This window comes from Boleophthalmus pectinirostris, unplaced genomic scaffold, assembly GCF_026225935.1.
Source record: "Boleophthalmus pectinirostris isolate CB_2022bp ecotype Guang Dong unplaced genomic scaffold, ASM2622593v1 HiC_scaffold_4, whole genome shotgun sequence".
Lineage (NCBI taxonomy): Eukaryota > Metazoa > Chordata > Actinopteri > Gobiiformes > Gobiidae > Boleophthalmus > Boleophthalmus pectinirostris.
This window is the reverse complement of record NW_026571353.1, coordinates 19,308,760-19,452,938: the sequence shown is the minus strand read 5'-3', so window position 1 is coordinate 19,452,938 and position 144,179 is coordinate 19,308,760. Positions and strand designations below refer to the sequence as shown.

At 39.4% G+C, this 144,179-nt stretch overlaps 1 protein-coding gene and 1 long non-coding RNA gene across 9 annotated transcripts; both read left to right on the top strand.

Annotated features, from left to right (window-relative positions):
• Positions 1-54,077: 54,077 nt before the first annotated feature.
• Positions 54,078-111,074, top strand: mef2cb (myocyte enhancer factor 2cb). 8 transcript variants are annotated; one of them, XM_020921357.2, is made up of 11 exons: positions 54,078-54,198; positions 60,271-60,376; positions 80,969-81,191; positions 88,226-88,429; positions 99,687-99,830; positions 101,612-101,792; positions 102,473-102,520; positions 106,357-106,529; positions 107,556-107,685; positions 108,294-108,429; positions 108,649-111,074. In XM_020921357.2, exons 3-11 carry the CDS (start codon positions 81,138-81,140, stop codon positions 108,992-108,994), a joined length of 1,416 nt encoding a protein of 471 aa, XP_020777016.2. In that variant the 5' UTR covers positions 54,078-54,198; positions 60,271-60,376; positions 80,969-81,137; the 3' UTR covers positions 108,995-111,074. The 8 variants fall into 8 exon arrangements, with proteins under 8 accessions (XP_020777016.2, XP_055017305.1, XP_055017303.1 ...); XM_055161330.1 differs by lacking the exons at positions 54,078-54,198; positions 60,271-60,376 and adding exons at positions 61,997-62,487; positions 99,956-100,093 and having other exon boundaries at positions 99,687-99,746; positions 101,615-101,792; XM_055161328.1 differs by lacking the exons at positions 54,078-54,198; positions 60,271-60,376 and adding an exon at positions 61,998-62,487 and having other exon boundaries at positions 108,745-111,074.
• Positions 111,075-125,182: 14,108 nt separating this feature from the next.
• LOC129411378 (uncharacterized) lies at positions 125,183-143,837 on the top strand. The gene is made up of 3 exons (XR_008633287.1): positions 125,183-125,393; positions 140,843-140,924; positions 143,553-143,837. It is a non-coding gene; the product is annotated as an uncharacterized LOC129411378 (long non-coding RNA).
• Positions 143,838-144,179: the final 342 nt, after the last annotated feature.

Below are 144,179 nucleotides of genomic sequence, written 5' to 3'. Positions count from 1 at the left end.
CCACCCCTGCCTGATGGCTCACAATGGAAAAAAGCTCAGCCTGTATAGACTTTCAATAGGGTATACTTGACCAGACCCTGAGACATATAGGGGCCCATGAGAGCTACGTGCCAACTTTTTCTCCGGCCGCTGCCATGTAAACCCGTGTTGCCTTTCACCACTGAAGGAGCATGTGGGCAGATAGACAGTGTGCAGACAGACTCAACTCTTTAGATTTGCCTACTGTTTCCATTTGGGGGTGCGGAGTCTTGCCAAAGGTCCACAGGTACTCACAATGCTATGATCCTGGGGTTTAATAAGTCTAAAAGGGGTTAAGACAGACCATCAGTGAGTTAAGCATTTGAGTGAGTTAAGCATTTGAATTAGACAGGAATGGAAAGTAACTAATTAGAAATACTCACATTACTGTAATTGAGGTGATCTTTTTGTGTAATTGTACTTTTTTGTACAATCTGTACTTGTACTTGTAATTAAGTACAATTCTAACTTTTCTGAGGCTTGTCAAAGTTTCACAGCTGTTCTGAATGCTAGCCTCGGGTCCATGGGCCTAGTCCAGGTAATCAGTGTTTGTTTTTTTGTAGCTGTACATATCTGGATAAGGGTACATTCTCAGCTTACACATACTTTGAAAAAGGTGATTACAACAAATCAAAAACTGTAGATAGCTGTTCCAAACATACATATATTTTTAATAGTTAACACATCACATTGCAAGTTTAGCTAAAATGTGTCGGTTTGGGAGGACTTCTTTTACAATCAGAGCCTTTTTGTTCAGTTAAAGCAGGAGGGTCATGACTTTTCTCTGCCTCCTTTCCCCCCCTCTCCGTTTCTGTGTCTGGTGCACAGAAGCCCTCCCGGGGGAGTCGTTGTCTGCTTGTTGACATTGTGAAAAAGTGTATGTTTTAAGTGTTTTAAGAGAACGACAGGGGACACGGCTCTGTGACTCTCAATGTTTGTGTTAACAGGGCGCTGGCCGGTTAGGCCTCACTACGGCTCACGAATGGGAATTTAGAATGACATGTTTGGCTATTGTGGCTGACTGGGTTTCCTTCAGGAACCCCACCCCTGCCAACACAATAAGAAAATGGATTAGGGTCCCTATATGAAACCGTGGATGTATATTATGTTTGACTGAAGTGAGTAAATTTAGGACCTAGGAGCAGCATTCAGCTTAATTTGCTACTCGCCAATCTCCTACTGGCCTGTGATGTAACTGCAGCTCTTAAGGTTTGTTGTCTTTTTCTTGTTTTCTTTGTAATAGGTAGAGTAGAAATTCATACCTGATACTGGAATGCAGTGTGGTAAACCATGACTTTGCAACATGTGCCCTGTGGAGAACTGAAATCTGTTTAAAATTGGTTAAAATCTTAGATGAACATGTGGTGTTCATTTTGATGATTTCTAAGATGGTGGTTTTGTTTGAACTCTTAAAGCCACTACACACTTCAGGATTTTTCAGTCTTAAACATGCACCAAAAAGCACACACCACAGACAGGAGGAGAATCTTATGAGATTTTAAATCTTCGATCGCAAAGACTGCTGCGGGATATGGCTGCGTACCATAGGCTACAAAGTTGTTAGCGCACCTCACGTCTGCTGTTTCCTGTCTACAGTAAAACAACTCAATTTGAGATTCTTAAGTCTTCATAAGATCAAAGCACTGCACTTCTAGTTTCGATGCAAGACAAAACTGTGTTGTTATTATTATTTGTGAAATGTGGTTCAGAACTTCAGATATGTGATTTTTAATGCACAGGTGGTTGGCAATAAAGTACACAGGAAGTAGAGTCTCAGTCACTAATCTACAGATCTGACTGCTACGCCTTCAACTGTTCCGACATTTCAAACTGGATAAATAGTGATGTTTTGTGAACTGGGGGTCATTATTTGTGGAGGACAAATTCTAATGAATAATGTGGATGAGATACTGCGGTTTAAATTTACAGCTCTACAAAAGGTGAGTAATAGTTAGTCCTGAGTTTGTATCTGTGTCCGTCACTCTGTCTGCACTTGACGCTCTGGTTTATTGGCTGGTGTAGTACTGTTACGATTTGACAGCTCAGAGTCACACTGACACCACACATATGAGGAGCGTAGCGGCATCAAAAATGCACACAAAGACAAAGTCTCCTCAGGGAGGACCAAATTGCAGCCTAAACTGTACAAATTCTTCTGTAGAGTGTGGCAGTTTTAAGATGAAATACATTTTAAATCTACACACAGAGTTTACCAAGCCAAACCAAGTACTTGAATCTTTTTTCCATGTAAGCCTCAAGTTACTCATTGATCGGTGTATGTTCTCTTGGTTCATGTCCCTCTCAAGATTCAGTCTGGGTTACTCATGGCAGCTCTTAAACCAGCTTCTAAATCTTAACAATGACATCTCTCCATCATTGGTTTAGTGCCAAGTTACCTTATGGCAAAATCCAATCAAAGTTTTCCCCACCTATCCCCCGTTTGTATTTGTAACATTTCACAGTTTCTGCAATGGTGCAGTTCAAGTTGTTTTCACTCTGTGTTAACAAACACGTAGGAAATATACCCTGTGGACAAATATCAGTTTTGGCCAAAAACAGCCAGATCCTCTTGTGATCCAATCCATCTTTAATATCCTTTAGAGATGTAGCTCTATGGAGTATTGCCTCATTTGACACAATATCATTTCATTTAATGAATGTTCATTTCTTTACTTGACATGATCAGTTATGGTGGAAGTTGTTTTACAACCTTGTTTGCAATATTTGCGTATCAATTTACTGACTTAATATTTAAACCTACTTTTTCCTGAAAGAATAAAACAACAACAACAACAACAACAAAAAAAATCAAGTTATGTATAGATATTAGTGATTAGATTAGATTGTGGTCATTTATTGGGCATTCACACTGCTGTTGGGTTCATGGCAGGAGCAACATAGGTTACAGAGTAAAACAATACAAACACTTTGTGTTGCAAAGGGAGAATTGAATAAAACACAAACCAAGTAAAAAGTTGATTAAAATTATAACTTTTTTCAACGATTGTTGTGTGCTGCACATACTTATGCATTTTAAAAAGTGGAACCCTTTACTCAAATGGGATACAACAATCCAATCAAGCATGCAATCATGTAAAAGAGAATAAACAGAGCCCATTACGGAACATTTGGCGAGCTGCTGATTAGTGTGTGCTAGCCTCAGGCCACAGAGGTGCACAGTCCTCTGGCATGTTGATGTTCTCTCTTCACTTCACTTGCAGGCCGGATGAGGGATGACAGGACCGCCTGTGTAATCTGTTAAGGTACAATAACAAATACCAAAGTGCCACTTGGGTTCCTCGATTCCCCGGCAGCCGTTTCCACCCCTGGAGGGCAATTTGGGCCAAGATTTATTAGACATAATTAACTGACTAGGCCGCTCCTGTCTTAGCCCCTATATTTAATTTGCTCACTTAAACAAAAGCAAGTCAAATAAGGTGTGTTTGTTCTGTTGTAAATCCATGTTACACTCTCTCCAAAACAATAAACACATACTATTCAGTGAAAATGCCTGCACCAATCTGTTCAAGTTTGACTGAAATTGAATTGACAACAAAACCTTACTGTTGGTAAGTCAAGTGACTTACTCCATTAAATATACATGGAAGGAAAAGAAGTGGAAAAGCATGATTTGTGAATAAAATAATCTGCATACTGTTTGAACATATGTAAACTAAGCAAGGGTGTCATACTATTATATATTTTTTATGTTTATGTCACTATTTTATATTGACTTATATTATTTCATACAGATAAAGTCAATGTCATTCTAAAACATCCTGAAGTGAGTTAATTTGACAACTTGTGATAGTGCAAAGCAAGCACTGTACCCGACTGTGGTCAAGAGTGAGTTTCTGTTCCACAGAGATGACAAAAGTAGCAGAGGCAAACCGCAAACAATGCTCTGCTAAAAATGTGGTGACAAGTGTCAAAGTGGCAGTCAGTCTCAATCTGCACAGTGAGTGTTGGAAAGCCCCTCTGTCCTGTGTCTGTCCAGCTGTTCTATGGAACAAGTGTTGAGACAACACACTTCCCTCTCTGAGATGCCACACAAACCCAGCTCAATGTGTGTGTGTGTGTGTGTGTGTGTGTGTGTGTGTGTGTCAGCCTTCTGCTTGGTAACAGTAACCTGAGTGTAACACTGGGGTAACTGATTTCAGTGATTTCCAATCTATAAATTGAGGAATTAAGTATTTAATTATATAAAACTTGTTCTTAGTTCTCACAAACCCTTTGGCACATTGCCAATATTGACATGACCGTGTGCACAGCTTTAGAGCATCTTTTTGGCAAATTGGGGAGGACCGCCATCGCACAACTACACTGAACTACACTCTTACCCCCAAAACTTGTATTAGTGCCAGTTCAGACTCTTTATTCCAGCTTTGTAATCAAAGTGCTGGTGAGTCATAGGGCCAGTCTGTTACAAATTAAAGGACTGCCAGCAAAGTATTGACACCCCTCGCTCTCCACTGCCCTAGTGGTTAAACCTACATACCAGGTTTACACCTGTGAGTTGGGTGTGGGACGTGACCCTAATTCCAAAGTCATTAAAATCACATGCTGTCACTCAAGCTATGGACCACTGTGGACATGTTTGCTGAGGAGGTGCAGGTCTGTGTAAAGGACCCACAACAACTCCTGATTCACAGGTCATTAGATGAGTACTTCTCTGTGTTACCGTGTGAACCTGTGTTGTGGTGGCCAAATGTCACCACAGTACACAGTAGATAGTGTGACAGGAGGTTAAACCAGGCGCCAGCCTTATTGCTCAGATACAAGTTTAGTTGGAATAAAAAAAGAAAAAGAAAAAAAAAACAAAACTTTGATATTTAGGTTTTAAGAAGATGTTATTTTACAGCACAATATAGGGACAAAATATTTGAGTATTTGAAGGTGTCCCCATTATACCAATAATAGTGTGTGTCATGGTCCAGTGCAGCGGTGCACACACTGACAGAACACAGGCTGCAGATGCCCTGCAGCTCCTCGCTCAGTTTGATGAGGCAGAGGCTTTCTCTGATAGAGTCTGTCCACCTCGCCTTAACCTTAATTTGACAGGATGCAGCACATTCTACAGCCCCCAGGCCACTGGGAGCTGTTGACCAACTTCCTTTTTTATTTTATTTTTTCATTGCAGAAACCAAAAGTTCAAATGAGCATCCACTCAAGCAGCAAAACATTTTCTATTTGCAGAGACAGTATGTGGAAAGAGCTGTATAGACAGGGATACATATTCAGTGCTAAGCACTGGTAGCACCTCTCCTATGGCATGTGCATGTGTCAGGCGGAGGGGTAACCCACAGATCTAATGAAAGTTTGTCTATCAGTCATGCAAATAACTGTACAAGTCGCATCGCAATCTGCAGTACAAAATTAAGTACAATTTAGCTTCATTACAAAATCTACATTAGGTAAAATCCACTAGCTAAAGGAGTCCTGAGCAAACCAAAACTATAGCTGGATCTCCCACTGCTCCTGACAGGTGGCAACAATGGCATTGAAGAATGGGTCAAATGCAGAAAACATATTTCCCTATGGGGACTTTATTTTGCGCCAGGTGCAGCAGGCATTTTGGTTCCCGTATGTTGTGTATTTGCTAATACATGTATTGACCTTATGAAAATGTAATAACATTGCAATGTTTTTTGTTAGCTAGACCATCCCACTGGTAACAGTTGTTGTGTGTATGCAGTGTGTAAGGGTCAGAGCACAGCTGTGTGTACGTAGGTGCATGGATTAGTATTTATCACATTGTGAGTTAAATGACTCCCTTATGTGGATCAGGGCTCTATGATGGAATTTTTTTTTTATTATCAGATCAAATGGTTAAAAGTTCAGTTATGGATCAGAATAGGTTAAAGTTAAGGTTAAGGTCAGGCAAGTAGTGACTGTGGTTCACACTCGAGGAAATGAAGGAAATCAAAGTCCCAAATAAACATAAAAACCCAATATATGTGTGAGTGCGTGTGTGAGCGTGCATGTGTTTGTGTATTTGTGTGTGTGTGTGTGTGTGTGTGTGTGGGGGTGTGTGTGCGCGTGTGTGTGTTTGGTGGCTTGCTTGGCCCTGGAAGCAGAAGTCCCTCCGCTGGAGTGACATTGGCTGTGACTCCCTGTGTGTACCCTGGTGTTTAGAGTGTTAGAGTGAGCGCAGACGCTCCCTGCAGAAGCGTTTGTCCTCTCCTTTCAGAGACACAGAGGAGGTGTGTGTCCTCTCAGAGACACAGAGGAGGTGTGTGTCCTCTCAGAGACACAGAGGAGGTGTGTGTCCTCTCAGAGACACAGAGGAGGTGTGTGTCCTCTCAGAGACACAGAGGAGGTGTATGTCCTCTCAGAGACACAGAGGAGGTGTGTGTCCTCTCAGAGACACAGAGGAGGTGTGTGTCCTCTCAGAGACACAGAGGAGGTGTGTGTCCTCTCAGAGACACAGAGGAGGTGTGTGTCCTCTCAGAGACACAGAGGAGGTGTATGTCCTCTCAGAGACACAGAGGAGGTGTGTGTCCTCTCAGAGACACAGAGGAGGTGTATGTCCTCTCAGAGACACAGAGGAGGTGTATGTCCTCTCAGAGACACAGAGGAGGTGTGTGTTCTCTCATAGACACAGAGGAGGTGTTTGTCCTCTTAGAAACTCAGAGACATAGAGGAGGTGTATGTCCTCTTAGAGACACAGAAGAGATGTGTGTCCTCTAGAGGAGGTGTGTGTCCTCTCAGAGACACAGAGGAGGTGTATGTCCTCTCAGAGACACAGAGGAGGTGTATGTCCTCTCAGAGACACAGGAGGTGTGTGTCCACTCAGAGACACAGGAGGTGTATGTCCTCTCAGAGACACAGGAGGTGTGTGTCCACTCAGAGACACAGGAGGTGTGTGTCCTCTTAGAGACACAGAGGAGGTGTTTGTCCTCTCAGAAACTCAAAGACATAGAGGAGATGTATGTCCTCTCAGAGACACAGAGGAGGTGTGTGTCCTCTAGAGGTGTGTGTCCTCTCAGACACAGAGGAGGTGTATGTCCTGTCAGAGACACAGAGGAGGTGTGTGTCCTCTCAGACCTCCTGGGAAATTGGAGCGTGTTAAGCAGCTCCAGACCTCAGTGAAACAGCCCTGTCCACAACAGATGTTTGTTTTGCGTTGACTTTGCTCTGCTGTGATTGGAGCACTAGAATAGAAACTTCACGGAGGCCTGTTGTGCACATGCACCACTTTGCAGTGGAAAATGTGGCTACTGGATTAAATCAACGACAATGAAAATCATCAGCAGGCTGTTTATGTGAAATAATACTATTCTGCTGAGTAAAATCTACAAAATGAAGAATGGATTAAATGTAGATATACCTGATTGTTAACAGTATAAATGGTTGTTGAAAAGAGTAGAGATTGCCACCAGCTGGGTCATTAATAAGCATTGCTCATGCTGTCATGGCAACTATTATCACAGTGATGTCGCTAATGGCATCTGAGACAGGCCAAGAGAAATACGTGAAAATTATTGTCATATTCAATTAGGATCCTTTCATGTGAGCTCAGCTGGTCCACAGGCCTCATGCCCCTCATTGATTAAGCATCAAATTGAAAGAAGAATGGAAACGCTAACAGAGTCATCCTGAAGAGAGACTCATTGCACTATCTGGACGTTCATTGATAGAGGAGGCTTGACCCCATCCTGTGACCCTAATCAGCATCAGCAAGTACATTTCATATTTAACACAAACCATGACCTGGACAAGTGGGTCAATTGTTCTAATAACACCAACAACAAGAGAATTACTCCTTGAAATTAGAATTGGCCAAAATTCACAGCAATTACTCAAATCATTTCACATATTAGTAATAGTCCCATAAAACAAATTTGAGCGAAGTCTTCAACTTGTTGTTTTATTATACTGCCCAAATTGCTGGCCTGCTAATTTGAATGTTTACTGTAAAGCATTGAAGCATGTCATAAGGAAATGTGGTGCTGAAATGCTGTGGGCCTAATGAGAACCATGTTGTGCTGATGGGCAGGTGGCTCTGAGAACAAGTGGAAAACAGAGTGGATGTTTAGGAGCTGGTGCAGGGTAAAGCGAATTGATGAGTCTGGTTTGGTCAACATGTTTGTGCGCGCTGGAATGCACAGAGCTGTGGTGGCGGCCCACATGAGACAGCTCGGCCTGCTCGGGCACATTCTTTTGGTCAGACATGGACACAGCCTCCTGCCCCAGCTCAAAAAAGCCAAACCTCACTGCTGTTTGTGGGCCCGCTGCTCACAATAAACTCCATTTGAGCAGGTCTGCAAATGTCCCAACTGTTTAAGTCTCAGTATGTTTTCAATTAAAGAAAGCCCAATCTTTATTGTCCTTTTCCTCTTCTAAAAACATTATAAGGAACTGCTCTAATCAGGTATTAAAGTAAATGTGAAACCTGCGCTTCAGAACAAAACGTTTTCTTTGGCATTCTCAGGGTGTTGAAATAAGCTGTAATCACCTCAAGACAGTTTAATTGCATGCATCATTTATTAAAGTTAGATCATGGAAATGGTATCTGTTTTCTGTTTGGACTGTTGATTGTGGTTTAGTGGTTTACATTCAAGTTTAATTTAGCAGAATTTGTTACAGTTGATTCACTTGTCTTTTATGTGTGTGTGTAAGATACAAAGAAGTATAAGTACATAAGTACACCTTGATGAGGCCAAGTAAGGCATTAACAAATAAGTAAGTTATAATGAACACATTGTTTATTCAGATATGAAGTAAGTATTTAACTAATAGTTTTAGAAGTTAAGGTATTAAGTAGTTAATGAGCATTAATCACTCTATTCTAAACTATTTGTGCATCGTGAAGTTTTTCTTAATGCTTTACTAAGACTAATGTAGGTGTAGTTAATGTTTCACTCTGCCATATACAGAGAATGACTTTTGATGGTAAAAAACAACAACAATAACAACAAAAAAGAAAAAAACAATAAGGATGTGTAATAATCCATGCATGTTACTATCCCATTATGAAACTAAAGCTTGTGGCCTGTCGGAAACTTTAGACTGCACTGTGTTTGCTCAGCCTCTATTAATAAAAGCTCTTTTGAATGACGGAGTGTGTCCAGTGCAGACAGCTCATGTCAGTTATGAAAAGAGACAGAGGAGACTGGCCACAACTGCTCTCTGTCTATTTACACAAGCACAGCAGAACACTTATTCAGACATATATATAAAAAAGTATAAAGCAGGTGCAATACACAAATTTATAAACTTTCATAACTATCCCCTGATGCTGACATTTTGGCAATTTAAAGTCACTCACTATGTTTACATGTAGCCTATGCCAGGAAAACTAAATAACTGGCATAGTCCATATTAAAATGGGAACCATGATGAGGTGGCGTAGACAAGGAGAGGCCTTCAATTTCACAAGATAAGAAACAATCTGGAAAATATTAGACTTGTGTTTGGATGTTGACTTGCTTGTTTTATATCAGCAGTGATGGCAAACCACAGCCCCTCCACAGCAAACTATAGCCCATGTTTTTTCAGCGCTACATTGAAGTGAATGTAAAAACTAGCAGATCTTTGATGCTTTTATTTGTGCATTGGTGAGGAAATAACTTGTAAATGAGATGTCAATAGCTGTTATGGTGGCATGGTGGCTGAGTGGCTAGCACTCATGCCTCACAGCAAGAAGGTGTTCTTTCTGTGTGGAGTTTGCACGTTTCTCCCTGTGTCTGGATGGGTTTCTTGCTCCTGTTTCCCCCATCAACCCAAAACATGCTCCAGGTCTCCAGAAAAAACAATTGATAGCCAAGGTCAGTTAAATACAATCAATCAGTGAACCTGCCCAGGGACTACAGGTGGAAATTAGCACTGATGCTACAACCTGGAACAATGCATCTCCCCTGTTAAGGTTAATGTAAAAATTGTGAGGTGTCCCTGTCTCAAATAAATAAACAAATAAATAGAATTGGATACATAAGGTAATTAAGGTGTATTTATTATAAGTGGAACCATATTTAAATAAATGTAAAAGAGCACTAGTTTATCACTGCTATAATCCCCACTTGTGTTTGTTCAGACATGTGTGAACAGGGCATTTCCTCTGTCCCTGTTTCTAGAATGTCATTTGACAGACTCACATTCCGACATGGACCACAACATTGTGACCTCTAGGACAGATGCGCTGGCCACAGACTGTTCTGCTCTCACACACCTCCACATTCTTACAGCAGATGACACCCGTTCTGGTTTTATGGTACCCAGTGGTTGTGTCCTTTACAGTCCTCTCTGCAATCATATTCAGTTCTGGGCCCTGAGTACAAATTATATTGGTGAGCCTTCACACACCCCGCAACCCCCACCCCCCCACACCTCCATCACTGTAATGCAAACAACAATTTGGATGCTAACAGCACATGTCCTGATTCTCAGAAAATAAAGCGTTAATTAGATGCAGACAGCACACAGAGGTCTCATTTCTAACCTAAGAGCCATAACATTACTTAAACATTGGCAACATTCTAGCTACCATAGCTGCTGTTATGTATTCCTATTTGACTAATGTCTTGATGAGTGGTAGTGTGCATGCAAAAACATGAACAAATATGTGATATGCATACATGGCTACTGTGTGGGACTGCAACATGCCTAGATCACATTTCTTTCATAGGGGTCCTGGTACTGGTAGATATGACGTATGTTCCACACTTACATGCACAGGCTATATGACTATACAGCTCTAACAGTGTCAGAGGAATCTAACAATAGCACACACCTGTTGGTCATTACAGCACACACACACGCACACATGGACACACACACACACACACACGGACACACACCTCACAGCAGGCTCACACTCGCCCCACTGGGAGCTCGGCTGCCACTGACACATACAGGAGCGAGAGTGACGAGAGACACTTTAGCGACACATGTACAGTCTTTTTGGCACATTACGGCTCAGTGGTAGAAGCAGACGGAAACACAGGCACAGGGGACATGTCCACGCTGACAGACAGCTCTAATATGTCCACATTTATTTGAATATTTAGTCTATGGGACATCCATCTGTTCTCACATTACCAGAGGCATATATAAAGATTGGGCTGTGGAGCAGCAGACCACAGGGTTGTGATGACTGTGATGTCTGGATAAATATTAATGCACACCTTCATTCATTCAGTGTGATCCCTGCTAAATTTCTGGATAATTGCAAGACTGCACTTGGCTGTCACTGATATCTGTTTAATGCAGTAAATAAAATGTAATCAACACATTATTAAACATCAACAAACTAGTTAAAAATAGCACAGTTCATTCACCCTAAAAAGAGTTACTTGAAACAATGTTAATGGAATTTAAAGCTGGAATACCTGAGTTTCACATCAGATGGTATTTAAATCTGCCTAACTCATCACTAGCTCTCATATACTCTTTAGCACATTTTGTCAATATCTCCATTTTCGGGTGTGTGCATGACCTTAGAACAACTTTTTTCAGACGGCAAGGTGAAACTGAAGCGCAACACCTAAGTGCAGCCAATCAGAGTATGATGCTTACTCCTGGGTTAACAAGAGATACTTTATTATTGAATGGCAGACTCATTAAATCACAAAGTGCTGATTCTACAATATACTTTTTGACCTGTTGTAAAGAATCCTCATTGTAAACTTTCACCAGTGTCATAGTTATTGTAAATGTCAACAGATATTATATGAAAGCAACAGTGATAAAATCCTCCTCTGTCATGTATAATTTTCCCTTTGCCATTGCTCTGCTGCCCACTGTCTACTGCTAAGTAAGTGTACACGTGTTTAATGAATGTGGGTGTGAGTGTCACAAACTGAAAATGGCCTTACTGAACAGTGCTAATAATTATAGGTTAAAACACAAACAAGGAGATGCACAGGTCCATAACTAAGAGCTAGATTTAGTGAAATTTCATCACATCATCAGCAGGACACATGATACTGTAGTCATATACAAATACAGTTTGAAACTGAATAACTAAATTCAGGGTTTCAGTTACCTTTAAGTAATTGTATAGTAATTAAAATGAACAAGCAGTTGAACATTTGCACTTTGTAAAGTTAAACAATAGATGTCAGTTCTATTTTGAATTGTATTGCTGAAATAAATTGACTTTTGCACACTATTGTAAACGATTGCAGTGTGTCTGTAGCCATTACTAAATTTTCCCGGACTTTATATCCATTGTGAAGTAATTTCCCCATAATTTTCCCTCCAGATTTCATGCATACAGCTCTGTTTTCTGAATAGACTCTGAGTAGCTTACACTAATCACAGAAATAGGAAAATATTGCTAGATTGTCTATGAACATTTGTCAGCTTAGCACTCACAATTAATTTACAGTCCATCCACTTACAAAACCCAAACCCATCTGCTTTTGTCATCCACAAAAAATCAATTTAGAGAGCGGAGAATGTCCTCTCTGGCCCACTCATTATCCTGGCAGACGATGTAGCATTTGTATTTTTCATGTAATCAAAATTGTCATTGATGTATGCTCTCGTCCCTCTGGCAAGGCAATTCATGAAACATAGAGGTAACCACAATAAGTGTGTAGTGACAGAATATGCTGATTATGTGATTAAGTGTGCATGTAATTGGTATTATTGTTATTTTTAGCTAGAAGTTAATTGCTAATGGAGATCCTAGTAATTGGATCACCGAATGACAACACTGCAAATCTGTTAGCTCCTAATAATTGCTGCAAAGTGAGAAGTGGGAGAGTGGGTGGAAGGTGTTTATGGGGGATAAGTAGCTGTCTGTGTGTGCTCTGGAGGGAGACAAATAGTTGTTTATTATTGTTATTAATATTATTTATTTTTTGGTTTTTGCATTGTGTTTCAGTGACAGGCCAATTCAGTTTTACAATTCAAGAGATAATTTTTAATACTTTTAAGTCTCTGTAATCTTGATATGTCTTTAGTAAGGACTTTCTAACTACATTTAGTAATATTTTGTAAATTATATCAGTTTCATTTTCAAAATCTGTAAAAGTATAAAATATTCTACAGCAGATCTAAAGAAAATTAAAGGAAAAGAAAAGAAACAAAGCCATTATCAAAAGTTATGTTCTATTTTATCTATCTATCTTCCTATTATGTTGCTATATTCAATTACAATTAATATTTTCTGTTTTGTTGAAATGATACAAAATCACAAACTATTCTATTCATTTAACTGCATATAAATTTACTTGAAAAACACACTGTGCTACATGATTTTATAAGGTTCATTAGGGTCCTAAAAGTCTGTATTATACATGTGTTACTATGACCATTATTCTTGGCCTAACAGAGAACACATATATAGTCTCCATACAGGACCAGCATGCAAACGTACAGAAAAGGACATGAGCCTGCGCTGTATCATTTGACAGGCGACCTCTCCAGTCCTATCAGATGAAGGCGTCACTATGATCAGTGCTCCACACACAGTATCTCAGGCCTGTCTCCTCTCAGAGCTGGACCCAGGCGCGGGCTGATAGCATGGGCCCATTAGCACAGCGCTATCGGCCCCCACTGCTGCACACACACTCAGATTGAAAGACCCCGATAGCTGCTCGGCAATCCGCACCGCCCTGGGAAAATCAGCCCGTATCAGTCATCGGATCCTTACGCCTGAGACAGAGGAGCGCAGGAGAAAGGGAAGGGTAAATAAAAGGCAGGTTAGACACCTGGTGAGAGTTACAGAGGAGAGAGGAGATGGACTGACAGAAGCTGAGGAGGAAAGGAAATCATGCAGAGGAACAAAAGATATGGAAAATAATAATTTAGTGAAGATAAATAGATGGACAGAGTTGGGTTTTGTTTCATTCACACATGTTGGACACAAATCTTGCATATTCTTCTCTCAAAAAACAAAACAAAAAATTTCCACCTAATGATGTCATGTGGTAACACAGGAAGTGCTCCACAGGGTTTATAACCTCCATACACCTTCACTAGAATCATTTGGATAATTTCAGCCCTGGATTTGTCAATCTCAATTAACCAAAGGGTAAAAGGTAGCTGTTAGCTTGCAATCTATCTTTACATCACAAGTTGCAAGATTGATGTGAGCTTTGGAGATGGAGATGACGGCCTAATAATGCAGCATTACTCAAATATGTGTGAGCAAACAAAGCAAAACATAACTCCAGGTACGTTTTTGAGGAGGTAAAACATTATAATATGTCTTAGAGCTCACAAGAGTTAATTTAAGTTCACAAGTCTAGCAGTTTTAAATTACTGGTTACTAATAATCATGTAATATTCTCTGTAAAAGTGAAAAAAAGGGAAGGAAGAAGTAGTGGTAGTAAAAAGTATTTTTCCGTTGCTATAGTTACATTACATAGTGGGACTTTTTGATGACCACTTTCCATTCAGTTGAATTTGTCCTCTGCATGTTGTTCCCTTACTTGGTGTCAGGCTGCCCTTTTGTGCAGACACATAGGACACAGGGTGTAGGACAGTCCAGACAAAGCAGCCATGTCCTTGTATGGGCACATACTTGACTGGCATGGCCACTTGTCATTAGGGAGATTTGGGGATGACTTCCAAAGAACAGAGCTTGCTTTATGTAGTGCAAGTATCTCATAGTTACATATTGTTTTCTATCAAATAAATAAACTAGGCGATGAAGTGAGTGTGTTTGATTGACTCATTTGAGGTGGAAGCTCCTGTCTGGAATGGCACCTTATCTGGCATATGATTGAACAAATGACTCACACAGATTGAAATAGGCAGTCTGAACAGGAAGTCAGACTGTGAGTAAAGCAAAGTTTTAAATTGCAATGTCCGTATGTGTCTCTTTGTGTAATAGGGTAAAAGGTAAAAGGAAAAGTACTGGGATTTGGGCTTGCTCTAATAACACCTTGCCATTGAGAGAATTAATGAAGCATGTCTAGCCTTGACAGAGAATGAGCTGGCCGACTCCCCCACGCACACAGGCACACACAGTGATGTAAAACAAGCGCTCCCCGGAGGTCAGAATATCTTTTTTTGTGCGAGAAAATAGAAAAAAACATAGTCAAAGTAGTTGGAATGGAGCAGTAAAGACAGCAGTATCTCAGCGGTTGACTGTAAGGGTCGGTGCATTCGCGGTGCTTAGACCTCAGGACGCCTCCCCCTTTTGCCCCCCGGCCCTGTTTGAAGAGCAAGGGGCTGATGAGCGATAGAGAGGGTTAACGGTGCAACTAATATACCCACAGTCAGTCGAAACCCCAGCCAAGGTAGCAATTCCACGGAACAGTAGATTTCTATTAATTAAATCATAATTGGGTTTTATATATTTATTTGGTTGAGACGTTGGCAGGGAGAGGAGTAAGATTAGGCAGAGATTTGCATGTAAAATGTAGGAGCTTCATTACACTACCTTGGCAAAGACGGAATAATTCTCCTGCCTGCGGGGCTCACAGATGGCTCTGTATGTTTGCTAATTTGCTCTCCTTTCAAGGTCATTAGTTCTGTTTGGGGAAGTATAGAAAAGTTTATTTGAGGTGGGGAACTTCTTTAAACACCGCACATGTGACAACTCTTTTGTTCCAAGTGTTGAGTGAATGGAACATGAGTATCAATGATGTTGTTCTCAAAGTAATACTTTTCCAGCCGTCACCTCACAAGGGTCACAAGACTATTGATTTCACTAGCAGAAACTGTTAGAAAATCAAATAATAATTCTTTAATATTATGTGTAAATTGTAAACATGATCTTTGACCAAACACAAAAATATGTCACCTTTAATGCAGCTATGGCAGCATGTCTGAAGCAATGCCCTTTTTCAACAAGTAGCTTTGTATTTGCTTATTTCCAAACACAATTATGCAAAACTATTAATGTTTATGCCAGTAAATGTACCTTACTTGTATTTTTCAACAGTATGTCCATAACTTAGTGGTCATATGCAATTTGTTTTCCTCATATTCTGTTCTCACCACCCCTAATGACTACTGTACAGACACTGTGTACTACCTGCATGTTATCCAAACAGCACCCAGCCATGTCTCGTCCAACTCATTACTCAGAGGTGGTCTGCAAAGATGAATCAATTTTTCAAAGTGCAATATTCACCATTTTCTCTTCCCTCTTTAGACGGGTCCTGTTTAGTTTTCTTGTGCAGGAAATGAGTTTTGACATAATGGATTTTTGCCCAGTATTACAAAATTTGACAAGGCTGGCGCTATGCTCTGCTCTGGTTGCCCTGGCTTTGTTTGTGCAAGACCTATACATTGGGCCCCTTTCAGTTATTACAAATTAAAATAATCACAACACACTATGAATTTTTTTGCAAGTAACTCTATGGAAAATTCACAGTTTTGAAAAAAATATCTAAATTAAAAATCCACAATGTATAGCCAGATTATTATTTGTTAGAGACCCACATATTTGATCTATTAGTCTTATGTCTTAAAGCTCTTTAACCGGCAACAGTCAAGCCTTATAATGGTAACACTCTCTAAACATAATTTCCCTTTTTTTTATTTGTGCTGATGAAGAAGATTTCAAACTTTGTGTTAGTTTTGGTTTCACGTGGATAGGCAAATAGAATGAATAAATGTGTATTCAGACAGCAATGCATGACACTTGCATAGAAAAAACATACATGCATATGTATAATATAATAAATAAATAAATATTGTGTAACAAGTAAACAAAAGCATTTCTCACAGTTTGTGTTATGATCGAAAGGGAGTAGGAGGAAGTAAATACTTATTTAACCTCATCCCTTTTTCTACTGTCTCAAATTTCACTAATGAACATCAAGACTCCTCATTTCTTGATAAATAAACACAATAGTTCATAGTATAATGCTAAATACATCAGAGGCTACAACTGTACAGTATACACATTTCCATTCATTTTATTATCTGATTCTTACAAAAAAACCCCACTAACAATTCATTTTTTTTTCTGCGCAGTACTTTGAAAGAATATTTTTTTAAAGACACTTTTGAATGCATGTATATGTGGAACATGTTTTAGTTCCACTTTCATGTTGTTCCATAGTTTGACACCAAAAGCAGAGATTCAAAAAAATTTCCTCTTTGTTCATGCACAAGGCACTGTAAAAAGCTTCTTAAATTATAATTATCTTTTCTTTCATGAAAAAAAAAAAAAAAAAAAAAAAAAGTTAATTACAGCAATAGTAATGATAAACCAGGTCAACAAATCTGCAATCTGACAGTTTAACAGCACTTTACAACTCTGACCTGCCTCCAGCTCAATTTTAAACTATAGGGATTTTTAAATGTTGTGAGGTGACATGAACACAACCTACACAACTTCTAAACCACTGTAAGTAGCTCATATATCTGTTAGCATCGTGTGTAACTGTCAGGCATGATAGAGCGCATCACCTTTATTGCAGAATAGTAGTACATATTGATTCATATCACAATTTAATATTTTGACGCTCCTCAGAAAGATCAAACAAAAATTTAAACACGAAACAGCTTTATTATGGAAACATTTAATTGTGATTTTATATGGACCACATCTTGTCAGTAAAATTGATTTAAAACCCATGAATGAACTGCTGAATGAGAAAGATAGTCGGGCATGTGTCTTTTGAATATATGCTACATAAGTGATTCAAAATGACCATGTCCAATTCCAAGTCGTCTGAGATAGGCGATGGCATAATGTCTTAAAGGGCTACATTGTATTTTATAATGAAACAGACAAGGGGAATTTTTAATCAGTTGGGTATTATTGAGGATATAAGGCAGACATTCTTGCATCGTGGACATAGAATGAAAAGAATCACTTTTATTACTATCTAACTGCAATTAGTTTAACCCTTTTATCTCGTGCCATTTGTTACGCTACGTGGACCATTTCACAGAGCCTGGAAATTTGGGCTGTAACAGTGAAACTGATAGAGGGTGGGAGATACCATCAGCCCAGAGGGAGAGGTCGGGCGGAGGAGTGGGGACAGGGCTGTCTGTATATCTCTGTGTGTCCTCATGGCTCTCATCTCATCTATAGTTTATACAGAAATGTTCACTCGTCCTCTTCACCTTTCACCTTTTCTTTCCAAGAGCATCATGGCGGATCCTTTATCTCCGAAGTGTAGTAGGATTCTCATGACATATATTGTCCCAGCAGAAATCGCTCCATTATACAGTATGGGTTAAGACTGGTACAAAGAGATTCTTGATTTTTAGATTCAAAGAGATTTCTAGATTTCACCTGATTTCATTGTATGAACATTTACTATACTGAACTAAAGTTGTTTTAGAATTTTTTTGGACAAACTGAATGGAAACTGGCATGCATGTGTACTTTATTCACCCGTCGTTGTTCTTTGTTCCTTTAAAAAAAAAAAAAAACTGCCCACCTAGTATTTTTACCTAGTATACTAGTATACACTATATTCAAATGTATGAAAGCAGGTTTCTTCTGTAGACGATGACTCCTAACCCTTTTCTTTCAACAATAGCCAGTCCTTATTTGACCTTTACACAAGAGCTTGTAGTAGACAGGTCTTAAGCTACAAGACTTCTTCAACATAACACTCAAGAGATAGAAATTTAAATATTCTCTTTCCAAATAATAATATGACTAAGACATCTCATTAGCATACAGTGCAGGGAAGAGGGCTTTAATGAAGGTATCAGAAGGATCTTTTTGTCTGGGGATTAACACTTTCTTTTTCTTAAAAGCCATTATTCAACATTGACTAATGAACGTATTGTATTTATTTGTGTTATTTTTATTCCTTTCTTCATGTTAATTGGCTTTTCTCATATTTCACTTTTTTTTTTTCAAATGAGGGCACTGCAATTATTTCAAATTTCTCCATAATTAGAGGTTAGATTTATTTGCTTATTTTGGTGCTACTTTAAACTCAAGATTGACAATAACGTAAACAGATTGTTTGTGATTGTATGGCATTTAAAGACTTGTGTAAAAAGAACAGTCACATATTTATACAGATTTTCATTTCACATAAACAATGTTTTGTTCATGAGATCTTCATTTTAAGTGCATTGTAAATATGACACTAAAACTTGCGAAGCCTCACCTATAATTCCTATACCTACCTCAGCATGCAAGTTATATATGAATATGTAGCACAAAGGAAAATTCACAAATCTTTAGTGAGATTGTGAGAACGCATCTCGATTGTTGGCACTGGAATCCGAGCAAGGCAAAGTGCCACATGGCCGAAGTCTGTGGGCCCACTGTTGGCAGCCTCAGAGGAGATGGCCACGCTCCAGTTGACAGTCAGGCCTGAGCAAATTGAACTGTTTCCGAAGTGCGATGTGACGAGATCTACTGGGGTGCAATTATAATGTCATTTTTAAATCTTACTTTCATGGACCACTTAGGGCGATAGTGATGAGTTGGTACAGCCACTTTGGACATACGGCTACTGTACACTTGAGTAAAATATAAACAAAGAGGCCTGATAATGCCAGTGTTCCTGTGCCATCATTAGTAGACAATGTAGGCTTGATACTGCTGCAAGAATGGTGCCATGTGCTCATCGGGACATTAGTACTAGCTATTAGCCACCAATCAAGATGAGTTTAGCTTTTTGCAATCAAACTAAAGTTCCTTTTTTCAGCCTGGTTAACAGTATAGATGGCTTTTGTCTCTTAATGTTATCATAATTAGCATGTTTGCCTAATTATAAATAGCCAACTCTTTATTAGAGGTGTTAAACTATATGACAGAAGATTATGTTAAACTATATGACACAAGATTATGGGTAGAGTTATAGATGTTGTCTCACCACACATTTTTATATGTCGTCCAACTTACAACAATATTTGGATATAAACAGTTTATCTAAAATGGATATACAGCTAAATGAGGCAACTGAAAAATGTACATTAATTTAAGAGTAAGATTGTAACTGGAAACTTATATTCAGGCTGTAGTTTATGGGTAAGAGAAAGCAGCACATCCTAATGGTGTTGTCGTGAGCCGGGCCAGAACGCAGCGAGTGCTCTGACAGTGAAAAGGGGATAACACGGAGATGAGGAGCAGACAGAGAGAAAGAAAGCGTAAGAGAGAGGGAGAGAGGCACTCAGACACTCATTAGCCACCAGACGCTATCTGGAGTGTGTCAATAGAGTCATGTTAGTGGGGTGGTAAAGCATTGACCAAGATACGCACAGAGAGGCACAGAGCGGCGGAGAGAGGGGGGCAGCCAGGGAACGCAAAGCCACTGCTCCCCCACCAATGCAGCACCTGTCACACCTTGAGATAATCATCCATCAAGCCTCGCCGATGACTGGAGAGTGTGTGGTCCTTTTTAATGGCCGCCATTGACACGATTCGTCTTCCCCACCACCCACAGCCTGTCACCAAATTGCTACTGTTGCAGCAGGGATACATTTTATTGCACCTGGGCGAAGAGGAGATGTGTGCATTCTCACCTCTGAGCAGCTTTACCTGGAGAGGTGCAATTTCTACAAGTTTATACAGGAGTAGCAGGAAGCATTGATAGGCCAATAATGAAGTACAAGTGCTATATGACGTTACATCAGTTATGTTCGATTGAAATGTGTTTTGTTCCAACTTTCTATGTGGCTGTGTTGAAAAACAGGTTTAAATTTTATTTTGAAAGTTTTATTATGCCGCAAACTATAAACTGTACACAATATTATATCTGTATATGTGCCTAGAATCCAATTCAAATGGGCGTGAGTGCTACATGGATTAGCCAATCACCAATCGAAGAACTCATATTAATCTGTATAAAAAATACAGAATTATATCATTTTGTATTTGCCATGCAACCTGTATTTAAGTATTTTTGGCCATACAGGCTGCAACTTTCTGCAACTTTGAAAATTGCTCTTTACTTCATTACCAATGGACACAAGGCCCTTTTGTTTTACTCCAATCTGAAATATGGCCTGTAGCTGTATTCCAACATGCAATTACTGTGTCATAGTCCAGTTAAACATTTATGAAAGAATTGCCATGCTTGACACATGCCTCTATAATCTGATGTATATTACTGTAAACGTGTGCCATGATCTGACCATTTGTAACTCACACATTCTCTAACCTAAGATGACTGTTCCTGGGTAAACTGTGGTAAGGTGAGCGCATGCATTGGACCAGCCGTTAATAGCAGATCTAATAGGCCCGGGTGTCCCATGGCGAGGCCGGGCACGCGAGCGGAAGAGGCCCGGCTAATAGAGGGACCCTGGTGGTACCTCGGCACATACCCCCCCCTCCCTCCTCCGCCTGTATAAGAGTAGCACAGAGATGGCTGACTGCTGTGGTTTTGAACCTTCAGATGATTCTAGTTTCAGGTGACATGCCTCATGCTCTATTAGCAGACTCTTCCGACCACAGTTTTCTTTGGCAGAGGTGCGCGCTCGGACGGCAGTAGCAGCTCTGGGCAATACCGAGTTTTCCACACGCTACCTCTCTCCTCCACCATCTTGTACAGCCATACGTTAAATAAACCTATGGAGACACATATACCACACATACCCAGACAGATAAACACATACAAATCTTAATCAGAATCGTGTCCAGACTGACAGATGAGAGCCAACGCCATGTAGCAGGTAAACAGAGGCGTGTTGATGGAGATGGGGTGGCTGTACATCTATATATTTTGTCTTGGGCCTACCTGGCTTGTTGGCCTTGATATCCATATTAGCAGTTGACAGCTCAGGCACCAGTCGTGTTTGTGAAGCACACACTCCAAACATCCTGCTCGCGCCTCTGAAGTGGTCAAATGCCAAGGTTTCTACGATTTTTTTCAACACACGCTGAGTTAAAATTTCATCCCTATTCCCAACACCTAACATAGATTTTATTAATTTGTAGTTTTGTCATCACAATCTATCACTAATAGTACTGGACAACGACATAACCATACTTTCTAAATAGAGCTGAAAGTGCTGCAGGTTTTGGCAGGGAACAGTTGAACCATGACATGTTCTCATTAGAAAACCTTCTTATATTTAACTCTCACTTGAATAAAACCGGCTATATTACATAAAATATGTCAAGTTGTAATTAGTCTGTAAAATTGCTCAAGTTGCACATGCCAAAAGCTTTCCTCATGAGGTTAAGAGCAGCTGTCAATATGTGTTATTAAAGCAGACCTATTATGCAAAATCAACTTTTCAGAGCTTTTAACCATGTTATAGTTGTTTCCCCTTCTCATTTCCCCTATCAAAGTTGTATTTGGACTGATTCTTGCAGGTTTGAGTAATCTTTAATCAGTTATTTTCAAGACTCTATATTGCTGATCAGTCCCTGTTTTCACGGCCACTTATGCCCACTGCTGTGTACTTCTCCAGTTCTCCAATTTTACATTCTTAATCTGTGATACGTGTACAGTGTTGGGAAGGTTACTTTTAAAATGTATTCCCCTACAGATTACAGATTACATGCCCCAAAATGTAGTTTGTAACGTAATCCAGTAAATTACTTAAAGTGAGTAACGTAATCTGAATATTTTGGATTTCTTCATTTGCTGTAGAGAAGCAAAGACGAGGAAATCTTCACGTAAGATGTTTTGTCTAATAAAAGACAATGAAAAGTCCAGACTTTACTTAAACATATTAAAAATATTATTGATAGAAGAAGAGGAGACACTTTCCATGCAGCATCGTTTAGTCCTATTATTATTATCCTGTTTTAGTCCTGTTTTAGTCCTGGTTTAATCTTGGTTTAGACCTAGTTTAGACTTGGTTTTAGACCTTGTTTAGACCTGTTTTTAGACCTGGTTTAGACCAGGTTTAAACCTGGTTTGGACCTGGGTTTAGACATGTTTTGGACCTGGGTTTAGACCTGGTTTAGTCCTGGTTTACTCCTGGTTTAATCTTAGTTTAGACCTGATTTTAGACCTGGTTTAGACCTGGTTTAGAACTGGTTTTAGTCCTGCTTTAGTCCTGGTTTAGACATGGGTTTAGACTAGGTTTAGTGTTCCCCAATGAGTGGAATTACCGAAAAAAAAATTAAATAAAAATGAATAGCCCAAAATGTGAGAACAGGAGATTATTGCCCTGTAATCCATTTATTTCAACAAAGTAACTGTAATCCAATTACCACCCACTGAAACAGTAACTGTAACTGAATACAGTTACTCATAATTTGTACTCTGATTACGTAACTCCGGTACATGTAATCTGTTACTCCCCAACATTGTACGTGTAGTATTCAGCAGAGTCGCAGTCATTTTGGTACAAATGGAAAAAAAAATCTGCTGCTCACTAATGTGAACTGTAGCTGCGAGAGTTGCTAACTCTTTAAGACATCACAATTTAACTCAGGCGTGCATTTTTTCTAAACAACACTGTTTTTATTTTTCTAAGTTATATTTGACTGGTTCTTTGAAACTGTACAGATGTGGATAGCACCCTGAACGGACTTATGGTCAAAGAGCTGACTCTTGGAAACACATGACAAACAATTTAAAGTAAATACAGTGGTGTGGTCACATTTATATAGCACCTTTCGACTTTCAAAGAACTCAAAAGCCCCCACACACAACCATACATCAGTGTATGCATTCATTGGGGGCGAAGTGGATTAAGTGTCTTGCCCAAAGGTACAAAATAAGTATTCACTCTACCAACAGAGCTACTAATGGCCCAAAGTCCTCACTCCACTCCTTTCTTTGTTTACCCCCTCTCTATTTACTCGGTGTTGGGTCAGGACCAAAGAGTGTTATTCATCTTATTTATTCCAAGTTTGTTAAGCTTATTCTCTATTGTGTGACCATTTTATATTTCATCAAGTCAACTGCCTTTCTTTAAAACAACTTAAATGCTGAATTTTTATGTGGAAAATGTCTTTGTCTGTTGACAGCCGTATTATAGCAGCACATTTTGTAGGCACAATGAAATTCTTTGTATTACTGAAATCACAGTTCAAAAAGATATTGTGCGTGGATATTAGCTGCCATGTCCTGCTGTGAAATCTCAGCTACCATCTCAGTTGGATATTAGCTCTTGTCTGAACGTATTGTCTTGTATCATTCAAATAAATGCCTTCTTTTGCTTTGAACTGGAATTTGAAGTATTATCGTTTTTAAAGCCGCTTCATTGAATAGAGACAATAAGCCAGGATCTGACAGTATCATTGAGTGTGATAGATGTCTTGAACTATGGTATTAACAAATCTGAAAAATAGACAAGACAATATATTTGAAAAGATATATAATACTATAGAAAATCTGTGGCTAGCGTCTATAACTTCTAATTCTGACCGACCAAAGACAAAACATTCAGCTTTCTGTTTAAGTTTTTAAGTCATGACCCAGTTTTTTGTGCATTTATAGCAGAATATGTGCAGTTCTCAAAAGCTGAAATGAGACACAACTGCTGACTTCTTCATGATTGAAATAAACAGAAAAATAATGATTGTGAATTAAATCCTTGATATGTTTATGTCTGAGCACCGTATATTTGCTGTATAATCTGCATGGAATCGAGATTTTCAACACAAGATATTTTCATCCCGGATCATCAGATGTCAGTGAAAGCTTCTGTCAATCAGATCACTAAAACATAACAAATACATATAGAGCCATAATTCTGAGGTTAGACTAAACACAGCTTAGGAGACACATTTAGTACTCAACTTTAGTAAAGGGTCAAACTCAAAAAGCACCTGAATTATGAAAATTACTCAAACTCATAACCATGGAAAGCAATAAAAACAACCATAAAGAAATTAATGTTAACTAGATAAATAAATACTGTGTAACATTACGAGCAAAGCAATTAGATCTCCATGGAGACAAGCAGGTGATGGACCTTCTGTCACAGGGTTTCCCAAACTTTTTTTTTCTGGTGACCCATATTTTAAAAGTGTAAGTAAAACCATTATTCGAAAGTCACAAAATAAAGGTGGATTTGACCATTACTGAAAATGAATGAGGATATTTTATTGTTGACTGAGTGATCGTGTCTCTCTGAACAATAAGTATTACTCAAGTTTTAAACAATGAAAACCAGTAATTGAACCAGCAATAAAAGGATTAAATAAGTCGCCTATTTGGACATTAAATGTAGCCCATTTTTTTCTTTTCAACATTCAACTGAACCAGCAATATTGGAACAAAATAGTCAATAAAATCATTATAAAAAGATTAGGAATTATACAAAACATGTCTTAACATATGTGTCAGAACTGTATACTGCAGACCTACATGCAGATTGTGACAAGGCTACTCAAAAAAAAAAGTCTTGCGACCCACCTGAAGGTCACGACCTAGTCTTTAGAAAACAATGCTATATCAGAAAGTTAAAGTGCTTGTTCAAAGGGCCCATGTTGAGCTATTTTCTGATGTATGTTATAATGTTTCCTCATCACAAACATACCTGGAGTTGTGTTTTGTTTCATTCACACATGTTTAACACACAAACCCTGTTAGGCTGAGATCTTTTCTCAAACAGAAAATACTTTGTTCCATCTTGTGATGTCATGTGGTAATACACGAAATAAGTAAGGAAGGAACTCCACACACCTTCACTAGCATTATTTGGATTCTTTCAACCCTGGAATTGCCAGTCTTTACTGAACTAAAGGTGAAAGGTAGCTGTTGTCTGCTATGGAACAGTGGCACTGTAGACAGACTAATAAACATGGATTACTTAAAATATCTGTGAATGAAACAAGACACAACTCCAGATATGTTTTTGATGAGGTAATAACATTTTAACATGACTAAAAGCTCACAAGAGTCAATTTTGTGTTAATATAGGCCCTTTAATGCAAGTGTGTGAAATCAAAACTTCTTATGTAACAGATAACCCAATGTTCTCTCAATCTTTATATCATCTTTGATCTGTATATCTACATTTTTAAATAATTATGACATTTGACCAGTCTCTTGCTATTTTTGCGACATATTTATAATTTATTATTGCCATTTATATTTTTTTCCTCTTTATTATTATAGTATATTGTGATGTGTAAGCTAAGTCTAAGTGTGGAATGTAACCTCTATTTAAATTACAAGCTTATATCTTTTACAAACCCCACACCCAACATCCAAAATAACAACTCATCAAACTGTTTTAGCCTCTGTGAATCTTTATTTAATCTCTATTTTCTGCCCATCTGACCCCAAGCCAGAGAAGCACGTGACCGACCCTGACCACGTTATTTGCCCCGGTCTGGTGTCGGGGCTGTTTGTGGAGGAGCATAATTTGACAGTCAGATAAACAGACAGACAGACAGACGGATAAATGTTCATTGGCTACTGACAGAGATCTCACTGTCAGCTTCACTGCCACTCTGTTCCTCACTCAAGCCCAACAGCCACGGGGCAATATTTGAGGAGACAGTCACCAAGTCTTCCAAATATTGAACAACATGCACAAGCTGTTCTTTTTCCCAGTCAGATTTGGACTCCTCTTCTATGAGTTTTTTTTTTTTTTTTTTTTCTCTGAGCGCAGACAGCTTGTAAGGATTTTGGTGTCTCTGTACCCTTGAGTTTCATGCTTACTGTACTTCACATGTACTTTTTTTCTATAAGCTAGATGTATACAAATGTACTGTGCATTGGCAAGGCACTGGTTAGATAATGTTACTAAATAAAATCTAATCTTAGTTCCAATTATATTACATGGTGAATTACGTTAAACAAAAGAGCTGTTTCTGCACTGTAAAAAACATGACAGCAAAACAATTAAAGTGATTTGTTGCACTGATATCATATATTTGTTAGGGATGGACATATTTTAGTGTTACAAATTTTAGATTTATTCACAATTATTGACACATTGACTAAACAACAGTGAAATTCTTAATTTTCTTCAAATTTTCTAATATATAACCATTTCTTAAGTATAATCATCTTCATAAAATCAAACTCTCTGAATGATAAAGTACAAGAGCATGAGCTACCAAATTAAAAGCACTTTTGCTTTTATATTTAACCTTCCTTTTTTGAAGTATAGATTGAATGGAAATCACATACTTTGACTTTTAAAATGATCATGATTGTTGTGTTTGATTAATCATCATTGTTGATTAACCAAATAATATTGACATTCCTCCAATTTATAAAAAGTAATTATACAAAAATGCTAATAAAGATAGCTGATTTACTGCACTGACTACTTTTTTTTTCTCTTAGTTGCTTCTTCAAACTCAGAGTACTAAACATACAGCCAAATAAGATATCACAATATTTTCACCATCTCTTTTTAACACCCCTAATGAATGTCCATTGGAACTTTCTATACGCTCCCCTTTACTGTAAACACAATTAATTGCTCTTGTCTGTTGTGTGGTGTGGGTGTGACAGTGTAGCTCCGTCAGATGGTGCTTCTCTGTGTGTGTGAATGTGTGCGTGTATGGAGTGGGCGTGCGTGCAGCGTTCTTGTGCATTTGTGTCGCACCTCTCGGACCCCCTGCTGTGACTCCCGCCGCGTGCTCAGGTCCTGGATGCTGTCTCACTATCACCAAGCAGGAAAGTAGGCGTCTGGCAAACAGAGCTCTCTGATAGAGCAGTGATGGACAGCCGGGAAACTTTCTCTTCCTGTTGCTCTTTTCCCCCCAACCTTCCCCCACTGTAAACTACTTAGCCCGTCAACAATGCACATATAGGATATTTTTTTATATACGCTGATTAGCAAAAGTGTAATTTTTTTGTTTAAAGGTGTAGTATGTAACTTTTCTGGTTGGGGGTCAGCTTTTTGCTTGCATACATGGAGATGTTACTGCTTTGCCTGGAATGTTCCACAGAATGGTATTGCTAATGGTCAAATTTTTTAAAGCTTCTTTCCACCCTTAAGGCACTCAAAGCGCTTTACAGCTAGAAACCATTCATCCATTCACACACACATTCATACACCAGTGGGGGTGAAGTGGGTTAAGTGTCTTGCCCAAGGACACAAGGACAGCATTCATCTGTGGGAGCTGTAATCACACCACCAACCTGTAGGTCAGTGGATCCCACTGTTTTACCACTAATGCTTATGTTGAGAGCAGGATTTGAACCACCAACCTTCGGATCAATGGACAAACACCAATTGAGCTACAGTCACTACTGTATTACAACAATTATGTTTTTTCACTCAATTACACACATTTTTAGTGCTAAAAAAGACTCCTTATAAGGCCATGTTTATATGATGACGGTCTGAACAGAAGATGCAAAAGTGGTATTGCGTCTTCACTTTTTAATCCACGTTTAGACAAGTGTTTTCGGGCGGAAATCTGTGTGCGAACGGTGAAGCAAAAGTGTGTGGAATTCGACTGGGTATGCATGCCAGGTTTCTGTGTACTGTATGTATGTGACGTAAATGAGTATGCGACGTGAGCAGATCTGACCAGAGTTTTGCGTCTTCGGCAGATGGAAACGCTATGGCGGAGTGTATTCAACTTTTCCACTCTGGAGGGTGGTTTCAGATTTTTGTGTTTTTAAGCCCCAAAAACACCATCAACATCTAAACGAAAGGCACTCCCGATAAATTATTTTGTTGTTTTTACCTGCAAGTGCTCTCGTGTAAACAAGCCCAAAAACATACATTTCTGCTGTGGTTGCCTCTTGGCGTGGTGGTATCACCTACTTGTCTCAATGGAGATGCGTTTAATGCCATATGGAACATTTTAGGTATGCAATAATGTCACCATCACCACCGACAGTGAACAGATGGATCCTTGGTTTGCATGAGGGTCAAGATCGTATTTCATCTGGTATGTCTTAATCAGCCTTGACCACCTCAACTTCTATAGTTGTGTTTTTGGGGTCTGATAAACTAGTTTCCTGGACTTCCACTGAAGATACAACTGCTGATATGTCTGAAAACATCTCTAGTTTTTCATCCATCTTGAAATAATCTTGGGCCACATGACTTCCATTTCTCAAATCTCTGTTTTTAATTCTAAAGAACTGCTATTAGTCTGGAGCTCTGCAGTGATGGTCCTTCTGACCTCAGCCTCTGTTGTTGTCTTTTTTAGTTTTGGTCAACTGGTTTCTGTGATGTCCTTTGAATAGTCAATACTCTGAAACATTGGCACTATGGCGATTTAATTTCATTGGTGTACTGCCCTTCTACTTCAGGAAATGTCAGTTGAAATATCTAACGCTGGAGGTACCATTTCTTCCCAATGGCCTTTGCTACTGTATTTCACAAAGAGATGGTGTTTCTGAAATCACACACACAAAATTGAAAATCAAGAAAAAAAAACAAAAAAACCTAAATCCAGATTCAATCATCTCTAATTTAATGAAATGAGTTTGTGAACTTCTCCTTGTCAATAAACGCATGTGGTTTGGAGCAACGTTCAGGTGTAGGCAGGGCTTAATTAGTAAATAGATACTTACAGGAATGCTTTCAGACTGGTGTCCCAAATAGAGGGAACAGGACAAAACAGTTGCAGAATCCCTACCATTAGAGTCCGTTATCATTTTTCAGATAGTCTCCTGATCCATCTAAATGAAATGCATTCCCACAAATGGGGGAGTCTTCTTATATTTAACGAAACTTCTATAGCTTCTGTTATGGACTCTCAACCTGGAACTCTGCAGTGATGGCAATTCTAGCTGTATCTGAGTATTTGTGAGACCTCATGTCACTACTGTATTATTGTAATCCCAGACAATAAGCACAGTAAAACATTGTAGAAGGTGTGATGAATTCCAGTTGCGGAAGATCAAGAGTGGACACAATGAACAGAGTACTTTGCATTACTGTGCATAGCTGCTGTTTTCCTATAATCATCGACTGTATATTTTGAATTACCATCCTCATTTATTTGGTCTTTCTTTTTCTTTGTTTTCTTTACAAGTTTTGTCTGTTCTCAATTATTCCACAAAGCTTTAGTGTGAACTTGTGAGGCCAAGTTTCAGTAGTTGTTTGCCCCTAACACGTGCCATGGCGTTCCTTTATTCTTTATACTCTGAGTGGCCTGTGGGGGAAAGGCTAATGTCTTGTGTGTCAGTTCACAGCATGGGACTTTCAGATCTATATAAGGTTACTCATTGCACAACTGATTTCTAAGAGAAAAAAAGGAATCCATTATTTATGAACATATTCCCAGTCCATGGCTAATTGTTTATTTTCTTCACAATTGCTTTGATGTAACCAAAGAGACTTATAGAAGTCTGTCGAACGATGAATATTACACTCTTACTTTCTAATTATTGTGAGTCATTGCACAAACTTTGCTTTAGCGCAGAGTAGATTATGGTGTCATTTTTTATTTTCTTATCTTTAAATGTATATGTTTTATTTCTGAAGGTATTGTTCTGAGATGTTGGTCAACCTAACCTTATATCTTTGCTTTTTGCCTGTACAGTAAATATCATTCAATAAATGAAAATGTATAATTGAGCCGTTTTTGTGGTTATTAATTAGCTCAGTAATTAGCTGATTTCTGGGACATTGCATTTCAAAGTTGTATGATTAGCATTAAAATATGAACTGACCATGAAAACACTGAATTTTATAAAACATGAATCTTCCCTGATTTCTGGAACAGTATATACAGCTATCCATGAAACATTTTGAGGACTTATGCATTCAAAAGAAAAAATCTATTAAATTGTCATGTGATTGAGTAAAAAAATTAAGTTTATAATGCACACAGGAATCTATCATATAGTGTTTGTGTAATTAGTGTAATAAAATGAAAGAGTTGTCTGCGTGGGTTCCCAAAGTGGGAAATTAAATCTGATTTGAGTATATCATTTAACAATAAAGTTTTTAGTCTGTACTTGAATTAGAAAGATTTACTTTTTTGTCACATTTGTTCAAATAACACATAACTCTAATAAATGTTAATAAACTATTTTTTTATATATATATATATTACAAATTATAATAAAATGATCAAATAATAATTAATAATTAATATAGATTATCAGATATTGACTTTTTTCAGTGGGCTTAGTCCGCACTGAATGTGGGAATTTTTAAATGTCATTATTATTTTAATATTGATATTTCAAATTAAAATAAATTCAATAGAATAGTCAATAGTCAATCTCCAGGCTGTTTTCTACACAGAATCTCAGGTAAGACTCTTGGGCTCTATACCAGAGCAGCACCTGTCTAGACTTAGCATTCCCCCATGAAAGCCAATGGGAGAATAGCCCTTTGCACCCAGGCTTTACAGGGAGCCATGTCGTTCAAATGCCAAGGTGCCCGGTGGCAGGATCGTGGGCTCTGTTCTGGATATCAGCTTTCATAGGATCAAAGCACCGACAGCGATATCCCTACCCCCTCATCAGTGGATCAGCCCCGCACACACCCGGGGGATATCCGGGGAGGAGAGGCGGAGGGGAGGGGGAGACAGGCAGGAGGGGGCAGGCGAACGCCAAGGCTCCTTCAGCTGGTTGTATGGGTGATGGGGGGTTTAAGAGAGACGATGGGCAGATGAGAGTGAGCTTAAGGCCTGTGGGACTGGGCAGAGGAGATGGTTGTTAGGGATGTTTGAGGAAGACAGAAGGGAGAGGTGCACCACAGGGGGGATAGAAGGACCAGGAGATGAGCTGTTATGATGTATAGAAAAACTGAACAGAGGAAGAAACTGTTTGTATTGGTCCAATGAATACTTATACTTATGCTCATTTCAATATGCATATCAGTTTTGGCCTCACAAAACATAAAAACAAGTGGGTATATAAGAAGGATACAATTTATGTTTTATGATTCCAAAATAATAAAAAAGTAATTGTTTATATTATATTGGTCTCATAATTGCCCTGCAACCCTTACATATCTCACTGTTGAGACATTTTTCTTTTTTTCTAACATGGTCATTTTTCTTTTTCTTCTACGAAAAACAGAAGCATGTTTTTTTGGTGGATAATAACTTGATATAACAAGTTGTATATGTAGTTGAACTGGACATAATCCACTCTGTACAATATTGCAGTGTTTCATGGTCAGTGTACATAAGCAACCACATCATTTTTGAAACTATGTAATGAATAAGGGTGGGTTAATATAAGTTTTCCTTCTTCCTATTCCTTTTCGAGAAATGTGCTTTTCTGTTGTTTATAATGTGTACTGTATGTATATGATTATTGTTTCTCTCTTGGGACAAACTTGAAATAAAAATGAATCAATCAGTATTATAGAAATTTTGTATTTCTGCAATTCTCAAGAAGAGACGAACAATGTAGAAGTTTTTTTTATTTTTATTAATTACTGTATTTTTTATTACAGAGGCAAAGATTTTTAAAATATTTTTACCTGTCAACATTACAGGTCTCAAATTGACATGTATAATGTATAAGATGTAAATGTATAAGATCTTGAATGTGTAGATGACTGATCACTAAGAAATGAATTCCCCCACAGCACATCGGCATCTGCATCCCCTCTTCACCCCCTGTACCTCCACCCCTCCCACCAGCCCATACGCCCAAGAGTCTATTTACTCACCCGCTTGTTTGCCGAGAGCGACAGCACCCACCCTCTGCACCACCCCCACCCAGACTCCCCATCTCCCCCTCCTCCATCCTCCCTATCCCTTCTATCATCTTCCTAAGAGATATGAACAGCGAGGTGCAACACTCTTCCTCCTCTCCTCCCTCTCTCCAGGCACTTTTTGGATTCCTCTCTCTCTTTCCTCTCACCTTCTCTTCTCTCTCAATCATTTCCTTCTCGCTCTCTCCCTCCTTTCATATCCCAGTGTGCCGCTTTTCTTCTGCTGCCTCGTCTCTTCCGATTGCGGCTCCTCTCCTCAAGGTATCAGTGTGTGGTATGGGGAGTTGTGGCGGAGTCTGTTCTTAAAAGTGCTAGCTCATTAAGGAGTGCGAGTGTTTGGATATGCGTAGTTTGTATTTTTAGTGTGTTTGTTTGTGCCGCCGTGCCGGAGCTGTGTTCTCGGCGCGCTCTCCGTGTGTGTCCCTTTGTGTAGTTGTGTGTGTGTAGTTGTGTGTGCATTGTGTGAAATGTGTGTGTGGCGCGTGTAGAGCACAGGTAGGAACACTGCTGACTCGGGTTCTTTCTGTTCCACTGTGGCTTTTGGGAAGCACAAACTTTTATTCCTGTATAGCAATAACATCTGTTTACAGTGTTAAACATATCCAACACGAGGCGAAACAACAACATGTTTCAAACTAGTAACTGCATAAAGGAAGGACGCGCAATACAGTAGACTCTGTTGATTCAAACTTACTTTAAAAGTGTTAGGAATGACAATGATGGGTGCTTGTCCTGACCCAATTAAAGAGGCAACTCCCAAGTTTAAATTTTTTTTTTAACAGTTTCAGAAATCTCATCCATGTTTTTCTCCAAGTTCATAGTTCATAGGTACCTTGGTTTTTAAGACATAAAGGACCCTGTTCAGTTTCCACTGGGTCCATTATTTAGGTGATGTTCAATGATGTAGTTGGTAAAATTTTTGTGTTTTACATTACATTATATTGTGTGCATATCACTAAACTATACAAAAATTATTTATGCATAAAAATGTGTTTCAGACAGATGACACATAGACTATGATGATTGCTCTGGGGAAAAAAAACAAAAAAACAAATGGGATAAAATATTTAGATGTTGTAATGCCCAAAACATACTGTGTTTTCGTGGGAATGTTGAGCTGTTGTCATGTGCAAATGTCCTGTTTTCTTTGTGTCAACTCAACAAGTTGTGTCCCAGTGTCCTTCATAATGACTGTAAAATTATATGGTTTGCTGCCTCTGTTTTACCACACAGTTACGACGGGAAGTATTTCTGTCCAGTGTCGTCAAGATTTGGCACTATGACTTTTTATTGCAAGGAAAGTGACCTTAATGTTATTTCCTTTATTGTATTTGTTGAATTTGCCACAGCAAATGTAGATTCTTCAACCAATGCATTGTTGAATATACATTTTTATTATTTTCCTCTAACTGTGTGGACCATTCCACACAGTTAGAGCCTAGCAGTCTGTCCTTTAGCTTTGGAGCACACAGGACACCCCACAGTTCCCTTTGTGTGAGTAAAATTGGGATAAGTCACACAATATGGAGTGTTTCAGCCTTGACCCAGTTCTCAGTGTTAGGGATGTCCTGTCTTTACCAGGGGAGACATAGAGTCACTTATTCCAGGTGGTTTACTGAGTCACTGTGCACTGTGCCTTTTCAAAGACCTTCCACTTAATTAATATGCAATCACAATTATCCTCAATGACTTCTAATACTGTCCAGGCCTACAGAGAGGCAGAGATTTGCAATAGCATAAAAGCTTATATAATACTGCTTCTTGTATAGGATAAAATATATATTATTATTAGAATTTTGGTAAAAAAAAACCAAAACACTACAACAGAGATAATAGAAACTTCTACTGATGTACAAGTGGTTCACATCTTAATGGCCTTCAATACGGTTTTTGCTGGTTGTTTTACTACTTTTGGATACCTTCCTTTTCATTATCAGAAAAATATAAAAATAATTCAGCCTTGAGTACTTTACAGAACTCCACAAAACCAGTTAACTAAGCAGTTTAAAAAGCAGCTAACATTTGTGTAGAAAAAAATACATTCAGGTGAAGGCTGCTTACTGCATGATATGGGCTTTAAAACACAGAGGAGTTGGATAGACTACCACTCAATGGCACACAACAGCAGATCCATAGGTTTTAAGCTCTGGTGAGTAAAATATGCACAATTATTCAAAAGTGTAAATGAAACAAATCAAACCTCGCTACACTGACAAGAAAACATCTTACATGATTAAATGTAAAAAAGTATATGGTGTTTTCCCACTCACACCAGTCCATATCATTGTCCTTGGGCAAGGGATTTCCTCCAGTGTTTGTGTATATTATGACTGTGTGGGTGTGTTTGAGTGTGAATTGAGAATAGGACTGCAGATGGAAATCAAATCTATAGGCTACAATTTGATATGTTTATAACCATGCTACTCATTTGTGTTCATTAATCCACTGCTGAGCAAATAAGTAAAACAAAAGACTGGTCTACTTTCTACTTCCTCCTCTTACGGCCACAACTGGAAAAAAAACCTTTTTGGTTATTCTGTCTATCTTATTCTTCTAGCTTCATCAATCGTCAAACTTCAATGTGAAAGTCAACTGTTAAAGAGATTTAAGTTATAATGTTTGATCTAATTTGTCCTGAATCCACCCTATCCAACATACAGAAGATCTAGGCTACTGCACTGTACACACAAGGCGCATTCAAACCGTCAGATGCCTTAAGGTGTCTCCTGTATACTGTATGTAGTCTTCCTGGAAAGTGGAAGGTAGCAGTAGCTGGCAGGCTCACAGCGCTGGATCGATACGGGAATGCTTTTACTGCTGTTTGTGGACGCCTCCTCTCTGCTGTGTTATTTTATCCTTCACTGAGTCCTGTTCATTTGTTGTTCATTTGCTCGGTCGTGTTGGTTCAATAAATCTTATATCATCTTTGTTTTCCCCTATTACAAATACTGTAGCAGGCTCTTCACTTGCCAGAACGGCACAGTATGTTGGTACTTACTGTCTTTCCAGCATTATCCCTGTGGCCCATCTGTGTGTGCTGTGTGGACAGATTTGATGGAAATATGTGATCTACAAAGGAAATTCAATTTACATACTGCAATTACACATGCAAACAAGCGCAGCATGATAACAAATAACACAATGCATGAATGAAATGTAAAGATGCTCCATCCCCCAACCTGCTAATTCATATACACGATGTTATTGACTTGAACTTTTGTTCAATTCAGCCACCACTGTTTCTGGCCATAGTGGTCATCCAGTAATGGTATTGTATTGTCTCAGTCCCAAGCCAGAATAACTGTTAGGGTTTGCATCAAGTGCTAAATGTAAAAATATGTTTGAAAGAGAAATTCTTTCTTAGGGCCAGAAGAGAATCACAATACAATTATGTGTGAGGAGACACAAAAACTAAATCAATATATGCCTCAGTACAGCTCACAGTTCAAGGCAAGAATTAAAATGCCCTATTACTACATTTGGCCATTTTATTTTAATAAAAAAATAATTTTATATTGTCAATAAAACAAGATGAATTTGATAAAAATGTCTCCTGGGGAATGCACTGATTGTATTTTGTAGGCAGACGAGAAGCCGAGAGTAGAATTTCTGTCCACCAGACTTTGCAACAGAGGGTGCCATGCAGGCCTGCCAAGGAAACTGTCACCGCTCTCACTCCTGACAGCCATGGTGCCACCCGCCTCTGTTTGTGTTTTATTCCACTGCTTCCTTGTCATGGCAACCTGCTATGTTCCTTCTCCACCTCTCTGTCTTTCTTCTCCCGGGCCTCTCCCTCCACCTCACGCCTGTTTTCTCCATGTAAAGTGATTCTCCAGGTGGACGGTGGCCATTTAGAGGGCTGTGGACTGGCAGTTGGCTGGTGAGTGGTTTCTTTTTCTTAGCCTGGGCTCACCCTCAGGACTGAAGCCCAGGGCTCCTCTAGCTCAGTGTGGCTGTCATCCAACGTCTCCTCAGTGAGTAAGACTATGGCCAGGCAGGAGGCTCTGCTTACAACTCCAAACAATACATGGGCTTCTGGTGAATACTGTCCAAATGAGTTTGGACAATAGGCTATTCCCCATATGAAATCTGCCATCTCAACAATAACATATTGTCGAATGTTATTACATTTGGCAAATAAATGCCATCTTGGGCATTTGTCAAAATATGAAATTTCAAATTAAAGAAACGTTGAGGAAACGTGTGCATCTATGCATATTATAGTTAAGGGTCACAGTTGCTAAATAAGATGCCAATGTTAAGAGAGAGGATAAAAAAAAAAAAAAACAGTAATTAAGCATCCTTAAAAAATGATTACATTTATACATATTTGGATAACAAACTGCATTTTATGTGACCATTTTATTCAAGCCTTTACTACCAAATGAGTGATGCAAATTTCTGCTTGTGCACTATGGTAAAAATCGGTTCATTTTCACCGTGCGTGTAAACGCGTGCAGAAGATCACCTTGACTGTGGCCAGTCGGAGAGAGCCGTGGGCACTGAAACAGAAGAGGTGGGGTTCAGTCTTTTCCCAGAAGGCCGTTCTGTTCCGCACAAGCGTCTGCGCTCTCTCTGTCTCTCATTTTCTCACACAGGCACACAGACCCCTCCAGCTGGGACGTCCCCAGAGGTTCTGAGCCTCACTGACTGATTAGGTCCCAGGTAAAGCACTGCCCGGGAGCCTGCTATAAAGCCAAAGTCATTGACAACACTCAAGTGAATACAGCACACATACAGCACACATACGGCGTTGCTGTCGTGTGGTGCCTCGCTTGGACCTGCACACACATGAGAAATGTGCCCGCCTACTGTCTCCTCAGACAGCTGCTTATGCAGACAGCACACCACTGGGGATTCCCACAATTGTATATGATATAATGATATTATTCTCCCTATTTTCCGAGTAGTTAGGCACAGCGCCAGGTGGATCGTTCATAAAATGGTGTATAAGCTCAAAGAGGCTACGAGACAAGTCTATTCATCACAGCACAATCTTGAATCTTTTCCTGCAAGAAATTTACTGTGCTTTTTCTCTTACCAATAACAACATAATAAAAGGGTTTAAATACGTATATATCCACATTTATGAGCCATTCACCAGAGTCCACAGCAGGAAGTGCACAGACAATGCCAGGAGCCTCCACCAATCCACATGCAGTCAAACCATTGCAGTCTGCCATTCTGTTCTGCGAGCGTTTACACTGTATCCGCCTGTGAGGAGCTCTGTAGTGAAGTACAGACCGGAATACTTGAGAGCTATTTCCAGGCCTTCTCTGAAAAGCCACCGTTGTAGAGGTCTAATTACAGGCCTTTATGTCGTGCTTAATTCTCAAACAATAGGGTATACTTTTACACAAGGACATAAAATTACTCTCATTCAGAACATGTTTGACAAGACAAGTGAGCACTGCATGTTCACTGGACAGTCATGCTGCTAGGAGAACAGATATCAACCCATTTGCTTCATGGCTGTTTTAGTAAACCAATAAAAAAAAAAAACACTGCAGTTTTGTTCCTTTAAACTGAAATCACTGTGTTTTTGATAGGAATGTCATGAAACATTCAAATAAATTGCATACTGTTGAATATAGCACTACCATGCACATCTTCATTGACAGTAACCTTACCCCACAGTTCCAGCTCACCGCTAACACATTAGCTATGCTTCTCCTTTTAGTGCGCTATTATGTCATAGTGTCACATGTTGAAGTGTTTTTAAATTCTAACAGTATTTCTTGTATTAATTTGCTTTCTATACATTGAATGCATGCCTTCTATTCTTCACCTCATGCAACACAGCACACAAGCCAAATGCACACTTAGCGATGTTCCACATATCATGATGTTTGCTTCTCTTTTAATACCTTCCATTAAGCAAACATTATGATAGGCATACAGGCGCGGAGCAAACAGCATGTTCAAACTGTGGTGACCAGCGGCTCCTGCCTGTCCGGGGTCTGCGCCCTCAATGATCCCATTCAGCAGCGGGACGCAGGACTCTTCTCTGTCAACACGGGCCCTCATTCTGGGGTTGTGTGTGGACATGCACTGTTGTTTCAAGCAGTCATAAGATGCACATGAGGAGGTCACACATTATTATTTGATCTGACAATTTCTTTTACCATTGTATGGTTCCTTTATGTAAACTGACAACAGATGATATCTGTTATCACATGCTTGCCATTTTTATGTAACCAAACCTCACAATGAATGAATGACAGAAAAAACGCACCATTGCATTCACAACTCTTATAAACTAATCTTGTTCAAATGAAGATTCTTCCTCATATCATCACTGGGTAAGGAAAGGTCTTAATATTTTCAAACATGCAAAATTCTGAAATTAATTAGGAAAACATGAAAACAGAATACCATCACAAGGAAGACCTAAACCAGCCTATTTCTGTCACAGAGGTGGTCCAACATCATCATTCAGTCCTGAGAATGCTGAGATAGATGGAAAATCCTGCTGAACCATATGGTATAGGATTTAAATCAACAGAATAGTAAAACGGTTAAGAACACTATTTTAGTCGATTTCAGTGAAAGGATTTGTGTTCAATAGTTTTCATTGATAATGTTAAAGTACATGTCCTTGGAATGCACTTAATTGAAGCCCTAATTCTCCCCTCAGCCTTCTGCTTGTATAATTGAGTGTGACACCAGTACTGATGGGTGTATTTTTACAGTGTCGACAACAGCAGGCAGTGGTCTGAAGCCTTTCCACATTCATGGAGCATAATTGGTGCTTAAAGTCTTAAATTATTTATTATTGTGAGATCTGACAGCGCTGCTCAGAAGCAAATTGGGATCATCTTCCATGACCACCAAGGATTTGCAGATTGGAGGCAGAACTAAGTTTATTTCCTGCGCTCTGCTTTTATCCTTGCAAACCAAAGCGTTTAAAGGGATCACTCGAGACAGATAACCGCGTTACTGTACAGACGGAGAACGCTGCTGCTCTTAAGATCACCCGTTTTTTTCCTTCCTCCTCACCCAAGTCTAATTGTGCCGATGCTCTCCCTGTGGGTTTTAATGTTTGACACGGAGGAACGCTCTTAAATCCTCCACACTAGACTGCCACACTTAAGAGGGCCACTATCTTAAAAGCAAAAAAGGATGTATGTCTAATTCACAAATTTATCACGTCACAAAATGATGCATTAAATAAGAGGGGACACGCACCGATTTGAAATGCTGACTTTAGAAAATAAGTTGCGCTTTAGCTAAATGAGTTTGGATGGGTTCCCCTGTCCCCCACACCCGCCCACTGCCTCCCACTTCTGTCCATGTTATATCATTGACTCTTCTGTAAGACTAGAAGGCCACACAGCTTTGTCTACTCCTTCTGCTCACACCAGAAGCTTAAGATATCACATAATTTCATGTTGTTATCAGTAACATTTAATTTAAGTAATCCTTGGACGGTGGGCCACAACAGTCATGAACTATCTATTAAAATGCATGTTTCAGAGTTACAACAGAACATTTTGAGAAATATAACAAAATCTAGTTGACCTAACAATATTGCTTTGAGTATTTTCATACCTGAATGACTAAAAACAGATATATAGATAAAGATAAGTTGAATGACATTGTGGAAAATTTTAGACGCAGCAGTAATATCATAGACAAGCAGATGGCAGACGCTTCACTCAAAAAGTTACGCAGTGCATCTTTAAATTTAATAAGGAAATAATGGATTGTTCACTTCAGTATCTGCCCATTAATTTCTTCGAATATGTTACACTATAAGCACTATTCAAACTCAAACTAAACAATTTGGCAATTGGTCAAATAATTTTAACCAGCCTGAATTCAGTGATTGATATTTCAGTGTTGATTTTCAGACATAAACAAAGAAAGGCACACTACTACAAGTTTGCTGAGGAGATAGTCACTTCTGTCATTTTCCAGGTGCAGGATCATATGGTAACACAACATTTTCTTTTTATGCAAGCACAGACACACATACATATGCATTAGTGATCAGAACTGGGCCTACTTCAAAACATGCTTTGTATACATGTTGTTTTTTCTGTGTGTGTATTGGGTGTGTGAGGGATCCCAGAGGGTACATCATAGTCTGTGTTGCAACATTGTTTTATCTCCCATTGTATATGACTCAAAGATGGCTGTTTATGCACCCCTCCCTCATTAGAAGAACAACAGAGCAACGTACACAACACGGCCACACACACATGCTGCTAACATGCATAAGTGCAAGGAAGATAAATAAGACAATCCTCTCCAAGTTCAAGAGATAAGCTTTGGAAACAGAGGTCAACAATTCTAGAAGAAAAATATTTCAAACTGCATAGTTTTTTTTTCACAATTTGTCACAGGTACCTAAGGGTAATGTAATAAACCATAATCAGTGACCCAAGCTGAAGTCAGTGTTCTTTGTGCATCCTGCTTAGGGATACGTAATCTAGTCAATAATAATAATAATAATAATAATAATAATAATAATAATATGTTTATTTGGATATTTGATAAATGATAAACTGCATTATGGCCCAACAATACTCAACAGATACACAAAGGCAAGTATTTTACGTTCATAACTATGTATATAGTCTCCAAAATCATTAACTCAGAAGAGGAGTGAGAAGCAAACGCTCATTTGCTCCCACCCCTTTTTACAAGTCTAGTATCAATATTGTGATATTGGAGGGTTTCCCAGATATCAGTATCATTCAGCATTGAAAATGTACCCACTATTTTCTCTAAGCTGCTCCAGTCTCCATGTGTTTATGCCCTTATTTTCAGCATTTTATAATATAAATCATACGGTAGATACTCAAATTGTGCATATCTTCAAAACCCCATTCACAACAGTATTGATATTTTGATATTCTGTCCAAAATTGTGAGAACAAAGGACTCTCCACACAAAGATTGTATTTACCTGAACAAGTGCATGCGCCAAATGTTATAGATCTGCAACAATTCCAGCCAGATGGTGTTTTCTCAACTTTATATCTGAGACGAAAAAAAAAAAAAATCTATGTGCATGTGCAAACCCAGTGGGTATAGGAGCGGGTGGGGGTGGAGTTTGAAGCGACTGTGGAGGTGAACAGGTGAACGCAGAGACGCAGCTTTCTCCTGCCACCTCTGCCCCCTCCCCATATCCCTGCCTCACCTCGCCTGGGGGGGCTCCAGCTACTGCTCTTGATGGGGGGGCAAATGTTTTCTCTGTTCTCTCTCTTGCTGCCTCCGGGTGTACTACCGACTCCGTGTTACCCTGGCGATCTCAACACATCTCCGCACTTTCCACACACACCTACAGCAAGGAATTTGAACTTCTCTCTCTTCGCCTCTGCCTCTCATCTTCCTATGTGGGGCTCTTTGTAACTTCCACAGCCCTAGCATGGCGTGGAGAACAAAGTCGTGGAAGAAAACTAGAGGAGAGACAGGATGAATGAGCTAAAGTCTTGCTGGTGGCGTGGCATCGTTGGGTTGATGGGAGGAGGTTGTCCCCAGCTGCGATAGAAGACAGTAGCTTATAGGGATGTGGTGGAGAGTCTAATTAGGCAGGCCTAAGTGTGCTGAACTGTGGGAGAACCCCGGAGTGCCAGAAAACAGAGAAGGGAGGAGACCAACACCGTCAATAATTACAACGTTTCACAAACCAAGCAAGACACCTCCGGGAAGTTTTCAATCAGAAAAAAATCCTCGCTGCACTCAGCTGGGAGCATGAAGAGGAGATGCATTTCATTAGCCCTCACCATAGGCAGCTTTTAAAAGAAGCTCAAATAAGCTGTTACAGAGAGGAGGTCATTCTGTTAGTGTTTTATAATGTAATACTGTCAAGTGTGATTCAGCAGGGAGGATAAAAATATGTGCGCCGTGCTACAGACAAAACAGGAGCTATAAATTACATAATGGAGTTTGAAATTTGTAGATTTTTGAACTGATAAGGCACGTGGGATAACTGTGGAAGTGCAAGTATAAATATGCAGCCCAAATTCTAATAACATTTAAATCGATCATTAAACATTAAAGAAAAGAAAATAATTAGATACTAAACATGTATTTTTTTTACCAGACTACCTCTAAAATGTATGTAAACATGACTGTTTCACTCATAAGAAAGTAAATGATTTATGATTTAAGATTACAATAAAAAACATTTATAATTTTTTTTCCAAAACTCTATTCCTTGAGCCTTATTTGACACCAGGTTCTTGCTATTTTTGCTACTTATATTGAATATATTATTGACATTTATATTGTTGCTCTTTGTTATTTTCATGTTTTGTTTTGTGTGAGCTACTGTGTGCAAAAAAATCATTTGTGGATCAATAAAGTTTGTCTAAAGTCTAAAACCTGCCTTTCATTTTCTTTAACTAACTACTGCCTAGCCTAAGTTTGCATTAGGACATCTTTACATTATTTGTTTTTAAGAGAGTAGTCTGACTTGCTCATTATCTTGCCTCAATTCTTAATTTTTGTGACAGCCGTGCCAGAGCATCCTCATCTAATCCCGACAGGAAAAGCACAGATTAGGCAATTTGGTACCTGCTTAAATAATTCTCTTGCGACTATACCTGAACTGATGCCAAAAACCCAAAAGTCAAGTGGATTGACATAGTGGAATGATAAGGAGGACATAATTATTCCTTTTCTGGTTTAAGCGCTGTGATGTTGTAGTGAGATAATTGATGCAGCGTTGCTCCTCGCACATCTGTTGGTGACACGCACATTGCAGCATGCACGTGTATCTCTGTGTATGTGTGTCTAGGCTTTGCTCATAACAACTGAACACAAGAGACAGGGCCTTCACGCTTTCAATGTTTCACACCTCAACAATACATAGGCTACTATATATGTACAAATAATACAATATACAAAGTGAAATTAAAATGTTACCACTAAAAACGTGTCGTTAATGATCAAATCCAATCTGAATCAAGTAGGGATGGTGCAAGATCTCATGCCACAAAATCTTGCAATACAAATTACGTAACAAAAATGATCTTGTGAGATTTTTTTCCCAAGTGTTAACATTTTGATCAGACAAAAAAGGCTTATGTGTTGGTGAGTTGCTTCTCTTACAGTTCCAAAAAGCAGTACTAGAATGGAAACAAAAAATATTAAATAAAATAAATAAAAAAATGTGAGGCCAGAATTGGAAAAGGAATTGTGAAATTTATATAGAGATTCTATAAAAATCACATCCTATCTCATTCTCATGGATGCAATCTCGTAATTTATCTCAAAATTATCTCTCGTCCCATCTCTAGAATCAAGTCATTTCAGTGTTTTCCATATGCCTTTTCACATCATACATGTAAAAATGTGCATCTTGCTTTGTAGTATCTGAAGCATGCATTTATATTTGGGTTATCTCAACTAGCAACACCCCATGAACAAACGCACTCTGTTGCAAAGCGGATAATGACAATAGGACTAAAGCGTATCTAAAAAATTAATTAATGTCAAATGTATTTAGGTTATCCATTGCTAAAATACATGGTGTTTGCATGTTAATATCACACATTAAAACACATCCCTGCAATTCAATTACTGGTGAATATCATTAAAGGCAGCAAATTTACACTCTAATCTGAGCGCAGTATTTAAGTCGCTGCAGAGACACACAATCCCTTTCCGATGTAAGTGGATTAATTAATTTGAATCAATAATGTTTCAGACTCCAACATTTGAGAGAAAAATAACTGACTCCATGAAGCCTTATCAGCTCCATGAGAGGTTCAGGGCCCAGGAACAGATCAAACCTCTGCTGAGACAAAGGAGGATACATTATTCTTCTTGTTCATTTCTTGGTACAGTATGTCAGAATCAAAAATATTATTACTTATGACTGAAGTTGTGGTTTTTACTGCTGGCAATACATTTGATATTTTATTTCTGGCACTGGTTTATTATGTAAGCAAAACAATACATTGACCCTTTATTGAATTTGTTTACGTAGATGCTTTGGTGAAATGCTTGGTTTCAGATAACAATCAGAACATTCTACAGGCCAGTGATATTTAATACAGAATGGGGGCTGCTAAAATGAATGTTGTTAAAATGCAGATTTCTGTTGTAATACAGTGACTTCTTGGATCTAGTCACTAATAGAAATGATCATGGAAAACATTTGTGAATTCATCTTTTAGATATTTCAGAGGAAAGTACAATTTACAATAGAAAATACTGGCTCTTGCCCCCATCTAGTAGTATGACATAATTATATTTCAGAATCTGAAAACCACTAATATTTACTTGTGAAATATAGTTGACTGCATATTAACTAATATTACAAAAATTAAAGGTCTAAAAGGTTTCCCATAGTCTGCGTATGTTGATTATACTGTCAATATAATAGAACAGATTGAATTTTGACAGATTATGCAGAACATTTTACCAAAGTCTGGGTAACACAAGATAACAAGATAACTCTGAACTTTTTAAATCTGTTTATAAAACATCACCTTTATGAAGTCAAAACGTCTACCTGCCTATCTGCAATAGCATGTTTGATAGAGCATGTTCTTCCTCTACTGAGCTGTGTTCCACCAAACCCTCACATGGATTAAAGACACACACTAAACACTTGACAGATTTTGTGCTAAACAGCAGGAGACGATGTCGCTCTGTGAGTCACTATGACGACCATGCAATGTAAGAATCATGCAAGAAACAATATGCAGCCTCCATGTGTCAGCTCCCAACACTGGCTTTCCTCTTTTTATGTCATTTTATGTTTTTTGGATGAGCATAAACATAGCTCACAGTGTTATGACAGAAGTAATGGTTTATTTAACACATTTTCGACTACTAGTAAAAGGGATGATTCATGCTACATTTGATATCGTTAGTGAAATAACAGCTTACTCCAGCTGTCTGTGTGGATAAAGATTATTATGAGTATGAAATAAAAAATAGAAATCCTAAAACCTTATTATTTGTACTTTTTTGATCTCATGGGGACAAAAAGCACTGGCTAATATCTTAATGATAATCACAGTTGTTGACCCATGTCAAAATTTAATTTAATTAGGGAACAGGCTTGAAAAGTATAGAAATCAAATACTAATCATTATTAAAACTAGAATTTATATTATCAAAAGTAATTTGAACTTGAAGTACTGATATTAAAAACACTTCAACAGGACAAAAATTAACCTTTCCTCAATATTTATATAATGATCTTGAGCTGTACCAGAAATAGTATAAAACCACATATACCTGAAGGATTACACAGACAGACCTCATGGTAGATTAAGAGAAAGCAATATTATTTAAAGTTGCAAATCACATTCTATTGTCTAAATAAAGTGCTTTTTATTATCATCATGATCAGAATCAGTATTGAGTATTGAGTGTATTCCTATTTAGTATTGAAATCAAGTTTGAAATGTTAGTATCGTGACAACACACTTGGGAAGATAATTAGAGTACACATTACAGTGGGATCAATGGCCTGTGGTTGCAGAGTCTCAGCCTGCTGTTGGTGTTCCTGGTCTATCTTTAGTTTTTGCAGCAAAGAAAAGCTGGAAGTCTGGATGTGTCAAACGCGCTCCTTGAGACAGACTGGAAAAGGAAACACAGATTTTGATGAGGATGTGATTATTTAAGTGATGCGCTTTGTACACAACGGCCCCAGGCTGTGTATGTGTCGCTCATTTCTTCCCTCACACGAATGCCGTTCAAACACATATTAATTTACACTTGTTTACCTTGATTTAAATATGCATGATATCAGTAGGAATTCCAGTACACAAGGATAAATACAGTTAAATTAAGTAAATAAGTGCTACGAATATTGTTATGTGAAATGTATGCAACTCTGCTTTGACCAGCTACAACTATACAAGAATGTACACTGTCACTGCCACATTTTACTGCTGCTATTTACTAATACCCACTAATAAAGCATTATTGGTTTTCAGTTGCCTATATGCAATATTCTGGGGACTTTCTCCCATGCAAAATCTATAAAATTCTGTTTTAAATTGTGTATTGCTAGGGCAACGGCCCTATTTTTCATAATTTTGAAATGAATAGTTAGTAAATGTTGCTGAAAGGCAAATACTTTCAAAAATCTAAATAAAAGCCTGAGTTCATTACACAAAGACAGATGGCTACAATGGATACACATTAGCATGATGATATCCTGTATTACCTTATTTAATTACCACATCTGTGTGCCACTCCTCCTGACATCTCATCAAGATCAATGAAGACCTGTTTAGAGAAATCTTACCAGACACCATCGCAGCCAACCTCCAACAACACCAGAGAACAAAGCATTGGAGCATTATCCCTGACAGGTTATAAAACAGTATTTACAAAGCTCACAGCACCGCACAACAAATAAGACAGAATCATTTGCTTGTCATATTATGTTTGATTACAGAAACACATTTCCTAATTTTTGCATTGTCAAAGAAATTTACAATTAATTTTCTTTTCTGGAACATATTTCAGCAAGATCACATGACCAGAAATCCTAACTGATGCCCATCCAAACAGACATTCATTCACTCATGTTTCTATTTGATATAGTGGGAAGTGCCTGATAACTACTATATACATACATACTATATCGACTTATCATTCAATATATTAAAGCTGGAATAATATTTCTTTGGGGGTCAATATTTATCTTTGTACTACTGAGAAACTGTTTTGTTATTTTTGGCTATATGATAAGATGTAAGATGTAAAAGGTTGATTTAATAACTTCTATGACTCATTACAGATGCAAACTAGTGTTTGTGCATTTTGCTGTTTATTTATTGCAGTTCATGATTTTTAATAATATTGTACATTTAGAATATTTTCTATGGTATAATTCTACTCTAGGGTTTTTGTTTCAGTGGCAAAGTAGTTTCAGTATTATCATTTATTGTCTATATTTACTTCAGCAATATATCGAACTTCAAAAAATTTTTATAGTCACAGGCTTATTGACATCAGGCATAACAAAAATAATGGCAAACCAATCATTAAAATGCAGAATGTAATTTTTAAATAACAATAAGAACAACAACAAAAAACTTCAGGTGCCCCTCACCCCCTTAGAGGCCTTTTAGAGCCTGAAGAGTGATGTGTAGTTGAGCACTTTATCCCAAACACTGTAAATGGGTGATGCATCAGTGCTCCACTGGCACTCCATATCCATCTACTCCGACGCAGAAACCAACCTCAACCACACTGCCCTTTAAAAAATGCTTTTCTCTCCAGTACCTCCACAAAAGGACCGGCAAAATTAGACCAAATCTATACTTTGCCATCTGGGCTCCTCCAAACTTCAGGTAATTGGTTTTTGTAATAGGTCACAATAAGTAGCCAGTGTACATCCTTTTCTGAACAAATAGAGTGACATAGTATCTTGAGCCTCTTCTCCATCCATTAGGCTTATAGTTCATAAGAAGAAAGATTTCATTGATGTCAAGCAGTACAATGTTAGTAATAATGATATCAAAAAGTACAGTTTCATAATGTATAGATGATTTTTATAATGTATATGTTTGCAGAGGACCAAAAAAGTAGCCAAAGTGTATTCCACAAAAGTGCACTTAATATTCAATAGTTATTAGTGGTAGTAATAACTTCAGGCAACTTAACATTCAGGGACATTTTGATGACTTCTGCATTCAACACTATTCTTCAATACTTTTTCTCAACAGTTTGAACTTCTCTCTTCTCCTTTGAACATTTTCCAGCCATAATCCAGCTATAGGGAACTTACAGCCAACATATAGTGCAGTATATGCAGCCCAGTGCATCTCCATCTTGGTGGATCCGTGTGTCAGTCTCGTCTGGTGCTTTGCTGCTTTATCTGGCACATCTGACAGCTCCACGCCCCAGCTCGATTAGAAAATTATACAAATGTACGGGTGGAAAGGTGTAATTGAAGATGGCAAAAAGGGCTGATTGGGGGGACGTTGAAATGATTATTCTGCAGTGTACAACATGGAGGGCGTGGAGCGGAGAAACGCTTTGAAATGATTAGTGCTCCTGACAGGTGCTGATGGCTCTCTCCCTCTACATCTGTGAGCCTGTGCATTTACTTATATAGAAACATGAGCGTCCCACTATAGTGTAATGTATATCAATGGATGTAACCAAGTAGGCTTGGACAAGTAATCACATTTCAACTACAACAACTCTTTCTCCAATAAGTCCTAAACATTGTGCAATAAAATAGCTTATTTATTAAATCTTGTTCTGAATGATTATTTTGTTCCCGCAAGAACAAGACAAAACAAGATACAAACATGCTAATATATCGTAATTGGGGTTGGGAATCACAGGGTCCTTCTCGATTTGATACAATACCCGATATACGGTTTGTGATATACTTTAGCAACAAAATGTCTTTATTAAACCACAAATACCTGCCATTTTTTACAGTAAAAGTAACTCTATGCAAATATTACACTTAAAACAACAGTACATTTTGCTGTACAATAAGACCAGACAGTTTCATAAAAGCACCCCAGGCCACTTCAAACAAGGTTAAAGCTACTGGTCGTCTGTGTGCGTGGCAGGCGTACAGTACTGGCCACAATGAAACAACTGACTTATGAGTTTTTCCCCTGACACAGTGAGAAGCTGTCTATCTCTGTGCTGTGACTCAGTCTTGTGTTCTGTCATGTTAAATGCAGTTGACAGAATAGGCAGACTACACCCTAAACCTCCGGCCGACTCTGTTTTCTCTGGGCATCAAAGTCCTGAACTACGGTTTGGAAGTTACACTGCTGGCTGACCTAGTACACTTATTTTATTGTGTTATGTCATCATTTTGTCATCTAAGCTTATTTCAGTATGTATTTGGATCACCAAAACTGCACTTTGTTATGATGTAAAGCCTAATCCTGTAAGTGATTTGGACAAATCAGTGAAAAGAATAAATCTGATGCCATAGAATCACACTTTAAACTACTTTGAAATAAACAAATGAAATATTAGACACATGGAATTATAGTTGCATAAAATATTCAACAAATAAAATAAATTACTATCAAATTACTTACTAAAGGTGGCAAGTTACTTCATATAAAAAAAGATTCTGATAAGGCTCGGATCCAACAGGCTAAGCATTGTTGAATGATCATACCCCAGAGTGCTCTGCTGCTAAATATAGCTCCACTTTGAAAAACACACTAATAGAAATATGCTTGGCTTTATTTCAAAGAAACTTAGGATCATGAAGTTATTTAATGTGGCATTATCAGTCCACAATGCATGTGCTGAAGTTCAAATGGCATCACAACTTCATCTGTGTCTCACTTCTTGTCGACTTTCAAGTCAAACCATCCATAAGGTTTACAGAGGGGTTAATAACCTCTAGAAAAATGAGAGAGAACATTGCATTTTAACTGTATAATTGATTCATGAGAAAAGTGTGACTTAATTATCCCCTGATGACTATAATACTCTGCATCTCTCTGTTTGACATTTTTGAAGCAACTAATCTAGAAGAATGTCCAGGCTTGTCTCATCTTCTTCTTTAACTTTTCACAATGATTGGCCTAAATTTTCAATTGCATATTGATTTTGGTCGCTTTAAAGTTAATTGGCAAGCCAAATTTCAGAGAAAGAGGAAATTGTGACTATAGAATTAAATTATATCATGCTTTCAATGCTATCTGCCTTAAGTAAATTTGGCATAACGTACAAATAGTTCAGGAATAGCTATATCACAGTTTGACATCCCTATGCAGTGGCCTTTATCATAGCAACGGACATAAACAAATGCTCAACAGAGTAGAATGCATGTAAAGAATTAAAAAAATAATATCTCGACATCCACGGATGGGAAAGAAGTTGTCACATTCACAAGTGAGACATTTCAGTTTGTGGTCATGCTATAGCAACTTGAATCCGTATGTTACGCAGTTTTAATGTAGCACACTTCGCAGAGGAACACCACACTGTCTCGTGGTAGTCTAATGCTGTGTTAATGTGGTCCTCGGAAACTATGAAAATGTTTTTCCAAGTAGAAAAATGCACATGGACTCCTGCACAAGTTGGAAAAACAACTCAGGAACTTGGGTCAAAACCTGTGACCTGACTTGTGCACTGGACATCACCTACTGTAAGAAGACCAATGAGAATCAGTTGATTTGTCAACATTTGAGCCGTTCAACTAAACGTTACCACATTTATGGTTTTATTGTTAGTTGTCCAAATCATAAGAGCAACAAATTTGAGTAAGAAAGGCCCAAAACATCTGTTTAACTTGGCTTATTACCAGTGTAATGTTAACTAGCTAAGTAAACAAATACCGTTTATTTTTTGAGAAGGCTAATAACAAATTTTATTGGTTAGCTCTATCAAACACTGTTTATGAGCAGACTCAGTGATTTCATTATTGAAACCTGAGGACCACATGAATAAATGAAGCACATTTGCGTTAAAAATGCATCATGCACAGCTTCTCCTTGCTTAATACTTAAGTAATACATATTGAAATATTTTAACTAACCACTAAATATCAATTTTTTCAGCTCATGTGAATGTGAAAGAGAAAAAAATGAGGTAGCCTCATGTTGTATTCAACTCAAACAGTATGCAAGGTTAAGTGCTGTGCTTTGTTACCATGGTCACCTGAAAACACATTGTGCTTGTCTAGTGCACAGAGCATGTCCAGGTCCATGGTTGTCTTTGTGTTAAAATCCACAGATTCTGACCTGTCACAAAACAGATATCCTTGCTCAGTATAAAGTATAGCTGTTTTATTGGTGTATGTAAAACAGCACAAATGTAACAATCCTGATGTAATTGCATGAAGATCATATTTTACATATTGTTCATTGTAAACAACAATGATCGGAAAATGACTTCATAGAAACAGGTCCACTGACTCAAAAACTCTCTCAAAAATCTCAAAATTTTACCTAATAAGTTGCCTTTATTTAGTTTTCTATTTATCAAAATATTCAAGTTTCACAGTGCATGGGCAGTTATTAGTCATTTAATTGATTGGGTTTTGATTTCAGTATTGAACTTCAGAGTAAATAACTTAAATTAAAAAGTGTATCCAAACTTTTGACTAGTACTGTACATTGCTTATCTCCATTGTTGCGCAAATATGAAATGCTTTAAAACTACATTAACTTTGCATGGGTCAGAAGAAAATATCTCCAAGTGGACTTACAGAAGGAACAGTGTGGAACAGCATTAGCCAAAGCAGCAGTCATAATCCGCCCTTCAAAAGAGCCAGATGGAGAGGCTAAGGTTTCAGTCCAAATATTGTTTTTGGAATAGGGGTGCATGCTTGCTCACTTCTTATTGCTATGTCTTCATCACTCTTTCTCTCTCCTTCTCCCTCTCCCTGTCTTTCTCTCTTTCTTGAACACTGCAGCCTATTTTCCTATCATTTTATCAGATTCTGTCTCCGGGGGCGTCTTATAAAACCAACACAAGTCATCAGCAAAAAGGGCCAGTTTACTCAACACTTGCTAATCCACTGTTTGAGAGGATTGGGTTAAGGCCTTTGCTTGTATTTGTCGACCATATCTGATTAAAAGTCAGCACTTCACGTCGTTCTTCATTGGAGCTGATTCTCGATGAAATAAAGGTTAAGGGTATACTTGAGTAGTGGTCTTAAATCAGCAGCCTGATAAACAGTGGCGCTCTGGGGTAGAGAGGTATGCGCTCCATTCTGAGAGGCCAAATTCACACAGAGGGACCTTGTGTGCAGAGCAGGGAAGGCCAGACACGCATGCTGTGCACTAAAAGCAATACAAAGGACATAATAAAACAAATTTCTCAGTACAGATATTTACCATAATACATGCAAGTACAGGCAAGGCAAATCTAAAACCATACTGACAAGAAGGAAAACTTTAAAAATGGCAATTTTGGGGTAGTGTTGTAATGATACTAACATTTCCAACCTCATTTTGATGCTTAAGAATAGGCTTGACATTTGATACCTCTTTCAATACGACAATGATAATAAAATGCTCTTTTTTTTTTTTTAACAATATACTTACTTTTTCAACACAAGTGAATTGCACTTTCTTTATGCAATCACATGGTCTCATACTAGTTCTGATAAAGCTCATGATCATGGCATTAAAGGTTAAGACATTAGTATTTATTATCAGTATCTGATTTTCAATACTTTTGACATAAGGGATTACATCCGTGCCTAAAAAACGCAGACACAAAGAGCCTGACAAAAGGTTTAGTAAAGGTATTATGGAAAACGCCCATTTACTTTCAGTGCTGACATAAAGAAGGAAATAAGGCTGCTCTCCAGAGAGACAGTAAGACAAACAAGGGCCTAAAACCACTCTTCAACACTTCTAACCGCTGTTTAACACCCCTAATCTAGTTATGAATTCTACTAACATGATACGGTAGCTGTCACCAAAATGTGTATATCATGTTAACAAAAATATTTACTTATTGAGCAAATCTAATGGCCCTTATTAACATGACCACAAGTGTTTTCAATAAACAGTTTAAGTCAAAATATTCACAACATTCACAAAATTAAAATAAATCAACACAAATTATATATCTCGGCATTTATCAGTTGGTCCCTGATTCCTCATAATTCACTTTTCCTCTGCCGGGATCTGTCCACTCTCACCCAGAAACCAGAACATTCCTGTTGATGACATCACTCTCATTCTCACCACAGATAAGTACAGCGGCGCAGGTAGAAGAGGCTTTTCCCAAAATACTTAATTATCTGAAGCCCACGACATGAAAACAATACACACAAATCAATATAAATGACATTTTACTCTCAGACAAGTGTGAACACAGTGTCAAGGGAATTACACTGAATTTTATCTGTCAGATGTATTCTGGGAAAATCTACTTATATTTCCATAATATGATCAAAAGTTTGATTTGAGAGAGAGATTTTTTCTTTTCTTTCTTTTTTTTATTTTTATATCAATTGTCAAATAAAAGAATCAGTTGAATTTTGAAAGTACATGTCCACAGTTGCTTATATGATATATCAGTCATTTATAATTAAGTAGCAAAATACTGTCTGTAGGTTAGGTGTTTGAGCAATACTGGCATGATTTATATCGTTTTCTAAACATATACTACTGTAGATATCAAAGTAAAATTAGCTTAAAAACTAATTAAAATGTTCTTTTTAAATATTTATTCCTGATTACCATCTATGCATGGTTATGAATAGGGTGTATGCTGCGTTACGTGCTACGGTCCATTTGTTGTGCAAGTACACTAAGTCAGCAGGTTAAGGAAATAATGAGCTCCCTCCTCACACAAATCATCTGTAATATGTGTCAAAGGGTTCTGACTCATTTACACTTATATTTTCATTTGGAGGAAATGCTGAAACTGCACATGCTAACCAGAGCCACCCCAGACATCGTTGGATCACGGCAAAATAAAGTTGTATTTCGTTTTATGGACACTGTACGCAATAAACAAGTTGGAGAGTGTTAGGCACTGTGAAGATGGCAGCATTCTTGTGGGGGCAATAATCCAGGGCAGTGCTGACAAAGGTCTAAGTCTGTGCGCTGGTGTGTGTATGTTTCTGTGTGTGTGTGCTTGTTTGTGTGTGTGTGGTGATCACTGATCCCCATGAGGCTATTTTTAACAGGAGTGACTGGAGCAGGTGGACCAGGCTGGGACAGTGGGGAGGGCACAGTGCTGGACTGGACCAGACCTGATTTCAGTTCAGATTGAGATCGGGGGCAAACACACTCAACCCAAATCGGGGTGTTTCTATTCAAAGCCAGCTGGTCTGGCTTTAGTAAATGCAGGACATTTATTTGTCTGTTTTTTATTATTATTTTTAAGAGTTGGGCCTCAGCTGGTGCTGTGAGTTAGAACTTCCTGGAGAAGTATTCAAACGGCACAGGTGAGTTTTTACAAGATTTTTATTTTCTTTGCATATTTTTTCTTCAAGTCTATTCATAAGATATTGAGCCATCTAGGGTCACAAACCATTATATTTTTTAGGCCACTCCCATGCCTGGATAAACGTAAAGAGGTTGGTCCTAAAAAGTCGTAAAACCCAAGACTTAATGGAAAAAAAAAACAACATGCCAGCATGCCGATCACTGCTCGCTCTTGGATAGAAATTTTGATGTGATAACTCAAAATAAAACATAAAATGTGAAAACAATTTAACCTCAATTTAATGGCTAATTTAAATATTTTTTATAGCAAATATTGTTGTTAATTATGCCATTTCAGTGCTATTTTGAAATGTCTAGTATTACCAAAATAAGACATACAACTGTGAATGCTGACTGATACATTTAAGTGTTATTTAAAAGGAGTTTTCCTTGGGCTTGTCAACAGCACTGGACTTACTCAGTGCATCCAACAGGAGGAGTCAGGTCCCAGCTGTTACGATTCAGGAGATTGAGTTTACAATTAGGTCAACATTTTTATTCCTAGGAAGCTTGGCAAATAGTCTGAGCTTGTATGGTATGGCGTATTCTGTATCTTATATGCTTGTGATTCACAGTCACTTCAGGTTACTGCTCTTGTGAAGATAGAAGCAACGGATATTTAATTATTATTAACCAGAGGATGAAAAACAATGGTGTTAAAATATTCTTGGCTTTGAATTGTTTTAATTTCAGGATGGTATATGAAGGAAGCTTGGAATTTTAAACATCACACACTGTCTTTTTAATCAGATTACATGATATTTTATGGTCTTTCTCGGTTTTGTTCATCTTTACTTAAACTTATCTCTGAAGGTTTCAGTACGACAGAAATATTATCCATCCAGTCTCTTGTGTGATGTACATTACGAGAATATAAGATATGGCTTGGATTGAAAAATTGCTTGGAAAATTGCAGTGGTTGGAGCATCACTCAGTTCCCATGGTTATCTACATGTTCATTGTTAATCCAGATGCTACACTGATGTAAGAAAAGGGCAGCTCACTCTCACTCACTCACTCACTCACTCACTCTCTCTAATTATCAATCAAACTGTTAAACATATGGAAGTGATTGAGTTACGAGTATGCATAATAATTTTGTTTTTTTCTGTGAATTAAATGCATTTCCGAAGCATGAGATTTATTTAGATTTATAAATGATTAAAAATCCAGAATGGCAAAGTGTAGAACTAGTAACCTTGATTGAGTAATGTGATATATATATATATATATATATATATATATATATATATATATATATATATATATATATATATATATATATGGCAACAGTTCTATTTTTCCCTCACTCTGAAACCTATGGATGGAAGCTGAGCAATGTACTTTTTTGTTGCACAGGTTTACTAAAATTCATCATATTCTAACAGACTGTTTATTTATCTACTGAATACTTTTCACTTCTGGCAAGTTCTCTGGCAGTTCATTCTGATCTCCTGTCTTTATTATTCAACATTGGCATTTATCTAGCAGCTGCCTGAGCTTGTGTGTGTGTGCAAATCTCTCTCCATCTCCCCCTGAAGCACTGTTGAGGCCTGTACACAGTATGACGCAGTGCTGCCACTACCCAGCGCCTACTAGGTCTGCCTAAAACCTACAAAACACCAGCGATGGCACGAGGCATCGCTTTGATCTGCAGCTAATCTGGGCTGCCTGCATCCCCTCTGATCATGTCTGAATAAGAATGAGTCGGGGTTATCCTAGAGGCACAAAGCTTTAGACTGCGCCGCGCGTCTAATCTGTGCATGTGGTGTAATACAGGCCTGTAGTCACTGAAGGCCTCAGCGCACACTTTATTTCTTCACAATAAGATGCGATCGGCTGCCTGTTCAGAGTGTGGGAGAATTTGCAAGGCCATCCTAAGTGATCTTTAATCGTCAGGAGGATTGGGTGAGGTCAGCAGCTGTGACAGTGTCTGTGTGATAGAGACATTGGGACATATTAACAGAAGTACGGAAATTAAGAATCACCTTTGTACAACATGTACTTACAAGGCATGATGTACGTACCTATGGCCTGTCAAAATGAACACCTAATAAACCGAATTGATTAAGTATAATGTAGAGGTTTTGTGCTATGCTAGGTGCGCTAACTGTGTTTTTCAGGAATGATATCTAAACTATACTTTAAATCAACAGTGTCATTTGAAAATAACAAATGAATGGAGTTATGATAACTTCCAAGTTTTGTATGATAAAATGCTAAATATCTGAGTAAAAAATGTATAATGATACAGCAGGACAGTTTCCATACGGAGTTGATTAATAAACGGCTCTCTTTAACCAGCACATTTTCTAACTGGAAAGTAACAGACTTTATTCTGTTCCAAATAAATCCTTTGTTCACAGTGAGTATAGATGTACATTGAGAAGGAGGCAGAGCTCCCCTACAGGTAGCTTGCTAAATTACACAGCACCGGAGGCACCATGGGCTGGGTTAATTGTGTACAGCCTCAACAGCCTCAACATCAGATTTACATGTTAAAAAATGACTGCATGTACAAACTATGGGACATTAACAGAAACATTTACATAATGACAGACAATAACTTTAATTATTTTCATCTGTAACAAAAACATTGCAGCCTATTTCACTGAGCTTTATCGAATATATAAAAAATGATTATAATTTAACCAATGTATAGCTTAGAATTAAGTATTTGTTCTTATGGCTGTGGCTACTGTGCACTTCCCAACAAAACAAAAATGCTATTGGTAAGATTATAGCTGCAAAAAGTTTTGATATGAAATATTTATAGTCATAAATAATTTGTGGGGGGCAACTACCCCTAAATTGCTAATAAATAATACAGTAAACAAACTATCACTAATCATGACTACATTGTGTGCTATGCGTGCCACCAGCATCTGCACTATCCTCTTCCCCCTTTCCACGTCAAAGCCTAATAGTGATGTCCCATGAAGTTCAACAGGTGTGATGGTGCAGAGGCAGACACCGTGTTCTCACAGAGCAGGCAGGACCAAAGAGCAGCTCCTGTGTGATGTAACGGGAGCACCAGGCAGCACAAAGGCACAGCTTGTTGTTCAGCTTGTGCCTTATGAATTATTCAGCAAAGGTGTATGACAGAAGCCTGTTGGTTAAACACAACACATGCAAATCACCAGCACTCTCTTCCTGACATGAGAGAGGGGTTATTAGGCTGGGAACAACATTTTGACAACCAGAAGATTTAGTCAACTTTGGGAAAGGTCTTAAAACTTGAAATAGGTGTAAACATTTTCCAAACATGCACAAAACAGAGTCAGTGTCACACGGGGTGCCTTGACTGTTTATTTGGGCGTGGGAGTTTAGACTGGCACAAACGGGCACTGGATTGTGACTGTTTATCAGCTTGTGGAATTTCTGGGGTAAATCAATTTGATTTTATTTACAAAAACAAGAGTACAACACTCAAGTTTGCTCCACATAGACTAATAAAGAATGTAAGCTCAGAGATACAGGGAAATACTAGAAAAGCTCATTTCAAAGCACAAATAAGAATCTCTGGAGGATCGTCGAAAATTCTTTGTTTTTTACATTTTGCAATATGAGTACATAAGAGTTAATTAAAAGTGATTTCCCACCTTTGCTCCCCCAATTATACTGTACACTGGAACAATCCCTGCAACTGTAATTACACATGATATTGCCCTCTGAGTTTCATTAGGAACCTTATTAATAAGGAGCTCCAATTGTGAGTAATATAACACACCACATGACTTATGCAAAGACCAAATGCCACTCTGCTGGAAAATGTCTTGCGTCTCTCCAGTATAGTGAGAACAGAATTTGATAACACCAATGTTTCACAAGGAAAGTGTACGTCTGGGTCGACCTCAACATGAGTACTTGTTATCACTGTCTTTAGAACATAAAAGATATACAAAAAGTTATTTCACATCTAAATGGTCTTTATTCATTTATTTATTCATTTGTTATTCTATATCAGCGCTTACTTACTTAAAGGTGCATTATGTAACTTTTCAGTTGGAGGTCCGTCACTCTTTTGTTTCTATGGATATGTCATTGCTCTGCTTCAAATGTTCCACAGCACTGCATTACATTAAACATCTAGCTTTACATGTATTCAATTACAGGTGGTTTTATCGCTCAAAAAACAGGCATTCTGACAGTGATCGAGGTCACCTCTCCATAGGTCTGACCAGTAACTTCGCCTTGTTTGGTCTCAATGATAAAAAAAGTTTAATGCCATACTGTAAAACATTTCAGACAAAGCAAAGACAGCTCTATAGAGAAACAGGTGGTGGACCCTTGCACTTTTAACATTTCTGATTAAAATCACAAAAGGCATGGATATGTATTGCCGGTAGCTCATAAAAACCGTTAACCAACCATGTTCAAATCATATAAAAATGTGGTTTAATTTCCCCATTAGCGTGTCTCGGTTTGCTGGATACACAAGTGCAGAACAAAGATCCATAGACTCCAGCTGGGCGTGTGACTCTAATTGGCCCGTGGCCCTGACGCTGCCCCCTGTGAAGACTTTGGTAATCACATCATGTAACATCAATCCACTGTCACATCTGCGAATCCTTCACCAAATCATTCGGGAAAAGGGACAAAAACAAGGGAGTGAGTGAAGGAATGAAGGAACAGACTGCAAAGAGATGCTATAATCGTTGGATAATTCTCAAGAGTAGTAGTGCAGGGCCTGACAACATCATGTACAGTGACAGGCAGACGGTTTTCCACATGATTGACGACAGATTGCACCCAGCCCTTTTTGCCAAAGAAATGTGTTTGTGTTTATTAGTTACTGGAGAGGAGGACTGCCTTCTTTAAAACATTTGGGCTCTGGTGTGACACATGCTGTGAAGGGACTGTGATGACAGGTTGAGCATGATCAGTGTAGCAGACAATCTGTTTAATCACAGCATTAATTCTAGGCTTGCATCAAAATATGGTCACTTCTGTGTCATGTACGATTCTGAAGAAAAATATTATTGCTTGTGCAGCTGGAGTATCCTAATAAACAACTTATTAAGCAGGTGAGATTTAGAAAATGCAATGAAAATATAAACTATAAAAATCCAAGAAAGACTGCCATGCTTATGTCGACACTATGGACATTTTAGATAATATAAAGGCATTTATATTATGCTGGTGTGTATACAAAAATACCTGTGCTAACCACAATTTGAACTATTAAAACATAATTAACAACTTATTAGTGTCTAGACCTGTAATTGACCAAAGAAATACTTGGTCAACAACAGATGTGCTCCACATGTCAATTTTTAAGGCATAGCACTAGCAAAAGCTGTCAAAATTATTAGGATCTCAGGTGAAAACTACTGTATATACAGAGTAAAAAAAAACACAAACATGTTCATCAGTGAAAAGGCAGATTAAACTGTTGCTCCCAAACTCTAGCTGCATGCCCTCTCCTTTCTGTTGTTCATATAAATTATTTTAATCCTCATTCAAAAATGCATTTACTAATAACACAATTTGGTTGACTAAGACACCCTCGAATGATTAATCAATTAAAGAAGTAAAAGTACACAACCCTGACAGTGACTATGTAATATAAATCGTAATGAAATTCCATTTAGTTCACAGTAGGTGATTCTGGTAACAATACTGTGGTACATATTACAACACAATAGACTTGACCTATTCCCACAAGCATCCCATATCACTCTATTTGTTAACTCAAAGATTTAACCTACACATTAATCCTGGCAGGCATCTACATTGCAACTTTGCCTTATAGCTTCACTATGTCCATCCCTGCAGACAAGTCAGACATGCATGTATGAATATGCATGAGGCTATGTTTTGCACGTTTAATGATTTTATACCATTCAAATATATTCAGTCCACCTCCCCCCGTTTTTATCCCCCTGCATTTTCTATGGCTGTTTAACACACACTTATACAAAGATGAAAAGTCCATGATGTACATTATGCCAGAGCAATTACCATTTTGCTGGCAGGTTCTCCACTCATCTCTCCTCTCCTCATACTCCTATATGTGTTACTTCCTGCAGGTGCCAACCAAGACAACCTCAAGACATCGCTAACACTGCACGGACCTCTCACGCAACTCGCTAACGCAAGGAAAGCTACAAGACTGAAGAAGGAAGACAGAAAGTGGTAAGTGCAAATCTACTGTCAATGCCAATGACACTTTTCAAGCCACGCTAAAGGTGAACATGTTTTGCTGATATCTGATGCTATTCTTACTTGCCATGTTGTGATCCCGAGGCCTATGTGTCAAACCAACGACATCTCCTATCGATTATTATAGAGATCAGAGGGGCCAGAGGAAATGCTATTAAAGATTAAAGGGTCAGGTGATGTGAAGGTGGTATCCCGAGTCACCAGACACCAGCAGCTCGAGTTACCAAGGCTGAAATGTGCATCCGTCAAGAAGATTAGCCAGCTTGATTTATTCATCAACGCAAATTTATTAACAGTGTATCAGTAGGGGGAGTCAGGGGGTACAGTGAGTCCAGTAAAAACAATGAATATGAAATATTCACTAGCATCAAAGTATATGTATCTGCAAATTCATATTGACCCAAAAAAGACAGATTTTCATCAAATTAAAAGAGAAATAGTTAAACTAATTTTACATTAAGTTATTTACTACACACTACTTAACTATATTTCATCTAAACCAACTGGACTTAAGTCACTGATAATATCTTATTCCAGGATGTCTCAAAATTTGCATCAATTAATACTATTTATTTACCTAAAGTTTTAACTTGTATGATCGCATCTACATGTGTTTAAAGGTAATTCTACCAAAAATATAATCTGACATTGATGCAAACATTTGCCTTTAATCAAATGTATCTTCAAATTATGTGTCTATAATTAACCCTATATTAAGGAGGCCTAGCAGTAGGCATTCTATTGTAGACAACTACTCTTTGTGACACAAGTTTTCTTTTATCACTTTTGTCTTTTGAAATTTACTTCTCATCATCTATCTGACAAATTTCCTCAATAATACAGCATCCATACAATAGAAATTTATAATAGAAGAGCCATATTACAAGGTCTATCTAGGACTCATCTCCAAATATTCAGATATCCGGGGTCTTATCTGAAGTGGCAAACTTGCTGCTCTAATCGTTCTTGTCACAGTGAGAGTCAAGTGGGTGTTTTGAAAATCATTTGGTTGGATGGATAAAGGCCTGGTAATTTCCCCCCATGCATGGTGTCTCTGTGTCTGTGTATAGTCCTTATCTGTATCTGGAGATAGTCAAGTCTTGGAGAGTGATTGGCGGCATGCAGCAGGAGGTTGGAGACAATGGGAATTGGGAAAGCAGATAGCACTTGTCCTGTAAAGACGAGAAAAAACACATAAGAAATCAGTGCAAATTGTTGTGGTTTTGGCAGAACTGATTGACTCACTTTTATAAGCAGCTTTATGTCTTCGTTTTATTAGTAACAGAACAAGTTTATCTTTCAGAAAATTAGTGACTAATAACAAAAACGGCAAAGAAAAATACTTTTATTCGTGTTTTATTGTATTATCAAAAATATATATGTGTGCGTAACCTGTGCGTAAAAGTAAAGAAAAGTTTGTGTTAAACGTGACCAGAGAGGCATACTAGGCTTGCTACTGAGAACCGAACTGTGAGTCCACTCTACCCGGAGCTGGAGCGATAATAAAAGCATTAGTGGCTGTGCCTATTTCATTAAGTTGGGAAATGTTAGCCCGCCCCCTTTTTACAGAAGCCAAAAGAAAAAAAAAATCGATTACTTCTGCTTGCACGGGGGAGAGACGAGAGGGGATCAGGCATACAGTGTGGGTCAGGAATCAGGACTGTGCAGCGGAACAGTGAATAGCAGCCCCCTGACAAACATTACCACGAGCTCAAGACGTCCGGCAGTTTAGAAGAGCACCACCTTCAGCGAAGCACACAGCGAATCCCTGCGCAGCGCTCACCGGCGACCAGTCCACACTAGACCCACACCTCAGCGCTCAGAAGGAGAGAGAGAGGCAGACGGCGACACAACAAGAGAGACAGACTTTTCACGCAGACAAACTAGCTTACACCATAGCTTACTTTTTGCCAAGCTTGTTTTGTTATAAGTTGCGCTTCTGGATTTTAAGTGCGTCTCTGCCAGAAGTCCTCCCTGCCCTTCAACCAGCGGCTTCTTTTGGTTCCTGTCATCCGCCCGGACCGAACTACGGGGCGGACTTCTTGTTTTACCTTCACCTCATCGTCTTCTTCACATGAAATGAAGTAAGTACACTCACTTGGCACGCACTTTTTCACCAACACTCGCGGCGACGTGTATTTTTTCACGGACAAACTTAACGGTTCATTCTCGGGAGCGCCGCTTCCTCTACAAAGTACAGTAAGTGCGTCTATTGATTTGTTGTGACCCCGATCGACTTACGCCCGTGACAGCTATGTCATATAATTACACGCTGACATCAAATAGCTCTTTATGGGCTTTTAGGAGAGTCAAGGTCTGCCTCCTGTCTTACCTTATTGTGGCGTGTCGACCTTGTGTGGCTTTCTCGTGTCTACATGAGGCGCACACAGCACTGACAGGCTGCGTCCTATTCCATCATGTGCTCTGAGATATCAAAACTGCACTAAACTATAAACGCACTAATGTCTGATGACTAGAATTGCCCAAGATTTGTGTAAATAAGTCCAAGTACAAAAGTAAAAGTTCATTTCACTTTCAGTAGTTTTAGTGTTAGGATACCAGGATTTGCTTATAATCTAATATAAGAACCTTGTAATAATGAGACACTTGCTACTGAGAAGCCCCTGTACAGATAACAGATTGGTTTTATCTACAATTAGCAAACATGCTTAAATTAATCATTTACATTTCAATTGAATAAGCAGTTTATTACAACTTTTCTGCTTCTCACAACTTTTTAACTTGTTTCATTTGAACCTGATTAGAGGTTGTAGCATATTTTACAAAACATACAATTAGAAATTAAGGTTTTAATACTTTATAATATATATTTTTTTACTTCTAAAAATATGCATAATGATATGTGTAAAACACAATAGCACCATCAAGTGTGACTTAAATTTTCAGTTTTTTGCATTTGGAATGTTTCTTTATTAAACCTGTTGCAGATGATTAATCGTGACACCAATTAACCTCTAGCACCTTTCAAAGGTGACATACTTAGCAATAAAACAACACTGCATTGTTTCTTATTAAACTAAATAAAATCATCTTGTGAAATGAGACAGAACAAGAGAGGAAAGCTGCCACAGAGTACTTTATAATTTACAGCGCTTGTGGTGCGAACTTATGTTTACCTGTGTATGTTGTTTATAAATGGACGCGTTAAAAAGTAAATATCTCATAATAACTACTAATTTGTACAGCATATTAATTTAAAAGCTGTATTGGGGTATTTTTGATGTATTTATATTTAATGATACAACAATTTGAAATCTTCTATAAATACAAGAGAAGCTATGTTCTGTACATAACGTGAATTGACTTGCGTACACATTATAGATAAGGACTCAGCCTAATGTAAAAATATGAATTTATCTAAATTATTGACATTTTATAAAGCCCGAAAAGACAGACTATGAAAATCTGTAAAAGCGTAATGCACTTTGGTACATCTAATATAGGCACTGTTTAAAGTTTATTTCCTATGGAGACAATAACTGTTGCCCACTGTATTTAATTATCACGGCATACATGAATTTACCCCATTATTTCCTAATGACTAATTAGCTAGTTTTCTACTGAAGTAGTTGTAGTTCATTAAGCGTTTATAAGAAAGCTTTCACACTTGGCCTCTCCCCTTGTGCCTATGGTCAATGAAGCTGTTCTGTGGCCTGTCTGGCCTGTTGCTCTCTTGGGATTTAGTGTTAGGTTAATCCGCTCAGAGGAAGGTGAGCGCTCCTCGCATGTGGACCTGCCACTGCATACACACACTTACACATACACGCAGCAAACTCAAATACATTTTACGTTATACATATCACACCCTGGTTCCCTGATATAATAGTCTATTGTCTCAAGAACTTTTGCCCCTCTTGACAAATCATTTAGGATTATAGGGCTGATTCACAAAACCAACAGTGACAACACTCTTACCCTTTCTTACAGAGGGGATTTAAAGGGCACGTGTGGCTGTGATTGGCCCCAGCCCTGAGCCGATTGTCAGGGCACTTTGCTGTACACAGGGGGCTAAGGGAAGCTTTACTTAAGTGAGGGGAAGAAACGCATCGAGCCATGTGAAACGGAGGAAGGCTAATATTTGTGATTTAAATATCTATTATAAAGGGGCTGAGAAGGGCAAAGACAAAAAGAAGTTGCCTCAGGCTCCACGCTTGATCGTAAAGAGAAAAAAAAGAGAAGGGATTAAAGTTTCACTAAAGTCATGCAATACACTACACTGCCAGATCTGTAAAAACATCTGAAAAATGTAAAATCTGTAAAATTTACGTCTAAGCAAATAATTAAACGGTCCCATTTTTTCCAGCACCTTCTTTTCAAGCGTTTTTTCTTTCCACTAATGGTCTCAAATATTTTCAGAAGGGTTTGCCCAGTTTGCACAGTTAAACATCAGTAAAGCGCTCATTTGCAGATTGCAGGTTGGCGAGATCGGGCCGGTAAGATATTGGAAGTAGTGTAATTGGACTTCATGCCCTTTGGCTCAAAACGAGAAGGTAATATAAAAGTCAATTCTGGAAAATCATATTTACTTCTTAGAAAAGGGAGCGCATAGAATCAGTTAAACTGTCTGGAAACATTATTGTGTATCAAGCAATTTAGACTATGTTTAGAATCAAGGTCTTTGGACACAGCAGAAGTTTAAGAGTTTACTTTTCTTCATTTTTAACAGATTTGTTTGTTAAGTCCCAAATATACATTTTTATTGTAATTTTTTATTTGATGGAATCACAACACTTTCCTATTTTCTTGTCTGTACCAGTCCCATCACATCCACTGCAATATCTTAAAAAGTAATGATCTAAAGTAAATAACATAAGCAGTGAGGGAGTTACGCTGGATGGAATGCATACATTTTAATACGTCTTGTTTTTTGCATAATGATGAATAGATTTCTTCAGTCTCTATCGAGTAATTAGCAGTGACGTTGAGCTCTTGTATGTGCGTGTGTCTGTGAGGATGTTTGGGGCTTGTACGCTGGGGTGTTGAGGATCACAGAGGAATATACCCCTCTTTGATGTTTAATTGTATTGTAAAACACACTTTAGAATATCTCTGCATAGTCGACTTCTGGCTGCGCTGGGCTTTGTGTTTTCTGGGTTTCTTTGTTAAGTTTGTGTGTGCGCACGTTTCCCAGTCTCTTGTCTCTCTCGCTGTTTGTGTGGCGGAATGTTTATGCCCTTTTTTCTTTTCCGAGTTTGTGTGAGGTTGTTGCTGCTGTATATTGATATGAAATGTTTTTTTTTTTATTTTGTTTTGTTTTGTTTTTTTTTGTCCTTGCTGTTGCTGTGATGAGAGGATTTGAAATGTTGGAATGATGGAACAGTCATAAAACTCGAGCTGAACACAAGCTAGAATACTGAATACTATATTTGAATACTATACTACCATACAATAAAGTATATAGTTGTTTAGTTAAAAATAAGTGGATAATAAATCAATTTGTTTCAAGTTTGATTTACCTTAAATAGTAAAAGAACACTAATCCATAAAAAACTGTATAAAAGACTATATAACATAAGAAATATTGCCTCACATTCTATATTGCCAGTGCATTCAAACATATAGACTTAGACTTAGACACACTTTATTGATCCACAAGGGAAATTATTTGGACACAGTAGCTCACACATCACATTATATACACATGTGTACAGGTATTCTTATAGTCATTATGATGTCATGATGGACAGGATACTGCAGGCCCTCTTTCTACTTCCTGTTTCCTACTTCCTGCCTGGCCTGTAGGTCGTCCAAGCTGCAGCTGCTGGGTGGTCTGGACCTGTTGGCACCCCTGACCACACAATGCTATCGTCAGCTGTGGCCCACCTAAAGAGACACCTCGCTAAACTTTGAATAACTTTGAGGCCTGCTCCCAGAAATATTTGGAGAGGGGAGGAAAATCTATGGGTCCGTTATGAGGAGCAAACTTTGAATGATAAGACAAAGAGAAACAGGTCGGATAGGACTTCTTTGTGTAAACATGGAGCAGGATGAAGGCCCCTGCTTGAATTCAGTTGAAAATGTTATGAGTCGCTCACATTTTTTTATTTGTCAAAATTTAAATAGATTTATTGGAAATTTACGGCACAGGTATAAATTATACTATCTATCCCAACTAAATTACTAAGCAAAAAGTTGTAATGCATGCTCTGAACAAAGAGCTAGTAAGAATGATATATATAAAAAAAAAAACACATACTGCAACAATGAACTCCTCCTTGTGGGAACAGAATTTTGCTTTCTTAATTGTTGTAAAATCTTTATTAAAATTTCAGGATTTAACAGTTCAAATTTAATCTTCACACGTAACTAAAACTTCTGCGTAGCATTTCATATAAAATAGTTTCAAATCAATTTTAATTTCATTCCTGGGGTCACTTGAGGGTAACAGTATACAGTATAGGCATATATACAGTCATAAAAGACACGTGTTGGAGAACTACTTCATCTTAATATATCTTTTCAGAAAACCCCTCTCCTCACCTCCCCTTTTACGTCTCTTTGGTGTGGCACATTTGGACTACACCCAGTGGCCCAAAAAAGCAAGTCAAGGAAAAGGAGAGAGAGAGTGTGCGCCGTGTGTTAAAAAAAAAAAATGTAGAAATGTTTTTCAGTGGCGGTAATTTATCTTTGTCACGGCAGCAACATAGCCTAGTCATTCTGCAACATGGTCCGGTGAGATGCACAGAGGTAGCACTGTGCCCTGGCCTCACATCCATCTGAAAGCCCTGCTCACTCACAACCTGCTGCTGCCACCACCACGCCGCTCTCTGTATGTTCTTGGTATTTTTAGCATGTCTTCACACTTGATAGGGAATTCTACTCAGTCACACTCTTGTAATGCACTACAAATAATCTTTTTAAAGTTTCTGTAAACGTCTGGTTGATTGCGAATGAAGTTTGGGCCTATAATGTAAAATGCTACTAAGCTGTACTTTATGCAATAGCTGTAAATTTTTCACAAAATATATGGCAAATTTTTATTTTTAGTTCAATTTTGTCCATCAAATTGTCAATCAATCAGTCATTGCATTTATATAGCGCCTTTCGTGACACCCAAAGCGCTTTACAGTGCATTATTCATTCATTCCACACTCGGCAGTGGTAAACTACTATTGTAGCCACAGCGGCCCTGGGCAGACAGATGCTGAAATTGTGTTCATCTATTTCTGTGATACACATAAATCTGCATTTGGCATTTTACCCATTAGTTTTGAGATTGAAACAAAACAAGGCAGGTCTTAAGTTTCATATTAATTGGTCTAAAAACGTAGTGTAGTGTCTTTTAGGTCAAGACAATACATTATGTTGACCTTTATTTTTCTGCGTTATAATGATGTAAAAGCTAAAGCAGCCTATGTTTACACAATCAATGAAAACACAGCACTTTCTCTGTCATCTGTGTTTTTCCCACGTGATTCTGGAGAAGAATGCTCCCGGGACAGGCTCAAAGTTCTATATCACTAAATACTTTAATCTCTCTATTGTATCCAACCTGTTCTTTTCCAATCAGTGGAGGGTGAAGGAACGCCCCCTCACACCCCTACTCATTTCTTTCCTTTTTGGCCAGTCTCCTTCTGGCCTGTGATGTATGGCTTTTTCCTAACAGTGGCTCTTCCAAAGTGCAGCTCGTGATGTCATTAATTTTATTCATACTTTATGGATGTTCTGTCTGGAAAAAAGAAAGAAGAGAGAGGGAGAGAAGAGAGGAGATGGTGTTGCGGAAGGAGATTTTCAGTGCAGTTGCATGTATAATGAATGAGGGGGCACTTTGTTTGAAACTCCAGCCCTCCCGATTCACTTCAAGGTTTGCTGGGCAAAGTGGGGGCCTCGTGATCGCACACCACGCCACACTCTCCTCTCCCGTCCTGCCAATAGATGCTTTCACCTGGCACTGTGATTCGACCCGCTGGAAAAACAAATAACCTTGTGTGTATACAGGGCATGCACACTCGCACACACACTCACACGCACTCAGAATGGAGGCTGGAGAGTTTGTATAACAGTGGGAGCGGTGCAGTGACGCCCAGACGATACTGAGGAGAATACTGGCACCCGGCCCACACTTCCTAAATAGTGCTCTCTACAGAAATAGCTCAGCCTTGATATTGACTTTTGTCTGCTGGGTGTATGTGTCTATGCGCTCAAAGACAAAAGCGCTTGATCACTGTCGAAGGAGGTTTTAACTTTGTTGCTCTTTGTAGTTGATTTTCTTGATGGATATTTTGAGCCTTTGTGTTTCAGCAGCAAAGCGTTAGAGTGTTAGTGAGCTGTACTGCCGCCTTTCATTATTTGGGATAAAAATGGACTGGGTGTTATTTCTGGCCCCCGTGCCGGACTTTATAAATAGCTGAGGAAGTGTGGGGGATACCTGTCGTGGCTCCAGTCTTACAGCACAGACCTACGTCACTTCCATCCTGCTCCAGCCTACGACAGAGCTGGCCTCTGGGCCTAAAGCAAACAGGAAGAGTCCAGAGACTTGGAGGGTCCAGAGTTGAACTTTACTGACACTTCTTCAGTTTAAAACCAAGTGTCAAGGCAGCACAATGGAGCCTTCAAATCACAAGTGTTTTTGCAACACTTCAACTCAGAGTGTAAGGTCACAAGGTGGTTTTCGCTCCTCTCTGCCATCTGTATGCCAAGATGTCTTGTTAATTTAATTTCTGCCACTCAGACATCTGTCATGTGAACAACACGCAAAGTGTTAACTTGCAGTCTTTTCTTCACATTGTCTCCCGGCTTAGAGTTGAAACCAAAAATCAAAACATTTTCTCCATCATATAGAAATCTTTCCAACTCCAACATCCAGTTGTCAGACATAATTATTAGTTTTGTTACCATTTTTTTCTTTCAAATATGAACATTATCCATACTTTTGTGCATCTTTCCTCCATAATCACATTGAGAATAGACCAAAACCATAAGAAAACGACCACTAAGAGCTCTGTCCACGCTAGAAGGACTACCTCTTCACACATGTAAGAAATCATTCCCTTTTACCAGTGTGCTTTCTCCCTCCACTCGTCTCTGTAAAGGGAATAGTGCCTGCCTGTTATTAATGTGTTTTTGACAGCTTAATTTGATAAGCGGGCCACTTGTTAAAGAAGACTGGATTGTTCTCATGGAAAGAACGGCTCTTTTTTCTTGCCCATGTTCTTCAAAATGCTGCCGCACAGTCTGTTGATGACCCAGTTCTAAGAGATGGTCGAAAAACAAGGAAGAGCAGAGCAAAAACCCCAGGGGACAAGATGCGAAGGAGAGAAGGCTAGAGGGTAGCAGGAGAAGAGGAGGGAGACAAAGCATGGAGGTGTACACTATAAGTACTTATGTGATAGCAACTTATACTGTCTCTACTTTCTTCCCTCTTCCTCTCACCTATTGCTTTATTGGAAGAGAGGAATGATAACAAGGATTCGCTTCAAGCCTTTGCCAGCTCCCTTTAGTTAAGTACACATGTAATGAGTTGTTTATTTGAATAATGCTCTGTAGGTGAAGAAAAAACCTGTGTTCAAGCTACTGCTGATTACAAAAACACATTCAGCACAGATGTATTTATACCTCAGTTTTAGGGACGAGCCCTTATTGACAAAAATAATGTGGTGGAGAAATGGCAGACCTTAGGATTCAAGGGTGAAATTTGGCAACCACAACTACCAATTATTTCTATGAGAAAAGAATATTGTATATACAGTGCTTTTCTTCTTTAGGCAATAGAGAAGTCTATGTACAATCAGTCAGTGTATTTGCCCCCTTCTTGATACATGGCCTCTATGACCTCCCGCCCCTTTATTAAAAGCCTTATAGAATATTTAATAAACAGTTGCATACATGTTATGAGCCTGCAGCAGAAGAGCTCAGAGCCTACATGTGCAGGTACATTCAAAAATATGCATTCACATAGTGGGTTGTGGTAGGAACACAGCCACCAGCCCAGCTTCCCACACACAGCTGTGATACAGGTCACTTGCTGCGCAGGGTTGTGCAGAGGGGAACTGTGTGTTTGTGTGTTACATTCTCAGGCCCGCGCTCGTCATGAGGCCAGGGGGATTTTTCTCAGGACAGAAGCATGGGGGAGAAATTGAATGATATGAGAAAAATGAAGAGAGGAAAGGGGATAGGTTGTGCCCACTAGTTTGTGTCCAGTGCTCGCTACGGGTTTGTCTATGTAGAGTGCATGAAGTGGAAAAAGCTGTTGCCTTGTGTAGGGGACGTGCTCTGCTATCATTAGCTTGGGGGAGTGGGAGGGGGCAGGCGAGGTTATGTGAACGGTGCAGCTGTGCTCGCTGCGCAGGGAGTTGAGTGCTGGTAGCGCTGGTGGGGGGAACTCCAGGCAGCCAGGTCCTCCTCTCAACCAGCAGCTCCTGAACCAAGCATACTGCACCAAGAAGAGAAAATGTAACCAGGCCCTATGAACCCCCACCCCCCCTCATTCACTCACTCCTTCACTCCATTGCTCTGGCCTTAGATTCCCAAATATGAAAAAGGAATAAATAACAATTGGTGCTTGATGGCTCGGATAAGAGACAGGGACGAGGAGGAAAAAGAAACATTCATGATTTATCTATAGACCATGGTATGTTCTCCATTTGTGGTCTCTATTTTAAACCCTGTTATGGATTTGAAAAAAAATCACTTCTCTTTTTGTTAGGGGGACTTCCCCATGACTTGACGCACAATTCAAAAATCACTCAAATTTGTTTAAAGCTTTTCCCCGCCTCCTTTCTTCAGCTCGCTGGAAGAGTCTTAGCCATATGTACGGTGAAGGATCGGTGCAGAAGACAAAGAGCCAAAGATGCGTGTCAGGCTGTGTGATCAGCTGCTGTGGAGAGACAAGGCAGAGGTGGCTGAGAGACGGCACTACACACAATACCATCATCGTGCACTGCTAATGCATTCAGCCTGCCACCGAATGCAACAACAAGGCAAACTATCACACAAGTCACTTCACAAGATGTTCCTACAACAACAACATCCCAATAACAGACATGCGCACGCACTTGCACATAGACGGCGCGCTCGCCAACATGCATAAATAAGTACACAATAGCAAAAACCCACCGCGACGAACAAAGATTTCAATGCAAACAAACAACTCGAGAACTTGTTTCCGATCTTGGAGAAAGAGTAAAAAACACTTTTGTTTCATCTGTACGAAATTTATGAAAAATTTTTAGATGATACTGTAAGATTCCCAACAGGCTCTTTTTTTTGATGATCTTTAGGTCAGAAATAGCTTTTGGTCACTGAGGAGTGTTTTGGTAATAGGGGTCATCTTGTATGATTCACCGACTTTTGCTGTAGCCACATATTGAGATGTGAGGCATCCTGCCAGAGCTTAGTCTCACAGTTGTAATTTAATATTTGTTTGTCTATTATTTCATTCGCCCGCTCTATGGCTCTTCCACTCTCACTAGCTGATGGGGTTAAGTAACAGTAAGCTTTATCAGATTACTGGGGCTGAGGTCTCTCTCAAACCTCTCTTTGCCATCTTGATTTCATGCAGCTGTGCAGACTCTTTAATCATACGCTATCTTTTTTCACTCAGCCTCCCGTCTTCTCCTCCCTTCTTCTTGTCCTCCCTCCTCCCTTAACATATGTTAATTGGCTGCTTTCTGTGACAAATTACGAGAGCTCTCTTTGATGAGGTCAGGTTGTGATGGCGCTGGGAGTGGAGTACAGTGGAAGTGCCAGACCCTCGCCGGTTACCCCTTAACCACTCCAAAAAGCAGTGCGGCAGCCGGCTCATGACTAATGAGAGGCTAGGCCTGGCTCTGGCGTGGCTCTGGCCTTGGTGGGGGCCACTCCCCTAAACACAGGCTCATGTGTAGGTACTGTATGCAGCCACACACTCTATACAACCTACTCCTCTTACACCCACCACTCCTCTGGAAACTTGAACCTCTGACGGCAACTCTGTGTTATTAACATCAAAATGGCATAGTGTCATTTCTCTTAAAAACCCCCAGATTGTGCCTAGAATTTGTGCATGTAAATTATGGAATCATCCATGTCTTGTTTGCGGAAGAGCAAACTTGTAAGTCTTTGGCATCAATTTCTGTCTTGTTCGTTTTGTCTCTTTCTCGCTCATCTATGATCTAGGTTACTCGGTTTCCGTGGAGAGCACAGGGACCAGAGACAGTAAGAAAAAAGCAGAAGGTCGAATCAGTGAAGGACATCCCTGTTCTTCTTGTCTGCATTACACTGAGACAGAGGTGATGTCAGGAGCGAAAAGGCATGCAGTAGTTGCAGGTTTTTCTCAGTCAGTGTCTTCCTTTTACATGTTTTGTGTGTTTCACTGTACAAATCATTCATTAAAATAGTGATTCTTGCCACTTCTTAAAACTGTTGTGTGTGTGTGTAATAGTGTGGGCAAATGCTATTTTTATATTTTCCCCAAAGTTTTTTTGTTGTTGTTTGTTTTCTTTCTTTCTGAGGCATTGCATTTTATCTTTAGTGCTGTGATTTGCTTTTGGATTTGTCAAGAATGTAGAAGTGAAGGCCTACCCATATCCGACGCAAAACTTTATCCAGGCTTGAGGTCTTTTCTCACCAACATCTTCATTTATTGGTTTACATGGGCAAAAGTGATAAAAAAAAAACCCACAAAGTTCATCTGAGCTTAACCCTTCTGGTTGTTTGACGCAAAGTACCTTGTAAGCTAATGGTTCTATATGGTTAGCCACATTAGCATTAGCCTGCGGCCCTCAATCAAGGCCAGGAGGGAGCATTTAATAATTGCTGTCAGAAGATCAAATTTAATTCTCCTCTCCTCACAGCCACCACTGCTGTAGGGGTAGAGTGAGACAAATTGTCATCAGAGATTTCTAAATGAACAAAGCTTTTAATTAGGGTGATTAGAATGCCGTGGCACAGGAAAAGTGTAAGGGATGGGGGGAGTGTGTGACGAGATCATCAGTAAGATTGTTGAATGTGATGTCTAGAACTGATAAAGTACAATAAGGGCTAAGAGTAGGCCTGTGTACAGTAATGCTACGTTATCAGAATGTATTCACCATATTCGACCTTTATCAAGATACTGAAGTTGGTACAAATGTACTGTTTGATCATTGTTTAAATCATGCCTACAGTAATATTTTCATAAGTCAGTGTGAAGAAGTACAAAATTATATTTGCAGATATTGCAATCATAATTCCATTTCATTTCTTCCCATGTATTTCATTCATTGTAGGCAGCCCTAATAAGAAGAATTACGAGGTCAGAGGGAACATTCTTATAGTGCATGGATGCAAATACACGCATATATAGGCAGTAATTTGACCCCTGACGCACACATCCATGCTGGCCTTCTCCCCCATCAGTGAACATTGCTAACATCCTGAGACATTGTCATACACGGCGGGGAACATAATTGGGTGAATATGTCAGTGCTTTGTGTTCTTAGTGACATGACTCCCGGCTGTTCCTGTGGGGGCAGGGTACAGTCACCCAATGGCTTATTCTGCAATTCCACCGCATGCTTTATCCTTCATTATTGTATTTTCTATTTTTCTTTTCATGGGCATAAGTGGGGGTGGACTTACTCATATATACTATACGTAGTTGGCCATGGAACACATTTTTTATAGAGGAATGAAAAATAGAAGAAGTGAAAGTGACTATGCTGATAAATGAAACTTAGCTTCAGCTGTTTTTGTTTTACCATCAGTTGTGTACCGCCACAGTGAAACCACTTCCATATTCCATTTAAATCTTATCATCTTGGGTCTAAAATTGGCACCGTGACCTACCACGATTTAATATTATGCTTTGTTTTTCAAATTTGTATTTTAATCAGAATGTGTGGCCAGCATTCAACTTGGACTAATTTACTATTATTATTATTTTATTTTTTATTATTATATTTTTTTTATCACTACTATTGCTGTAGCTGCCCTAACACTCATTACCTTCTACCTCGCTGCTTCTGTTTGCCTGCTTTGCCCTCTTGTTGGTTGGGTTTGGCCTGAGCAGCTGCAGCCTCACAAGCCCTTGGCCTCATTTCAAAGGGGGGACTTGATGTGTCGTGTCAAGTCATTTTGTCCTTGGGGGGGGAAGTCAGCAATGGGCTACGGAAAGATTGCTCTCACCTGCCTGTGTGCGGGCTCTGACTGATGGCTACCTGTCTCCATTGCAGCTCTGAGGGCCTGTATGGTGGTGCTGAGTGAGGCGCGCAGCTGCTCAAACCAAGGGCACGCGCCACATTCTACATCCTTGTATATCTGGTCAACCCTTGATGAATACACACGATTAGATTATGACAACATTTGAAGTATCCACGTTTTTTTTTCTTTTTCACTACCCTGTATTTCTAGTTTGGACATTTTATGATGCCAATTGATGCAAGTGATGGAATTGTATTAAAAAGTTATAATTTTATTCCAAAAGTGTAGTTCTTCATCTGTGAAATATGGACATAGGCCTGAGGTTCAACCAAGCTTAATTGACATAAATATACCTTATATTTACTTCAACTTAGTTTTGTGGCAAAATGACATAATTATATGTAGAGCAACAACAACCACTAAGTGATTTCCCAAAGTTGTAAACAGGAAAGGCAGACTTCCAAATGACCATAGTAATTGCATATTCAAAACAAGTCTTCAATGTGCTTGCTTAACGTTTTACATCTCAAAATCTCTGTTCTTGTGCAATATAAAAATTTTAAACCCCTCTCACACTTTTAATTGTTCCTCATATTAATTATACTTCTTTTCTTTTTGTCCCAAGATCTCAGGCCTGAACAAAACAATAATTAATTAAATAGAAAGTTCAAATGAAGTCATGTTGGTCTTTTCTAACTTGTCAATCACTCTTATTCAGGGCTTGTCAGAATAGTGTCAAATAGCAGTGCCAAACCATGGGGCTATTGGCTCGGTCTCATCCTTATCAATAGGCAGGTGTCTCTGTTCTAAGGCACTCAAAGATTGAAAATAGAATACATGTGAAACGCTCGCTGCCTTGCTAATGATCCGACTAAACCTTGAGCTAATAGAGTGAGACAGGTGAGACGTATCCTCTAACACATAGAAGACACACATTTTACAGTCAAGTTTAGCCAGAAAGAGGGAGAGAGAGAGAGGCAAAGCAACATTACAGTTTAATCCACCACTATCACTCTAATCCCTGCATGTACATGTTGCTAATCTCTTTAGCTGGTAACATGTTAAATTAGCTCTAATAGAGAAGCCATTGACGACCACCTACAGTTGGGATACCACCCAGCATTCGGTCACTCTTTTGCCTTAAGAAGCAGACATTAATATGTGCGGGACGAGGGGCGTGTGGGCTGGGTGTAGGTGGCAGTAGGGAGTAGGGATTTAAAGAAGTATTGCAGTGATAGCCATTCGTCACCCTGCCTATCTCGCCTTGACAGATGGGAGTGCAGTGCAGCTCTACTCAAAAGAAGACATAGCCTATAATGACATTAGGGGGCACAATACAGTATATAAGGCCGGATACATATTTTCTGTTCACTACCAACTTGGTGGTTAGTGATTTTATTCTTACCTCATACTTTCTTTTGTCTCACAACATCTTCACTCATCAAAGTAACTTTTCCAACAAAACAAATCTCTGCCTATTTTAATAATGTCACACTACACAGAAATAAGCAATTAATAAAAAGTTAATCAATACACAAAAAAGAAATAATTAAAAACTAGAGCATCATATCTGTCTTTCTGGATCTCCATCTGGTCTTGTACTATTGATCTACAGTAGTTCAGGGATAAATGCTCTTCCACTGACCATACCCATATCACAGTTATAATAATCTGTATCATTTTTCCAGGACATCTTTTTCACAGTACTGTAGATCACTGTTACCAATTTTGAGAACTATATTAAAGTGCTTTTTCATTGCTGTCTACAAGGAAATGTGAGTTTATTTGAAAAGAGACTGAGTTTATTTAATGTACCATACACCTCCTAAAAGGTTTACCCACTGCACTGTAATATGTTATTTCAAAATCCTTGCCACCACATTTCCTCTGAGGATAGGGGATACTTGTGTTTTCTTATATTTTATGGGACACATGCTTTAACCGAATGTGTTGCAGATGTACCATGAACTGGGTAGGGCTGCCAAGGTGGAGCTTTTAAGAAAAACATAGATAATCCCTTCACGATAAACCGCCTTCCCCAAATTGACTATTACATGAAGAGTTAGGATTTGAGAATATCAGAATCAGCAGAATTGCTCACTTTTAGGTAAAAATGTACTTCCTCACAATTCTTTGAATGGAACATTTTTTAACCAAGTGTTCTCAGAATTTGAGTTTCGTCTCATTCTTTGTTTTCTCATTATAAAGCAGCTGTATTTCCAAGTGACACAAAAGTCCCGAGCATGAGTCAAGGTAAAGTTCCTCTTTGTGCTCTGTGGGTCTGCCTCTAGTGTCTGTCCTCAATAACAAAGCCACATTAACAAGCACCCTACAGACTGTCTATTAGAATGTGAAAAAGCGCCATGTGCTGTATATTAGTTTTTAGTGACTAAACACTTGGGAGAGAGGCGACCTAGAATCACGCCTCATGGTGTGCCGAGTCTGGATGTTCCCATCGTCCTCTCAGCTCCACTTTTGAGACACAGAGAGAGAGAGCTCATTACATCTATGTGCTGCTGAATCCTCCCCCCAACCTCCATCCTCCCTCTCTTCTCTCCCGCTCTGCCTCGCTCTGTCCGTCTGCTTAACAGATGGGAGGGTCGTGGGTACCGCTCTTCCCCTCCCCCTGGAGAGGCCTGGTGCCTGTTCAAAACCCGCTGCTGCCTGCTATCTTTGCCATCTTCATACTGTATTTACTCTCATACTTTGTTTCATTTCAACCTCTTCAAAGTGTAGACTACTACTAGAAGTCAACTCTGTATTAACTTAAAGAACCAAATCTGGACTTTCTGGTACAGGCCATTATAACCAGGTACCAAGAACTTCTTCTTTGAACACTTTCAGTCAGTAACACCAATAGAAAAACTGTTTACCCTTAAGCATTAAGCCTTAAGTAATGTTGAGATACTGTTGCTTGGGCACTTAGTCAGTTTTATTCAAATTCCCTTTCTCGTCTTAGATGACATTACAGTTCCATTGCCCTGTCAAGGTCAGAAGTCAGTGTTAGTCCCTTGTGAAGAATTCCTTGCTGAAGATTACTGCCCCGCGCCACTTGACCACATTCACTAAGCCTGCAATTGTTCCTCTCAGTTTCTCCGTGTTTCACTGTGTTGGCGTCATGAGGCTAAATTGGATTGGAATGAATCAGTGGTAATCGGTTAAGTTAACCAATGCTCTATGAAGAAAACCACTGGGGGAAAGGGAACATGGGACTCGTGCCCAGTGTGGAGGTGGGCAGTCTTTATCCAGAGGCTGCCTTGGCATTTGTGTTGGGCGGAGGCGGTGAGAAAGTGTGGTGTTGAAGGTGGGCGAGGGGAAGACATGTGGGGACTGAGAAGATGACACATAGAAGAAATAGACGGGGCAGAAAATGGGTGATCAGATTTACCTGTGTGTTGACATTGCTTTAACATCTTTCCAGTTGGTATTTGAGAACTAACCACTTTATATATTGTATTGTTTGAGCCTTAGGGAAGAGACTGGGAATTTTCAAAAGGTTCTGCTTGTATAATCAAGAAGAAAATGTATTTTAACAGTCAATGAATTATATACAGGGTGATTATGGTGAATCAAATCTTACAGCTACGCTTCATCAGCCTTTGTCGGACCCTTAAGGACTCTAGAAAGATGTTCCTGGAGCATTTGATGATCCATAGACAAATAGTGGGGTGTTTTGTGGGTGTGCTTAGGCCTGAGAAGCAGTGGCAGCAGCAGTGGCTCACCTCAGGGAGCGCTGGGCTGGAGTTGGGAGCCAAAAGCGCGGATTAAGTGTTCAGGACACGGGCTTAGACTTAGCATTACTGTTACGTAAGGCCTGAGGTGTTGCCCCAGTGGGTGTTGACATTGAGAGGTTGAGCTGTGTGCACTGGGCTGAGAAGAGGCCAGAAGGCAGGGATCACAGAGGTAACTCCCCCTTGTTTGGACCCGTGCCCGGGCCCTGTGTTGTTGGGAGAGGGGGGAGGGGTGATCCTGTCAGGCTGTGATGGAGGTGCTCTGTCTTGATTGATATCCTTGTCTGGCTGTCTTGTGCCAAGCGTCTTACTGTTGCCTTGTAATCCGAGTTTGTCTGACAACATGCCTCTTTGTTTTCTTCCAGGGGGCAGTTCTTTGTTTGTCTATGGATGGGTGTGTTTAGGCGCAGCTATGCTAAAATGTTTTTGGATTGCCTCTTCAGAGCTGCCACCAAGTTATTTTAGATCTTGTTGTTATTATGATGACACACTCTTGCTGTTGTCCAAACTGCCAAATGATGCATTTATGTTTGTTTTATTTCCGCAAAAAGTGGGCGTATTCTGAGCCATCAACTCGAAGAAGTTATTGTCATCCATTGCGTTATTGTTCTCATTGTCTGGTACTTTTCCCTTTTTGATGATGTCAAATAGAAAACACACACAACTTGTTAGTCAAATATTGTGAATAATTAGAGTTGACAATTTGTTTCTATCTCATACTGATTCGGCATCGTTTTGCTTTTATATCAGATGCCCTGCCTGATGCAACTCTATCTATTTATGCAGACATGGGGCAGGTACAAAGAAGTCTTGTCTCATATCTAGGTTTTACTTTTGTCTCAAGCATCTTTCATTATCTATTTACTTGTTTTTGGAGGTAGAGTCCATGGCATGTTGTTGACAAGTTCAAGGGACATTTCTTGCTTCTTGATGCATGTCACCTCTGGTTCATCAGGAATCAGGTTAGAGGAGCATCTTTGAACAAGAAGAGAAAGCCTGGCAAGTGCGTTTATGTGCAGGAAACTATGCAATGACGGAGCGGTATAGCGCACGGCGGTTGGAGAGAATACAGCGTGAGAGTGATAGAAAGAGAGAGTGAGACTGACATGTCTTTTGGTGAAGCAGTGTCGTCTTCCACATCGGCGTCTGATGCTTGTGCTGCCAGGTGCCGGAAATCTGGTTCAGAAAGGAGAGATGCGAGAAGAAGGAGAAAGTCGAGGTAAAAAGGCAACGTAGATGGAGTTTTCTTTTTTCTTCCTTTTTTTTCATGTGACGATGCTGACAGCTCCCCTGCATTGCACTGAGCTTAAATAATGGGATGCTCATTTGCATAACGAGGGACGTTATCACCTCTACTGTCAAAAGAAAACACAACAACAGTTCTTCTGCTCCTCCCTGAGATAGATTGGGTTGGCCTACTTTAGCACTCTGGAGAGATGCACTGGAGCTCGGGCTTAGCCAAGCTCACCGTCCAACACACACCCATACATCCAGCACAGCACACAGGCACGCTCCGGACAGTCACTCACTCATGCAAACTTTTTTAGTGCATCTTTTTGCACATGCAGCTCTGTTGTCTGCTGTGGCTGGTCTCTTCTCCTTAGTACAAGTAATCCACTCTGCTTCATGTTTGTGTTATATGTGTTATATGAAGTCAATTTAGCATTACAAAAGTTTTTCAGAAAATATCTTTCCAAAGCTAAACAAAAAGGATTACTAATGAGAGAAATCACTGTATGGTGCTGAAAATGTCCATGTAAACAAAATGAATACCTATAGTGCCGATTTTGTGCCAATGCCAACTCAAACGGATGGTTTCATCAGTGATATGGTGTCTTTGGCAGTTTCATATGCAAATAATAATAATAACTCACTTGTTGTGGTCTCTTTAAAACCTGCCTTAGGCCACTGGTAAGAAAGATATGTAGTACATGGGGTGCAGTATATATTATACCAAACTGAGATGGAGATTGCGGGAGATTGATAATATTGTGGATGTACTTTGAAAAAGTGCATGAACTGATATTTCAGCGCTCATGTGGGCCATTTTCAGTCCTTTCACTTTTATCTGATACTTAAATCTCAACCACTACATTTAGTGACACCCATGATGTACTTTGAATAGCTAAAATATCTGTATATATCTTAATATCTAATTGCTGTTATCACGATGCCCATGTTTGTTAATACTGCCAACCACTGGCACCAAGTACTCTTTACCTTTGACTGTGGTTTATGTGATTGTCATAACATCTGTGGTGTATCCTTGCCTGTTTAGATGTGCTAAAAGAGAAATTTAAAGAAAAGCAGCAGACTCCATTGCCAGTATAACAGCAAGAAACAAAATATATTTCTCAGTCTAAAGGTAATGTTACAGCGTTGGTGATTAGAGTGTTTAAGTTAGCAGCAGTTCCAAAACACTGTCAAACTCTCTGTGAACGAGGCGAGATCCTGACAGCACTGTCTCCTCTCATAGTTGCTACCTGAGCAAAAAAAAATATATAAAAAAGACAAGAAAATGCAAAAAACTGATTTGCATGATATCGGCACTGAAAAACACAGCACTTCTTACAACATTGTTGACAGATTCTTTGTCTTTCGTCGCCCTCCCTTGTGGCTTCCATGATGCCACTTTTATTTTTTTCAGTATTTTGCCATATTTCATTTTATTTAATGCTTCCCTTCCCCCTCTTTTCTTCTTTCTGTTTTACAGGTACGAATGCTGGGATCTTTGAATTGATTGGTACAAATAGAAAGCTGAGACAGATAAAGGAAGAGCCAGAACAGTGACAAGAAAGAAGAGAACGAAAAGAAGGGAGAGAAGAAAGAAGAAAGCATAAAGTTCTTTGGAAAGAGGAGAGATAGAGAGAACGACGGGGACGATGGGGAGGAAAAAGATTCAGATCACGCGGATTATGGATGAACGCAACAGACAGGTAAGCCCTTGGGGTACAGCACGATGGATGAGAGTGAGGGTGGGGGGAAGGAGGGGAGACACCCTACACCCGACATAGACCTCAACAATGACGGTCTACTGGGAGTCTGGGCAATATCTGAACCAGGTACAGAATACAGTGGTACACTGTACAGGGCCGTTAGTGCCCCGGGTAGAAGTCTTACACTGGAAATAACAGCTGGTTGCTTTTGCTCTTGGTCATACAGTGCACTGATTTGACTACACAGTAAGTTAAAATATACATGTACATAAAATACACATATGTCATTTTAACACAAAACCAAATGAAAATAGCAAAAACAGCAATTGTCATAAAATGATCACCAGCACATATTTAACAACACAGTGTTACACAGTAGTCAGTTTATTTCAGTTGAATACATCTGCACTCACCACAAGTATTAATACCAATTTAGACAAAACATACTATGACCCATACACTGTGTATGGGTAAATTTACTACTACCATTTCATAGTTTCATAAATCACTAAATATTTTCACAATTTGTCAAAAAATCTAAAGTGCAAAATTATTTTTTTGACACATCACCAACCTGTTATCAGTACTATTTAGTTTAGTTTTGTTTTGAGGGGATGAAAATCAGTGACACATAATACAACACCATTGCCATCCTACAAACCATAAATGGTCTGCAACATGTCTTGGTCAGACACAACCCTCTGTTGCAGGAAGCAGATAGAGACAGAGCTGTCTTAGTGCCCCCCAGGCCCACAATCGATCACATCCTGCAGCGCAACTGACCACTAACACTTTGTCAGCTTCCTGGCAGTCCAATTGGATCCATACGCTGCTACTGTGGCCCCTGGTTCACAGGTCACACGCCACACAAGGAGTCTTATGTACACCTTATCCTTTGGCTGTTTTTCTCCTTTAATTGTGATTTGATACAATGCAACAATGAAATTATGATTAGCTTTATGCCTGCCCATACTTGAATCTACACTATGTAACCTTTGTGATGAGTGAGATACCAGCTACTTTCCATGGAGATGTTATTGCTTTGACCTGGAATCTTCCACATGGCATTAAAGGGTCCTAAAGGCTATTTCTCAAAAATAACTTGAAAAACATATCCATCTCCCTGCTGGTCTTAATGGAGACAGATATGTTTAATGCCATATTTTGGAACATACCTAAAGCAATCACATCACAAACAGGTGGCAAACCTGCCATTGAAAAGTTACATAGTGTACCTTTAACATCAAGTGTGTAATTAAAAGTCTGCATTGTTCTTGTAGTGTTCTTTTTTACTTCATTTTCCCAAACGATTTCAAATGGAGGGAAGAAAAGCAGATCAGAGGTCACCAAGTTTTGAGAGAAAGGATTGTGGCTATCATGTTGCAGCAGCACCCGCACTTCCTCCTCAGTGTTATCTCAGCCCTGCGCTCTCTCATCCCAGCGCAGACCAGGCCCACCATTTGCACTAGGCACTCCGGCTCCTGAGGATAAGGAAGGGAGAGGGAGACAGGAAGGACACCTGAGGGGAATCGATGCCTCAGATATCCGGGCTACACTGACGGAGGAGAGAGCGAGGCGGAGGAAGGAGAAGGTTCAGGGAAAGGCAAATCAATAAATAACCTTGTTGTTCTATCATTTAAAATACATAACTGTCTGGTTTGTGTCAATTCCACCATGCTTCATGCGATGAAGTCATCAGTGCAGAGGAGGAAGCGTACTACTATAGGACACTATGAGGCATTCAGTGTCATTTAACCTCTGACCCACAATAATGACATCATTTCAGATGTAACAAGAGGACATCACAAGACAGCCATAGAGACAGACACAAGCATCTAATTTCATCTTTGCAAAATGGAAAGAAAACAGAAGTTTTTGCTTTGCATATTTTCACTTCCTTCTTGAGGAAATCTCCCGGCAATGCCAAAACCAAATAAACACCTACAATTCTTCTCATACCATGTGGGGACTTGCTGTTTGACTGATTTGCAATGGTTTGAAGAACGTAAAATAACCCAAAATTGTACAAATAACTGTACACTGTTTCCCCCTGTCAGCACCACTTCTCTTCTATGCAGCCTGCGTATGGAGTGGCACCACTCTGTGTGGCTGTCAACACTACCTTGCTACCTACAGGGCAGCTCTGCCCGTCTGGACTTGGCCTGAGAGCATGGCAGACTTGGACACGAGGCCTGGCTCTCTGGGCGGCCACTTTGGGCTACCACCTCCAGGCCTCAGAAACACTTCCCCGGCGCAGGGGTACAAGGGCCAGGCCTCCCTGCCGTTGACTGGCTGCCCAGAGCTGTGGACAGTAGGCAGCAGTGTGTGAGCTCTGGCTCCAAGCCCCCCGACCACTCAGACCCACTCCCAGCCTCGGGCACATGAAAGGGCCCCCTGTGCCATGGACTCAGGGCCGGCACATAGGTGCATACACTAGAACCACCACTCGCAGCCGCGCTAAACATAGGGACATGTTCTGTACAGTGTGGTCTGAAACATACCAGATTATCAACTCATTTACACATATGAAGCATGTCTACCTCTCTGGAGACTTTTTTTGGACAAAAAAGATTAAAAATAATAATAATAATAATTCCTTTGTACACATAACTAGCCTTGTGCTGCCTCATATTCAAGTGGTCAAGCTGCAGCTCATATGTCAGGCTCTGATTGATTGATACCCGGCTCCCCACTCTTCACAGATGTTTCACACTGTACTGTTCTGTCAAAAAAAAAAATCTGTACCCTTTAATAACAGCTATGCAAACCCTAGCTTTTATTTAGGCTTAGAACTGGCACATGTAATATCAACATCTAGAACCACTACTGCTCTTCAGAAAGTAAACTCATTGCACTCATTTTGGGCTAGTTGTTTTTAATCTCTTCTTTCTGTGAGTTGGATTTTGGGGGGAGGGACATAAGGGCCAAAGGTTAAACAAGGATCAGGTCATCGGCAACAGGAAATAGCAAGAACTGGATCTCCAAACTCTTCCCAGACTTGTCTCACCACTCTCACACAGTCAGCCCAAAGGGGAAAATTCTAGTTTTATGTCCTATTGCAGGCACCTCATCATGTTAACTGCACAGAAACTGAAAAAGGGGTCTTTTTGTTTCAACGACAAAGCATTCTTCTTTCCAATCAACAGCACTAGGGTGAGAAAATATGTGAGTGAAATTAACAGCAGGAAAATAATGAGGCCCACAGGGTAGCTCCTCACCCCTGCACCCCGGCACTAATTCCCTGTTTCCCACCTTCTACTGTCTGTGTCTCTTCCCACAGCGAGCGGCACTCCTTGTCGTATGTTCTGCTGTTAGACCTCACCTGAAAAGGGCTCTCCAGGCTCTCACCTCCTCACAGATGTATTTTTTAAGTTTTTTTTTTTTTTTTTTTGCTGTTTCCACTTAGTGCCTGTTATATTTCGAGTTCACATGTTTTTCTTCACCTCTCTTTCTTTTTATTTTGATAACATTTAAGGGTCCATACATCTTTTACAAAATGTGGCACAGAATTGTTGACATGCTAGAATATACACCAAGCAAGTAGGTGAAAACACATTTTTATATGATGTTGAGAGTTGCTTTTTATCTCCACAAAATACTCCTCAAATATTATAAATGCATTTTTTCCCCGCTGAACTTACATTTCTTTAAATTCCTTATGTTAGATCAGCAAAGTGTATACATTTTTATAATAGCAACTTATATAATAAATAATGCTATATTCATATATTAAAGTGAAAATGATTGTCCCAACAGATACATATTGATTTTACACTTATTTTACACATCAAAATATTTTCTTCCTTACTGTGAATTATGACTTTCAGTTTTTCCTGTGGAAACTGTTAAAAATAAAAACAGAAATTCTATATTTGTCACAAATGGAGGATGGTCAGGTTATTTTTGCCATTCCGGCCACTAGCTGTGTGACACCCACTTTTGACCAGTGGTTCTGTCTTCCCCTGCTTGAGTGTTTTTCCATAACAGGAACATACAAAGCATCAGTGTAGTGAGTTAAGTAATTCACTGAATTGTGATTATATGGTCTTTTTGGAAAGTGGAATACAAAAACAACTGTGCAATATTTATACCACACTTTACCAAATAGGTTAGGTGATGTAGGATATTAAGGTCAGTTTGTATACATTGTGACCTTAACCCGTGAAATACATTTTTATATTTAGTGGCTGCATCTGCGCATATACAGTATGTATCAACATTAGTGTACACGGTACACTCATGTTTGGTTTACTAACTAGCAGTGTTTGGTGCCCTCTCCTCCCCCTCCTTCTCCCCCAGGGATTCGGGGCAGGACGAGGGAAGCAGAAGCGAAGCCATTGTGAAGGGGAAGCCACCGGCCTCTTCCTGTTATGAGAGGAAATGCATACAAATGTGCTTCCTGTGCGTCTGCCCCCAACTCTTCAACCCCACCTCGTCCATGCTTCTACTTCTATTATGTCTCTGTTCTGTGCACACCACTGACACTTTTATATTGATGACGAGTTGTACTATTTTTTTTATAGCAAGCATAGTATAATTTGTGACAATTAATCAAATCAGTCATAAAGTAACGATGGTTATATGTTAACTGTAAGCAACATATTCTTAAATAGTTTTAAATGTTTTTAATGTCTTTTCATTCCCGGTTCATAGGACATATTACATAGTGGCATGCACAGACTTCCTGGTTGATTTGATGCAATTTTCATTTTGGAAGGACAGAATATCTTATGACTCAATAAATATCAGGCCATGATTTTTTTTTGGACATTCATGAGAAAGAACAGTAGTACTGGTCAGATGGCAGCATTGTGAGTGTCAGTGAATATTTGCCAGATGACACTGTCTTTCAAAGTGAATATCAAGCTCAGATATAATGTTATCACATTCTCCATCGTGTATCCTTAACATTAGCACTTGAGAGCGGCCATTTGTCCTTATTTATCTAAATCTGTGCTTGGCATCAGTGCTGTTATATATATGGGTTGGAGGTAGCAGGTTGTATGTGTCAGGTGGAGATATGGGGGAGTGGTGTGATAATTATGTAGGCGTTATTATATGGTCAGTAAAGGTTTTCATAATCACGCTTATTCTCTTCCTGTGGTGATGCAAAAGTCACTGTGAATCATAACAAAAGTTTTCCCTCATTGTTCAACATCCTATATTAGACTATCTCATTTCAAATGCGTATCTATTTTCTGTGGCGTCATAGTGAAGAGTCAAACATGGATTGATTTGTCATCCAGTAGGTTTAAGCCATGATGCCCTCCTCCATTCAACCCTTTCATTTATTCATGCTTAGTACAGCCAAATTGTATGCAGTCTAGTCACTACTTAACTGCTATAACATCTTAATAATACAAGTAGAATATAAAATCAAATTGACAGCCTTATTTGTTGGTTCTTATAGAGCAGTTCTAACATAACTGACCTTTTTAGTTGGCTTTCACTTTTGGAGCATAATACATCTCACAACAAGGTGGATATGACAATTAATCTTATTGTCACAAGATGCTTTTTGATCTCATAAGAATCAAGCTTATTTTTTATCTTCACATTTCAGCTATAGCTGTGTAAATGTCAGCATGGTATTTAGAGCCCTGGGGAGTCGTATCTCCGTATGTTGTCTGTGAATCAGATGAGAGTGAGTTTCGGAACTAACCTTGACTTCGCACGTGCATCATGAATGTACAGTAATATGCCAAAGTCTCAGGCTGTATTTTTAAGAGGATAGATGTAACTAAATACATTACCATGCAAATAAAATATGTACTTAAAATATAGAGTCCAAATTTATAATCAAACATTAAGATGTATTTGTAAATAGAAAATTAAAATGGTCAGTTAATTGTGTGACAAAGCAGTACGTGGTTTGGCTTGAGAAGAGGAGAGAAAAGCTGGAGGCGAGGGGTAGTTTCATATTCACTTTCCCTGGTGCATCCTGGGAGATGTAATTTCAGGAAATCCAAAACTATCTATCAATATCCATTTAACCTTATATCCTCTTACAGGCCTTGAAGTTGTAAGGAGCTCAGAAGAATATGTGAAGGGCAGCGCATAATACATTCACAATATTAGTCTTTGTTTGGTATGTAGTTGAGACCATTTGCTTTTGAGGGTGTTAGACTGTGTTTTTTGGCTAACAGAAGTGTCAGAAAAAGAATAGACAAACATGCAGATAATCAACAAATGGGATCTTTAGTTACCAGCTGGGCACAGTTTTGGCACATATTCTCCTCTCTAAAAGGCATTGTCAACACAGACGTCCAATGTAAACGACAAAAGTATTTTAATAATTAAGTAGCAGATTTGCTCCAAGAGGCAGCCTGTCACTGACATATTTTCTCTTTTTTAGTTTGTAGACGACTGTGGAGTCTAGACACATGGCTTGGAAGAAAGGAAGCACAACTCTCCAAAATCACGTATTTTCAGTGCTTTCGTTCAGATCCAAACAATAGAGGAATAAAATCTGTTCCTTTTGAACAAAGCAGGCACTCTTTGTTTTCTAAACAAGCCTTTTTACTCAATAACCGTATACACGCTGAATGATGAAAAGGTTGCCATTTCTGGGGTTTATTTCAGCAGTTTATCTGAACACTCTGATGCTATTGGAAATTATTTACTGCCTGTGGCATGAATATTAGTGGAAAAATGTGATTGTGGGGGTATGTACATTTTCCTTCATAAACATCACTGTTTGATATACTGTGGCTAAACTAGAGTAGATTTAAGTTGACACGTGTTCCGTGATGAACCACTGTTCTTTGATCTACATGCATTAACTGGACTTTTTACCGTTATCTGTCTGAGACAGAGTGTTTTCAGTTCCCTAAATGAAGCGAAGCTTCTTTTTTCCTGGTATAGTGGATTGTTTGTTACAGTCAGAAAGTGCTGAAACATCAAAAACTGCCTCATTGCATTTCTAAAAGAACTCAGTGTAAAATCCTTTTTCACTTATGAACCATCTGGTTACCCTTTAAGATTTTAGCTAGTTTTCATGATGTCCTTTTCTTCTTTTTATTCTCTGTTATCAGGTGACATTTACGAAGAGAAAGTTTGGCCTGATGAAGAAGGCGTATGAGCTGAGTGTGCTGTGTGACTGTGAGATTGCCCTGATCATCTTCAATAGCACCAACAAGCTGTTCCAGTACGCCAGCACAGACATGGACAAGGTGCTGCTCAAATACACAGAGTACAATGAGCCACATGAGAGCCGGACCAATTCCGACATTGTGGAGGTGAGTGTCCCTGTCTCATTACTGCACTATATTCTCACTACTGTACACCCCTGTTATTGAGATCAGTCTAACAAGCAGTACAAACAAAATGTGACAGAATCTTTATTTGCATTGTAAAACCTCCTTAACGGATCCTGCAGGGTGAGGCAGCAGCTGAGCGCGTGTCACCTCTAAGGAGGATGTTGATCTCACTTGTATTGGACACATGCAGTGAAGGCTCAAGGCCATGTTAAAAGCCGCAGGTAGATAATGTAGGAAATGACGCTGACAGCCTCCTGCAGCTTTAGGCTCAACGTGAGACCTGTTACATAACCTCCTGACGACTGTCCAGGCAAAGCTGTCAGGTCACACTCGGACATGCACAATTTCTTAATTAGTGTTTACCACTGCCTTTGGTGCACTTTCAGAAAAAAGGAAATGCAAAAAACAACAGTATGGCACACGTTTCCGCACAGTATCAGGGTGTTGCTGGGCTTGTTGCCCACACACGGGTGTAAAGGCCCACAGGGAGCGCCGCGATTCCAGATGGCATGCTGGCCCAGGCTGGATACATTAGAATGTGAACAGTAATATCACATGCTTCTCCTTAAAGATTTGACCTTACATTATCCTCCTCTGCTCCCACTTGATACCATTTTAAAGGTTAAGAATTCACAAATTAATCTGGAGAATGGAACATATTGGATTTAAGAAAAGCAGATGCACCATACGGTGTAGATGTAGGAATGAAAACATACTGGGCATACTGATATGTAATGAAAATGATCATGCAGCATACTTGGTTTTTTTTAAAGAAATTTTGAGTTTTAAATAAGGATAATTAAATAAGCATTATTTTCTATTCTTTGTTGAGTTGTTTAAATAAAGATAAAGATGCACTTTGGAGAATGTTGAATAGTGGTCATCAGTGATGGAGTGGCTATTTGTAGGGCTATGGGTTACAAGTAACAATACAGGAAAGGGATATAAAGTGACTAGTGATGCACTAACTACAGTGTTATCCCAGGAGGACTGAGTCACTGAGGGAAAAATTGATCTGAAGAGGCCTTTATCCTTAGCTGCAGCGCACTAACAGGATTGACCACAGAGCTGACACTGGTGCGTTTAGCCTGGGTGGGTAGAGGAGTATTGGAGGTCGCCGCCTCCTGCCAAGCCGTGTGCGGCTGCCGAGCTACGTCACAGGTGCAAGAACGTAGGTGTCTCGTTCAGTTTGAGAGAGGTGAGTGCCGGAGCGAGGCGGACTTCCTGTTTTGTTTGGACAAATGGAACAGAGGTCAAGAACTTGATAAAGGACTGAATTTAGCAATGGAAAAGAAACCCAGATGTCCCCAAAATGTGCCATATTTTCTGTGACATATCATATTTCATACACTTGTCTTTGGAGACTCTATGAATAAGTCTGCATTTCTCTGGCATGTTGCTGCTGCGCCTGAAGGTGTAGTGGGAGGAGAGCAGAGGTAGGGGAGCGGAGCTCACAGTGTGGGCGGCTGGCATACAGGCCTGCTACATTAGCAATAAAGCTCTGTGTAATTAGCATGTCTTTGGTTGATAATTAGCGTTGTTGAGAGAGTGGCACTGAGAGCGATGCACAGCCTCTCTGCTACAGCATGTTTACAAGAGGCTGCAGGGCTTTTCTCTCCCTCTTCCTTAGACTATTTCTATCTTTGTACTGCTGTAGGTTGCATGTACATAACAGGGCACTACACAAACTAATATTTTAGCAATCGCAGTGGTGGATAATGACCAAATACAATTTAGTCCACATAAAATGATCTGATTGTTCAAAGAGCCCTTGGAGGCCTCTGCTAAGCACACAGGCTGTGTGCTGTCCTAGCAGGTTGCATGCATGTCATGCTGGCAGCTCTACAGTGCAGTTGGAGGCTGGCGGCAGATAAAACAGTCACACACGCACATAGATTTCCTATACTCGCCGTTTGCCAAGCTGGTTTCCTGGACATGTGAACGGCATTAAAGGGGAAATGGGAAGTGGTGTTGGGAAATGACAAGAGAATAGATTTGCCTGTTTGCCTTTATTCCATGTTAAGAAAATCACTTTGAGCTGTTATTGTTGATTTATTATGCAAGTGCTAGGCCGCTAATTACACATGAAAGTGGTCTTTTATTTCTCTTTCCGAATGGTTTCAGATCAGGTCCAAACGTAAGCACCAGCTGCTCAGTACCCAATCCCTGTTCTCACAATGTGTTTGTAATCCCCTATTTTACAACAATGAACACAAAGCAACTAGATGGTTATTCACTCAGCTGCTCAATCCTAGGATTACATCAGAAAGGAGAACAGACACTGATATTATTTCACTATCGCTATGTTGCACTTTTTTCCTTTTTTAATATTTAATAACAAATGTACAACTTCCATAGCACTTAGTATCACATGAAACTGCACGTTTTTTTGTCTTGGTCTTAACCTGGACACCTGCCTGTCTGCATGGCCAAATAAAAAGGTGTGCACCCAATCTCATTTCCAAAAGATTAACCTAATCTGAACATTCACCTTGCTATGTAATCTCAAACATGGGACCACCACATGCTCCTTACATATACTCTTGCCTTTCCATAGTTTCTGTATTTCTGAAAGAACTATAGCACATAAAGAGGAGCAAGGGAGGGACAGGGGAATGGATGAGTGTGAGAAGAGAAGGAGGGAGAGAGGAGGAAGGCTGGTAATTATTTCCAAAGGTCATTCTGTTAATGACTACCCGCTTGGCTAATGAGATTCAGCAAAGCTCCCTCGCCATGTTTCACCCTGGCTGCGTATGTTCAGCCTTGTACAGAGGAGATGTGAGAGGAGCACAGGTGTGATTTCAGCCCTATGACAGTCCAACTGGAACAGAACAAGAAGGTATAGAGTGGCCGCTATATGCAGAGCAATGAAAAAGGCCATGCACTACATTGTAAGCTTTGTTCAAAGTGACTGTAGCAATTAGTTAAATAAAAGTACAGAGGGCAAGATGTCTGGTCTACTGAGTACATTTTAGCTTGATGCATGACTAAATAATAACAAGATCCACTCTTCAATGAGTCAAAAGTATGCATCATCTAAGGCTGCACATTACAGTGTAGAGCTAATAGCCTGTTATCACTGTATCTCACAGTACCAGTGTATTACTAAAATGTATTGTTCTATTAAATCACAGATGTGCCACTGAAAACCAGTATCGCACACAAAATATTATAATTTACAATTAAAACATTATTTCTCAATCTTAATATTCAAATTGTGTTATATTTAATTTGATTTGATTAGATAGATTAATTACTTTTTTCCAATAAATTAATTAGATGTTAGATTCAGCTCTTATTATATAAATATGTTGCACTTTGCAGCGTTATTTTTTGATATATTGTACTGGATATTTACTTGGATTGTGCCACTTTCTAAAGGCAAACGTGGCATCAAAATGTAGCAACTAGAGCACTGGCATTGAGGAATCAGAGTAAATGGCAGGATTTGAAGACACTTGTGTTATAGACATGTGTTATAATAGATTTGATTAACACATCCTCCCAAAGAAACAGAGGTGTAGTTAGTTTTCCGTTCCCTGTCCCAGGCCATGTACACATGGTGGGAAATAGAGCAAAGGTTTTGGGCGGGGCAGTCACATGACCACAGTGCACGAGTGAGTTTACTAAGTCACATCACCAACCTGACTTTTCTATGAGCTCAGGATTAAGGAATACGGTGGATATAGTGGCTTTAACTGGCTAAGTACATTAACCTTTGACCCCAGTCAGCAAGCGTATCACTGTCTTTAAAAACAGGAAGCTCTGCTACATGTGTTTACACTCATAAATGTAAAATGGATGTTACCAATAATACTTCTGACTTGTCTTTCTGGTGGAAATACATAACTATATGTAGATGATATGTTTCTTGGTTGTAATTAGTTATGTAAGGGCTTATTTATTCAACATCTTCCAAAACATAAACATATTTTGATGATTAAAATGCCTTACCAGTTAATATTAGTGACCACCATAAATAGTTTCAATACACCCCTTTGTTAAAATTCTAAAAAAAACAAAAAAAAACAAACAAAAAAAAACTGCCTTCTAAAAATAGTGTGTGGTAAGGCTAAAAATAGTCTGACTGGTGGTTCTTGCTGAAAGAGTAGAAGAATAGGCTCTCCTCCTGTTTAATTTGAGGGGGTGGAGGCTGTTTTGAGACTTACAAGTGTGTAGTGAGGGGTTTTCATTCAGCTGCCTTTACCATAAAAAACGCCCCAGGCAACTACACAACTAACTGTCAGGCTACTAATATCCTGCTTCTTGACTTCTATTTTAATTTTTCATCTTTAGAAAAGCTGAAAAAATTTAATGTTTTATACTAAAGCTTTTTTTAATCTAAAATTATACTTATTTCTGCATACTATAAAAAAAATGTGTCTAGTCTCCCCGTTATATTATTTCACCCTTTATTTATTTTTCCTTCAGTTCTGTAAAATACTAACTTTGTTTAGCTGTTTTTCAGATACATGCATCCTTGTAGTATGGGCTCGGAGTTTTACCATTTTAACATTTGCTGACACTTATTGAGGATTTTGGTTCTGATTTCATCATTGCAGATACATAGCCATGGAGTTAGTCAAACAAGAAACTGGGTAGCATTTGGATGGCGGTCAAAGCTGTTTGCTAAGGTCAATACACTTAGAGAGGAAGTCTGAGTTACTCGCAACAACAAAAGGAGCTTTTAAAAATAGCCTTGTTTGAAATGTGCCAATATGTGGTCCCTGTGGTGTGAAGCGGTGAAAAAGGCAAGCCACTTCAGAAGCCACCGCGCTCTAGCAGAAGGAGCCAAGGCTTTTCCACTGTGCTACCCAAAACAATTCATGCTCACTATTAAGATGAAATGATGCCTTGTTCTTTGAAACTATTTGTGGAAAATTTGGAATAATGAAGATCTATTTTTGGAGATGGCATTCCCTGCCCTCTCTCCCCTCTGTGCGGCCTGTTGGTGTTAGAGGCTGGGTGTGGAAACTCAGGGTCGCAGTACAGAGGTCGGGTGACTGGTCATTGTTACTTGTGACCTCCCTCGGGCTCCCTTTTCCTGCTATGGCCCCACATGATAAGACTCTCTGGAATACTGGGAATACTGCAGGACAGTTTAGGATAGGCGTCAACAATAACTGAATGTGGGACTATCAAGACAATGAAAGTCCTTTATGTCTGTTTGCTTTTTCAGATTTTGTGTTATTGGCAAGCATGGACCAATAAAAGTGTTGCTTATTCAAATGATTTTTTTCCTAGCATAGAAGCATAATGTGGGTGGGAAAGAACTCTAAACAAAAATATAAATTAGCGTTATTGTACTACATTTGATGACCATAGTGGCTTGTCGATTTGGATTGTACCATATTATGCAAGGGAAGAGTAGACAGGATGAAACATTAAGAGATGGTACAGAGAGGGCACAGAGATGAGTGCCCCCTTTATCCAGTCTAACTGAGCTGGCATTGTGCACTATAGTGTCTATCTGGCTAATTATACACTGTAGTGACTGGCCTGAATGACCACTTTGTTCCTAGGGCCGGGATGCTGCTGTAGCAAACAGTGTTGGATTCTGACATGTGCTTCGAGTGTGTCTGCTCCATATGGGAAACACTGGGCCATCTGGTAGTGTGCTGCGGACTGGCTAGCTCTGTATTCATATGAGTGGGCTTAGCGCTGCATCGGCCTCTCAGCTCAGCAGAGATTTTGCGATGCCACTATTTGACCTTTTTCTCAACAGTATATATAGAGTTATTTTATTTACAATAGTTGATACAGCAGTTGTTTAATCATACCACTCCCAGACACTATTAAAATGATTGTAATTAGTAAAAATATTGGTCAAAATATTGTAATTAGTTTGAAAAAGTTACATTCAGCTTTAGACTAGAGTAGAAACTCTTAGTTGGTTTTGTCTCACTGACACTTTGGCACAGCACTGTATATTAAAAGTTCCAATAAGCAGATACAATGCCAATGGGGAATAGTTGCCCTAGGCTTTAACAATGATAGCCTACAAAGTCAACCTTCTCACCCAAATGCTTTCACACACACACACACACACAAGCACACACACCCCCCCACACACACACACACACGCACACACACACGCACACACGCACACACACACATATACACCGGCCATGCAGTCATCATCCATGGACATGCCCCTCGACGTGGTCCTGGCATGTTCGAACCACGCTTCATATAACTGTGGCCTTCTTGCCTTTGGTCTGCCATCTGCTTCCAATAAGCTAAGCCAGCCCTGATCCCTCTGATGTGCAACTCAAATGCACAAAGAGAGTGAGGGAGCAAGCACATGAACCCTGACTGACAGAAGAAGAAATGGAAATATAGTAGTAATGTAATTGTGCATATTGTGCAGCAAGCCTTAATCTGCTATATCTTAACCACCCAAATCTACTATTTTATTTTACTCTATTTTTTTTTATTTCCATATGGAAGCTTATCTATCTTATTACTACCAGTCTTCTCCCATCAAGGTGTGAGGAGAACTAACTTTTTTCATTTAGATTTGTCAACTATAATTATATATGAACAAGCTCTGAAAAACTCCATAATCCAAAATAGCTCTAACTAGAAAGACTGTAATATGCCTTACAAAGCTGCCAAGCTAATTAAACATAAGTGTCATAGTTGAGTTTTTTTTTTCCATGCTCGGTGTTGTATAATTTTCTCTCAAATATTAAAAGATGCTCCAAAACCCCAAAATAGATTTTTTTGTTCATTTACACAATACATTTTTTGTGTAATCTGACGTCTGTACACCATTTGCTGTAAAAAGTCAGAACTTGTTTATGAGACAGTCCGGCAGTGGGTAAAAAAAAACAAAAAAAAACTGGAACACAATATTGAATGTGTTATACCCTAATGGTCAGTGATGGCACTCATTTCTACAAAACTTAAACTCAGTTGGGTCCATCTGAAGTAAAGAGGTAACCATAGCAATGTTTTTGTTATCATGGAGATGCCAAAGCAGAGGATAAAAGTGGAGAGTGGGGTCATGGTGGCAGGGCGACTAGCAGACTGAGACACAACTATGGGGTCAGAGTAGACGGATGGGGACAGAGAGGTTGCGCAGGGTGCCAGAATGTAGAGCAGAAGGATCCTGGTGCGCTGAAAGCTTTGGGCAGGCGTCAGCTGCTCCTCTGCCACCCCCCGGGGCTGCTTGCAATTCAAACCAAAAAACAAAAAAGTTATCATTGTTGTTCCAGATATAAAAATGTTGGAATCTGAAGTAATATGAGATGCAACATGTAATTAATAATGTCAAATTTAGCCAAAAACAAGTGGGCAAACAAAAATGAAACAATTCAATTTGATCCTGTATGATATAGAAAGAACCAATTAGGGAAAAATCACAACAACAATTATTTTGCTCATAATTGAAATCACAATTATTCCAAACAAGTACTTCTACACAGTCAAAATTAACTTGTAGAGATTTTTTGTATTGATCTAGTTTAATAATAATATGCTGTGACACTTTCCTATATAGATTAGACGACTGGCTTTGCTCTAAGATTTGGAAGGCAGAATCGTGTATAATTCTGACTTTAATCAACTGTAGTTTTAAAAACAAAAAACACAAACTTGACTAATTGCACAGCCCTATCCTACATCACATATAAGATGTAATATACTGGCCTAAGCTCATTTCAAACCTGGACAATTATTTGGATATAACTTAATATATTGTTTCCCGTCTCTTCCCTGACCACTTCTTTGAATATGCTGCTAAATCCCAGGTCAACATTACTTTAGGTTACTGTATTCCACCTTTAGGCCCGGCCCAGTCTGGACCAGCTAGGCAGTACTGTATATGAGGCGAGCTGAAGGGTACAAATGAGATGGTGGTCTAAGTATGTAGGACGCCATGTCTGTGCTGCGGCTGCTTTCACACGGGCCCACTGACAAGTCGAGTCATGAGGGAGCGTCATGAAGAAGGAGTTTAATTAGGAGCACGCCTCCGAAGGGACCAGAGAGAAAGACACCGAGCCAAAGCTGCACAGCACTGCACACAGCTCTTTCACTCTCGTCTCACTCTGTTTTACCATGCAGCACCCCACTAACTGTCCACATGCTGAATAATATACTTTTACTACGCTGGACTACAGTATTTCCTCTCTCTGGACTTATACATATACAGTACTGTGCACACTGGCCATATTTTTCTTAAATATAAATGAGAATCTATAGGTGTGGATTTGAAATGTGGAATGAGTAAAATGTATTTCAGGGTTACTCTTAGTTGATTACTTAAATATTATATATTCTGCAGACATTTTGAAAACAAATTATAACATTATATGATATAAGAAAAAATAATTTCTCCTTTACCAACATTATATGAACCAAGTTGTAAACATCTTAATGTATTTATATATATTTGATTTAAATCTGTACTGTAACGCGCAGACACCTTGATCATTAAAAGTTGGTTGCACACATTTCGGTGTCTAAGAAAATGAATTTATTTGGACAAAAGAATCATTCGGGGCATATTTGTGCACTAAATTCTTGGCATCCGTCATCTACACCAGTGTTTTTAATCCGTATCCTATTAGCATATTCCCCAAAGACCACATTTCCATGCCAGCGCCTCACATCCATACTAGTGTTTTCTTTCAATATTGAAGTATAGCTCTTATTCCAGTATATTGAATTTGAATTTAATGTCTTTTGATGTCTCTCGTATAGTGGGTAGGTCACAGAATAATTTACAGAAGCCTGGAAGTTACAAAACAAGTCTAGAGATAAAGCTTTGGCGTATATGGGTGGGAGATAGAAGCAGGGTGCACCAGGGAAGAGGCCTTGTATGGAAATCTAGAGTGCCCAGTGCGTGTGATTGGTCAGTTGGTGGTACGTCGGGCCTTGGCAACAGGTGCGATGTGTTTAAACAGGTGGGCATAGCCGGGATGAGTGGCATTATGCCCTTGCACCGCACCCTGCATGTGGAAAGCTGAGCCGAGGGCCAAATGCTTTCAAAGTCATATAACACTAGCAACAGCCCAGCACAACTTCTACCAAGCCACCAATGTGTTTGAGGGCACTTATAGTTGTCTGTTTCTTGTTATTTGTGACTTTTTTTTAGGTATAAGTTCCCTTTTAGTGAGAAAGCAGGCTTTTTTTTTTTTTTACAGTGAAATGGAACCCCAAATCTGTAATGGCTGACAGTGCCACAGCGTTTAAAATGAGAATAAGAAAATCACTTGAGCACTTGTTTATGTTATGGACTATAAGGATAATTTTCATTCCTAAAAAAATTTAGTTTTACTCATTTTATTCATTTCATATTCATTTTATTGTATTTTTTCACATTAATAAACATGGCCCTCAGTCTTAATTTTATGGACATAAACAAGACAGACATTGAATCAGTGCTATTTAACTGAGAAATTATCTGAACTTTTCTCTAAGCCTCGTGCTTTTACTGACAGAGGATTAGCAATGGACCTCTATAGCCCCAAGCTGATCATTGACTATTTGATTAAAATTCAATTATTCGCACAGTCTTACTACAATATTTCATTGTACTGTATGAGAAAAACGTCCAGCTCCCCTGTATGGCTGTTATCACAATAGAAGTAGATCTTATTGGTGGTAGGTGGATGGATGAAATCTATACAAGTCCAAAGGAGTTGTTGTTTCGTGTATGCATCCTCATGTGAACAGAAGGGCCACTGGTTCACTTCTTGTCAGCTCGATATGATACATCGCCAGGCACAACACAAAGGAAAAAAAGTTTTACATCTCACGCCTTTGCTAAAAAAGACAGCTTGCTTAAACCTTTGCTTTATCTGACTCATACACCTTAGATAGAAGTACAAGAGAGTTGCCCGTTCACTCCGGGATGTCAGATCTCCTCCATTATTTGGTGTGATTTCCCGAAGACTGTCAAAAGATGTGAGCACTTTCAAACACATTCTCGAATTCCAGATTTCCAGTGTGGGGGCCAAGTGAGGATTCGGAGGGGAGAGCCAAACGTGAATGTCGACGCGCTTAGGAGAATCAAACAGTTATCGCTTGCACAAAAGGAGCCCTCTAAGTTCACTACCACACTCCAAACGTGCTCTTTGTTGTCTTGACATGAGAGATGACTGGCTTGTTATTTGTTTTCTAAGCAAGCAGAACTCTTCCCTGTCACTAGCGCGTGTGATGGAGTAGCTAGCGTTTCCTGTGAGTGAGCGCTGACAGAGACAACAACAAATGAGACGCCGAAGTTCAACCAAGATTAACTTATCGTAGCATCTATCATTCTCATCTCCCTTCTATTGCTCGTTCACTACTGACTTCCCTTTCTTCAGACACCCACTCGCCCACACCCACTCTTTCACACACACACACACACACACTTCACACACTTGATCGGCATCAAATACAGGTTGTGCTAAAGTAAATTTAATTACGTTTGTCTGATATGGAGCTCCAGATGAAAGCGGGCGCGCGCACTGAAGAAGCTGTACGGCAGACTGCAGCGGGCCCGTGATATTCCTCCTCTAGACTAATCTCCCTTTATTAAAGCCAGGAGGAGAAGTGAGGGGGGTGTGAGGGGGTGGGGGAGGAGAGGAGGGGGGCCTTTGATGAGAAGTGTCATATACTGTACTTATTTTCTCTCCTTTGTCTGATGAAGTAAATGAAGGCAGCATGGATTCATAGGAACATGCCAGATAATCATGAGATTATTCAAAAGATTACACAAAAATTTACCATAGTGTTCGTCTAGTCACAATAATGTAAGAGGTTGTTCAGTTTGACTCAGTGGTGCGTAAGCGTTGAGTCTCTGCTGGCCTGCTGTGTTCTGGACACTCTAATGGGGGCAGGTGGCCATCAGGTGGCCAAAACAGAAACTGCCATACACAAAATAACTCCACTGTCAGGATCTCTATCACATCCACTCATGTTTATTTTTTAGTTAAACATATAACTTTGGTTCAGGGTACGGGGCATTTTATGAGTTATCCATGTCTAATAACAATGTTTGAGACTTTTCACTTTAAAGCTTTAATGGGCTCACAATTTCTGCCAATCTTTTAATTGTAATAGAAATGTAGACTCTGTAAGTACAAATTATGTTTAATATCTTATAATAACATACTGCTTTAAATATCTTGAGGCTCTATGTGATAAAGTACCTCTCTGTTACCATCTGCCTCACACAGTTGGTTTGGGTCACAGTTCTTCATCCCAAATCCCTTCAATTTGTGTTGTGCAAATACTTTGTTTACAGACATTGAGAAAGAAGGGCCTAAATGGCTGTGACAGCCCAGACCCCGACGCAGACGACTCAGTCGGCCACAGCCCAGAGTCTGAGGACAAGTACAGGAAAATAAACGACGACATAGATCTGATGATCAGCAGACAGAGACTGTGTGTAAGTACATTTCATAAAACCCAGCCTTCTTCACCTTTCTCTCCCCTTTTTCTTTTCTGTCTTCTCGTCTGTGTCTGGTGTCCATCCCTCCATCCTGTCTGTGGTTGTTGTGTGGGACCTGGCAGGCTTTGAACAAGAAGGAGAACAAAGGTGGTGAGAGCCCGGAGCTCGAGCCCGCGCTCATGCTCACTCCACGCACTGAGGAGAAATACAAACAGATTAACGAGGAGTTTGATCACATGATTAAAAGCCATAAGATACCTGTAAGTACTGGGTGAACTGGCTGCATCCTCTGTGAGCTAAATACTGTACTGACAAGCTCTAACCCAGTTAAGCCTAATTGTGCAACAAGGCAATGGCTAATAACATAAATACCTTCAGTGTGGGAAACAAGTTTGTTTTAACATAAGTGCAAGTAGTATTAGCTTGTGATCTGCATGGATTTCCGGAGTGATGTAGTTTGTCCTGCTTTCTTTTTTAGTGTATTGGCAAGGGCAACAACAAAAAGCAAAAAAAAAAAAAAAATTCGAAAAGAAACTTCCTCAAAAGGTGCAGGCCTTTTTTTAATTGTGCACATAGCAATGTCTTCTGAAATAGCATAGACAAACAATTTTACTGAACTGAATATATTATATTGTTATACATATCTTTTAATGTATACTTACATGTAGATAATTCTGTCATTTCTAACTCAGACTAATTGTTCTGCAGTACTTCTCAACAGATAAAACTCTAACAAATAGTAGTTTGCACCAAATGGATAGTTGGGAGCTGCTTTAATTTAGTGATGCCAATGTAATGTAAAGTGCTCTAGCATGCACACAGCAAGTGGCAGTTCAGTGTGGTCAGGGTGGCTGCCAAGAGCCCTGCCTCCGGATAGCAGGGGACTGTTGGAGAGACCGCTGGGTAGATGAGTCAAAAACAGGAAGGATGAGTCTAGTTAAAGGACAGTTTAGTGAAGGGGCCTGACTAAGCGCATAAAGCAAATGTCTACTGCACGCTGCAATAAAAAGAAATGGCAAAGATTGCTTATTCTGAGGTCTGCTGCTAATATAGAAACCATCTTTTCCACTGTATGTTGTAAAAATATTTTGGTTCTCTAGAATATTAGCAGAGGTTAGAAAATTGAAGGCGGTTCTTCGGTTGTAACTCATGGAGCCTGGCTGATGTTGGTTCTGATGAGCTCCTTATTGCTTTAAGACACATGGTAGTAATTTGAGGGTATATTTCTACTTCCTTAAGCTAACAGGCAGGAGCAACCACTTCCAGGGCACTCCCAAGGTTAAACCCTTTTTGCCAAGTGACACAATAAACATGACAAACTAGGCGCCTAAGGGAAGCGTGTAAATCTACTCACATTACTGACAAGTCAATCAGGTGAAATTGAGCAATTAAAAATACTATTTGTTTTGTTCTATGAGGCGGTATAGGTAAATTGTCCCTCATTTGAGCCATCTTGAAGGACTTGGTGGTTTGAGTGAGGTGAGGACAAGATGACTTATTGAATCCACTTATTTAAAACAGTGGGATGACTTTGACATTATTCCCAGAAGTTTTATTGAGTGAACTGAAAAAATATCTCTGGAAATGTGACCACAATGCAGCATTTTTCAAAATGAAATTCAATAGTTAAAAGTTTTATAAAGTTTCACATATTCTTCTTTGCAAATATAAACATTATACTTGTTAAGTTGTCATCTTACACTAATAATATACCCATCAGTTGTGTATTTACTCAAACTCACCATCTGATCCTTGTCTGCTCTCTCCCTTTGTCCCAGCAGGCTGTGCCCCCATCCAACTATGACATGCCCGTGTCCATTCCTGTAAGCAACCAGAACAATCTCATCTACAGCCATCCTGGAGGTTCCCTAGGAAACCACAACCTGCTGCCCCTCGCACACCACGGACTCCAGAGAAACAGCATGTCCCCCGGAGTCACCCATAGACCTCCCAGTGCAGGTAACAAAACTACATGTAATGTGTGTATGTACCTGTTCGCTGTATACAAAAATACGAAATTCCTCAAAACACAATTAAAGCAAAACTGTGATTTCCATTCTCTCCACAATTAATTATCTTGAAATTACTGACAACTTTAAATTTTTTTACAAAACTTATATTCTTTTTTCACACTTTTACTTAACACCATTCACAAGTACAAGACGTTTTTGGTGACAAAGCAAAGTGGTCCAAATTGGTCTGGCTGGTTTGTTATTGTCGCCAAGTCTGGTTCAGACTTTTGGATTGGAGTCCACTGCCCACACCATGGTCACCCTGTCATTACTTCTGGATGTTAGCACTAGCACATTCTAAATAATAGTTTTGGCATTGGCAGCATTTGTAAAAAACCGCAAATGTGGGTGACGCTCCCATTCCTCCACCTTGCCTATTTTGAAATAATAACGTGCCATTTAACTTTAAGGTATAGGGCCTGGTTGCCTAAAATGTCACTGTGACAGCTGAGCTAAGCTAAAAAAAAAAACATACAATAATGGTCATTATACATTACAATAAAAGCAGAGCTTTGTTTCTTACTAAAGTCTCCTTGCATTGTGTTGGTTAGACTACAGCTAGGTGCACGATATGGCTGAGATGAGGTAGATGTGTGGGTTGTAATACTTTTCTCTTTTATCTTTCAGGGGGCCTCATGGGTGCTGACCTCAGCACCGGTGCAGGGACCAGTGCTGGTAAGAACTCCTCATCGCCCTCCTCACACATGACACCCACTCATCGTTGTGGGGCCATAAAATGCATGACAAACTGTTAGTCAAACCCAATCTTACACTATTTATCCATTATGTGTTGATGTTAGTGGTCTTGGAAAATGTTAGCTGTAGTGCTGCAGAGTCAAGACAGTCTTTCTTTCTTCAAACTAAAAAGATATATCTAACTCACAATCTTAGTAAACACAAGGACAAACTGAATGACAAGCTGTCAAAACAGGACAAGATGTCCCCTTTTTTTTCCATAAAGGACCCATTGCTTAAATTTGGAACAGCGTCCTAGCTATTTTTGGTTCCAGAATTGTAACTACTCATGTATGTATCCAACTAAATGAACTCAATGTTATTGGTGGCCTACCATGCGATAATAATTATGTGGAGACTGTAGTAACCCAACATATGCGTGAAATCATGATGCGTTGGCTTCTGTGTGTCAATGGTCTGTCCCTGGGGACATGTCAAACAAGTTTATGGCAAAGAAACTTTCCTTTAGAAAGCTTACATTTTACAGGCTCAGCGTACAGTGCAGAGTGAATAGAGCAGATTGGGGAGGGTGCAGTGGGGCACAGCTGGGCAGCCCAGTCTGGCCTCTAGGGTTTCACAGAAGAGGTCAGTGGCTGGTTTCTCTGTCTGGTCACTCATCATACTCACAAACACACACGCACACACAACAGAGCCAGTTGTTGTGGCGTGTGTTAAGTCGATTGCGAGCTGTAGACAGGCATCAAATGTAGCCTTTGTGTCACCGCAGAGAAGAACAGAGGCGGTCTGTGCATGGCTCAGCAGCAGCAGTGAAAAATACCACATCGAGAGTCATGCGGGAGCTTAAAGATTCCATTTAAAGTCTTTACGCTCATCTAGAGGCAGGACAGGAGCTGGGTGGAGGGGACACTGTGAAGATCATGCACCGATGAGGGGAGTGTGTGTGCTCCTCCCAAACAGTGGGAAACACAGATGGAAGTGTTCTCTCAGCTCAGGCAGACGTTTAAATGATGCTGCTTGGAGTGGCTCAGTATGGGGCGATACCACAAAGCAATTCAAACTGTAGGTTTAAGCCAAACTGTTTTACAACTGCCATCCCACTGACTGCACTATCTATAACTGACCCAGTGTAAGATCTAATGAGATAGAACTGCGGGAATGCAAACTTTGGTTGCCCTCGACTTTTGATTTGACATCTCGCAAGAAACACCATCTCATTACAACAATACACGTTCGTTCCCCTGTATATAGCATCACACATCAGATTGTTAGACATAGCATCAGAGTGACTTTTCAGTTGGAGAACTCAGGGCTGAGTGCACGTTTGGCCAAACCGCAACGGAAGAGTGTGTGAATGGGGAATAGAATGGAGTGCGCCTGTTAGACCACAACAGGACATCAGAAATTTGTTCAGTAACAGTAAAAATGTACACAAGTTTAACCACACCCTTATCTGTGCAAATGTGTGTGGGGGCTTCACATGTGTCCGGGCTTCTTCAGTGTAACCGTGGGGCCTTTGGAGACACTTTTTATTCCTGTATCTGAGCGTGTACCTCTGCAATCACACAAACCAGATACAGAAATGATATCTCAATCCTACAGATGACTCTCAAAACAGATAGTAGACCTAATTTTGGAATTTAATATCAACAATTTGTCTAACCTCATCCCCTTATATTAATTGGACTCAACTTTCTATGCTACTCTTGAGGACATTTTCCAAGTCAAAAGATATTTTTTTTTTGTATGTTGAATTGTTAATTGCTATGGTAACAGTCCTATTTTTCATCATTCTGACACTTATGAGTACCACCTACCCCCTTACCAGAATTTAAGTGTAGCTTTTGTACAAAAATCTTACTTAGAAGACATTCAGCAATTCTCTACAAAACTGGAAAACAGACACAAATTTACTCTCTCCTTTCTCTCTTTCTCTCCTTCTTTCCCCATTGAATGCAATATTTCCAATTTCCAACTCAAGCCATGTCAGATTTTAGGTCACTTGTCCTGCTTACCTAACTTTATTCACTCGTCATTTTACCATTAAGGTGCTCAAGTGCCGTCCCTCGCCACTCACAATCAGCCTCATCTCGCGCATAATTGACTGGACGTAGCCATCTCCACAGGGTAGCCATACACACAGCTGTCTGATTAACTGTCACCAAGATGGAGTCCATGTCTTCTTGACCAAAGCGCTTATTAATGCCTCTCGTTAGCTCCGTCTCATTTTTTTCATCTGTACAGAAAACACTAATGTACTTCCTGCTGGGTTATTTACCAAAGTCTGTGTAAGGATGGATGCGTGTTTGTGCGTGTCTTCATTCAACCATCTCCACATGCACCCACTCCATCGCACAAAGGGCCAATGAGGAGAATGTAAGAGCGGGAAACTGAAGAGGCAGCTGGCTCTTTGCGGAGATATTGCGAGGGTCCGATTCAAAAACCACACGTGCATCTACAGTATATAGCTTGGTAATGATACGACATGCCCAAATATGTGTCATTTCTATATGTTGACGGCAGTACAGGCATAAACACCCAACAGCGACATTTTCTTTTTTTGTGTTTTTTTTGCTAAGCTGCCTCATTTCACTGTAGCTCGCGGCCATTTACTCGTCAGATTGTTCAAATTGAGCTTTTGAGACTTTTCATTTCCAAACAACAAAAAACCTCACTCTCAAATTAAACAAAGATCGGCGAGGGAAATTGCCCAGGAAGACATCTGTGACTCATTTTCCCCTCGGAGTATATGATTAGGAAATTCATGTCTAACGTATAATTCCTAGTCTTTCAAGTGGGAACGTCCACACAGTGCCCAGTATCCCAGGCTTTGCGAGACGGAGCTTGTAAGATCTCTTGACTCCATTGAGGATCTTATATTTTTAATGGCAAGATGGATGTTGCACTTGCCCCCACCCCATACTCAAGTAAATTTAGATTTAGAAGCACCCGCAAAACAGGGGTCTTTTTGTCTGGGGGAACCACAAGTGTTTAGTTCTGATGGCCAAATGATAGGTCCCGTGCCGCTGTGGTCGTCCTGCCCATAATGAGATGTTTGTGTACGATACAGGCTGTCGCAGGGCGTGTGTTGCCTTTAGTGACAGTTACAAAGGTGATTGAGTTCTGCATGTCGAGTGTGAAGTGCAAGCTTTAAGTCAATTTAGTTTCACTGGGGGCAATGGGGTCATCTGTGTAACATTAAAAGAGAAGCGACATAAGAAGAAACAAAAGAATTCATGCGCATTGTTTTTGTTGTACCTTTTGACACTTACCCGTCCAGACAAATCAGCATTTTCACTGTAACTTTAGTTGTTTTATTTGAGCTGTTATTTTTATTCCTTAAACCTTTAAATGCTGATGTACGTGCAATGTATAGTATAGTAAGAGTGGTGGGCTTTTACCAGAAAAAAATAGCAATGAAGCCAAAGACAGAGAAAGTGTGTACTTTGAGGTGCTATAACTTAGTGAATATCTATTAAAATACCATATTATTGAAAAATCTGATAAAGTCAAGACAAATAAATCCTAGAATTTATTTTTACTGCATTTTAACAGTTATTTATATTCCTAAAATCTTTGAATGTCCATCTTCTGTATGCACAATGTATAGTATAGCCAGAGTGGTTGGCTTTTACCAGAAAAAACTAGTAATGAAGCCAAGACAAAGAAGGTGTGAGGTGAAAATGGATTCCTGTAGTTCCTAATTAGCTTGTACCACCATGGACAGACAGATTCCCGAGATTCATTAGAGTTTTATAAAAAGTTTAATGACACAGCGGTGCTTTTTCTCATACATATGAACTTATTACTTTTTGTAGGAAATGGATACGGTAACCATCGCAACTCACCCGGTCTGCTGGTCTCACCTGGTGGTATGAGCAAGAGTATGCAAGCCAAGTCTCCTCCGCCCATGAATCTCGGCATGAATAACCGCAAACCTGACCTCCGTGTACTGATACCTCCTGGCGCCAAGAACAACATGCCCTCTATTGTAAGTTACCTATGGATTGTTCTTACATTACATGCTTCAGCTAGAATTTGGCTCTAATACAAAATAATGCAATAGTGGCTTATGTATGTAAGTCTTAATTGTAATTGCATATATATACTCTAGTTTACCTTTTGATTCTTTAACTTTCCTTACTACTATTAGTCCTTGTCTTTTAGCACTTTATGGAAAATTCTAGTTTCCAAAATTAATTAATTTAAATTTGACTCACCATTCAATGCAACCAGTCTGAGGATGTTGATCTGCTATTGGTGAGTTATGTATATTGTAGCTAGAATTTAGAAACGTAGCTAAAAAAATTTACCCCTGTGTAGAATACTGTGTGAAACAACAACTTTATTTAGTGGAAAAACAGATGTAGAGATTTGTGGTCAGATAAATCAACATTGGTATCAACTAGATGTGGTGCTTTTGAGAAAGTCAGCCCTTCTCCAGAATAACTTTCACCTTTATTGTTGCTGACTTTGCTCAAAACAACCCAATGTCACCTCTTAAAACCTGTACAAAGGACACACACTGCCATCCAGTGGTTAGGTTGGGTAAAAACAGGCTGGCCTCCTTTCTGTCTCTGACTCTCCTTTCTAGAGAATGTTAGCTCACAAATTTTAAGAGCATCTTCTTCAGACTGGTAACCTGCTTTGAAAGTTTATTTGGTGCGATCCTGCAGTATTTATTCAGCAGACCCTTCGCTGTGTCACACTGAGGAGTCGCTCATCGCCATGGAGACTGTTGGTGTTTCTATAGCGACAGTGGGTCCTCAGAACGAGTGGTAAATGATAGGGTTGGCAGGGTTCAGTCGTGCCGCATGTCAAGTGATTAATTTCCCAAGAAGTTGGCATTCACATTTATTCTCTCAGCATCTGTTGTGAAAGAAAGAAAGGGAAAACAATTCAACTTCCCTGTGTTTATTGCAGTTTTTGTTTGTTTTGTTAAAAAGAATATCATGTGCTCAAATCACTAACATAGTTCTTTGTATTATTCTTGCCATCTTGCTTTTCTCTACGACAGAATCAGAGAATAAACAACTCTCAGTCTGCCCAGTCATTGGCCACTCCTGTTGTATCAGTAGCTACCCCCACTTTACCAGGCCAAGGTATGGGGGGTTACCCATCAGCCATCTCCACTTCTTATGGTACTGGTAAGCAACACTGCCTTTATTCCTTAGTATCACAATGAATATCTATTAAAATACTGTAGCACTTAAGTTAAAAGTTAAAGTTAAGTTAAGACAAAACAAATCCTAGATTTTGAGGCCTGTTATTTTTAATGCATTCTTCATAAACAATTTTACATTTTAATAGAAATATCAGAGAGAATAACTTTTTTTTACATGTAGCCTAAGCTTATATTTGTAGTTTTTACAAATGTGTTGCCCCAAGTTCCTCCCATTACATTATTTTCTACAGCGTTGCCAAAGAAGGAGCTCAGGCTAGCTAATTCTGTAGTATCTTTTTAATCTCAAATTTAATGACAAATTTTAATGCATAAATCTCTTTATTTATTGGATGCATTTTGCAATCATGTTATTAACAAGTTAATTTGAACAGTTTTCATTAATAAAATATGTAAGTAAATATTCTGCATGGCTAACACCACTGATGAATTTCTTTGCAAGTGTGGCTGTCATACTACGTTTAAACACCAGAGGGTGCTATTGTCTTACTGTTGGGCACACCGATTTTAAAGGCTGTGGACTCACTACAAACACACTTCAGTTGAATTAAACCATGTTTGTGTTTTCCACAGAGTATTCTCTGAATAGTGCCGACTTGTCCTCGTTGTCTGGCTTCAATAGTGGCAGCTCCCTCCATCTGGGATCCATGAGCGGATGGCAACAGCAGCATCTTCAGAACATGCAGCACTCTGCTCTAAATCAGCTGGGGTGAGAACAACTAGTCTCTCTGTTTGTATGCATGAGGACACTTCGTCATTATATATTTGACACACAGCCCTTTCAGTTGCACACAGCCCACCAATGATACTTCTTTAATCTGTTGTTGACACATTGAGAATGTACTTGTTTCTATGTGGAAGCATGATTGACTTTCACTTCTTTTCTCTGTTGTTCTGTAACCCCTCTGCTTTTCCTTTCCTTCTACAGAAACTGCTCTAGCTCTCACTTATGTCAGGGTTCAAATCTGTCCCTGCCCTCTGCTCAAAGCCTGCACATCAAGTCCGAACCTGTTTCTCCTCCTAGAGATCGCACCAGCAACACCCCGGGGGGTTACGGTGGCGGTGTACCACCTCCCCAGAACCCATCGTCCCGCCAGGACTCGGGGCGCTCCCCTGTTGATAGCCTGAGCAGTTGTAGCAGCTCCCATGAAGGTAGCGACCGCGATGAGCACAGGAATGAGTTCCATTCACCTCTGGGACTGGGCAGGCCCCTGGACGAGCGTGAGAGCCCGTCCATCAAACGGGTGCGCCTCTCCGAGGGCTGGGCCACATGATAACCCGGCCCTCTGCAGTGCCCGGGTGGTCCTGAGCTCCAACACCTGGCATTACTACGCCCCCTGCTCCTCCTCACAGTCCCTCAAACCCTTTATCTCTTTAAGGAAGAAAAGGGAACCCATCATTTCTATGATTTTGTTTTAAATGTTATTTTCCTTGCAGAGTGTGTGTGCTATACATATTGACTTTATATAACGCTGGATGTTGTTTTTGGGTGGGGTGGGTTGTTTGGTCAGGATGTGGGGTTCTTTTGTTGGGGATCTATGCATACATTGTATTGTGTGTGATTAAATAATTCACATATGCATATATCTCCACACCTGTCTGTGTACATATATGCATATTGACAAATAAACAAAAAAATGCCAGGTACTGTTTCATAAAACATGCTTACATTTGCCTCAAAATGAGTAAAAAATAAAAGACAAAAAGATCATAACTTGAGAGTGAGTGTGTCCAGCGGCACCTTAGCACTTGAGTTGATAAAACATGTACAGTGTCAGTTTTCATTGCTATACCTTCTCTGCGGTCCCTTGCAAAAATGTGTGTTAACTTTAGATGATGTCATGTTGCAGGTTCAACGTATTTATGTAAATAAAGGGTCAGAAGGGATGGGGCAGGGGTCAGACGTTGCCAGACATTACAAGGTTTATTCACTCCTGTGATGAAAAGTCAATATGCAACATTTGAAGGATTGTACAGGTAAACCGGCAGACCCAACGCTACCAGGTGGAGTCTGGCTCTCACCGCTCTTCTTAAGACCAGAGCCGGGCCAGGACCACTCATTTGAGCGCTATATTAGTTGTCCAAAAGAAAACTCAATTCTGGATCTAGTAATAACTATTCAGTATTATTAAATCAAAAAAATGAAGAAAAAAAATAATTGTACGATACTTGCTTATATTTTCATATGAAAGGAATACAATGCAAAGCATTTTGTGGCTTTTTGTAGTTTCTATAAGCCAGAATGTGTTTTTTGATAGCTTTGCTAATAAGGGATTGAGAGATGACCCAGGAGGGAAATGTCAGGGCACAGGAGCCCTAAGCCATGACAAACAGACTGATATCCAATGCTTTGCTGAACTGTTTTATCTTTGTAGAGGTTTGTTTTTAAACGTGTATTTCTAATTAAATATAATAACGGTAATATTAAGATTCTTTTAAAAAATCTGTGAAATTAACATGCTTGTGTATAGCTTTCTAATATATAAATATATATAATAACATTTTTGTTGGTTTCTTAGTGGAGTTTTTATGTGCAGTTGCACATGTTGTCTCATTTGTTTTTATTGAGCCCTGAGCCGTTCGGGGCGTAGTCCAAACAGCCAGCTGAATGCAGTGCCAGTCTGTCGGAAAGACACACTGAATGCTGTTAGTGCAAAATGTCACCGGACTGGGACGAGGGAGGACACAGAAATACATGGGGTTTCATTATACTCATGAGGACATATGACTGCTTCTTAACTATGGACAATTCTATGTAATATGTCATTGTTGACCTTAAGTATGCCATTTGAGTTATTTCCTTTTGGATATTATCATTTTTCTAATCATTGCTACAAAATGTTACAGTTGTCACCACACAGTCTGGACAATATTTATTACAAATATACAATGCTAATTTCCTCAAGTTATGTACAATCCCATGTATTCTCCCATATCTCAGAACAGACTGATGGCTCACCATCAGACATTAAGCTCCGTTGTTGCGGTATAAACAAAACTTAATACCAGTTTTGTCTTTTTAACAATGAAAGTCCCACATATCTCTCTGCCTCCCACTCCCTTATCTGCTGTCACTAGTATTATATTTCTATGTGCATATTTGATGCAGGTTCACTTTGATGTTACTGTATACCGTCTGTGTAGTCTACAGGGGCAGTGCCTCTTAAACAGTGTTCTTCTCTCTCTTTTGTAAATGAGTACATGAAGGTTGAGAGAGTATTTCAGGCAGCATCAAGTTTGGAGAAACCAAAGCCAGTGGCATTCTGTGTTGTAAACCCAACTTTTATTTTATTATTCATTTATGGTTTTGCAAATATTGACAAACAAGACAATAAAAGAATTTGTTCAAATACAGTTTGCTTGATAATTCAATTACAGATTTAATTTTCTTCTTTGATACAGCAATAATATTCAGTACATAACATTTACAAACGGATTGCCAACATTGCAGTTTTCACAGTAACTCAAGACATGGAGCAATCATATGTTTTATTATATTAACATTGACAATACTCACCGCTAGCAGTACTTCAAAAAAGTCCCCTGAAGTGTAGAGGAGAGACAGGCACCTGTACAGCCATGTGTAAAACCAGGCCATTGTCCAGATCCAACTTTGACAAGGGAAATGTCTGTTGCTCTGCTGGACTTTGTCATTTAAAAAGTAATATATTAAAGAAAATAGCTTCCAATTGTCAGGCTGTAGTAGGAGGTTTGCATTAGCTCACATGCACCCTCGTGTTTAATGTTTTGTTTAAGGCAAGAGCTGCTCCATAAGCAGGCCTCTGTTGCTTCTTGAGACTAAAATGGTTTTCAGTTGTTTGAAGGTTAGCTGGGGTGTAGGCCTAACATTTTAGGTACTGATTTCCATAGTTTTGCCCACATGACTTGGTGTGACTTTATTTTGAGTTGTGTTTCTGCATGAAAACCCCGCATCAGGAAATCAAATATCTGACAATAAAAGAACATAACAACAATGACTCTTAAAACCATTCTTAATGACAAGTTATGTATATAACAATAAAGGAAAAGTAAGAAAGGAAAACACATTCACAACAACTGGCTTCGCAGTCTTCTGATAAACTTAATTGAAAAGTAGTCCTACAAATTGCTCAATTTACCTGTTGCTGATTATGGTAGATGATGTGCGCAAGGTCGTACGGCGTCATTTTAGCTCGCACAAATGCTTTGCTGTACATCTGTTTGTCTAAAAAAAAAGAAGAAGAAGAAGAAAGAAAAAGAAAGAAAAGAATGAAAATATTTTAAAAAGATAAAAAGTCAAGGACGTGCTGCGCCTACAGGCCCACTAGCTTCCGACGTGCACACAGTCTTTACACCAACAATTAAGAGATGCGTGATTTGTACGTTTTCTCTGTAAGGCGTCGCCTTTAGCCTAGATAAGGAATGGCCTGCAAGTGTCGTTATGTTTCACCCATCTATGTAGAATTGATATGATTAATAAGAGTAGGCCTACTGACACGACAGCTACACCAAATTAAGACTGGGCCCATTTCTTTCCTTGTGCCTAGTATACGTAGCCTACAAACTACAAATAAAGAATCCTTCACATTATTGGGTAAGGCAAATTTTATTATTTTTGGAAGGTCATAGCCAATGTTATGCCTTTGTCGTATCTGTAAAGTAGGCTATGCATTTAATACGTATTTCTGCCACAAGTAACAGTTTATTTTCTTTTTTTGTCATCTGCCTTAGCCTACACCCCAACATAACTGTTATCGTGTGGTATAATCATGAGTGATTTTTTTATGTATATATGGAGAGTTTTTTTGTATTATTTATGTATTTATTTATTTATGTTTTACTTTACTTACTTATATTTGGCATAATGGGGTATTAAATTCAAACAAATCCTACGCTGTGCTTTGGATAGTGAAATGTGTTTAATTCAGAAATCTGTAGTTATCATTATTACTATTTAGATTGATGTTTTAATATAAAAAGACGCTTATGATAAATTAAAATAGCCAAGAAAACATCGCTGCATATCTGGGACCATCCTGTACGCGTACGACTCATTGCAAAACGATTATTTCAAACGTGCGTAACGATGAAGTTCAACTTGCGTAATAATAGGCTACGTCTCTGAAGCTGGACCGAAGTTGAGAATTAATTTAACAGTGATTTTTTATAATTTTTTTTATTCAGAATGTAGAATGTTCGTACAATGTAGGTAATAAATGCATCAATAATACCTATGTAGCCTATTTACTTTATTTCGTTGTAGGCCGAGACTAGACTTCACTCTTAATTAGGCTGTGCTTCGTTGCCATTCGCCAAGGATTGTAGTTGCATCTACGTCAAATTTTAATCGGGCCCCACGCTCATGTGATTCCATCCATTAGGAGACCTTAAGAGGGGTATTTGCAGAATATTACAGACAACATTTGAGTTGGCTACGTTCAACCCAGCACCCGCTAAAGTTAAAAACATTCAAACACAAAGACTGACGAATAGAAGTAATATCTGCAAAATAATGAAGAATATATAGAATTGTCCTTATGAGGAAAAAAACAGACAAATATAATAAGTATCATGTGCATTCAGAAGTGGATAAAAAATGTAAATCTCAATTCAGGTATGGAAAGAAATGGATTATAGGGCGATGCAGTTGTGTCATGTTTAGATAAAAGCCAATGAAGAAACAATACAAATAACTGTACAATACTAGTAGTAGTAATAACTGTAAACTAACGACGTTTAACAATTCATTTATTTGTGTATTTGTTTTATTTTTTTTTAGAATCCACGGATAACATAAAGAGAATGAAGTCGAAGCGGTTTTGAAACATCGGTCCTGACTTTTTTGCATTCTACATTTTGACCACAAGATGGCAACATATAGTCACCCAGCAGAGAGTTTTGCAGGTTCAGTATTTAAACAAGCCCTAACTACTACTACTACTACTAATAATAATAATAATAATTATTATTATTATTATTATTATTATTATTATTATTATTATTGTTTATTGTTATTATTATAAAAATGTATAAATTATAATGTTTAAAGAAATGGCAGCTTAAAACACGAAATGCCCTCAAATGTCCTCAAAACTATTACTTTGACTCTCGCAGCTATCATATTAAAACAACGTGTAGAAAGACTGAATGTGATTTGAGACTATTTCAACAATACCATGCGCTTGGTAAATGCATGTAAAATGATCTCATAAATGTCGTTGCGCCTTTTCTTCATCCTTGTGTCCTTTTAAACCACGTGGGCATTGCACGAGTACAGTAGCCTACTTGTGGTTTTCAGGGTGAGGCATTAAAGCATTGGTGGAGTAGTGACAGACTCCTGTGGCTCTCGCAGTGAATGTCTTTACGCGTCAACTAGCCTGACCACTGGAGTTGAGCCACGATCCGCTTAAGAGCAAGGTTCAATGGCGAGGGGAGTAGCCTATAGCGAACAGCATCTCCTTCTTTGGCTGTCGCCACATTAAACTTCGCTGTCTGGAAAACATCGAAATGAGATTATGAAATAGCGAGTTTACTGCATTGTAAACCCGACTGACAGCATCTGCGCTAATTTTACTTACAGGTAAGTGGAGATTTAGACGCAACTTTTTTTCAGAGTACTTTATAAAAGAATATTTAAGTACTGTGATTACAAAGGAACCACATCAATCCACAGAATATTATTCTTTCTCATCATATAAATACTTTTTTTTGACTCCTATTGCGCGCGCTCATCAGTGGCACCGTTTTGCGCGCACACGTACAGATTAGAGGCAGAGTTTTCTGTCTACAGTGGATGTGAGTGCTGCGTCACTGTCCCAAATGTGCACAAGAGTCAAGTTGGCCGTTAGTTTTAAAGAAATCCCAGGTTGAAGCCGAGACCATCACAGTGCGAGTCTTACCTGCTCAACCACTAGGCTATCTATTGTTTGAAACCAATGCCACCGAGCTCTTTGTCCATGCACGCGCCCCATGACTATTCAATACCGATTTACATGCTGATCGTCTTCTGGACTAGATCAATTGGTTCACGCTTTTAAACGGACAGAAGTTTAAAATATTCGAGGTTAAAATGTTGAAAGAGGGATAAAGTGTCGCAAATTAGACTTAATTATAGCACACATAGGCGACGTTTTTCATTCATCTGCAACAGTGTCCTGATGGACAAAACGACATAACAAAGATTTATGCTAATATAACTTCTGAATATGCATCAATAATATAAATAATACCAGGTTATGAAGAAGCGGACCATTACGCATTACGCTTTTCCATGTAGAACCCGCCGATCCTCTTCTCCCTGGCATTTCGTCCTATTGTCCCTTTCAAAAATATAAAAACAAAACTAACGTGGTGGATTGTGAAAGGCAGAGAGCAGTCGCAGAAATGTCTGAAGCGTAAATTAGTCCGACCGCTGCCGTGCAGACTCGGTAGTAAGCGGGATTTGCATATTTTGATGCGCTAATTGCCTTGATGTATTTAAATATGGCTGCACGTAGCTGATATGCTTGTCTACGTCATCGAACGTGCCCTCGCTGTTAAGGCACAACGTGAATCCGCTCGACTCTAATGGAAACGCCCGCAATTAGGCAAGAGGGGGTGAGGGCGTGAGAAAGAGAGTGCGTTTTTCGTTTATTGACTTGATGTTATGTAGGCCTATTTATTTCTATTTATTCTCTCAATAGTGTATATCTTACTTGAACGTATAAATGCATTTATGTAATCTTCAGGATATTTATAGGCTATTATAGTAGGCCTGTTTGTAAGTAATGCCCTTTATAGAAAATAAGGTACCCCTTCATGGAGTTCTTATAGCTGAGAAAGATTTATTTATTTTATTTATTTATTTATTTATTTATTTTATTTTTTATTTTACTGAGGTGCCTAATTGCATTCAAAGGCCTCAGTGGCACAGTTTGGGGTATTTGGGTTTTTCTTCTGCCAATTCTATTTTGTAGTTTGGCAAATTGTGGGAAAGAATTTTACTTTTTCTCTCAGTGCAATAAATTGGCTCAGTTTGTTAAAGCGTTTAATAACTGCGTGTGGCAATGTCATAACTGGGTCCAACTGTGGTTGGACAGACCTGGAGGGACTGAAAACGAGATGGCACGAACGAGCTTCAAATCAGAAAGAGACAACTCTATGCAGAAAGTACTACTTCACTTCGTGTGCATAACAAAAGAACCGAATGAAGTTGTTTGGATTTCCGAGCACGTCCCTGGGCTTATAACTTTATACATCAAGCCCATCTTCGCCATCACCCCATCCTCCTCTCCTGCACGTATGTGTCCTAGCCCAAAGGAAAAAAAAGAACTGCACACTTTATATTTGGTGGCAGTATGGGAAAGTTGTGTCTCTCTCCTCCTCTCTCCTCCCCCTCCTCCCTTTGGCCGTGTACCGTGTGCTCGGGATACGCTCATGCTTTAGAGCAGAGCAGATGATGCCTGTAACACTGCTACACACTCAGAGTTAGCGGCACTTTTAAAGCCTCGTGCACATATATCCATGGTTCGGTCAGAACACACTTCTGGGATAGCTGAGCTGTATCTCAAGTGGACACGGGACAATGTGTGGCTCAAACACATTTTGATTTCCTTTTTCTTTTTGACTCGCAGGGAACCGACACACATCCACGAAGTAAGTGCAACTTTTTATGTGTTTTTACTCTGTGCCAAAAATATATATGTATAAAAAAAAAAACATTTTAAACGGCTATAGAGATCTGATAAGAAATTACTTATTAAAAAGTCTCTCAAAGCAACATTTTTAAGCATGAGGTGTCCTTACATTCTTGTATATTTTTTGTTTAACTGGGACAATTTAAAATCATTTTAAAAAAGAAAAGATGAGGCTCCAACATCAAAACTTCTCGTTGCTTTTATCTAAGAACATTTTTCGCTTTCATTGTTTAGAAGAGTGCATATTTAAAGTGCTCGTATCTTTTCAACATTAAATCATGTTTCTAAACTTTAAGTATTTGCACGTGTACAGCAAATGAATGACAATTTCTTCAAAGTAAGACCCATTTTGTGCTATAGTGCCCTAAAAGACTGCAAGTGTGTTGAAGGCCTATGTATTTCTCCTTTAATTTAACTCTGAGCAGGTTGTGTGTAAAATATGTGCTATTTCCTTTACCTGAACACACACTATCTATTCTGAGATGGACAGAGAGACCAATGGACCAATAATATTTCCAAATGTAGACTGATGACTAGAACCAAGACATGAGTGTGTGTTTTAGCAGGTAATTGATAAAGCACGGGCCTCGTGCTTGTTTGCTCAGAACCACTTTGCGTGGCTCCTCCCACAGATTGAAACAGAGTAAACTTGGTCAAAAAGCTGTTGCAAGTGGTAGAAGATACACTCAAAATGTTGAAATTGCCCTGTTGTACCCGGTGCGAGCAGGTGCATGCCAACCACACACCATCTTAACGTGTTTCTCTAAAGCCTGCTGAGTTGTTCTATGGCACGAGTAGAAAAAAAGTTGCGCTAAAGGTGCAACTTTAAGTGCAGCCCGCAGCTGCAGGCTCGTGCGCATGATCCATCACATGCCCAGTGGCTGTTATTGTTGACTCACTTACAAAGATCCCATGTATGACCGCGTTAGAGCAGGGCGTCGCGGTGCTGTGGCGAACTAAAAATCTCCAGGACACGCACACGGCGGAGCGTTTGGCTTTTATGTAGCAGAGCGACACGGGCACGCTGTGTGCGAGGGAGTGAGGCGAACAGCTGCTGCTTCAAGCTATTGAGGCAAACCTGTGTGGATGGATTGGAAGAATTTCATCTCTGAATCAAAAGTAGAATAGCCTGTCTCCCCTATACGTTTTGCGATGGGAAGCGGTAAACAAGCCGATCGCGTGTTGTGAGGATAAAAACGTAACGTCCATGGGATACAGACTTTATGCCACTGGATAAGCGCCTTTTTACTGTGCCTTTATTGTCGCAAATACAGCACAGCCCATCTCTCATTAAAACCACTTGAAACGCTCTAATTCCATGTGTAAACTGTCCGCTCTCGTCTCTGTGCGTGTCTGTGTGAGACAGCGTGGCGTACGCAGCGCTTTGCACTGAGGCGGACATATTCCACAGCGCCGAGAGATGGATGGAGATTGAGCATGGATAGGAGGATGCATATGCGATTTGTTCTTATGACATCACCACCGCTACATGCTCGTGGTCCGAGGCCTTTGACCTCACCGGGGTTGGTCCATATTTTGGCCACCCCCAGACCCGTCTCTCCTTGTGGGATGGCCCCTATTTTGCCACACTTTTCTCAGCGAACGAGCGAGCGCCTGTGTACCCTGCACTTGCGGACTCTTTCAAGCCTCTTCAGGATGCGAACGGACAACTTCATGCTCCTTGCCCCCCTTTCCAAAAACAAGATCCTGTTTTCATAATCCGATACATTTGCGCCGTAATTCCTTACGCCATTATTGCACTTTCCACAGGAAACCGGATTTCCCCTGTCTCTTTTTCTCTACTGTGTTTCTCCTGCGCCAGCCTCACAGGATATCTATTGCTACTGCCACGACGACTTAATAGAGGCGAAAGAGCCTTTTGTGGGATTGAAGCTATTTGCATTGCAAATTAGGGCCCTGTGCAAGGATGACTGCACCTTACCCGCGCGTTCAAGGCCGACTCCAACTCAGTCATATTGGTTAATGTCAAGTGAATATGACATTAACTTTGGGATTATATGTCATTTTCCCCCAAGTATTGTCGTTCCTCTGTACCTGCGTTAACACTTCGTGTCTAGAGGCCCCCAAGGGTGAATATGCGAAATATAATTATAAGGATTATAAATTTTGACTTCAAATGGACAGTGACTGGCTTTTCAACATCAACTTCATCTACCCAGACAGCCGAAGAAGAAAACACGCGTGGATCAATAAAGATGAATGGGAAGTGGGTTGTTATCTTTGGTTATCTAGCTGTATGAGTGTTCTGCTCGTCATAAAGCTAGATAACCGAAAGTAAAAACTACTTCCAAACTCGTCGAGAACTTAATGAATTACACTTTACTAATGACCTCCTCCTGGGTTCTTTTGCACAATGCCGTGTTGTCAATAGTGTACTGTGTTGTTGTTTTTTATGTATTTATTATTTAATAGTTAAGATGGTGCCATAATGCACATTACGCACGCGACTGTTGTAACTTTCTGTAAACCAATTAGTCCCACATATATTTACATTTTTAGATTATATAGCATAGAATTAGCCTATACTCTCATGATGGTTTATATTATAGTAAATCTGCAACAATATACAGTCAAGTCACACATGCGAGGGCTTTTTGTCATACCCTCGTGTTTCTTTTTTTTTTTTTTTTTTTTTTTTTTTTTTTTTTTTTTTTTTTTTATGAGTGAGGCATGAACGCGTTCGGCCAGGAAACGGCGCTGGCATCCCAAACAGTAATAATTAGGACGAGGTCTAAGTGACAAAAACTGGGAGAGGGATAGAGAGGGACAGAGAGTTTGGGGTTAGGAGAGGTGGGAGGAGTGTGTGTAGGTGGGGGGGTCGGCCCTTCTTAATTGATTCCGTTAACCGCAGTGCAGGATATGTGAACGACTGGACGATCCCATTCCCACGCTCGGTTGGGGCAAGTGGCAATGCCATGCCCAGGGCCGATATGATAGACAGCAACGGCGTTAAGGGCCCGGGTGGGGGCTGTGCCTGCGTGTGTGTAGTGGTGGATGGGAGGGCAGAGGGGTCATGAAAAGACGTCAAGTGCACCAGACTCATCTGCATCCCCAAAGAAAGAGGCGACGTTTCCCAGCTTCTGCCGACGCTCACGCCCCCCCTTCCAAAAAGAGAGAAAAAAAAAAAAAAAACTTTGAGGAGGGCCAGTAACGGTCCTGAATGCGTAATGTCTTAGCAATTGTGCTCATAATGAGGGCTCGGGCTCATTATGTTAAAACTAAAGAGATGTAGTTCTGCCGTCCATGGCCCCACGCGCTTCACTGCGCGGGACCCAGGCTACTCAGGGAAGACATTGTTGCGTTGAGATGTGTGTGGCAGGGGCATTGTTTGTTTTTGAACTTGACCATGAAGTGAAAGCAGATGTTACCAATAGCAGTTGTCTGAGAAAGAAGCTCCACAACCATAAACTATGGGTTTATAACATTATTATTATTACCATAATCTGCTTCGTTTAAGGATAAGACGCTATTCTGTCTGTTTATTTTGATTCATGGATTTGGCATTTAGCACAAGTTTAGAGTTAATTAGATGTTTAGGCTTACATAGGCCTGAGCCTCATCACTGCCAGGCCCATGAGTTTAATAAGCTTTTGTAAAACTGTTGTGTTCTTATTGGGATTTTTAGTTTTCTGATGATCTATGATTTTAGTGACTCTCTCTATCTTCTAAATGCGGAAGAATGTAATTGCACTGGGTCAGATATAAAACAGGCTGTAGAACTGACTGAAACTACCATGGTTAATGTGAATGATAATGATTTTGGTTTCTTTTTATACATTAATGTGGTTTACCCATCTCTGTCCTGGTTGAAGTCATTGTTTATGTGATCAGTTGAGGAAGAAAGCCACACCTGCAGAGGCATGTGTTTTCATTTTCACTGGCTGGGCAAATCTCAGATTGATTGGCATTGTAACGATGATTTTCTGTGTGTTCTGATGTGAGTATCGGTAGTACAATGGCAGCTTTACTTTGCATGTTGTCTCAGGCATTGTTTTGGGTTGGTATACAATTGATATGAATTTATATTATATATCAGTTATCTTTAGAGTGTATTCATTGTGACTGAAAAAAAAAAAATTCAACTAGACAGGCAGAGAAACAGCTAGCAACATCTAAGATTTACTGAGCAAAGATAAGAGATTGTTTCGTATACGTGTAGTTTTTTGTGAGTAATTAGAAATTCGGCATCATGTAAATGGTGGGGGACCAGGGGGGGGGCGCCTACAACGCCTGTTTCACTTGTGTTTGTTATGTGTCTCCTGGACATGAACTTGAACTTGAGACAGGCAGCCAGACACCATCTGTGCAGCAGGGCTAATGAATTCAGTGCATTCATGGCTGTGGAGTAAGCCTAGGCCACCATCATCCTTTGACGAGCAGATGACCCCTATAGTCTGTGTGAGCTCCTCATCACTGAAAGAAATCAACATCAGCAGCTGCCAGTTTATTTTGTACACCTTCAAAGTACAAGAGTTAGCAGCAGGGTATGGATCCTTGTGGTGCAGGAGCAGTGCATTTATGGGTCCATATTGTAATGTTGTCTTTTGCATGATGTATGCTGGTGAATGCATATGGAGTCTGGTTTTCATTGATATTTGCAGTTTACTTTAAAAGCCTCTTGGCTATGTATGTTATCAACAAAGCTCTAATTAATTTATTGTCTCAACTGAAAGTGTATAGTTGTTGTAGTATTTAAAAAAGCTAGGTTGAGTGTGTGTTCCTGCGGGCCCTCCTGCCTCTAGCCTCTGTCACATACACAACGCATGCGCACTGACAGTGAAGCTGTTCCTTCTGGGTTGGTGTCACCACGGCAACCGTAGGTGAGATCACTGCGCATGGCAGCATCAGTCTTTGCAAACCAAGTTCCTGGTTTTATATTAGTGTATATTTATTGACCTAGTATGTCAGTTATCTCACAGTAATTGATGTTTGTTCAAAAATTCAGTTTCTGTTTTGTTTTTGGAAAAATAAATTACATGTATTCCCATTTGTTGATAACAAGCAATTATGCAAGAAATCCAACCACTGTACAGTGTATGAGAGTGTAATCCTTATTCAAGAGCATGACCAATACAGGTCTTTGACATCCTCCCTTTATAACAGTGCAACAAGCCATAACTTTGTAATAATCCACAAAGGAATGTCATGGTTCGGCCCTTTTTAATGACATCATGCATGGCCACTTGAGCATCTTGTGGAGAGCAGCGGGCATGCTGTGCTCTGCCATGCTGTAGGGCCCTCCCCCATTGCAGGGGATATGCACATCACCTTGCTGGGCCCATTTGCACTGTAGTACAGTAAGGTTTTTTCTCTCTTAAATCCTTGATGTTACTTATTGAAAAATATTCATCTGAAAACATAGCATCAATTATAACTTCAAAAGCAATAACTCACACACAGTTAAATGGCACCATATGATCAAATCATTTGTATAATGAAATTGAAAGAGTACGTACATTAAACATGTAACACACTGACTAAAAATTTATAAGCAATGCTATTTAGCAAGGTTTGCAAAAGAACAAATGTATTTATATTATTATTATTCGTATTATATATATATATATATATATATATATATATATATATATATATATATATATATATATTATATATATATATATATATATATATATATATATATAATTTATTTGTTAATTTATAATGTACTAATAATGCTCACATTATATTTGTTACTATACAGTGTTGGTGAGATGTAATACGTTACAGTAAAGGCACATTTGGAAATGCTAACGGCCGACCTAATATATACATTCAAATGTGCCTGCAGGATTAGATACTGTTGAGCAGCCGCGGAGCATAATCACAAGGTGCATAAATGCATTTTTGCACGACATGTTTAAGGGCTATGCGAGATATGAGTGCTCCGCTGACTACGATTATGCAAATACCAGGAACTATAAATAAATGAGTAGAATTATATTTGAAATACTCAGAATTTCACTTGGAGATGAAATTGTGTAAATAATATATTTTGTGTCATTGCACTGTTGATATTCTATTAATTGTCAGCAGTATCAAACAGAAACAGACTGTAATTCAATTCGAACCAACAGCCACTTGGCCTGTCTTAGTGCCGTTGTCATCTGAAAGTATTTCTGACTATAACTGGCCTTTATTTAATACTTGAAAGTGTGGTGTTAATTGTAATGGGAGACATACTCGAATCTTTGTAAGTACAAGAGATGTGTGGTGACTTACTAAAAGATGTTCCCTGCATGTTGTAAAACCTAGTGTGTGTTGAGGCCTAAGAGCATTTTGAATATAGCGAATCATTTGAAAAATATATGCTGGTCAGCAATTAAATTATATGGGCTCCTGGAGCAGAGAAGCAGCAACAGCACATATAGCATATAGCAGTGGTTGCTACACTTGCATTAGCATCTGGCCCTTTTATGTAAATTTGATGAGAAAGGACTCATGCATATACGCCTGGCTGGGGTGTACTCATCTAATATCCTTATTAGAGAAGGGTGAATTAAATATTTATTAGGGGGGCTCGGGGTTAGGAAGGTGGGCCTGTCCTGTGTTGGGCCCTGAAGTGGGAGAAGGGGGAAAGGGAGGAGTGTGTCTCGCTGCCTCAAGGTGCCACCATCTTAAGGCGTTTGGCAGTAGTCAGAGTGTGAGGAGGGTAGACCTAAAATGTCCGCTGGCATAGACACATGCACGCGTTCATATTATTGCATACAAATGTTGGTGCCGTACACAGACAGGAAAGCCCAGCCCTGAAAGCCATTCATTCACTGACTGTCAGCGGCTCCTTTGCATGCTGAGAATTTCATTTGCATGTATTAATTTCCTCGATTACAGTCGCCAGAGAACAGGCGTCGTTCAGCAGCCAATACTCACACCAGTAATTGCATGCCGTTAACTATTTTTGATTTACCTTTTGTCACAATGTGATTTGATATAAGTATATTCTCATGTATTTACTGGACACGCAAATGTTATTCTGTGAAATTTGAATTCATATGATTAAAGTTATATAGGTGAGCCACAAATGTATAACCAATGTAATTTAAAAGCGTATGTACATGCAGGTTGGTTCAAACTACAAACAGTCAAAATGAACCAAATAAACTATTTATAATGCACATTAAACTTATATTTTTCTTATTGTAACAAAAGCAAAATCCCATTGGTTTCTCTTATCTGTTAATTACCATAACTTATGTAGTAAGGTGGCACACACAAACAGATAGACACAGTGACACAGTGTGCAGTACATCCACACACATTGTTCAGCTAGATTCAGAGGACATTAGCATTTTCTTTCATCCTCAAGTGTTCCTGCGGCACAGCATAAAGTAGGATGTGCACAAAATTATTCAAAAGGAATTATTACGCACAACATAACCTCACATTCACACAATATACATTTACAGAATAACAGCGTTTTACCCGGCGTATAGAGGGGGACGTCACCTGAGATATTTTACTATTAGAAAATGGGATTAAATTGTCAGTGTGAGTGTCAGATGTTTTTCTTATAGAATCCATTGTGTCTCCATAACAGAACAATTTATGTGAAGGAAAATTTGTGCTGCGCATCTATGGGTAGTGCTCGCCGTATTGCTTTTTGCATACATAAGATGCATATGATCTCTGTTGTCCCTCCTCCCTATTTGCTTACAGTGGTACGCCCCAGTTTGCTGCGGAAGTGAGAATAATTAAACGGCTGCATGTTTTGGAGTCTGGTGTATTCTAATGGATTGTTAGGAGGGGATGGCAGGCAGGCAGCATGGGGGAGATATAGTGGTTAAGGCACTGAGCAAACTCCACCGAGGCTGAGGGTACACCTATTATGAAGAAAATGCTTTTGTTCTTTGACCACATCTTTTTGATCCATAGGTAGGTACTTTTAATAGCAGTGTAGGGCATTTCTCAAATCAGTGCCTGGCACATGTTTCTCCTTCTGTTGCGCTGTTGCTTGATATTAAAATATAATATCTATGCATGGCCGTAATTTGCCTTCTCTGTATCGTACTCCGTTGCATTAGACTAGAGGGCTTTATCCTTGGCATTGCTGTATCCCCCCACACCACATGCAAAGTGTGTGTGGGGTTGAGGGAAGGGGGGTGAGATGGGGTAGAGGGGCTGAGGAGAGATGGGATGAGAAAAGCCATGCAAACCGTGAAGGAAACTGAACAGAGGGGAATGCTACATAGTTAGCTTAAACCCTGCTGTAGGGTTAGGAGAAGCCACACACATGGGTTTGTCACACTGCCACAAGACACACACTACAATGCGATGGTGGGTTTGAGTATACCATTAAAGTTACTGCATTTGTTTTAATCATATATTGACTATGTTTTTGATTGCTTCATGTACACGGTGATGTCTTGTATTTAACTGAAATAAAAACTGAAAAAAGAAAATGTAATATTTTGCTGTGTAGTGTATTTTGTTCTAATTGGCTGTTTTTACATGTTTTTTTTAACCACATTATAGCAATGATTTTTGGTTGGAAAGGAGAAAATAATTACAGAAATTCAAACTTGAATGTGCTTGCCATGGAGTTCTAAAGAGGTCAAAGTCCCAAATGATTCTATAATGACCTTAAATGGACTTGGCCTCTGACCTTTGACCTGACCTTGCTGAGCTAAGCTGAGGGTTACAAGTGACCAAGTTCAAGAACATAGCTACTCACATAGCAATAGCGGACATTAATTTAGCATCTGAAGAATATTAGTTATTAAAGAGAAGAATAAAGCACAAATTTAGCTTTACACATTCAACACAGAAACAACAGATGGATGCAATTTTCAGTATTTTGCTAAAAAGTCTTAGAATCATAGAACTAACTATAGAATTATTATTAAGATGAATTTAAAAACCAAGGTAACATGTACTGGTAAGTGTGATTTAATGTAATGCTATCCATTGTATTTTGTTGCAGCTTGAAAGAGTGATGCTGTAGCTACAAGGACAAACAGGGAAGTCAACATGAAGTTGGTCTTTACTGGTCTGGTGTAAGGTGAGTGCGCTCTAGCGTATCTTCTTTTTGTCCCAGTGAAGGTAATTTTAAAGCCATTTCCACAACTTGTATTATTACTAACATCAAGTGCCATAGAATCATCACATACAAAGCCGAGCTGTTTAATAAACAACTGTTTAATAGATGGACAGCATGAATACAAGATCAGCCTATAAAGTGTGGCTTTACATTTCTTTATACAATGGTCGTGATCTTTTGGCTACAATAACGTAGACTAAATTTAAAACATAGGTCAGGAAAGTTTGGTTATTCCTGCATGCTCAAAGGAGATAAGTATTAGTCCATTGCACACACAGCTGTCTGCTATATTGCCACATAAGAAATGTATATATTTTTACTGGCCAAAAGTATTGTAGACTGTACAGTTTTTAAACGCTTAATCACAGCAAGCATACGGTCTCGGGATCATTGATAGCAAATGAAGCAGTAGCAGTGACATTTTTAACTGTACACCATGTTTACCCAGCATCACCTCATTGCAGATGCTAAACTCATAATACTCTATCAGGCTTCATTTTGCAGTACAGCTGCTCACCAGTCTGACAGCAGGAGTAAGCATTTATAATGTTGCTCCCAGCCCTTGTGTTTGAGCAGAGCTAGCTTCTAGCCATTAATGAAGTCATCTCCATGTGTCTACATGATTAAAGAGCGCTAACGCATTTGTGTGTGTCATCTGCACTGAGACAAGAGCAGAGAACAAAGGAAGGCAGCATGTGGGAAATATTTATCAATAAAATGCACACAATTTTACTGTCAACCTTTCTTCATACATGAAAAGGAATAAAAACTGAAAATTTTAAATGCATTATTTGAGCATTCAATACATTTCAGTGAGTGTCTCAGATTTAGTTTTAAAAGGATATCACATATACTGCCCATTGTGGCCCCAAATTTTATAAAATACAACATGATGGTAGAGTAATTAGATATAGGTCATTCACTATTAGCTCTGTCATAGTAAACGCTGTTCAATGCCGAATAAGGCACATTTATAGAAAAAGCAATGTGATGGGAGGAGACTTCTCAAAGATGTGCATTATGTTAGCAAAATGCTAAACGTAGCCTAAATGGAAAGCTGCTTTCATATCCGGTGGTGTGTGTATCAGAGTTAGTACATTAGGCACAGGCAGAACAGTGAGTGTGAATATTGTGATCGCATCACCAGCGAATATGCAGCAGCCCGACAGTCAACCACACACACTGGCTGCAGGTGTCTTTGAATCCACCTACTTTCATTTGTGTGTTTCTTTGCAACCCACATCAACCAGCTATAAGAAATAATAGTAATTCTATTGTCTACTCACACTGCATATTATAAAGCAAATTTATATATTACAGAAGAAACTTAACTTGTCCTTGTCCAAATGATATTGTTTATCACTGTCTAGATGAGGTATATATTAAAAAGATACACTGTGTTATTAGAATCCAATCGTGGAAAACATTTCTACAGAATTATCACATTTTTTTATAACACAGGTGAGGAATGTTATTTTAAACGAATATGAGAAAAACATGCATGTCACTTTTTGCATAACTTAAATCCTATTTAAATAGCACCACCCTTTTCAGACACACAAGCAGACTAAGCACAGACACAATATGTTAGCAGGGGGAGGGCCCAGGCAGACAGTCACTATTGTGCATAATGATGTTAGCATTCCTGCATGTCTAATGCTAGGGATACAGAGAGGGACTAAGGCTTGTCGTGCTGCGTGTTGTGTGGCTCATGGCTGCAGAAGCATGTATTAATTGTCTGTCTGGGTCGTGGTGACTGGGCCCCTCGTCAAAATGATGACTTTGAAAACCAATGCCTGACCAGTTGCAAAATTATGCCACTTTATGTAAATAATAAAACAAACACATTGGTCAATTTGTACACACAGCCACTCTCAGAAGATTTGTCCAGATTAATTGTTAAGGAGACACTCTGTTCCAGTTCATCAAAGCTTTAGAGCAACATTGCAAATACAGGGCTCAGTGATACAAATGATTTTCCTGACCAGGTAGTCACAAACACGAGGAGGAAGTAGAGCGAGGGGGGTGCATTTGAAAATGGAGGCCAGCATCATAAAAGATGGAAACAAAGAGGGACATACGACATACAAGGAGAAAGACAGGCAAAAGATGAAGCTCATTTTTTCCGTGGGCACCCAGTGGTGTCTGCATTGCAGATCACTGAAATCCCCTCGAATGCGTCCCTGAGCTTATGGGGGAGAGGGGTGGGGAAGTGTACCAGAGATGGGTTTATGCTATCTCTGCTTTTGTACACTTTGTGTTTTTTTCTACCCCCACTGAAATATATTTTTTCTGTCTGCATCAAATGTCAAGTTAATTTCCTGGGTGCTATGAGGGATGTGTCCTCCCCTTGGGTGCGTGTGGCATGGAGGATGGTGGCAGGGGGCTGTGTGTGTGTGTGTGTGTGTGTTTGTATGTGTGCATGTGTGGATGGGAATTTATTACATTGTGAGGACAAAAATCTGTATACATTCAGATGTGTTTCCTTTATGGGGACAAAAATCTGGTCCCCATACTAGATATTAGATCAACAACATGGCCTCGAGTTAATATATATATATATCTATATACAGATAGATAGATTTTATATTTAAGGCTAATCAAGGATTATGCTTAAGGTTAGGGTTAGAAATGAATATAAGTCAATGTAATGTCCTCAAAAAGCATGCAAACCCAACATATGTATGTGCTTGTGTGTGAGGATGAATGGAGAGAGCTGGGCATGTGAGTGAGGTGAGAATAGTCATCCAGTACAGAATCTATAAAAGATCATGTATAAAAGGCTCATCATGTTTACTTCTCAGATTTTGTTTGTAGATTATTTACTATAATGGTCACGACTGTAACTGTACTTCATATCTGAAAGTACATATTAACAGGAGCCTAAAAAACAAGGCAGTAATTCATTGCTGTTTTCAAGAAAAAACTCAAACTATAATCCCATACCCTAAGCCATTCCTTAGCATTATAACCAACAGAGTGCAGCCAAATTTGCCCCATGTCTCTGATCATCTGTTCTGTTTCCTGCACTATATACAACAACATCTCATTACGGACTGATGGCTAGTAGCAGATGCTAAACATGGCTCCTTTTAACCTTGTTGCTCTGCAGTGGTAATGCTTGTGTCCTTCTGCTTCCCAAGCCTTTGATTATTAAATTAATTTTGGGTTTCCTCCACAATTGAGTAACCCTGGACCTCTTAAATCCTCTTTTGGACAAAACTGAGCTCCTAAATCTTTAAAAATCCCTTGGTTTTCTATTTCTATACTTGTTTGCATCTAGCTGCTGAATTCAGTTCTAAGTGAAGGAGTGTCCTCTTGGAATGAATGTAATAGCATTATTTGTTTTGTCTGAATTTGGTAATTGTTTATAATGCATTTGCCATTACACTTACTGATCTATGTCCCTGAACAGTGGCACATCCTAAAACACAGAGAAATTACACCAGTCCCGCCCTTTTACGCATATCAGTGCCTCTGTTTTGCATAGTGTGTGTGGAATCGCTAGGTTACCATCTGCAGAGCTGCTGGAGGAGAATATCCCTTACTTATTTCAGTTAGTCATCATGCCAGCATTATTGTTATGTTGAAACATTGTTTAAGAGAAGAAGAAAACAAGCTTTGTCCAAATTATTAAGGCTATTTGAGTAGAAAAGAAAAGAATTTGGAATTGGTTTAAAATGAGCAATGCTATACATTTTTGTTGTTACCACGTTGGGAATTTCATTGGAAAATAAAGTGTACTGCACAAATAAGGGCATGAGTCATCCAGGTTTTGTTTATTTTTCTGTTTTTAATTACATGCTGTAGGCCTTTCTTACAAATGTTCTAAATAAGATGAAGGTCACAGATTCTGGTTTCTGGGGTTTCAGCTGCCAGTTTATTCATTAAAATATTTGTGTTATAGTAGAATACAGAGGATTGCGGTCCTGCAGTGTGGCTCAGTGGTAGAGCTGAGAATATGTTTGTAGCTTACCTCAGCACTATAGAAGGAAGTTGGATCTTATCAGGGGGTTATACAGAGAAAGACGGTAAAATAAGTGAATTTCATCCCATTTACTGCGTCTATCTTTTTAGCCTACACATTTTAAAGGTGTCTTTGGCTCTTGACTTCATGTCCATCTTCTATCACATTTTCCTACACTTCCTCTTGCCCCTGTACACCTCAGATTCCTCGGCTTTTTATCATTTGTTCCTTCCTATTTTTTATACTCTGGATGGAGAATGACGCTTTGGCCGTTCTAGCACCTTTGCATCACCTTTCCTATCCAGTGTAGAAGAGAGTTGCAGTGGGAATAGCAGCTCAGGGTGAGGGAAAGGAGGATGGAGAGAAGGGAGAGAGAAAGTGAAGGCAAAAAGAAAAAGAGAAAAACAAAAGATTAAATTGTCCTGGTTTAATTACTTCCACCTAAAAATTATTTTAATAGCACATTGCTACTGTGAATCCTGGTGATCAAGCACAGAGTAATCCATGTTTTCCACCATAAATGCTAGACTGAATGGTCACAATTAGCAATTTGCAAGGACTGTCATTTTTGTCCTTCACAACAACAAAATATTTTTCTTCTCTGTCTTATTATCTAATAAATGCCAACTGCAGTTTCGACCTCTACAAATATGTTCTGAAATGCATGTGGTTCCTGTATATTTTTAGTACTTCATATTTCAATCTTCTCAGATTTGAAAGAAAACATATTGCACTTGCGCCTGCTGTATAGTTATTGTCTGTGGCACCTGTGGATCATTATATCATTTGCACACTACAACTTAATAAAAGAAACAGACTTTCATGTTAGGAAACTGTGGTGCCCAATTTTAGCAGACATCGCCGTAAACGTTATCGCAGCAAGGAGTTGTGAAGTTATCCGTACCTCTGATGGATAGCTGTACATCAAGCAAGTAGCAGATTTTTTTTTTATTTTTATTTGCACTAAAATGACGACACAACCCTGCTGAATCCTACTCAACAATTAAGATAATACAATTGCAGAACACAGTAAGTACAGAGCAGTGGGCGTATGTTGGGGCGGAGAAAATGGAGGTTCATCGGCAATTTGGTGTTTTGAAAATAAGCGATTAAAGACTGCTCAAACTTCGAGAGGGTAAATGAGCTAATAGGTCTGCTTTAAAAATATGCACTTTGAACAGAATATAAATACATAAATCACATATCTAATTATAATCGCAATGCTAGAGATTTTTTATTTGTTAAAAAAATAGCATGAGAAGGTTAAATTTTATTTGACATATAACCTATTAAGTCTCATTGATGAAAGCTTTTTAAAGTCTATTATGAAATAGAAACGCCTTGTGAAAGAGCTTAGCCTTTCCCTTTGCCTGCTCGCATTAACCTAATAATTAAATCTTCTACCATATTGTCTTGGCTTTCCTCTATTTATTCTGCTCTGTTGCAAGACTATAGCTCACTAGATGATGGGAATCACATATGACCACAGCTTGGTGAGTGACATTGACAATTGCATGCTAAATTGTCACTCAAGTTCCATCAGCAATTCATACATCGGTTGAGTGAAATTCCTTCATCCTCTTCTCCGCCATGTTTTCTTCTTCTTCTTTTCCATGCCAGCTAAAGGAATTGCTCAAGATAATGGCAGCAATCTATAGAGTGAAAGGGGGAAGGAATGGCTCTCCCCTATAACACAGGCGCAAATCGTCTCTGTCTGCTTGTGGATGTGTAAAGACTGTGGTGATGAGAAACACATGCTTTTACATTGAAGTGCCGCCATGATGCAGGAAGGAAACAATGAGAAATGGGAGAAGGACAGAAAGAAAGACATATATTAAGAAGATGGCCCTATTCTGGAAATAAGCGAAGAAAGGGATTGGCCTTGGTCAGAGAGTTTTGGTTGTTGCTACAGGTTTGCAACCCCTTTGCGTTGGTTTGATAATGAAGACTCTATATTTGTCTGTAAAGAGCAAAAAGCTGATTCTTCAGTTTAACTATTGTATGTGATTGTATGTATTGATATTGTATGTGACTTGTGTTTGTAAAACGTCCAAAACATTTGTTACATTTGTGTTGTTTGTATGAAAAGTGAAAGGATTTCAAAGTTTCTAGTTTTCAATCTCTTTGCACATTGACTATGTGTATAAACTATATGAATAAACATCTCATAAAAACATTACAAATGTTTTGTTAAAATCTATTGATAGCAAACTCTGACCGAGGGAGAAGACTCAATGCCTACAATAACAATGCAGCTTTGTCCACCATTGTTCCTCATTGGACAATATTGGACTATTAAGGTACAAATCCCTGTGGCCCATACACAGCAGAACGAAACAAACAAAATGTTGAATTTGATTTGTTTCTTATAAATTGTTTGAGCTCTTCTTTGGCATCCTATATTGCTTTGTTTATGTTGCACCTACTGTCCTCCTGATCATCTTTGGCAATCTCGGTTGGGTCTCCTTGTTCAGGTAGTCATGCTGTTGACATTTGTGTCCAAGCCAGGCCTGGTGACATGGCCTTTACCACCACATGCTGAGCTCCTCTTGACTATCCCAGACCCCCTACTGCCAATCTTAGCCCACAGAGTCCTTATCATCCGCCAGAGCAGAGCCCGATGATGCAGGTGGGGCCTTCCTGTGTGACAGCATGTTCAAGTCGTGTCCAAGCCGACCATGTTGGTGGTTGCATGCAGCATATGTACTCAGCAGGGAGCACAGTAAAGCATGCTTCTTCATTTACCAGAGTCAGACTTAACACATTTGATTTACAGCCAGTACCCATCTTGATTTAAACACCTTAAATTATAGACGCTAGAGACTGAAACAACAATGAAACTCTTGGCATTTAAAGATTTAAAGCTGTTAAAATGTTGTATTGCTGTATGTTTTCCCAAGCAAGCCACACATATATAGTGTATCTGTTGTCTTGGTCTCAAGCCCAAGAAAAGAGAGATTTATGTCAGGAAGGGCATCTTATGTAAACCTTCACTATAAGGAGATGTACAGTTTCAAAGAGAAATGTTTGAATGTCTGTCTTCACAAACAAATTGCAAAGCCATATTTGCTGCTTCTAAACTTACACACATGCATAGACCTACAGACAAGCTCCGTCCCAGCAGCCATGGGAATGGAGAGTACTGAGGTTCAAGGTCATTTCAAGAATTCAGCAGCCTGGGGCTCGCTATTGTTACTGCGCTGCATCCTTTGCTCACACATGCACTCAGATCCACACACAAACACACTGTAGTGTCTGTAGTGTACATCCTCCCCACACAGGGCATGGGCCAAGAACATGTCCATCAGGTGAGAACTAGACAAGTCTCAGCACTGATAAAACCACATATAATAACAAAAATATAACAATTTTACTCTTAAGGAAATTTCAGTTTCATAATATCTTTTGTCCATGTGTTACTGTTGTAGAATAAATTGAAGTAACCCAAGCGGTGGTAGAAGAGTCACGAGGTTGGGATTCTAATGTAGAAGAAGTTTATTTACAATCAGAATGGGACTCAGGACTCAGAAATGTGGACCCTCAAGACATTGTGATTTTATTGTCCAGCCCTGTTCAGTCTGCCTTTGCTTACTTTGTAAGAGTATTATATCTCTGATAACGTAGACCAAGTATACAAAGACAGAGCTGTCAGTGTGGGGCTGGCACAGCACAGAAATGCTCCGTCTATCTCTATCAGTCACTATGGCAGTGTATCTGCTCTGGTTTGTGACAGAACCAATGTACAAGGCCTGTAACCCCCCGTGGCTTATTTATGTATTTACCTCAGTAAATATTACACATTTGGAGTAAATATCATTGGATATTTAATATATATATATATATATATATATATATAATATATAGAGAGAGAGAGAGAGAGAGAGAGAGAGAGAGAGAGAGAGAGAGAGAGAGAGAGAGAGAGAGAGAGAGAGAGAGAGAGAGAGAGAGAGAGAGAGAGAGAGAGAGAGAGAGAGCTGGTTTGTATGTTATTTTAAATACATACTGTTGCTTTTGTAACAAAGAGAAAAAGTGCAGAGGGGGCACAGACACAGCAGTGGAGGGTGTGATTAGCCCCTTTGTTGGAGGTCTGTTGAGCTTCATTGGCTCCAGAGAATAGGTTTCTAATGAAGCCAGCCAAGCTTGGACCAAACTTTGTGCCGAAGACAAACTAAGTTATGGTGGTCCGGCAGAGCGCTGGGGGTGAGCTGACTGATATACAACGCCTGGACATATGGTCCCCCCAACAGGGCCTCTCACAGCCACTTTCTCAAGTCCTGCCTCTGCCGAACAAGGATGGTTTAAATATGCTTCATCATTTATTGAAACTTTACCAGTATTATCAATCATCAGAAACATATTTTTGGTTTAACTGGTCATTTACCAATGGTCACTGAGTTAGCATTAAATGATCATATAGAATAATACAAATTAATGATAGTAACAATTAGTCTAAGCTTCAGGGAGGAGCTCTTAAAATGTTGGTTTGTACCCTTAAAATACTGTAAATACTGTATGCTTGCTTTAAGTGTTGGGGCAATGGGGGTGGGAAGGTTGTCTGATGTGTACTAAACATGACAAAGACGACAGAGCTTCAGGCATTGTCTTTCCAGTTGACCCCAATAATGGATCTTTTCTGACACATCCTAAAGATACAGAGTAAGTCAGTAAACCAGGCCAATTTGGTTATGGTCGACTGCACCATAACAGATGAAGATGGTCTACACCAAAAAGCGCACCATAACAAACCTCAAAATGACCCTTATTTTCAATACTCTGAAATCCAACACACTATAACTAAAGCAGTCAGTAATTATTGATTCTCTGTTTTGCTTCATTTTAGGGTGAATTCCCACTTGTTCTGTGTTGGGGGAAAAAATTACCCTAGAATGTAAAAAGAGGCAGGACACTGGATGTTTATGGTGGGAGAAGTTTATTTACCACCAGTATGAGAACCAGAGACTTAAATTATCAACACATTGTGATATTGTCCATCCAAGTCTGGCTATACTTCTGTTGTAGAGAGTATTGCTAGAACCTCTGATGACCTAGGCCAGATAACAAGAACTGAACTGGCAGCGTCATAGGCACTGCAGTTTCTCTATTGTCCTGATTTGGTCCTGGTTTTTAGCCCAGTTTAATTTTGGTGTAGACCTGGCTTGGTCCTGTTACAGCTGTATTTTTGTCCTGGTCAAGTTCAAGTTTACTTCCAGGTTTAATCCCAGTTATTATCTGGTGCAAGAGAACACACGATTAATCTTGATAGGATTATGTACCAGTCATACTTGCCACACAGATGAGAACCACCACTGTGTTTTATTTGATATTTGTTAAATCATTAGCTAAGAAAGCTATGAAGGTGAACCTGATTGAGCATTGAGACTAACTGCGAGGGTCAGGGTGTGAGCCGAGGTAAGGTGGACCAGCCTCTTGGTAACTGAGATGCAGTGGGGTGAAAGAGCCCACTACCGGCCCACACAGGAGGCCCAAACAACACTTATTCTACTGGGCAAACTGTCAGCCAGAACAACTTCATTGTAGCCAAAATTGGAGTTGAAAGGACAGCATAGACATTTGGAAGGGTTTTCTGGAGTGGGGACTTGGGGGTGCAGTGGCCAGGCTGGGGTGCGTGTGGGAGAGCGAAGGGGGGCTTGTGGGAAATCGGGGGGACTGGGGAGAGGGAACGTGTGGTCCCGGGGATGAATAGGGTCAGACGGTGTGAGTTCATTTTAGTGAGCACAATTCCCATAGATCGCACACAAGGGGCAGCAAGCCAGGAGCAAGACACTGGACGAATAGAAATGTATTAAAATGCATTATGGGAAGGACAAAAACAAGTGCATTTTCACATTCTAGTGCCTATATATACTATATATATCTTTATCTTTTGCCTCACTGTTTAGGGTCATCGGTGCAGCTTTTGGAGGCACGTCACTGCAGACTTAGTTCCCATCCAGGTGCATGCATTGATGTCAAATTGGCTGGTGCTTTTTTTATTGGCTGGTGACCTTTATATTTTACTTCTCTGCAGTGATGATGACAATGTACTTATATTAGTTTTCTCATGTTTCAAAAATTTTAAACTTGTTTTTGATAGTAAGGAAAACGCTCAGTACTTAATACCAAATTCAATACCATCATGATACTCAAAACCTTTTTGAAAACTGTAATTTTCAACACAAAATACAATCATTTTAATATTAGAATGTGGTCTTACATTAGTTTTAGAGACGATTCCAAAACTATTTATGACAGGCCCAACTTTGTTCTATTTAAGTTTTCTGATTGTTGATATTCACATGAAAATCTGTTTTCAGCACTATTAGTATTTTGATATTGACAGCCCTAACACATACTGTACACTATGAAAACATTACCATCCAGGGGGATACCAAAACTGCATTTGTGTGACAAGAAATTGACCATTCGATTTTGTATTAGGCATGGTATTAGTATTTAGTGGAACAATATCAAACTTCAAAACTAGTATCTTTTGTTTGTCCCCTGCTTTTACTTCATGAGTAATACCATACTGAAAAGGCAAATAACAACAAACACAAACTAACTTTTAATCTTATAGGTGACGAATGTATCTAACAGTACATAAATAACTTTGTTGCTTCTTGCTCTTCTGTTTAAATTTTTGGACAATTGCCATGTATAGTTAAGCATGGATAGTGCTGCATCTTCATGACTGCATCCCCTCACCCTGACTCAAAAATCTCACCAGTCTTTGAACTATGATTTGTATTGTACAAGAAAAAAAAACTCCCTTGACAGACGGTAAACATTTTCCCCCCACACTGATTTACATTACTTTCCTTTTCTCTGCTGGCTATTTCAAATTCATCTCCCTTGCCCTGGGTAAATAGAGCAAAAGGGTGAAGAAGTTTACTTAGTCACACCAAGTTTAGGGCGCTGAAGAAAGTGTGCGATTGTGTAAAGCAGCCGGCGCTCTCATATGTCAGTGCAGCAGTAGAATAGACACACACACATACACACACATACACACACACTGCCCTGTTTGATCCAGCGCTAGCCCCGCAGCTCCCAGAGTCTCAACAAAAGGCCTCCTCTATCCATTGTACGGGCTGCGTGTTTCCCAGGAGAGGGTTAGCTGTAGCCAGAGAGAAGGGCCCCCGATCGCTTTCTCTCAACGTCCATGTTTATTCGCTCTATGGTCCGGCAGAAGATACAGCAGCCCTCCAAAAAGGATCCGACCTCACTAGTTATGATAGTTTTTTGGCATGAGGAAGAAAATGAGAGACAGACAAGTCAGACAGAAATAAGAATGTTTCAGGTTGTTCTCTGGCGTTGTATTTGCTCCTTGTCTTTACTCAAGTCAGCCTTGTCAACCTTGTTCATGAATGTAGATCCGCTTGGTGGGAGGGGGGAGATTTTAGGCCTGATCTTGACAAGCCCTCCCATCCCTGACTGCATACTAATTCTCAAAAACCACTGAAGCAATGCAAAATAAATACAAATTGTCAGGTTCTTTAGCAGATAGTGGCTGTCTTTTATAGCTGTGTGGATAATCAGATTGTCTGCTTAGAAGGGACATTGCTTGTAAGTTAGTGTGTGATATCTTAAGGACTCTGCCAGTCCGAGGCTAAAATCCCAATGTAATTTGTGTAAAAAGTCACAGCCATTTGCCAGTCAATTAAAACTGCTCGACATGATAGCTCCCTAGTGAAATGGATATAAAGTTTTGTAGCCTGGGGATATCTCTGAATCTATTCTACACCCAATGAAAGAATGTAGGATGTTGTTGTTCACGTACTGATCATTGTAGCTACTAAACTATTTTCATTCAAGGACTGTGCTATTTTATCCAACCATTATATTTCCTTCTGAACACCATTTTGTTAGCATATGATATTTGTATGTCCAATGAATAAATGAATGAATGAATAAATGAACTGAAGAGTGACGGTTCATACTATTGCTACAATTATTAGATGTAGCTTTGCTTGGTTTACACCTGCCTTTTGGTATACCTTTGTTCTTCTCTAAAAACTGGAAAGTTGTAATAATTTACACATTTACAGATTTAACAGTCAGTACTATAGGCTAAGAGTTGGTCATCTGTGGGCAGGGCTGCGGAAGGAGAGTTGAAAACAAACATTTGTAGACTGATCCATCTAATCTGTCAAACACATTATCGTCTAAGATATCGCTACACTCCCGTCTGTACTTAGCTGTACCTGAACTAGGCTCCCTCTCTGCTCTTTGAGGTAAAAGCTTGTGTGTCGTACAGCCCCTGAATGTAACTCTTTGTTATGGTGTAACTGGACTCTAGTGCATGATGTTTGATCCTGCTTTGGCCTGAAAGCCTTTTTTAAACCTGAACCTCCACATCAGCTGAGAGTCAGGCAACATCTACTTTGTAGAGTCTGTTTTTCCACTTTCTGTACACTATTGTGTACATCTGCAGAAATATCCAATATCATATCAGTGTATAGGGATAATTGTGCTATGAAATTTATACAGAAATTTATTCTAATGCTGATTTTGTTACAGATTTGTTCACTTGAAGTTCTAGTAACACTTTTGTCACACAGCAAACTCCAATTATTGATACAAAGTGTTCTTTCATTGTCCTTGACATATTGTGCACATCTACAATGTCTTCTGCTCATGTTGCACACAGTTGTATATGTTTTAACACATTATGAATGCATTCATTTTATTCTTTACAACCTGCATGCTTTATAAAGTTGTGAAATTGTATGCTGACTTGCACTTCTTTTACGTTTGTGCCAGATTTTGCTTTGTATTTTCAATCTGTGGTCTTTTTGGTGTATGTACTGCGGACATTTGTGCATAATGTGCATGCAAATAACCTGGTCCCATTATAGCAGCTGTCTTTGTGTCAGCTCCCCTCTAAGAGGTGTATGATGAGCGGGTGCAGGGGGGTCTAGTGTGCTGCATGTTTTCTTGCTTGATTTTTGCACACCCCCATCTGTGCCTCCATGCTCATTTCAGATGTGAGAAACTGTACCTTCATTTGCATAAGAATAATTGACACTTCAAATTAGTCCTCCAATCAAAGAGGATTATTTTTCCTCAGCATATGTGCGTCCAGCTAGCTCTGCCATCCCCAAGAATATGAAAGGGAAAGCAAATGCTAGCACAGGCACGTCATAAAGCATTAACCCTTTCATTTCGTCCTTTCTGTATTTGATGTGCCTGTTTTATTGCAAACATAACACAATCGGCAGTAAAATAGACTTTTGTGGGGAAATAATAAATGGCTTCACCACTAAATCAGGGAATTCTCTCACTTCCTGGTGGTGTCCCTCTGATGGGCCGTTTTACCTTTAAAAGCTCCCAGGTGCTGACTGTGTTAAATGCACACGTTTACACATCCTCGGTGTTGGGAGCGGGCCAGGAAAGCCAGTGCTATTTAGTGAAGTGTGTCGATTTAACATCTGCGCACATCTAACCATTAGTGCAGTGTTGAATTATTGATAGTGGCTAATGAAAAGGATCAGACCAGGATGAACCAAGCATAGTCCCAGGGCTATGGTACATATGCACTAACACGTAGCATCATTAGCTTCTGCTGTTTGACATCTATTTCATTCAGTACTGTGTGCACCAGATGCCTCTAAAGAACTACAAATATCGACTTGAAGATTCAGTTCAATTTGGGCAAGGATAAAATACAGAAACACAGTGGGGATTAAAACAAAGCTAAGACTGTTAAATCAAACCAGGTGGTAATGTGGATTTAGGCCGTTCACATTTACACAGAACCTGGAACTACTAGACCATAACTAAATTATGACTAAAACAGGACCAAACCAAGTGTACATCAAGTCTGAACTGGGATCAACAGGGTCAAACTAGGATAAGATGGAATGAAACTAAAACCAAAAAATAGAACCATAATTAGTCAATTGGTGAAGCATAACATCATCGCAAAGAACTGTATTAGCTGAAAGTTTATGTGTGCAAGATTATATATAGAAGAGTCATATATTTTCACTTTATAGCCATTACATCACTATAGGTTGCAAGTACTACTCAGTATCAGTACAATCTATTTAAAAATGGACCTAATTAGAACTTATAAATGCATTAAAACAAAAGTTTCCATTGCAGTAAGATCAGAGGCTATAGTTCGATCCATTCTGTTTTTTTCAGATTTGGTTCATCATATGTCAATAACAGTTAATTTAAGTTACATTGTGCATCTCTGTATCAGCTCTAGAAACCACCATTGTTGTCTGTATATTAGGAACCGATTTGGGTAAAGAGCGTGGGGTCCCGGGAATACCATCATATTGAGATGGCTGCTGTGGTGTGTGGTTAAGAGCAGTGATTTTTAGCTATAGAACTGGGTTAGGATAAGAATGAGAGCGACTCTTTTGGGGGGAAGGGACAGAGGACTGGTAGTGAGCGTTTTGGGGAGGAGGGAAGACTAAGGCGCCAGCCCCACTAAAGCTCTCAGCATCCCCCCACTTATGGGATGGCGGATGTGTCTGGGGGTATCCATGACAACACCGCTGCGTGCCAGGGACGTGCCTCGGCAACATGGCCAACCAGCAGCTAGAGTGGTGTTTGTGCACATCCAGAAGGGGCCACATATCTGTAATATAAATATTCACCAGCCTGTCTATTGTTAGAGAGGTATAACAATATTGGAAATAAAACCTTCCACACAACCCTACTTTGAAGCAGTCGAATCAAATGAAAAATGTAAAAATAGGAATTATTACTTACTTCTTTGAAAATAGAAAATACAGTTGAATTGTTTTTAAATTAAAAACTTTGAATTGAAGAAATTGGCAAGATATAGGCATAGACTCATCCATCAGTAGTATGGCAAAGTAGCCTTCCTCACTTCTTGGTTTGAGATTGTTGGCTATATTTGTCTGGACTATATATTAGTCTATAGTCTGGAAAACTGGAAGTAGCGGCTGTAGTTGGTTTCCATTGGAACAATCAGGAGTCCACTTTTACACTTTGACACGCTCACAGTGGCACAGTCACACTCATACCTACTGCACAGATCAAGCTGTGTTATAATAATCCCATCTGGGATTGGCCTGGATTCTCACTCAGGAAGTAGCCCTATAATGATGCACTGATGAGTGGAGAGTGTGTGTGGACGAGTGTGGCTGTTTGACAGAAAGAGAGAGAGGGGGGGACTAGAAGACGTTTCATGTGTCGCGGGTTTTATAGGTTACTGTTTTATATTTTAGAGCTCACAGCACACACATATCCGAGGGGAGTGTATTTTTAACCCTGACTGCCTGTGCTTTTGCTGAGGGGTTAAAGGGCCCAATGGTGAATCAAGTAAATAATTCACAGTAGCTGAAACTCTTTCAATGTACCTTCGAAATGAAAGGGGGAGGGCCACCTAAGTGTTTTATAATGGCACATGATGGTATACTTTGTGTTTGTGCTAATACTGGATTGTTTTTCTCTTGTTCTTTAGGTCGACTGCCGACCTCCTCAGTTCTGGACGACTGGAGTCTTTAAGCTAAAGGCAGTGAGGATCTCATCAGCTGATCTCAGAGGTGACTGCTTTAGTCTTTCTGCCCTCTTGTTATGGACCCTTTCCATGACTTTCCTACTATGGATCAGCAGTCTCGATGTGTCTTGTTCTCTTCCAATTCTATATGGAAGTGTCTGTAAGACATTTTGAGTGACGTTGCTTATGTCAAACATTTGATTGAAGGAGACACAGAGAGAAATGCTGTGCTAATGAAATGGTCTGACCCACATCCTTTAGAGCGATCCATTTCTCCAAAGACACAGAAAGGGCATTTATACAGGTAAACCATGACTGTTCCCTCAAGTGAAAGAGGGTTTTTAGAAGGAAGCGCTACATCCATTATTTACTATACTGGGGTTGCGAGACACTTAGGAGATAATGCAGTGCTTCAAGCATACAAAACATAGAGGCTCCAGTGTGCTGCCAAGGCCATTGTTGTGTGTTTTGAACATGTCTGTTTCCATCCATACTGACAGATGAAAAAATCTGTGTCTCCTCTGGGTTGAGAAGCCTGGGCAGAGACAGATGGAGAGACAGGCAGCATGGTGAAGGGCTGTGCGCTGTTTGAGCTGCCCTGTCAGTCAGGCCTTTGTGAAGTTTGCTATTCACGTCTGTGCAGATGTGTACATGTCTTCTTGTTGCCCCCAGCCTCTATTCTGTATCAAGCGCTACATTTCATGCCAGAGTCCAAAATGATATCATGTAAATGAGTGGTAGTGCAACACAGAGCAACCCATGTCTGTGTATTTGTACTTGCAGATGCATGTTTCTGCCCATTGCCTTCAGTAACTTTGACTCCTGATAGCACTGAATGGAGGAGTATAATTTTGAGCACATCAGCAGCTACATCAGTGGCGCCTCATACAGTGAATGGCTGTGACTGCGGTCTACTGGGAGTAGTTAGCAGGGATAGAGCCAGGCATAAAACTCCTCCACCCTCTTATCAGACTTATGGCAACACCAGGGATTTCTGTCTGCCTTTGTCAATCCCCCAGAGGTGTTCCGACATCAAGTCCTTTTGTGGATAAGGAAGGCCACTTCCAAGAACATCCAGTATTTTTCTGCATAACTGTGCATGATGATTGAGAGGAGAAGTGCTAGTTCACATGTACCAAGTCGCTCAAGTTGGAATTCTTGACAGATTCCATATTTTTTCCACATCAGTCTCCAAATAGCCTGGTTTCAAAACCAGTATCACAAAGATGAGCATATGGTTGAATATATAATAAAATACCATAATTATATTTTCTGTGTAGCATAATGACAAATGTATACATATAATTTCAGTTTGGTGAATTGTAGACTCAAATGCTGAATGTTTTAGTTTGTTGATTCTTCCCAAAGCTTCAGAAAGTGTGAGTGAAAGTGCTCCCCTGTGCGTGTAGTGCGGACATCAGCCTTATGTAGCCCTGTGGAAGTGCAGTGTCAGCAGTGCAGATGAGCAGGATGCACAAAGCCTTTGCACATGGAGCTGTGAGTGAGATCAGCTGCCTCAGACGACAGGCCCTGCTCTGCTCCTGTGCCCTTGAGGTACCGCTGCAGTACACTGTACACTGGCTTCATCTACTGAAGATGGGCTGCTGATGGCTTAAGAACCCCAGCCAACTCTTCTATACTGTAAGACATACATATAGAGAAGTACTGTACTGTTTTTTTGATTAGAGAAGTTTAAATAAGTCATGACATTTTAGATCCAATAATGCAGAAAACTACACGCAAATTATACTCAGCAAATTCTTGTATAAATTATTTGATTTATTAGTATCGTCACTAAATGTACATATCGTGTATTGACTACATTAGCAAGTTAATAATTATAATATTATTAGACAAAAAGTCAAAGTTAAATAATAAAAGGTTGGTTGTCAAAGAAAAAAATAATAATCTTAAGTGTATGTCACTGTAGGTGTTATTTTGGTGAGGTCCATGATATCATTCACCCTTTTTATTGTCAAAAGTAATCATTTAGATATTGATGTTCTCTATCAGATACCCAGCTGTTTCAACCTGTGTGTTCATATTACCGTGTTACACCTGTAGGTTTGTGCAGAAACATAATCCCATAATAGGCACAGAGGAAGGGAGTGTCTGCTATGGCAGTAATGGAGGACGAGCTGGTCGCACAGGCAGTCCAGGTATAGTCCAGGTATAGTCCAGGTTAGGCGTTCCCCAGACCCCTCCTCTCGTCTCCTCTGTGGGGCCGAAGAAATAAGCAGCTGTAACCCTGAGACACTCCCAGCCTTGTGTCCTCAGGTACAAAACATGCAGCGGCCATCTTATCAGGTTCTAAGGATACGGTGTAAGACAATACATGTGAGAAGTTCAGCAGGGACAATGGGAGGAAAGTGCACTGTGATATGAGGGGGCCGGTGTCAGCTCCTATTGTCGAGCCTTTTGTACACTCCAAGTACACTGGAAACTCACTCTTCACCAAACTCCATTCTTGCAAAGAGACATTTTTGGTGCCGTTTACATATTCGTGAAAATGGATTGCACAAACTGGGAACTTGTCTGTGTTTAGTGTGATAAAACAGCAATAGAAATATGTTTGAAATGCACAGATCTCAGCAATAATGTCTAAACTTTCACACTTTGATGCTTTGATACAAGAACTATTATTAAATTTTTATTTTTTTCTCTGTCTTTTCAGGACAAGAAGGACGAATCAGAATTGGGACAAAAGGCATTGGGACCAACGGCTGCAAATCCAAATTTCTGTATTTTATTTTTATTTTTAAAATAAATAAATAAATAAATTGTGTCACAGACAGGCCACATGACAAAGAGAGTTCTCCTGTAAGAATTATTATCTGAAGAAAACCGTGGGCCTTAGTGGGCAAATCAGAGCACACTACAAAGGAAAAAAAAAGGAACTAGATTGATTTGAGTTATATCGTTAAGGTTTCAAAATGTTTCACAAAGATAAAAATGCTATTAAGACAACCAGAAAACTGTCAGCAACTGTTTCATATGTTGTAACTGATTGTAACTGAATCTATGACATATTTCTGACAGCTAAATAAAGACATTGTTTTCTCTAAGTGATGCTTAAGAGTGAGTTTCTTGGGTTTGGTCTTTGCCAATGTGTTACAGCTAAAGAACTAGCAACTTGACATAATTGGGTCCTATTTGCCAATGAGAGGAGCATGCGGGCTGATAAAAGCTGGCACAGTGATCAAAGAGTTTCTGATCAAAATCTTGCACCTGACACACTTGTAGTTTACCCAGACTACGCACTTACGAAATCTGGAGAAACATCCTCCTCGTGTAATACAAC

Coding starts and splice junctions, on each gene's coding strand:
- mef2cb (XM_055161330.1), top strand. CDS start 81,138: ATGGGGAGGAAAAAGATTCAGATCACGCGGATTATGGATGAACGCAAC. Junction 101,793..102,472: donor CCATAGACCTCCCAGTGCAG/GTAACAAAACTA, acceptor TTTATCTTTCAG/GGGGCCTCATGGGTGCTGAC. Junction 107,686..108,293: donor CTCCACTTCTTATGGTACTG/GTAAGCAACACT, acceptor TGTTTTCCACAG/AGTATTCTCTGAATAGTGCC.